This window comes from Dasypus novemcinctus, chromosome 8 (assembly GCF_030445035.2).
Source record: "Dasypus novemcinctus isolate mDasNov1 chromosome 8, mDasNov1.1.hap2, whole genome shotgun sequence".
NCBI classification, from domain to species: domain Eukaryota; kingdom Metazoa; phylum Chordata; class Mammalia; order Cingulata; family Dasypodidae; genus Dasypus; species Dasypus novemcinctus.
The window spans coordinates 92060699-92197802 of NC_080680.1; the positions used below are offsets into that span (position 1 = coordinate 92060699).

The 137104-nt window shown below is 38.8% G+C and overlaps 1 protein-coding gene and 1 pseudogene across 8 annotated transcripts; one reads left to right on the forward strand and one right to left on the reverse strand.

Moving 5' to 3' along the window:
- Nucleotides 1–10200: 10200 nt before the first annotated feature.
- GAPVD1 (GTPase activating protein and VPS9 domains 1) lies at nt 10201–120684 on the reverse strand. Of its 8 annotated transcripts, none has more exons than XM_012527129.4 (27): nt 120485–120684; nt 86151–86368; nt 79387–80230; nt 77145–77231; nt 75141–75275; nt 74812–75001; nt 72707–72787; nt 71216–71376; nt 53459–53588; nt 48747–48872; nt 46758–46931; nt 44638–44778; nt 43443–43577; nt 42855–42974; nt 33120–33197; nt 32632–33002; nt 29994–30081; nt 28953–29033; nt 25794–25916; nt 23401–23530; nt 21345–21454; nt 20901–21060; nt 19321–19508; nt 18603–18816; nt 16751–16823; nt 15583–15780; nt 10201–14179 (listed from the first exon to the last, which is right to left on the reverse strand). In XM_012527129.4, the coding sequence occupies exons 2-27, from the start codon at nt 86333–86335 to the stop codon at nt 14039–14041; spliced, it is 4464 nt and encodes a 1487-aa protein (XP_012382583.1). In that variant the 5' UTR covers nt 86336–86368; nt 120485–120684; the 3' UTR covers nt 10201–14038. The 8 variants fall into 8 exon arrangements, with proteins under 8 accessions (XP_012382583.1, XP_012382584.1, XP_012382585.1 ...); XM_012527130.4 differs by having other exon boundaries at nt 53522–53588; nt 120485–120659; XM_012527131.3 differs by lacking the exon at nt 72707–72787 and having other exon boundaries at nt 120485–120676.
- Nucleotides 89841–90182, forward strand: LOC101412938 (elongin-C pseudogene; annotated as a pseudogene).
- Nucleotides 120685–137104: the final 16420 nt, after the last annotated feature.

Consider the following 137104-nt stretch of genomic DNA (forward strand, 5'->3'; position numbering starts at 1 on the left):
CTGCCTTCCAGGCTAGGCCTCTCCTCAGGATCTCTGGGGTACTGGGCCCACTGATATGCTATTTCTCCAAGCCACAGACCTTCTGCACTGACAGCCACCATCCTTTTGGCTACTTCCAAACTCCTGCAGAGGCTTTGAAGATGCTTTTTGTCTCAAGCTGAGGCTTTTATGGGGTTGGGAGCCCATTCTCCAAGCAGAAGACATGGGATAAAGGCTGAGGGGGAGCTGTTTCTTCTATCTCCACTCTGGGAGGTTTTCTGGTGGTCCATGCAAGCTCGGTGCACACTGAGCATGACACCCGAGAGGCTATCATTACCAGGACTGTTCTCAGGGGCCCCTCAACAGATGAAGCAGATTAGCAAACTTGGGGGACCCAGAAGTGCACTGGCAGGGACCACTCCTCACAAAGAGCTATGGTGAAGGCTTTCCCTTAGGGGAGGCCTCTTTTCTCATTGTTTCTATCCCTTCCATGCCCCACCCCAGTATCTTCTGGCTCAATTCCTCTAGCTTTTCCTCAAATGAATTCATCAGTCTGGAAGGCATGTTTGTGGAGCACTCTGGAGCTAAGACTGGTCTGGAATGGGGTCCAGGCTGGAAGGAAAACAGAGCATTAGGGCAAGAGACTGGGCCCTCTTGGACTTGAAGAGAGACCAGAGCGTGTGTGCATGTTGGGTGCAGGTGTGTGGGGGCAGGTGTGAGAACGTGTGTGTGAAAGTGTGAGTGTGTGTGTGTCCTGTGTGCATGCATATGAACATGAGGGTTCGTGTGCCTGCTCGTGTGTGTGTCTGTGTGTGTGTGTCAAGAGCAAAGGAGCTCTTTAAATCCAACTAGGCCCATCCCAGATGGCTTTCCACCTCCAAATTTTTTGTCCAGAAGTACATTAACATCACTTCCTTCTTCCCCCCCAATCTCTATTGATCAGAACGATCCCAGTCTCTGGCCCTCCAATTGCAAAGCCTTTCTTACCCTGCTGCTAGCCAGCTCATGACCAACTTCCAGGTAGAGTAAAGGATTAAATGGAAGGCACAATAAGAAGTGAAACAATTAGAATTTCTGCCTCATTATCATGGTAATCTTATCAGTCGGATAATGAGGTATTAATGGAGATTTAATGTGCATCTCATAACAGAATCCCTTGGAGAAAACACACAGGGAAATTGCTGTAAATCCACTTAATGATGGAGAAGTCCCAAAACACCATATTCCAAAGGATGAAAAATGCAGGATGCAAATGAGAAAGAATCAAGGTCAATAACACCGCGGGGACGGGCCTAATGGCAGATTTGGAGATATATGTAATAAAAATTGCATGTTGCTTTTAAACCTCACCCTCTGTTGTTTTCAAATGTGCATTCCTAGTAATGAAACACAGAAGTGCAGCCAGAATGATTTGTATGTTTTAGAAACCATAGGGGGCTGGAAACATGTCTCGAAACCCATCAGGCCCCCCATGGGGAGCCCTTGGAAACAGGGTGTTTTACCAAGAGGCCTCCCAGGGAAGGGGGTGCAGAGGACGAGCCCCTTGATTGGCAGAGGGGGAAAGCAGCCCAAATGAGTTCAAGGTCATCTGGGAAACACCAGCGGGAGGGAGATGCACGCATTTACTTCCGCTCTGTCATTTAACATTCGTCAGGGGCCTGCTGTGCCGCTGACCACAGTCAACTCAGAAAGACCAAGGACACGCACAGACACGAGCAGATAGTAGAAGCTGATTCAAAGAGTACCTACTAGGTGCCAGGCCCTGCTGAAATGCCATACATGGATTATCTCATTTAATTTCATCAGCCACCGTGGCATATAGGAGTTATTAAGCTCCCTGTTTTTCAGATGAGAAACTGAGGCTCAGAGAAAATAAATAAATTGCCTCCACTATTAGTTTGAACCATTGAAACTGCCAGTATTTGGCTGCTTGGGATTCTCATAAAAGGTAATTCCATATGGTTCAAGCTAATATTTTACTTCCTATCTGAGGACCCTTTCAGCTATGTGAGCCTCTAACAAACGCAAGATAGGGAGGCAGAAGTCGTGTGCACCTGACCTCGCAGGGCACGAGGGACCAGAGCCCTGGGCTTTTGTCGTGGCCGCTGAACGCACATAGTCCCCACCGGCACTGGAGGCTCAGTCAGTGGGTGCTGAAGGAGTGGAAAGGAGACCCAAAACAGTCGTTCTGTAAATTAAAAGTCCTTCATGGAGTGGAAAATGCTGAGCAAATGTTGGCTGTTTGCTTCGTATTATTTACTGATAATAAATAACCCTTGGGCCGCCCAGATATTTCCAAGGATTGAAGGTAAAGTTTAACTCTATATTTAGGTTTATTTTAGAGAACTTGGATAAGGAAAGTTTTATGGGGCTTGGAGAATGGGGGGACCAACTACCCTGGTTTGCCCGGGACTGTCTTGGTTTGAGGCCTGAAAATCCCACATCCCGGGAAACCCCTCGGTCCGGGGGGAAACCGGGTCAGTTGGGCAATCTTTCTGAGAGGGGGTGGGACTCCCAGAGGAGACGCAGCGCTGGGCAAGCAAGCCTCTGTGCCAGCCTGCGGGCAGGGCTGGGGCAGCGACGCAGCTTTTTCCTGTCACAGCTGTCTGGGGCCTGGGGCTCTGTCTTCGTGAAAGCCCACGTCTACATGAGGGGAGAGGAAGAGGGCAAGGACGTTAGCGTCACCAGACAGCTCCCGACTGGGTCCCAGAAAAGCCACTGAGCATCCATCACCGCCCTGGTTCCTCCACAGATGAGGAAACTGAGACGTGGGCAGCTGAAGGCCTTTGCCCGCCGTCATGGGCAGCGGGTAGGCAGCAAGGGGCTGAGCAACGGTGACAAGACCGTGCTCGAGGACAGTCACATCCGCCAGAGAGGTCAGTCTGAACCAGGGAAAAGGCTGAATTTAGGCAACATTTCTGAGTCTTGCAGCTGGGTTCTGTTTAATCACAGCCTGCAAATTGAATGCAACTAAGACAGTGTTGCCTCTTTGAATTTCCCCCAGGCCCTGTTTAATGAATAAATAGACATGATTTGTAATTAGCTTATCCATTGTGCGAATGCTTCTAAAGCACCTGAAGTGAGTTAAACATGCCCCCTACAAGCTTGTCGACAATATTAATTCGCTCGGCAGACCTTTCTTCCTGGTCCATGGTGCATGTGACCAAATGATCACATATTGCACTGCAGTGGACATATTGAGAAAAATTGGGATTTTTCAGTCAGAAAAGATGAAGACACAGTGTCCTCATCAGTCCTGCCTCCCGGTGTGGGATTTGGATGCTGCAAGTTCAGTGTGTTTTCCTCAGCAAACGCTAGATGACCCACAGAACACCCTCCCATCTTCCCCTCACAACAGCCCTTAAAAACCCCGCAGCCACGGCAGGCAAGGCTCCGAGTCATTTACACCATTCCACCGAGAGGTCCAGGGCTGAGGGCAGGGATCTTCGCCCACCTGGGCCCCCTTTCTTTTGTGCAAGCTGTCACCTGTTGGCAGGGGCTGCCTGATCCCCACAGCCGCTGTTTGAATTCACTTATTCCTGCCAAGCTAACGGGCATCCTGTATCATTTATCCTGTAATGGGGGCTGCTTATCGTGACTTTTGCCTAGTTTTTGTGCTAACCCTGTGGCTGCTGCCAAAATTCCGAATAGTAACATTTCCTGCTCCGGGTTGGTGGGAGGGCCCCTCGGCACAGGCAGCCCCCTTGATTGCCTCCGCATTTCCCGGTAAAGGGGTTTCCATCCATCTTCATCATGGGCTCAATCTGTGTGCAGAGAGGAGGCCGCCCCCCAGTGGGGCCTCGCTACCCCGTCACCTGGAGGCTTTCTCTCATCTGTTCCTCTGCATTCGCGGCCACATTTATACTCTCCCTGCCCTGCTGCTTTCTCCAAGGTCTGCAAGGGATCCCCAGAAACCAGGCTTCCTCTCCCAGGGCCCTGCATGGGAGTCCAGGTGGCAGCCTGTGACAACAAAGGAGGCGAAGGTCACCCCTTCTCCTGAGCAACGTGATCAGAGGGAGGTGGAGACTGTTGGTCTGTCCTCACTGTGGCCTTGGCATTAGCAGGTGGACTGGGGCTGTGTGTGAGGAAGTGGGGTTGCCTCTGCTCCGAAGATTCAAACTCAACCTGATCTGCTGCTGCTGGACCCAGGGAGGCCACCGGAGTCCTGCCCGGCCCTCCACGGGCTCACCTGCACGGGGGGAAATGCACACCAGGCTTGGAATAATAAGGAACCATCGTGGGCACCATCCTCTACAATTCACAGAGCTGCTTCTGCTCCCCAGCTTACGTGACACCCTGCAAACACCCCTCCAATCCTGTGAGGCCAGTATTTTGCATAGGAGCAAACTGGATCCATTAGCCACTAAAAACAAGGGCTTGGGAATCTGCTAGACCTAGATTCAGATCCTAGTTCTGCTCTTTATTTGTTGTGTGGTTTTGGATCAGCCACTTTACCTCTCTGAGCCTCAGTTCCTCATCTGTAAAATGGGACCCATGATGATAAGCCACCTGCAGGTAAGGATTCTGTGAGGTAATGTGTGTAAAGCTGATAGACCAGGGTCTGGCACGTGAAAATGCCCAAGGAACACAACATGTTATTGTGCCTTACCGTATATGCACCCTCTGGCAGGCCCTCCCTGGAGAATGTTGCACCGGGGCTCCCACAGTTCTCAGGACTGTGTCCTGTGAAGTCTTTTGGCATCGGAGCCAGCGTCCTGACTTGATTACTCACGGGTTATGTGAGTTGGGCTGTAGTCTCATCTTTAAAATGGGAATGATATTCTCATTGGGTTGCTGTAGAAAAGCTTCACATATTAGGAATAATTATTATTTACCACAACCTAGGGTAGGCAAGGAGGAACCTGGTATACCCGTGTGTATAAAGTGGGGGACATGGATGAGTTCTGGGGTCGGTTTAGGGCTGTCCTAGTAAGGGTGCGATTAAGAGAGAGCCGTGGGAGCGGGGGGCTGTTTCTAAGTGCAGAACCTCCCTGCGTTCCGGGGTTCCAGGGACGGGCGGGGGCCTCGTTACTGAAGGGCTGCCTTCACGCGGCACTCTTCAGCCAGTGGTCTATACCTGTCCTTGGCCACAAGATGTCACCCAAGGAACAGCAAAGCAAGGACCTGGGCGGTACCGTGCCAGACCAGGAATCAACTCCGGTGGCAGTAAAGATTTCACAGATTCTAGCCCCCAGTCCCTCTCACACCACGCCCCACCTCTGGATGCCTTCAGGGGAAGAACATGCCAAGGGCGGTGTGCTGCAGTGGGTTCAGATCTCAGGGTCTCTAGCAGTCACCCTTTCTTTCAGAATATGGCACTCCTACCCCCAAAGGATGCAAGTTTGTCGATCCCACCTAATTAATAAATACATAGGAATCATAATGCCTCTCTCACCGAGTACTGTTACTCAGTGCTGGGCAAGGAAGATGCAAACACACACACTTGGCTGTGGTCAGGGCAGAGCCCAGCCTGGCCTCCACCACCCCTGCCCCGGAACCGGAAGCAGTGAGGGTGGGAGGGTAAGCACAGAGGGAGGACAGGGGTGGCGTACCCCTTTCTACCCCTGGGGTGGTCCCCCATGGCCCAGCAGGCTTCATACCAATGTCTTTGTGTGGCAGCCACCTGGCACCTGGAGTTAAATAGCCAGGAAGGGGAGAAGGGGGCGTTAACCTGGCTCTCTGTGGAAGGGGTGGTGGACATCTCGGGCAGGATCCCTGGCAGGCCTCCCTCTGGAAAGAACCACCTCGGACCTCAGAGTACTGCCGGTGCCCGACAGTCCCCCATACCCAGGCAGGTCCCACATACCCAGACAGGGGTCCCGGGCATGTAGCCTGATCTCTCAAGCGGACTTGGCGCGGCTGCGCTGTGTCGGCACTTCAGGTGGGTGCAGTGGTGGGCTCTCTATCCATTCCGCCACTAGCTCGGGGCCCATAAAGGGGTGACTTGGATGGTGCAGCCACGTGGCCACTCCCACCCCAGATTGTAGGGTCCCTTGCAGGGCAGTGGCCCAGCTGCTGCAGACTGCAAGGACCCTGCATGCCAGGGCAGGTGTATGGGCTGATAGGGCACCGCCTGGGGAGAGGGGAGCAGAGACGAGACTGAGATCCAGGGGGCAGCCATGGGGCTGTGAGAAGGGTGGCACAGGCCCAGGGTGCGGCCAGTGCATTCCCCACTTCTTCACTTTGCTGTGGTGAGCAGCGGGCCTGGGCTGCTGAAAAGACGCCGCCACCTCACCGTGGTCTACTGGCAAAGGTCAAGGGCTTGGTGCATAGTTCCTTCCCAGAGCACCTGAAGAGCTACCAGAATCCAGAGCGTGTGAGGGTAGAGAAGGAAGAGCCCCTCCCTGGGCAGCAGAGCAATCTGGGAGAAAAAGACTGGGGAATCCGTGAAGGGCACTGAGGACCGTCTGCCTGTGATTCACCAATCTGCAAACATTAGCGGACACCTGCCATTTGGGGATACAGTCTCCAAGGACAGCACAAGCTCCAAGGAGATAGCTGCTGTGTGGAGGGTTGTGTAGGAGGAAGCTGCCTCACTGGGAAGAGAAGGAAGGATGGGACATCTGTGGAGTCTTCCTCCAGGGACTTCTGAGGAGGGAGGGGGTGATTAGAGGGGAGGAATCTCAATCAGAGGGTTGAGGAATCAAGGTGAGAGTTCTGAGAAGGGGAAGAAGGACCAGGGGCAAAAGACTGAGTAGGCAGGTTGGGACCAAAATATAAAAGATTTTAGGGAGAAGAGGAATCTGGGTAAACTTGGGAATTCAGGGCACCTAGAAGAAAGGGCAAGAGGGAGGAATGGAAACCTGTAAGGAGACAATTGTATAATGAATGTTGAGAAAATGGCTATAGCAGCAGAGGCAGATTCAAGGGACTCTAGGTGATTCTTTGGGAGACTGGGTGATCCAGGGACTCAGGGCAGTGAAGGAAGGAGAAAGGTTGAAAAACTACGAGGTGGGATAGGGTGGGGTACCTAAGAGGTGAAGTATCCAAAATCCAGAAGGAAATAAAATAAAGCTTCAGAAATTGTTTCACTGCAGTTATTCGTGACCATAGCAAAAAAGAACATAGGCTCAAAACCAGGGTGACAGGTTTAGGTCTTCTAGTTAAAAAATGGTTTCTTTAGATGATTTCTATGCTTGGTAAGGTTGTTTACATAATAATGGAAAATCCTTTACCTCCTGGAAAATCTAGAGGCACGACCAGCACTGGCTCTTTTTGAGTGAAAGCTTGGCTACCTGATATTGGAGTGGAGTGCCTTCCCAGGACTTCCTGCCTTGTCTTGTCATCCATAATGTATCAGTCCCAACTCAAATTCACTAAACCATCTTAGAAACACGCTTAGTGCCTAATTTTATATTTGCTGGATTGAGACTCAAGTTCCTCCGTGTCAGTTCTGTGACTGGCCTCTTTTATCAGGGGCTCAGGGGTTCCAGGGCTCCAAAAAACCACAGTACTCATGTCAGCCTTCTAAGGCCATTGCACCTTATTAACTATATCCCTGCTTGCACAGGAAAAAATATATATATATATATATAAACAATGCTAGAGGCTGGAAGGGATCATTGAGGTAACAGAGCACAAATCAGTAAAAGCCCCTGAAAAAAGTCAATTGCCCTGGGTCTAGTTAGTGGCAAAATCATCTTCTGTTCCTGGACCTAGCACTACAACCACACACCTCTCGCAATCTGTGGCTTTTCAGTGAGTAGTAAGAGCGGTCCAGGGAGGAGATGCGGTGGACACCGACGACACTGTGCTAGATTAAGACAACCATTAGCACCTTCCCTCCTGCCATCTGTCACTTTCCTATGCACTCACTTTCCTCCACCTTTCTCTCCACAGGACTGGCTCTCTCCCAGTTTACTATCTCTAAGCAGTAGCAGATGCACCTCACAGCCACGATAGAAGGAAAACAGTTGTCAGTGACCAAAACGTGACCTGGGTGAGAGGGAGGTAAATCCACAGTTGGAGTTCACACATTGACTGTGAGGACCTGAGGGGAAGTGTGCTGCTAAAAAAGCAAGGGCAGGCCAGGCTGCACTTGGAGAGCAAGTGGGAGACCAGGGGCTGCTGAAAACAATGCTGTTATTTTACATGGCACATGGATTATGAATGGATAGTGTTGGGAATTGAATCATATACCCCAAAGGGCATGTTCAAATCTTAATCTGAGGTCCTGTAGCTTCCTGTCCAATGAACCTATTTGTAAACAGAATCTCTGAAGATATTAGTTAAGGTGTGGACTCATTTGCGAATTGGCTCTTCAAAGGTCTTTTTTAGATAAGGTCAAAATCAATCAGGGTCTTAAATCGCATGATTAGAGGCCTTATAAAGAGAGGGAATTCATATGCACTTAGAGAAAGCTACAGGAAGAAGCCATAAATCAGCAAACTAGAAGCGCAGATTCAAGGAATGCGAGATTTCCACGTGATGGGAGGTAGAGATGCAAGCCAAGGAGCCCCCAGGATTGTGGCAAGTCAGCACCAGAACACTACAGACTGGGAGAAAGCCTTGGTTTGGGACTATTAGTTTCCCAAATCATGAGCTAATCAATTCCAGTGTGTTGTATTTGTCACAGCAGCCCTTGCAAACTAAGACAGATACAAAACAACAGAAAAGAAACAGTAACTTTAAAAGCTTAAACAATGAGGAAGAAAGATTAGACAAAAAAGATATTTTTTCATACATGGCAATCCTTTGGAGACATTTAGCAATGTGAGGTTTAGGAAAGAAATAACTTTTACCCATCAAGACAGATTATGACAGGGGAACAAATGTGGTTCAAGTGTTTGAGCGCCTGCTTCCCACATGGGAGATTCCAGGTTGTCCCCGATGCTTCCTCCAAGCAAATGAGAAAACCAACTCAGGGAGCCAATGTGGCCCCGTGGTTGAGTGCCTGCTTCCCACACACAAGGTCCCAGTTTCAATCCCTGACCCTTATACCTCAAAAAAAAAAAAAAAAAAAGATTGTGATAAAGGAAATACTTGGATTTAAGCACACAAAAAGCTATCCTTAAAGGATAAACTGGACTGGCTATCTGGCAAGAACTCTCGTCCTTTAAAAGAGCCTTCCCCATTCATACTTATTATGCTTGAAAGATGTGGAACCAAACGTTTAAGAATTGAACACCTTCTGCAGTGAACTGCAAATTTTACAAACAAAAGTAGGGCTTGCGAGGAATGCTGCTTACTGGGCTCTATCTAAATCAAAAGGGGTGGGATCATAAGGCAGCAGTTTTCTGAACATCCCCAGGTGTACCATGCAGGTGGCCCACAGGTTCATACTTTGTAAAACAGTGGCTCCATTGGTGCTTCTCACAATTCCCTGAAAATAAGTCACCTGGAGGACCTACATCATAATTTACAAAAGAAAATGCCAGGTGATTCTCAGCAATGAAGTTTGGGAAAAAAACGTTTATAGAATTCCGAGTCACTTAAAATTTGACCAATTCCTGGGCCTCTCTCCCAGATTATGATTTATTTACTCATGAGCAGGGTCCATGTGCAATCAAGGTAGACAAATCTCTTGACTGGATTAACCAAGAAATTATTGATAACAGCAGCAGCAGGTAGAGCTAGCTAAACCTTGTCATTAGGTAATTAGCATCCCTTGGGGGACAAGCTAGAGGGCCGCTTACTTGAAGAGAGGGTTGGGCAGGTACAAATGCTAACAGAAGTTGAGGAGAAATACATAGGTTCCAAGTTGGCAAGAAATGTTAAATTTTATTTTCAGTTCTAGGCAAGTCATGGCTTTAATTTAAATACTGAACAGAACTAATGAAAACTGAGCCCTGAGTTTTCAAACATTTCCCTTTAAATTAAGTGCAGCCAACATAGGGAAAGCACCTTCCCACCAGAGAGCAGAGCCTGAAGAGTGAGCTTGCTCTAAAAGCAAGAGCTTCTATTCTAATAGTAACTTCCCTCAACTGAAAACATTAATAAAGGCTTCAGTGAAAATCGTGATTAGGATGGTGAGACTCCTGCTTTCAGAACTATGGCTGATGATTAGCTACCAAACAAACTGTGTTGAGAGAGTAAATGTACACAATCTCATTAACTGCTAGATTATTCTAGTTCTGTCTTGAACTCACTTAACAAATATCCTTACTCAGATGAGAAAGACAAATGTGAATTTATGGAGAACAACAGGAATATTCAAGAAGTCAAAGGAATTTTCAGAAATGACTTTGAATACAAAATAGATGATGGAAACATAAAACCCAATGAATTAAACTGCTCTCCCTCTTTAATCAGTTTTACAGAATGATGTCATACATTAGTAATCACATCAGGAGATAGGATGAGTTTCCTGTACATATACAAGATTGTGCAAGCTCATTAATTTAGGTTTATATAAAGGTTTCAAGAGAAGAGGCAGTACAAATCTTTTTAATACAGGGAAAAAACAAGAAGAACATGATACACGAGACAGAATATTAACTCAGCAGAGATGAATTCTTAAGGTGTGTGGCCCCTGCCATTACCTAAATGGAGAAGTCCTCTTTCTCAAATGTAACCTTTGCTAACCTGCAGGGACATGACTGGCCTATAATGTACTCCATAGCTCAATTACAACAACCTTGCTTTAACTCTGAAGCAATTTCTATCTTCGTTTCTCCCAATGTCTGCAAGAGAATAAAGCTATTCCTGGTATCCTACTTCTTGGGCAGCCTACATTCTAAAATATAGTAAGTACTTAATCTGGCAAAGTTCTCAAGCATTTTGGCATTCAAAATACCTCAAATATCTCATTACTGTCAATCTACTTACTTAAAAGTTGAGTTTCAAGAAAATTGTTTAAGTCCCCACCCTCCCCCCCAAAATCACTGCAATTATATCAAACTCACTAGATTTAAAAGTAGGACAGAGAGGCTGGATGAAAATGACTAGGAAACACAAATTAAGGAAGCTAACTTCATTACATTTGTATCACTTATGCAACCTACTAATAATTTTGACCAAGTGTGTTCCTACTTGCCCACTTCAGACCCAATTACATCAACAAAGAAAGCTTTTAAATTTCACACATTTAAAACACCTAGTTGACTTGTATTTGGCCCAAACTGGAATTCTCATGGCAAGCAACAGGAAAATGGGGCCACGGCTCAGCATGCGCAGCCAGTTACAGAATTTTATGGCAAGAACAGCCTTTTTACTGCTTGGGCTGTGATCTTGTTCTCTTGCTTATGAACTTCAGGAACATGTATATGTAAAGTCCACTTGAAAGAAAAGTTTTGAGGACACAAGAGGAAAAACCATGCATCATACATATTTCCCAATCCCTCATAAAGTTAAAGTTATTTAACTATCTGTATAAAAAGACTTTCATAAGCAGGTTTTGAAGAAGAAAATGCAGCAAAAAGCAGTAACTGTGGCTGAGATTTGACCTAAGGTGGGGAAAGAAAACAAAATTTTTAAAAGGTTTTTAAAAATAATTTTATAAGGAAAGACAATCTTTAATCTCTATTTCTACCACTTAACTTCCAAAAGTAGATTATTAATATAAAATAAAAACTGATTTTTCTTTTCCGAGAAGAGTTAATTCTACAAGATTTTAGTGAGCTGAGTCACTATCTCCCCATTTAACATCCATTATCTCATTTATAAATTCAATGTAATTATCAGTGGCTACCAAATGTTTCCCATGGGTAATTCTGCACTAATCCTTCTTGTAAAATAAGCACTGGGATGAAGTTTAGTAAGATTAACTATTTTTTTCTTCCTGACAGAGCAAAATCAAATTACTCCCTATCTCACACATATCACTGCCATGTAGACAGATAACATGACTGAATTCCTAAATTCAGAAATCAACTCTAATAAATCCTGTCATGAATCAAAGCAGTGATGATTAATATTGAAGTAGTCCTTGCTCCTAATAAGGTTTTCAAAGGGAAACTTCCTTGCCCCTTAAACGGCTGGGCTGTGCTTCTCTGCCAGCACCTCACTCAACACCCAGATAGCCATATTTGACTCAGAGTTGTAACTGATGCTAAATATCTGTGGTTCTACTCTCACCCCTGGCTCAAGCATCATATACCCCTATCTCCTGCCTTCAATGTACCCTTACACCCCAAATCTACCCCTTCTCTTCCACAAATAAGAGCCCTGTAAAATGGCCACATCTTATTTATTTCCAGTCATAGACTTTGCAACCATTATGGAGGAAAAAAAAATCTCTTGTTGACTTACAAGTTAAATCCTATTACAATGAATTCCAACGTTCAAAATCTTTGTTGATTTAACACTTATAAAATCAAATGCTTAAGCAAATGGACAACTACCTAGGTCTCAGAAATTGTCACACAGTCTGTCTTGTAAAATATTTATGACGGGATATGACTTCTAATACCTAGGCAAGTTTGACAGTTACTGCCCATGAAGCACATGACTCTGTAAAAAGATTTCTTAAGCTAATATTCAAATGGACATTTCATAGGACTAGTTAATTTTGATCTCTGCCTAAAGAGCAGAAACCATATCACATACTTCTATGCAATTGATATTTTGGTATTTTAAAATAAATGAATGAGGAGTGAAAAGAGGCAAAGGCAGAAGGAAAATCTAGCTTCTACAGGCTTTATGAAACATTAGAAATCTTAGAGGGTGTAGACAGCTTCTGTATTCATCTGCTCAAGGATGTTTGTCACAGTTCCCTTTAAAATGCCTGGAAATACTGTCGGCAACAAGAGACTCAAAGTATGAGACTGAATTTGTTATAAAAGAAGTTAATCACTAAACATGTTCAGGAAATATACAAAGTGAAACCAGTTAGTGATGGTCTATGTATAAGACTTGTGCTTGAAGCTTTGATGTACCTCCTCGGTTGATTTCTCAGGCACCAAAACCCATTCCAGATTAATTACTGATATCGAATGCAAACTGAACTATTGAAAGGTTTTTTTTTCCAGAAGAGAGAATTAAAGGCACAATAACCTGCCAAAAAATATATATATTTTTTCATAAGAATAGTATGGTTGATAAAATAGTTTAACACTAATAAAACTTGTATCACCAGAGCAGACAGTACAAATTAGTTAAAAAAAAAAAATGACATTCACTGAATTCCTGGACTGTGCATTCAATGTGAATAATCATTAAAAATATATTACAGTGAAAGGTTTGTAAGGAACTCTGGGGTTTCCACAGTATATTTAGTACCTCAGATGAGACTACTATAATAAAGTATTAGATATCTACTGTTCCTTTTTATATAATGTATGGGAATTAAAAGAGTCTATCTCCTACATGCAGGCTCAAAAACGTCTATAGTGAGAAATGTCTAAGTGACTGAATGATTTTATACTCCTCTCAAAGGCAGCCCTGCACATCTAACCCCACACCTACAAAATTCAATAAAATGTATTATATTTTAATAAATATTCCTGTGCATCTTTTTGTTTGCTTTTTGCTTTTAAGCTCAGCTTAAATTTTGTCAAGGAAATCATTTCACAAGAGGGTATATCACAACCTATCAGTAATATTCCTTGTTTATTAGAATCTGAAGGTGTACATATTACATCAAATATAAATATATATTATATTTACATTTCCTTTTTAGCTTTTTGATTTAGATGAGTGTATTTATAGATAATGCCACTACAGTCATCACTATTACAATCCTCAGTGCAACTGGTAATTTCTTTCCATTAGATGTATACAAGATTAGACATCACACAAAAAGAGGTGTACTGTTCTTTTTTAAAAGGAAAATAAAGAATGGATATTCATGAATGGAGATTTAGGAATTTTCTAAAAGATTTTTTGTTTTGTTTTTTAATATTTCAAAATACCTGAAAAATGTGGTCCCTTTTTGCAGTGCTATACTCTACTCGGGGACAAACAATAACAAAAAATGCAACTCAGAAAGGAAAAGAGTATAAAGAAAAGAAAACCTGCTTGTTAGCTCATTAATCTGTTTAGTAAAGATCTGTTTTAAAATGTCTGAGTGCTGTACAATATTTTACAAAACAATCTTCAGCCTTCAAAGCAGCTGCTTAATTTTTGTAGAGATCTGTATGCCCGATAAACAGTCTGCTGCCTTGGTGGGCCTTGGTCTTGGTCACTTTCGGTCATCGATGGTTTTAATGAATTCCACTGCAGCTGTGAACTGCATCCACCAGTAGGACTCTTCTCCAGACAGACAACTGGCATAAAAGCTACTGATATACTGAACAGTGGACAACAAACAAGGTGGATTTGCCTACAGAAGTGAAGGGCAAAAAAGATTCAATTATTCAGATATACAGCTGTGCCAAAATCATTAAACCTTTCTTCAAATGTTTTTTCTGTAACAGATACTGGTCCTTTGGAAAATAATTCTTTTCTGCAAGTAATTTGTAACACCTAGCCATTGTGAGTACCAACACTACAGTGGAAAGGCAATCCAAGTTCTAATCCTAGATGAACTATCTGGAGCTTTGTTTACTTGCAACCTACTTAACCTCACTGGTTCTTAAGGAGGCTAAATTAATCCCAGTGGTCTTACTCAACATCCCAGGATTTCAGAATGCTAGATAAGGAAATAAATGCTGTAGGCAAACTAAGTTGTATCTGGTTAATAAGTCCTGGTAGAAGCAGCTTAGAAAGAAAAAGAAAATATACCCTCTGTCCTGAGACATAAAAAACATCTCCTGTTTTTTTTTCACCTTCTTCATGTGGAGAATAAGGAAACAGGTGAGCTAAGTGATTAGGAAGATAAATGTAACGAAACCCTTTTCCTTAAAACTAGCTTTAAATTAGCCCTGCAAAGGGACTAGTTAGATCTTATGTGGAAGAGAGAAAAGCAGTAGCCAAAAAGAGGAGTAGTGATGGCTGAAAACAAACTGATTCTATGGGTTAACTCTGAGCTAAGGGTTCAGGTTACAGGTATACTACAAACATTAAGAATTAATAAGATATATCGAATATACTTTAGACATTAAGAACTGATCTAGAAATCATCTTTAAGGCAAATGTTCGACTAATTTAGATATGTTAGTAAATAGCTGACCTTTGCATAAAGAATTAACAGATGAGCTATACTGACTGGAACAAATGACTAATGTGGTATTGCCACTTAGCAGCTATGTGAACCTTAACTGCAGTGACTGCCCCCTCCCACCAGCCCAACCAATGTTCTAAAAAAAACTTTTTATATGATGAAACTTTAATTTTAAAGCCAAAAAAAGGACAAGAAATATCAGTACTTTAAAAATAATATGCTACAAGTACTATGAAGAATTCAATGTGAAAGAAGATGGCAAAAGCACAATTAAAAAAAACTTGTCTTCATTCATTTGTTCAATAAATATATACAGAGCCCCATCTATGTGCCAGGCACTATTTAGGTGCTGAAGAGATGCCAGTGAATAACAGATAACGAATCTTGAACTCATAGAATTTACATACTTTTAACGAAGAACTTTTAGCACTGCTTTAAAAAGGTGAAAATATTCACCTAGTTCTCCCACCATTTCTTTTGAAAACCTAACTTCTGGACAGAACACATCATGATATTAGACACTATCTTCGTGAGTAACAGAGGTTGAGACTTGAAAAAGCCCTGGACCACTCTGCTCAGAATGCCAAATAAACTCATTTAACTAATTGTAGTAAAGGGCCCACCTTTATCAACACAAATACCAAAACAGGGACAAAGTCATCTGCTCCTGGGACAGAGTCTTCATTGGCCAGGCTTAGGAGGTTCATAATAGTAGAGCACATTCTCAGGATGCACTGTACTTTGTCTCGGGGGGTTTTGTAAGCACTTATTGTCCTGATTTCTGATTGTGCAGATGGCCACGGTGCCTCCCGGAGATATACCTGTGAGACCACAGACAGATAAACAGATATTGAATCTAACCACGGCAAACCTGACAGCAGAGAGCAATCACAGCGACCTCCACGGCAGAGGCAGAAGGGTAAGGCTGTTGCCTTTTCCTTTCTTCAGTACAACCATGTTGCAGTTCTTCCCCCTCTACCCAAGTCTGAAAAATTATCCACACAGAGAAAAGGCATACAAGAATACAGAGTCTAGAATTCATGAAATTTCTAATAATTATATTTCGTAAATAGCTAGAAAGGAACTTTTCTATATTTCTTAGCTGATTCCAAAAGTGCAAACAAGCCACTAAAATACAGACACTTTAAAAATGGTTATGCGCCTTTGTCGCAGCCATTCTAGAGATAACAGATTTGAAAAATCAAAGGCAATTAGAAATATTATGCTAATACATGTTTCATTAATGGGGATTTTAATAAAATAATCAGAAAGCTCAATACCTAAAATTTTCCCGTATTCTTTTGTAAGAGTTGTTGTGACAGGTAAAAATGCTAATATCAATAACTAAAAGGTATCTTTGAGGTCACATTAAGATTCAATTCCCTCCCCTGGAAGTGTGTTTTATGCTTTTTGGGGTGCAACTAGCCTCCTCCTTCAAACAGGGAGTTTCTGCAGGAGCCTAACTATAAAACATCAATGTACAGCACTGCCCTGGGTAGAACAGGTCTGGGGACCAGAGGCCCTGCCTGCACACTGAGCGGTTTCAGCAGAGAGACTCCTCCATGCTAGTCTTCCCTCCTTTCCACTACAGAGGTCCCTATCAATGCCAGTGAATTTCAGTTTCTGGATGTACTTTCAGAAACTTTACAGTTAGAATGAAATACATTCAATGTAAATAGTGTTTTATATTTTATCATATTCTCCCTTGAAAAACTGGTAATACGTATATGGTATACTGAGTAGCTGTTATTTTAATAATAATATCCACCATGCTATAGAAACCTGTATTACCTCTGGTATCTGAAGAGCTCTGTGGTTTGCAGTCACTACTTTAGACAGTCTCTGAATATGTTCATGAAGAACCCTGAAAACTCCCCAAAACACATACATAAGTATATATTTCAGACAATAAGGTAAAACTCATAATTGACTTTTTCAAAAAATTAAAAATATTTTAAACATTTCTAAATACAGATTACAGTTATAGCTGAGACTACCTCTTAGTTACAAGCATTCTTTCGTGTCAAGAAAGTCTCATATTTAGGATCCACAGGGAGATTAGGGAAGTCCTTTCTCAGACGAGGAGAGCATTACACAAAAGAAAGGAGACCTGGCCCTTAGCCCAGGAGCTGCTTGGACAGATTATTTAGTTAATAGGCTGAGGGGAAGTAGAGGGATCAAAAGCCAGAAAGCAAAAGCCAGAAAGCATAGATCACAGATATGAGATGCACAAGAGTCTCAGAACATCCAACGTGTCACTTTGCAGATGAAAATAACTAGGTTTAAAAAGAGAAAGGATTTGTCTAACCCCAAAAGGGATCAGCAGCAGGGCCTAACCCCAGCTTTCCTGGCTTCCAGTATTCTTTGAAAAATACACATTGTACCTCTACTCTAAAATCTGAAAAACAAATGTCATAGAGGGGTGGGTAGGAATAATTTATGTCAAGTATGCTCTTTGCAGTAAGAACAGTTTGTGTGTCCCCACTCGTTATCCCATGTCTAAGGCCAAGAGTAGCATTTTGAAGAGAAAACAGTACAATCTAGTGTATATAAGTACCAAAGAGGGGGTGAGCTAAAAGCCTCTGAGACTCTGAATAAGTGAGGGAAGCACGCTGGTGCAATCCTAACCCATTCACAGAAAAGTGAATCTTCTCAAATATATTTGTAATATCTGAAAATTTTCATTTAAAAAATCTTATTTAAACCACTGATGACCCACCCTGAGATAATAACTTAAGAGTCATTGGCACAGTTTGAGTGACTGGTTATTGCTGGGGAGGAGCATGGTAGCAACCTCAATATGCTTGGGACAGAAAAAAGTTGTGAAGCAGTGTTAAAGAAAATAGAGAAGAGGAAAAACAAAAATGTTAAATCATATACACTCCTACTACCCAGAAATAACCACTGTTAACATTCCAGATATTTTAAATATTCAAATGTATAACTACCTATCATAATATATAATGAGCATATGTTAGATGCCAAGCACTATATTTGATGCTGTGATAGAGCAGTAAATAAAAGCATTATGCTCCTGCTCTTTTGGAGTGAACAATCCGGTAGAGGAGAGGAGCCTTCACCAAATGATCACATAAACCATGGTTCTCAAGAACAGAAGTCAATTTTAACCCACAGATGTCTGGCAATGTCAGAAGACATTTTGGATTGTCACAACTTGGGGTTGGGCTGAGAAACTGTGACTCAAAACAAAAATAAAATTGCAACAGCGGCAAGCACTATGAAAGAAAGGTACATAGGCCTGAGAGAGCCATAACAGGGGATTTAACTTGGTCGGAAAAGTCAGGAAAGGTTTCCCCAAGGAAGCGATGCTTGAGTCAAGATCTCAATGATAATTAAGAGTTAATTTAAAAACTCAGAGAGAGAGAAAGAAAGAATCCTAATTTTTTATCAAAAAGCCTATACCAATTTATACCTCTTACAGGCTAATTCCCCCACATTCTGAAAACAATAAATACTGTAATTTTTTCTTCTCTTGTCAGTATAATGGGTGAAAAATGGAAATGGATGCATTTCTTCTAGGATTTGATACTAATTCTCTAAATGCATAGCTTGCCTAAAATATGGGGCTACCTGATGAATCCCTACATAGTCCAACACGGGCACTAAATACAGAAGCACTCACTGGTCACGAAGTATGTCCCCATCCTGATTAGGGTAGAAAGCAAGTTTGAAGATCCGATTCATCACACTTCGTTCAATTGCCAGCTGAGCATCCTGAAGCTGCTCCTCACTGGCATTTTGCCATATGACATCCTGGGCCATTACACCATAAAGGAACTGTAGAAAATCTTCTACCTGAGCAGTTTTATCATCAGCTGCTGTCAGTTTCTGAAAGTCTCCAATTCAAAATAATAATTTAAAAAATAAACTATAAAGATAGTTTTAAAAAGCAAATTATAGAAATAATTTTAATCACGAACTGTGTAGAATCTAGCATCTTAAAGCAAAAAATGTCTGGGTTTGGTTTATTTTAGGGGAATACGCAGTCAAGTCACTCAAATCAGGAGAAAGTAAAATATGTGAAAGTGTAAGAGTAAGGGGTTTGCTATTTAAAAAATGATTTTATTTTGTTTTAAAGAGAAAAATTTTATAGATGTAAAAATTTACCAATTTCCCCAATTTTTAAAAATAAACCATAGATACTCTTCAATCCAGGATAAAAATACAATTTATTAGTTTGACATCAAAGTTTAATTATTAAGAAACCATGAAATAACTCCAGATATTTAAGGAACTAAAGTATATGATACTCAATAAAAGTGCATGACAAAGCAAAATAAAACTCTCAAATCTACGCAATTATATATGGTTGAAGTGTTGCTTATTCTAAAGATAGTTACCTTGAATGAATTCTCTGATCTTCTTTTCTTTGCTCTCAAGCAATAACCTCACACAAACAGTGGTAAAGTAGCGATTGGCCACCTCTTTGTCCCGTAACACCCTTTGGAGTAGTCTTTCCAAATGAGCCTGTGTAGTCTGTAGTCCTTGGCGACAACGAGTTAAATAAGCAATATATGGGGCCCTTTTCCTAAAAAGACAAATGCTTTGGCTTAGATGTGTATGGTGCATAGTATCTTTAGAGACTAAGAGTCCTAATTTTTCATCAAAAAAATTATTTCATAGATTTTGGTTTTATAAATTAGCATGTCAGGCTGCAATCAAAATTCTAGAATAAATAAAATAAATCTTTAAAAAAAAAAGTGCTCAAAATAAATAGCCATTAGAGAAATGCTAATTAAAACTACAATGAGATACCACTTCACACCCACTAGGATGGGTATTATTAAAAAACCCCAAAAGTAATAAGTGTTGACAAGGATGCAGAGAAACAGGAACCCTTATATATTGTTGGGAATGTGGTAGGAATGTAAAATGGTATACCCACTGTGGAAAACAGTTTGGCGGTTCCTCAGAAAGTTAAACATAGAATTACCATATGGCCTGGCAATCCCACTCCTAGGTATAGACCCAAAAGATTGAAAGGAGAGACTCACACAGATATTTGTACACCAGTGTTCACTGCAGTATTATTAACCATAGCCAAAAGATGGAAACCACCCAAGTGTCCATCAACAGATGAATGAATAAACGATATGTGGTACAGCTATACAATGGAATATTATTCAGCCATAAAAAGAACTGAAGTGCTGGTACCTACTACAACATGGATGAATCTTGAAGACATTGCATTTCGTGAAATAAATCAGACATAAAAGGATGAATATTGTATGATTTCTCTTATATGAAATACATAGAATAAGCAAATCCTTAGAGACAGTATGCAGAACAGTGGTTACCAGGGATGTAGGAGGGAGGGAATGGGGAATTACTGCTAAATGAGTAGACGTTTTAGTTTGGGATGATAATAGTCTTGAAACAGCGGTGAAAGTTACACAGCATTGTCAGTGTACTTAATGTCAAAGAATTGCCCATTTAAAAAGGTTAAAATGACTTTTACGTTATGTACATGTACCTCAATTAAGCAGAATATATACAGAATCATTAAGGCACCCTAAGCCTCAGAGCCACTTCACAAGTATCTCAGTTTTTCTCCATAATCATTATCATGGGACTGGCAGCAGACAAAGGGTAGAGATTTTGAAACCTAGTCCTGCTTCTCTGGTCCAGGAAGGTAGTAAGTTCTCCTATCATCCCTAAACAGGGGGAAATGACATTCTAGCTATCCTGGTCTCACAACAAAGGCATTTCTCTTTGCTAAAGCTGCTTTCTGTGCCAAGCTAAAGTAAACTGCATTTCTTTGTTAGCAAGACCTGCCTCATTTATGACATTTCTAGATTATATATCCACATGTGTTCCTTGTAAATCTACATCCAAGTAAACACAGTCAGGCACTCTGCTAAGGAGAAAAGGCTTGCAACTGAAAATTAGGTCTAAAAGCCAAATATGTTGGGTAAATTACCTGTAGTCCTCAGCAATAGATGCCAGTAGTTTCCTGCAAGTCCTATTATCAAAGAGGCACACACAACGCATCGTTTCTTGAAGTTGAGCCATTAAATTCTTATCTTGTAAGTTAATTGCTTCAGCTATTTGAACTTTTAAGAAGCATACAATTTCATTATCTAAACAAAAATTATACAAATTCTGTTATTGTTGAGAATTTCCAGGGGCTTATATAAACTGTATGTAACACCTCAGCATTTGGGATGTCAAACATCCCAAGTTTCATTAGAACAAAGTGGTATCATCATTCCCAATTCCAGTAACACTAAAGAATCATCAGGAATCAAAGTGTCCACAATGATGCATATAAAATTGCTGTAATAACTTAAGCACAGTTTAATATTGGTAATTTCACACAGATCAACCTATATAGGAAAAAATAAACTATCTTGCAGGACCTTACCTTCTGGGTCTGTGTGGTCTGGTAAACCATTCCTTGTTGAATGGGTTAACATTGGGAAGGCAACAGAATCCGCAGAGCAAAGAGCAAGTCTCAGTTTCTTTTTTGCATCTCTGAAGAATGAGGAGAAAATATATTAATTTCTTTATCTGGGTATGGTCACATTTTATAAACATTTACTATATAAACTAATATCCTACATCTCAGGATTTAAATATTTCGAAAGGTTATTTTAAAAAAAAAAAAAAAAGGTAATTTTTCTCTTACTGACATCTCATTTAAAGGAATGGGATTTCCAGTTACCTGAGGAGCAAAGTTGTAAAAGAGCCTTGGCAAACACCATTTCTGTAAAGTCACCAGAATTAGTCAACCTAATCCTTTTTGAACTTCTATTATATGCTGAGTTCTATGCTAGGTACAATGAGCAAAGTCAGAAATGCATATTTTTCAGAGTTGGAAGGGATCACAGAGGTCATCAGATCTACCACACAAAATAAGAATACCTTCTACTACATCTCTTAAGAAATGCTGATGCTGCCATAAGACAAATTCACCACCTGACAGTAAGCCATTTCTATAGTGGTGTTGCTTGAAAGTTTTCATGTGGAGCCAAAACATGCTTTTTTAAAATTTCCATCTACTGAACTGAATACTATCTGCTGGAAGAGCATCCTTCAGTAAGGTGTTATCCTCCACAACAAGACAGGCTCCTTGTACTGGAATTAACAATCAAAGCTCTCATCTGTTAGTGCCTGTGCCCTTTCTTGGTCCTCTTAGACATGGACCAGAGACTTTTTAGAATATTCAGACCTGCCATCCAAAAAAAAAGGAGCCCAACACACATTGGAGAACAGGGGAATTTGTTCCTTCTCTGCAGGGTTATCACTGGTCTACCTCATCTGACTATTACAGAATCTTTTCCTATTGGTTTTTTTCCTTTTAAAACAAATAGTTTAGAAATCAAGCTGAGCAAATATAATATGCACTCACTTTGCAAAGGTTCTTATAAAATATATAATGGCTAAGTCATCTGATAAATTTAGTAAAATAAAATAAGTCAAGAAATCAGATGCTTAAAATTGATGCTCCTTGGCTGGGGAAGTAGAGGCTCCTTATGAAACAAAGGCAAAAATTTCAGGCTCCTAAAGTCATTTTCTATCTCAAGCCCCACTAGGAATAAATACACATGTCCACGGCATGAGAAGGACAACAAACTGTGAGGATTCTAGTAGGTTTACTGGGGACTGCATTATTCAACAACTTTGTAGTTGATCCTGACTGCTAACTATCTCAGTCCTCTTCTAACATTTCTCAAATGGGCTGGAAACTTTGGATGGCAGGAGCACTGCAACTTATTTCAATTAAATTACTTGTCTGACACCTGTGGGCATAAGTTTTTTTTATCCCTAGATTAAACATTTAATATGTATGATATCCATGTCTGTAACAAAGTTCTCTTAGTTAACAGCATTTCATTATTACCTCTATACATATTTATTAAGATCAATAAATCACTTGACCATCAATGACTGAAATAGTGATAAAAAGCCTATAGCAGTTTGATATGGTTATGAATTCCAAAAATAGATATTGGATTATGCTTGTAATCTGATCTGGACCTGGGCATGATTGAGTTATGATTAGGGTGTTGAGTGCCCACCCACCAAGGGGCATGGCAAAGAACAGATTTGAGGGTTTCTGATGTTGGAGTTTTGATGTTGGAGTTTGATGCTGAAGACTTAAGCTGGAGCCCCAGGAAGTAAACTCCCAGAAGAAAGAGAAGCCAGCCCCAGGAAGAAAGGAACCTTGAACCCAGAGAAAAGCAAGCCCTAGGAACATAGGAACCCAGGAAGCCTGAATCCTCACAGGCGTCGGCAGACATCTTGCTCCAAATAGACTTTGGTGAGGGAAGTATTTTACGCGTTATGGCCTGGTATCTATAAGCTCCTAACCCAAATAAATAACCTTTATAAAAACCAACCAAATTCTGGTATTTTGCATCAGCACCCCTTTGGCTGACTAATACAAAGCCCAAGCCCCAAAATCCTAAATCAAATACCTATAAGAGAAAGCTGAATCCTGAGGGTGGGCTGCTTGGCTTGCAGAGTCTGGGAGATCATCAGCTGAGATGTTTTGCAGTGTTTCATCACGAGGAGAATCATGTGCACTTTCACCATCACCCATAACTTCTAAACAACATGCCCCCCCCAAAAAAAAGAGGATAACCAGGTTAATTTTGGAATATTCTGGGAATAGTAAGTATTGAGAGAAGCTCAGCAATAAATCAGCATTGTGTTTTACAATAAGGGAGGGAGGGAAACAGGGAGAGATGGACGGAGGCAGGTTAGGCAGATAGGCAGAAAGACAAGCAGAGAGTGTGCATGCAAGAAAAAAAGAGACTTCCAGCATTTAAACATGTTTAAGGGAAGTGGATGTGCTTCAAGTGAGGGAGCTCCCGCCTAAAAAACATGGGAGGTCCCAGGTTCAGTTCCTGGCGCCTCCCAAAAAAGATGAGCAAGACAGCGAGCTGGCATAACAGGCAGGTGCAGTAAGATGATGCAACAAAAGGACACAAGGGGAAGCGGACTTGGCTCAATGGGTAGGGCGTCCGCCTACCACATGGGAGGTCCAGTGTTCAAATCCAGGGCCTCCTGACCTGTGTAGTGAGCTGGCCCACATGCAGGGCTGATGTGCACAAGGAGTCCCCGCCACGCAGGAATGTCCCCCGCATAGGGAAGCCCCATGTGCAAGGAGTGTGCCCCGTAAGGACAGCCACCCGGCATGAAAGGAAGTGCAGCCTGCCCAGGAGTGGCACCACATACACAGAGAGCTGACGCAGCAAGACGATGCAACAAAAAGAGATACAGAATCCCAGTGCCACTGACAAGAATACAAGCGGACACAGAAGAACACAGTGAATGGACACAGAGAGCAGACAACTGGAGGGGTGGGGGGGAAGGGGAGAGGAATAAATAAAAATAAATTAAAAAAAAAAAAAAAGGAGGAACATAAAGAGGAAAGACAATGAGAGACACAACAAAAAAGGGTATGAGGCAGCTCAAGCAATTGAGCGCCTCTCTCCCACATGGGAGGTTCCAGGCTTGGTTCCTGGTGCCTCCTAAAAGAGAAGACAAGCAGATAAGAGAGCACACAGTGAACGGACACAAAGAGCAGACAGCAAGCAAAAAACAATGAGGGGTGCAGGGATAAATATATAAATAAGTAAATCTAAAAAAAAAAAACATGTTTAAATAACTGATGGCAACAATAATATATCAAGAGATCAGCTATCTTGAGAATGGTTTTACTTCAGATACCAATCCTAATCCAAAATATCAATAGTCTGTATGAATTTAACGAAGTTAATATTCTATAATCACAATCACTGAACATGGAACTGAAAGGGCTCTCAAAAATTGTTTTAAATAATACCCTCATTTTCTAGCCATGGACTCCTGTCCGGTCAGAAAACAGCCTGCTATAAATTCCTTGGCTAGCCAAATGCTGAGTGCTCTGGTCTCCCAATTCTTCCGACCAAAGCTCTTCCCACTACATCCACAATTGAGCCAATGCACTAACTCATAAATGCAGCAAGGGATAGATCTTTGGTTCCCAGGGTTGTTTTTAGGTTTTTAATTATTTGTTTTAATTAAGTTCCTGGGTATAATAAAGAGGTTGTGAATTTATAGGAAAATACCCTTATTCTTAGGAAATAAGTTAATTTCAAATGTTTCAGGAATAAAAGAAAAACATATGGAAAACGTAGAAAAATGTTAACTGAAAGGTCTAGGTAAAGAGTATAAGGACCTTCATTGTATTAGTCTCTTCCAACTTTTCTGTTACAACTTTTCCAAAAAAAATGTGGGAGGGAAGTTCTCTTTCCTCACTCCTCCTTTGGACTCCCAAGGAGTCTACTTCAGAGCCAGATTATGTTACCAGTTTCCTGTGGACTCTTCCAAAGATACTTATGCACAGAGAAGCATAAATCTATATATTTATACTTTTCTACACTTTTGTTTCCCTCTTAATATATCTTGGGAAGAGCACTGTATTTTTCTGATAATTATTCTTTATTTCACTGTAAAGAAAACAGAATCCTTTAAAAAATAAGTACAAAGCAACAATGGATAACCTGTCCTAAAGAGTTTGTTTCCACATCTACACTGAGAGCATATAACCAGATAAAATTACAGTTCTGTAGATAGTGAAAAAGAACCTCCTCAGCCCAGACTCATGAGGATGACAATTCTAAGGCCCTTGGACATTTGGGGATATCCAGACTGAGTGGGAGAGGGTAGAGTAGAACATAACTTCACTTTGATTTGGTTACAAAATCTATAACTTTGAAATAGTAAGCTGACTCCTTCATTCCTTTTCATGCAGACTTTTCATTTAGATTACCTTTATTACTGATACAAAAGTTACTACTGAAGTCTGAATCATGATAATTACCTGTACTTTCATAGTTTGCCATTGCTCCTTCACTGGGGCTGGTTCGTTTAATAGCATTTCTGTATTTGTCCAGAATATCCTCAGCAACCTGAGCTTGTGTACTGAGTCTAGGGCTGGGATCATCTGCAGGGGAAAGGAGGAGAGCACTTGAATTAGTTCCCTTTGGTTTGTATAAACTCTGATGTTAGTATGACACCAGTAGCAAAACTCCAAGGGCAGATTAGGAGATAATACTTTAAAAAGAGCACATATCTCAGTGTTAAGAGGCACCATGCAGCTGCCTTCTCATCCCATTTCTAGATCTTAGAGCTTTGCAAAAGCAGGAAATTGGGAGGAGTAGCTCTACTTTCTCACCATCACCAGAATTCTGCATGATAGTGTCATCAAAGTTCAATGCAGACCAAGTGGATGATGGGTTTTCTAAAGTGCTTACACCCAAATTACTGTTATTAGTGATTCATGCTAACAGAACTTTCAACAAAGCATTTTTATATGCAGACTTCATTTATTCAGACATCTCCATGCTGAAGGAGGAAAAAAAGAGGTAAAAGTACTCAAACCTTAGAATTACGTTCTTTTTAATAATAAAAAGTTCATATATTCTTCTTTCATAATTTCTCTCTATATACCACATTTGAAAACTACAGACATTCATATTCTATCTCACTAAATCTCACAATGACAGTGCAGCAGCTGGAATAGAGTACTTTGTGCATACAATGGTATCAAAGGCACTCCAAGATAATCTAGACTTTCTTGGGGAGTGATGGAATTATACCTGGGATGCAAAGAGAAAAACTTATCACAATCACAAATGCAGTACTGTTCACATCAAAATGTTTTCCTGGGGTCTAAAAATTGTCATTAATTAAGTTGGTTGTCAAAGCAAAAAATTGCTATAGATCTATGGGACAAAATAAAGTTTCATTGTCACACACAAACTCCTGGGACAGAAGTGAGCCAAGTAGACAAATACTTGGTATTCTTCTCTCAGTAAAATGATAAACTGTAGAGAGTGGAGATTTCCAAAGTAAATTTAGCTTTCTACTATATTTGGCTGCATAAGTCATTCCTAATAAAATTTAATCATTTTAAAAAAGTAAACTGATAAAACCTTTATTATTACAGAGTCTTGTTTTGGAAGGAGAGTAATTTTTGGCTATTGGTTATGAGGGCTGATGACTGCTCTGAAAAAGGGACAGGACAATTTGGCTAAATATAGTAAAAGCCAAAATGTTGTTTATTCCCTTTATTTCTATTAATACCACCCTTAAAAATTTTATCCCAGGAAAATAATCAAAATAAACAAACAAAAATGCTATATATACAAAGCTGTGAGCAGTATTTTCACAGTAAGAAAATTGGAAACTTGTATTTCCAATAGTACGAGAATATTTGTTGTAGTAACATCTACAACAAATCTATCATATGATAGATTTTATACCCAATAAAAATGATTTTAAAAAAACCATGTCTAGTAGAAATAGGTAGAGGGTTTATGAAATAACATGGTAAAAAAAAAAAAACAAAGTTACATACATACTCTGATTTAATCATGAAAAAGCCATGAAAAATGGAAAAAGATTGGAAGAGAAGGAAAGTCATTAGGGTGGTGGGCTTATAAACAGACTCTTAAGAAATTTCTTTTAGTAACATTTTAAAATTGATTTAATGATAATTTTTTAAATGGTCAAGCATTAGTCAGGGTAGAAATTTCTGTTCCAGTACAAGCAAGGTATATTGCTTGGACCATACACTAAGAAAACTAATGAAAAAAATTTACACAAGTTAGGGCTTCTAATCTTAGCACCAAGAAGAATGTATTACCCAGACACAGTAAAAAATAATATATAATCTTTCCAAAGTTATTAAACATTTTAAAAGAAATTTCACTAAAAATATTTTACTTTGTAAACCTTGTATTATTCTAACACTAGTAATATGGCAAGGATATGTAAATACCTTGCAAAATGACAATATTTTTCCAACTCTTCCCAATCAAACTGCAAGTTCCTAGAGACAAGGGGTCATGTGTTGTTTAACTTAATACTCCCAACACTTAGCACAATGCCTGGCATGAGTCAGATAGTCAACACATTTTTGCTGACTTACTACGATAAGATTGACTCCTCTCAGCAAGAGACCATGGCCTGTAAGCACATCTCCCTGCTGTTTTAAACTCTTTATTCCAGGGAAGTCATCATATCAAATAAAGCAGGGATGTATGCTAGGACATGGAAATATAACTAAATATATAGAATCAGACAATAGAATAATATGTATTAAAATGGGATTGTACCTATACTATGCTGAACTCTTAGAGGAGGGTGTTCTTTTGAAACCTCTGCCATTTTTTCTTAAAAATTTCCCTAACTTAGTAAGATAATATAATTTAAAACTGAGGTAAAAAAAAAAGAGTTGAGAAGTGCTTTATAGCCACTGGAAATGGTACGCAGCCATTAAACTCAAGGTTGAGTCATTATACTACTACCTTTCCTTTTAGGGCACTCATTCATAATGTGCCGAAAAAGAAGCTGTAGAAATACAAACGCTGAATAAGGTAAGAACCCAACCCCTAGTTGTACTTTCCTTTGGTCAGATGGCAATGTTAAAATGGTTCAAGCTGAAAAAAAAGGTAAAAGCTTATAAAACTTTCATTATAATGGTTGGCATTTATGATATTGTTTGAATAAACACTTTATCACCAAAAAAGGAAATTAGGTAAAACAGCATTTCTCTGTGATCCTGAATAACCAAGAACTATAGATTAAAATAAATTTGGGAGTCTAAGATCAAGATTAGAGAAAACTATTCAATATTACAAAGATAAGGCATGGATAGCACTAAAACCATCACCACAGACTTTCCTAAAAGGCATTATGTATCATCATCCTACCAGATGTCAAGTTACAGTATGTATGGAGGCTCAGCATCAGGGGCCTCATCATAAACAGAGGTTATGATAATGAGGGTGATGATGGCGGTGGCAGTCTGCAGGAATAGCCAATTGGAAACCACAGCGCCATGAAGAACATACTCCCCCTTGTACACACACAAACACACTCTTCTAAAAAGGCAACACTTATGGCACCCAAGAAAAGTGTTATGAAATATGTGCTCTGGGAATGAAGGAGCCAGGAAGCCCATGGGTCTACAAACCTGTGAGTGTTGAGAATCTGTCAGGCCCCAGATCATCTTTGTCTTTTTCTTGTTTTTCTTTCTTTCTAAATGGTATAGGAGCTGGAAATTAAATAAAGTCAGTAGTGTGACATATAACATACTGTGCTACTTGGAAGACAGCAGTCATTTTGGAGTTACTGGTGGGCCAACATTTCTATATGAAAAGAGGCTGAAAGGCTTAAAAGCTAAGAAATCCTGGGTGTCAACTGATAATCATTTTAAAACCAGCACTGAAGATTCTTAACGTAGCTTTCAGAATCTCTTTGGAGTCATCTGCCGTAAGGAAAAATGATTTAAGGGGAATCCATTGGGACTAAATCAAAACCATTACCTCTTAACCTCTGCACAAAAACAACACATTCAAAACTTGGAGCATCATTCTCTCTTCCTCATCAAGTTGGCTTGAGGTATGGTATGAAAGCAGCTCTCCTCAGCCCGAGTGCCACAGTGCTGAGAAGGGGCCTTGGGAAGAAGTCCCTAGCTTTAGTCTTGAATGATCTCTCCCCTCAGAGAGAGATGCTTTCGCCAACTCAAGTATCATTATCTATTGGTATGATGCCAGGCTATTCACACACACACCCCCCCCCGCAAAGAAAGCAAACAATTTATACACCTACCTTCAAAAATAAACACTAATACTTAGCGTATAAAAACATAAAAACCTTAAATTTATCCAGGAATGTAAAGGATGAATTTTCAATGTTTAATTACAATAATATCCCTTTTCCTATAATAAGTAATAGTAATAATGTCAAAAGACCTATATGTTTAACTTAAATGGTACATATTTAAACAACTGTGATGTGACACCTGTACAATTTCCATTTATGAAACCACTACCACTTCTTACAAAGAACAAGAACTGTCATTTCTAAAGCTCTGCATTACTGTCCATTTTATATATCCTAAAAGCAACTAGAAGTTTAGGTCCAGCAAGTTTCAGAGATACTGACTCTCTGAAAGAGATTTGGGGGCTTTGCTTCTTGTTAATACAGCATTCTATTATTTTTAGAACATTACCTTTAGGCATAGCCGAAACAAAACGCTTTCTCCACCAAGGTCTGTTCCTGTCTGATTTCTCATCATCGCTATCTTTGCGCTCTTCAGTCTGTAGAAAAAGTTTGATGCTTTATTTGGAGTTGGGCAGCAGGATAAATTACTCTGAAAAGGATTTCAGTAAGTTTGTGAAATACAAAATCCATTCTTGTTTGCCTTAAAGTAAAATTGCTCTTATTGCCATGTAGACAACTCCTGGAATATGAAAGTATACCTTTGAAGCACCAGACTGAGATCTCCTTGAGGGCAGGCACTACCTCATTATTAGTAAACCCAAAGTTTATACAGAGCCTAGCACAGAGTAGGCATTCAATAATCATACTGATTGAATGCAAATAAAATAAACTCTAAAGGGGTAGCAGAGATGGCAGCAGTAGTATAATAATAATAAAACCAAATATAATAATAATAATAATAAAACCAAGTATATACTGAATGCCAAATGCTGAGTATAAGGATATCTATTATCTCATTCAATCCTCCCTGTAGCCTTAGGAGGTAGTTACTATCATTAAACTGTAAGGTGAGAAATATGAGGCTAAAAAAAAGTTATCTTCCTATCTTCCCTAAAGTTACAGGGTATGGCCTATATGTAGCACAGCTGGACTCAAACCCAGATCTAACCAACTCCAAAGTTCATGTTCTAATCACTAATTACACTGAGTTATTATTAAGACCAATGTGTCAAAGGGCCTGGATGGTAATTTCCTTTTCTAGCCTATCACGTGACCTTGGGCAAAACTCTTAATTTCTATTTTTTTTTCATCTACAAAACTGGGATTCAAAATACCTTCTCTAAGGGCATCCATGTGAATGGGATGTCAGACCCCAAGCAGAAAGATGGGAGTATCTGTACCAGGGAGGGGTTAGCAGTGGCAATGAGAAACTGATTATCTATAGTGACCAAATAAGTAAATACATAAAGAAAAATGAAAACAACTCACTGTTAGAGAAGGGAGTTGCAAATATAGAAAGGGAGAAAGATAAAATGAACTCTGTGTTGCTGGAATGGAATTGGATAAATCAGTATGAGTTCATGGTTCTAAAGATATATTTACATAGATATAGAAATAAATACAAATTTAAATGTGTACACACATATTCCCATGATCTATCCACCAAGAGGTTCAGGGGAGCAGCAACATCCCAACAGCAATAGACACACATGTTACCCAATTCTTGATTTCTAAAAACTGTTTTCTACCAAAAGGAACAAGGACTCCTTGGAGAAATGGCTGGTTCCAGAGTGAGGGCAGACAACAAAGTACAAGATAACACAGAATATGCCAGATAGCAAAGAAATGCTAAAAGAATGATGGAGACATGTCAAAAGAACCCAGGAGGGGAGCAGATGTAGCTCAACTGGCTGAGCACCTGCTTTCTATGTATAATGTCCCAGGTTCGATCCCTAGTACCTCCTAAAAATGAACAAACAAAAGAGCCAACTCTCACTGGGGAGCACTGTAGCTCAGTGGTTGGGCACCTGCTTCCCAGGTATGAAGTCCTTAATTCAATCCCCGGTACCTCAAAAAAACAAAAACGAAGAAAAACAACCCAGGAACCAGCTTACAGGGGCTCCCCACCAGCCAAACTGGGACAATTTGGCTTCAAAATAAATGATGGTAAAAAAACTTCAATGACTAAAACAGAAAAGAAACCACAGATACAAATTACTAAGTAGATAAATCAAAATTTTTAGGAAGAACAGGATGTTTACATAACTTCAAAGTACTTTCCCACAAAATACTTATTATAAAGGGAAAACAAACACTTTACACTGGCAAAACCTGGCAAATACCACCCTCATCAAGTGATCCAGATAAACATCAAAGTAATGAACAAATTAAAATTGTGAGCTACCTGATAGGATGTAATGGAAAGAATGCAGGTTAGTGATACTCCCACAAAGACAAATAGCCTGAATGTAATCATGAGAAAACATCAAACAAACCAAAACTGAAGGACATTCTAAAAAATAACTGACGGGTAATATTTTAAAGTGTCAGGGTCATGAAAGTCAAGGAAAAAACTGATGAACTGTTATAGATTGAAAGAGACTAAAAAGACAGAACAACTAATGTAACACATCATCAGGATTCTTCTGTGATAAGTCAGAATTAGATGACAGTAACATATCATTGTTAATTTCCTGATTTTGATGGTTGCACTAGAGAATGTCCTGGTTGACAGAAACTTTCTGTGAAGTATTCAGAGGAGATGGAGGGTAAAGTTGGCAATTTACTCTCAAAAGATTCAGGTAAACAAAAGGTCTTTGTATTGTACTTCCAACTTTTTTGTAACTTTGTGATTCTTTCAAAATTCCAAATAATACCTCATTTAATCATCTCAGAGGGAGAAGAGTTAAAAGTGTCAAAAAATGCAAAATACTATTACTACAAAACCAAAATTATAGAGGTTTCTTGTGAGTTGAGACTGTGGACATACTAGAATGACAAATCCATCTTCTATCCTGACTATGGGCCATCTTTAATTCTACCTTTATACATTCTATGTTACTTTCAGATATCAAGAGAACCAGGTGGATAGAACACTAAAGGCAACCACAATCAACAAATTCTTCTACATGGCCTGTGTCCCATACCTCTCCTCTTGAGGAGTCCTTACTCGGAGATGAAGATGATGAGTGGGGTGCAGCCACCAAAGAAGTAGCACCAATGGCTGTGGCAGGAGGGAGTTCTCGCTCTTCATTTCCTGGACGACGGTTCCAGCTGGGGTCACTCATGGGTCGCCGGACAGAAGATACTATATCGGAGCTCCTGCTGCGAACTAATCTCTCAGGGTAAGAATGCCTTTGCTTAAATGCCTCCATTTCGGCTGGAGTTAAAACATGTGAACCAAAGCTTGGCAACCTGGCTTCATTTCCTCCCACAGCTCCTTCCAGGATTGGGGGATCGGGTGGTGGATGTGATGGCCTAGCATAATGAACCTTTGGCCTTACCACAGCAGAAGCCCCTGAACACAGAAAAAAGTTTGTAACTAATACACAATTAATTTCACAAAGGCATTAACAGAAGGTGTTGCTCTATTATGTCCAAGATAAGAGTCAAAAAGTTCATTTCATTAATGTACCTTCATGTGAAGACAGTGGATCAAACATGGCAAGTAAGGACTCTGACTGAGAAGGAGGAGAGGTCAGCTGGTGGGCACCTGAAACAGAAGGTCAAACTATAAGACCAAGTCAAAACTCATGGGGTCCTAGCATTCCTTGGCAGCTTTCCTTTTTGACCATTAGAACTTGAAAAGCTTAACAGATAAAAAGAATCTAATACCAAAACCTGATTACTTCAAATTCATTTTATGCTTTTTATCTGCATGCATGGATTTGAATTACATTTAAGCACTCTAGTTATCAACATCTATTACTTTTATTTTTATTGTGATAACATATATACAACACAAAATTTCCTATTTTAGCCATTTATGTGTGAACTATTCAATATCAATTTCATTCGCAATATTGTGTCCCCATTACCACTATCCATTAACAAAACTTTTCAGCACTACAAACATAAACTATGTACTCATTAAGCAACAACTCCCCCCACCCTCCCCTCTACTCCTACCCCACATCCATTGGTAATCTGTAATCTACTTCCTGTCTCTATGGATTTGCTTATCCAGGTATTTCACAAAAGTGAAACCATATAATACTTGTCCTTTTGTGTATGGTTGACTTCACTGAACATGTCTTCAAGGTTCATCCATGTTATATAGCATATATCTGAAATTTGTTCCTTTTTATGGCTGAATAATATTACATTGCATGAATATACAACATTGTTTATCCAAACATCTGGCGATGTACACTTGAGTTGCTTCCACATTTTGGCTATTGTGAATAATGTTGCTAGGAACACTGGTATGCAAATATCTGTTCAAAATCCTGCTTTCAATTCTTTGGGGGTGGGAAGTGAACGTGGCTCAATTGACAGAGCATCCATCTACCAAATGGAGGGCCCAGGGTTTGATACCCAGGGTCTTCGGGCCCATGTGGCGAGCTGGCCCATGTGCAGTACTGCTGCATGCAAGGAATACCCTGCCATGCATGGGTGCCTCCACATAGGGGAGCCCCATGCACAAGGGGTGAATCTCACAAGGACAGCTGCCCCACGTGAAAAAAAGCACAGCCTGCCCAGGAGTGTCACTGCACACACGGAGAGCTGACACAGCAAGATGACACAACAAAAAAGACACACAGCTTCCCGGTGCTGCCGGATAATACAAGCGGACACAGAAGAACACACAGCAAATGGACACAGAGAGCAGACAACAGAGGGGGAGAGAAATAAAAATAAATTAAAAAAAAAAAAATTCTTTGGGGGTATGTATCTAGAAGTGAGAAAGCTGGGTCACAATGGGTAATTCTATGTTCAGCTTTCTGAAGAACCACCAAACTGTTTTCTATAGCAGCTGTATATATCCTATTACTTTTTCTTTTTTATTTCTCTCCCCTTCCCCGCACCCCCCTGCCCAGTTGTCTGCTCTCTGTGTCCATTTGTTTTGTGTTCTTCTGTGTCCATTTGTATTCTTGTCAGCGGCACCCAGAATCTGTGTCTCTTTGTTGCGTCATCTTGCTGCGTCAGCTCTCCATGTGTGCAGCGCCATTCCTGGGCAGGCTGCACATTTTTCACACTGGGCGGCTCTCCTTACGTGGCACACTCCTTGCACACGGGGCTCCTCTACGTGGGGGACACCCCTGCATGGCACAGCACTCCTTGTGAGCATCAGCACTGCGCGAGGGCCAGCTCATCACACAGGTCAGGAGGCCCTGGGTTTGAACCTTGGACCTCCTATGTGGTAGGCGGACGCCCTATCCATTGGGCCAAATCCGCTTCCCAATTCTGTTACTTTTAATGACCAAAGTGTATTATGATTATTGCAGATAACACAGGGCCAGAAGACCTGACCTATCAATATCTTCAGAAAAGTCACAACTTTTCTGAGACTCACCATACCCATCTATAAAAACAGAGGCAATACTTTCTACAGAAGGAGAATAAATAAAAAGGGGGAAACTCTGAAATACTAATATTACTCTCAGCAAATGACTTAAAAACCTGTAACAAAAATAATACTTTGTTTCCTGATGTAATATATTAACTATCAAAGTACAATATTTTTAGAACAGACTAAAAGATAATGACCTCTTCAAGTATATGTCTAAATAACCAGGAATATTAAAATAAATATGGAGGGAAGTGGATGTGGCTCAAGCAACTGAGCTCCCGCCTACCACAAGGGAAGTCCTAGGTTTGGATTCCTGTGCCTCCTCCTAAAAAAAAAGACCAGCACACAACAAACAGACACAGCAAATGCAAACAACCAGGGAGTGGGGAGAAATAAATAAATGGAATAAATCTTTTAAATAAATAAATAACCAGAAGCTGAAACTTTCAAATACAGCTGATGCTCATTATCTGCATTTTTATGCTCTATAAAGTCACTGCAAACTCAGTATTAGTGAACAGTGAACCACTGCTTATAGGGAAAAGAGAGGTGAGGTTCCTGAGAGCTGTGGTCACATTATCATCTGCTGATTAAGACATAATTTTGTTGTGTGTGTGCTTCTGTTTAAACCCCTTATTTAGGGAGTGGGTGTGACTCAAATGGTTGAGTTCCCATGTATTAGTCAGCCAAATGGGTACTGATGCAAATGAACAGAAATCGGTTGGTTTTTAAAAAGGTTATTTATTTGGGGTAGAAGCTTACAGTTACCAGGCAATAAAGCATAAGTTAACTCCCCTCATCAAAGTCTTTTGCCATGTGTTGGAGAAAGATGGCTGCCGATATCTGCCAGGGTTCGGGCTTCCTGAGTTCTTCTCTTCCAGGGGCTTGTTTCTCTCTGGACTCAGAGTTCCTCTCTTCCCAGGGCTTGTTTCTCTTTCCTCACAACCAAGCTCCTCTGTGTGCCTTCTTCCCAGGGCTCCAGTTTAAGACTGCAGCATCAAAATTCCAACATCGAAACTCAAACTCTCTTCTTTTGTCATTTCTTTTATCTGTGAGTCCCCACCCACCAAGGGGCAGGGATTCAACACCCTACTGACGTGGCCCAATCAAAGCCCTAATCATAATTTAATCACTCCCAGGTACATACCAGTTTACAAACATAATCCAATATCTACTTTTGTAATTCATGAACCATATCAAACTGCTACACTCCACCCTCTGAATTCCAAAAAGATATTGCAGTATTCAAAAAACCTTATATCAGTAACAATGCAAGTACTAAATCATATATCAATTTAAAGAAATAGTTTGTCTTGGGGCAAAGTACCATCTGCTATAAAACTCTGAAACTTATGAAACAATTTATCAGCTTCCAATACATATATGGACAAAGGATAAACATTTTCATTACAATAAGGAGAAACTGGGAGGGAAACATGAGTCATAGTCCTCTACATTTCAGTACATCTGCAGGACATGCTTCATTAGATGTCAAAGTCTGAGAGTCATTCTTAAGAGGATGATTTCTTCTCCTTGGTGCCTTATGGGAACCCATCCTTTCCACAGGTTTGCCCAACGGCCATTTTCTTGATCTCACCCTCATCAAGCATATGAGTATCGACCAAGCTCTAGACCTCACCCTCGAAGAGCATTGGGGTGATTGCCACATCTTACCCAATCTTTGGGTTAGAGACTTAACGCCCCTAGTTCAGTGAGGTGAAGGCAACATCCTCCCTAACCTTTGGTACACAGGCCCAACCCTCTCAGAGCAACAAGTTGACCACCTGGCCTTGCTTAATCCATGGTGGACAGGCGCACCCCTCTCAGAGCTATGGGGTGCTGACCTTAACCGCCCTAATCCTTGAGGAATGTGCTCCACCCTCCCTGTACCCTGGGGAGACAAAACTCTCCCTGAACATCGGGTGGGAGCATCTACATTCTTCAAATGCTGGGGCAAACTCACCCTCTGTATACATGGGCGGGGTTCCTCTTGGCCCAAGAAGATGTCTTAATTCCAGATCTCAGCTCCCATGGTTTTCCTCTTAAAGTGGTTTCCTTTTCAGTCTCTACTTTCCACATCCCTTTTAGTCCAAGATGACAGTGGTTTTGTTCATACAGCTCTCTCAAAAAGCTTGTTGGCTAAGCATCCAAGAAGCAGGGGTCCGAGCCATCAGACACGAAGATTTTCCACAAGTTCTTTCCTAGATAGCTGCATCTTTGATCCTGATTTTAAGTGCCAAGTTTAGTTAAGTTTTCAAATGGGGCACTATCTTCTGGGAGCTTGACTGCCAGAGGCTTGGAATTTCCACACTCAGTTTCTGTTTTCTTTGTGCCCAACAGTTCAATCCTCAGCGTATTTCTCTCATCTAGCGTTTTGCTATAAGCTGCAAGGATAAGCCAACCCATATTCTTTGGGTTTACTTTGGAAAGTTCTTCAGCTAAATGCCCAGGCTCGCCACTTTCAAATTCTGCCTTTCATAAAATACCAGGAGTTAATCTTGCTAAGTTCTCTGCAACTTTAAAACATGGATCGCCTTTCCTCCAGTTTCCAATAACTTTCATCATTTACTAAGGCATCATAAAAAGTCTCTTTAGCATCCATATCCACACCAACAGTCTCTGCAAAGTAATCTTGGCCTTTTCTATCAAGCATCTCACAAATCCTCCAAAAAATACCCCTTATCCATTTATAAAACCATTCCAGCATTTTGGTAATTGCAAAAGCACTTCCCCACTCTCCAGTAACAAATTGTGTATTAGTCAGCCAAAGGGGTGCTGATGCAAAATACCAGAAATCAGTTGGTTTTTATAAAGGTTATTTATTTGGGGTAAGCTTACAGTTATCAGGCCATAAAGCATAAGTTAACTCCCCTCATCAAAGTCTTTTGCCATGTGTTGGAGAAAGATGGCTGCCGATGTCTGCCAGAGTTCAGGCTTCCTGAGTTCTTCTCTTCCTAGGGCTTGCTTTTCTCCAGGCTCAGAGTTCCTCTCTTCCCAGGGCTTGCTCTCTTTCCTCACAACCAAGCTCCTTTGTGCTTATTTCACAGAGTTCGAGCACAGGACTCCAGCATCAAAACTCCAACATCAAAACTTGAACTCTCTTCTTTTGTCATGTCTTTTATCTGTGAGTCCCCGCCCACCAAGGGGCAGGGAATCAACATCCTACCAACGTGGCCCAAAGCTCTAATCATAATTTAATCACACCCAGGCACAGATCATTATACAAACATAATCCAATATCTATTTTTAGAATTCATGAACTATATTAAACTTCTATATCCCATCTCCCACATAGGAGGTCCTGAGTTCAGTTCCCAGTGCCTCCTGAGGAAAAAAAAAACAAGGAAAACAAATGAAAAAAAACATCTCAGGAAAGACGATGTGGCTCAGTGGTTGATCACTGACTTCCCACATAAGAGGTCCCAGGTTCAGTCCCTGGCCCTGGTACTTCAAAAAAATAAATAAATAAAAATAAAGAGCCCTTATTTAATACCTACTGCTGGTTCATTAACATTGAACTGATGCCCAACATTACTGTAACTCATATGTGAACAGTTTATCTAGCGCACTTATTCTCTCGGTAAAGCACATCACAACCTTCTTGCACTTAGAAACACTAGACAGCATTTTCATACTATGGTTGGAGGTCATTTTAAAAAGTGAAATTACCAACAAAAAGCAGAAAGATACAAAAAGCATGGCACTAAATACACCATGAAAAGGACCCTTGTTTTCAGTATAAGAGCTTGAACAAGAAGGCTGAGCATCAGCCTGTTTAATCTCAGCCAGCATGTGTGCATAGGGCAACTCAAATTTTTCACCACTCCATGCATGTTTGCATATCACAGTAAAAGTACCATGAGTATTGATTTTGGGATTACAAGTAAAGTTTAGCAAGAAAAAAATTTAAAAATATGGAATCAATGACTAATGAGGATAAACTGTATATAAAAGAAATTCTTATTTAAACATTTTTAGTCTAAAATTATCTTTTTGTTAATGAATGACAACACCATTACACTTAATTTTTTCCCTTATTTTATATATTTACTTCCTTTTTTAAAAAAGATTTAATTTATTCCCCTTCCCTTCCTCCCACCCTGCTATTTTTGCTGTCTGTGTCTATTCACTGTGTGATCTTCTGTATCTGTTTCTCTTTTTGTCTTCTCTTTTCATTTTTTCTCCTCTAGGATTCACTGGGATTCGATCCTAGGGACCTCTGATGTGTAGAAAATTTTCCTAACAATTGCACCACCTCAGTTCCTGGTCTCTGCTGTGCTTCACCTTGACTCTCCCCTTTGTCTCTCTTTTGTTGTGTCATCATCTTGCTGCATGACTCACTTGTGCGGGCACTGGCTCACCATGTGGGCACTGGCTCACCATGCGGGCATACTACCTTTTCTTCTTTTTTGCCAAGAGGCTCCAGGGATCGAACCTGGGTCCTCTTATACGGTAGGTGGAAGCCCTATCACTTGAGCAACATCTGCTTCCCGCATTAACTTCCTTTTTGAAAATTATGGAAGTAGTGTATCATTATGAAAGATAGTTTAGTATGGCAGTTCTCAAAATTTTGGTCTCAGGACAACTTTAGACTATTAAAAATTATTGAGGATCCCTAAAAACCTTTATGTTGATTGTATTAATATTTATCATATTAGAAATTAAAACTGAAAAAAAAACATAAATATTACTTATTAATATAATAATAAGTCAATTAAATAACAAATAACATTTTAAAATGAAAATTAGCTATACTTTTCAAACCAAAAAGTAAAGAGCAGAGTGGCACTAATTTAAATTTTTTGCAAATTTCTAAATGTATGGCTTAATAGAACACAGCTGGACTGTCATATCTGCTTTTACACTCATCTGTTGAAATATGTTTAAGTATGGAAAGAAAATCTGGCCTCACACATACATGTAGCTGGAAAAGGGATGATATTTTAATAGCCTTTTCAGATAATTATAGGTGTTCTTTGATACTATACCAAACCTTGACAAGGAGTAGTTTTTTAAAAGTTTGCTACAATGTGGAATCTGAAACCACATCAGTGAACTTTGGTACTCTGTATTAAAAAAAAATTTTTTTTAAGATTTATTTATCCCGCCCCCCTGCTTGCTTGCTGTGTACTCTGTATGTGCATTCACTGCACATTCTTTTGTGCCTGCTTTTCTCCCTTTGTTGCGTCATCTTGCTGCATCAGCTCTCTGTGGGTGCGGGCCATCAGCTCTCCATGGGCACAAGCCAGCTTGCCTTGACAAGGAGGCCCCAGGAACTGAACCCAGGGCCTCCCATATGGCAGATGGGAGCCCAACTGATTGAGCCACATTCATTTCCCTCTGTATTAAAATTAATTGGTCTACATTGAACTGTGAATGGATCTTTTACCATTGCATGATTTGGTAAATATCATGCATTAATTACACAGAAAATATTGGTTCACTGAAATATGACGATCCCTCAAACATTTAACACCTTTCATTACACAATATTTTTTTTTTAAATCACATTTGTAATATCACCACCAATCTCATCAGAAAAAGGATTAGATAATAGAAGCTGTCAGGCTCATGACATTTTGCAAAATTCTAATTTTACGTGAGAGCTTGAATTTTATCATTGCCAACAAATTCTACTCCATTTTCTTTAAATGGACAGGCTCACTTTGTTCACTTTCAAGAAAATGTATGCCAAATAACCAAGTCTGAATAACTGTAGTTTGTCAGTCCTGTCAAGGAAAAGACAATGTATTCTGTGAAAACAAAAACAAAAGGCTAGCTACATCACAACACAACAAATCTACAAGTGTTTTTCCCTGAGAAAATTTCATCATCTTTCAGAATATAGCAAAAATACTTTAGGGTTACTGCCCATTTCTTCACAGATTATTAAAAGGATGTGTACTCAAGGACTGAGATGTAATTAAGTTAATAATTTTTACTGTTTCATCAAAGACATTCAAAAGTAAAACTTTTGTTTTCTTTTTTTAACGTGAGTGCATGGTGGTGAAGAATACAACTACTAGTACATAATTTGGTGCCACTGCCTTGATTTTTGCTATGGCATAAGTTATCAGTCTAACCCACCTTTGCTTGTGTAGCCTCAATGCAAGTGTTAACATAGTGAAAAAGGCCAATAACCTCTTTAGTATTATTATGAAGAGTTATGATCTCACAGCCCCCTCTGAAAGGGCCTTGAGGACCCTCAATGGACCATGGACCACACTTTGAAAACTGCTAGTTTAGAACAATGTTCTCAATTGAGGGAATTTTGCCCTTCAATGGTATATTTGGTAATTATCTGAAGAGGCTTTTGGTTAACACAACTAGGGTCAGGGGGAGAGGTTGCTACTGGTAGAGGCCAGGGATGCTGCAAAGCATCCTATAATGCGCAGGACATCCCACACAACAAAGAATTATTTGGTGACTTACCTGGTACAAAATATCAATAGTGTCAAGGTTGAGAAACCCTGGTTTAGAACAAACAAAAATGAAAAAAAAAAGAAAAGGTACCTCAAAATCCAGAACCCAATATAAAAAACGCTGTTAGCATTTTAGTATTTCTTCCCAGTTTTTTCCTATACATAAGCTTTTTTTAAACATTTTATCTTGTATATAAAATTCTATAAAATAATTTTACCAAGCAATATTATGCTCTAGTTATTTCCCTGTTATTTCATACCATTTAAAGCATTTAAAATATGACTGCATAATTTCTAATAAGTGGTTGAATTATGTCCCCACAAAAGATATACTGAAGTCTTAATTTCCAATACCTATGACTATAACCTTATGTGGAAATACAGTCCCTGCAGATATAATCAAGTTAAGATGGGGAAGAGGACTTGGCCCAGTGGATAGGGCATCCGTCTACCACATGGGAGGTCCGTGGTTCAAACCCCGGGCCTCCTTGACCTGTGTAGAGCTGGCCCACATGCAGTGCTGATGTGCACAAGGAGTGCACCCTGTAAGGAGAGCCGCCCAGTGTGAAAGAAAGTGCAGCCTGCCCAGGAATGGTGCCGCACACATGGAGAACTGACACAGCAAGATGACGCGACAAAAAGAAACATATTCCCAGTGCCGCTGACAACAACAGAAGCGGACAAAGAAGAACAGGTCGCAAAATGGACACAGAGAATAGACAACTGGGGAGGGAAGGGGAGAGAAATAAATAAATCTTTAAAAAAAAAAAAAAAAAGTTAAGATGAGGTCATACTGGATTATGGTGGGCCCTAAACTGAATGACTAGAGTCCTTATAAGGAGAGAGAAATTTAGAGATACACAGATACTCAAGGAAGACCATGTGAAGGTGAAAGCAGAGAATGGAGTTCTGCTGCCACAAGCCAAAGAATGCCCCAAATTGCCAACAATCATTATCAAGTAAAAAAGGCGAAGAATTTTTTCCTAGAGCCTTCAAAGCATGCCTTGTCAATACCTTGACTTTGGACTTCTAGTCAACAGAACTATTAGAGAATAAATTTCTGTTGTTTTAAGCCACTCAGTTTGTTACGGTAGCCTTAGGAAACTAATATAGGTAGTTATACCAAAATTCACTGAAGCGTTCTATTTTTTAATTCTTAGGTTGTTTTCAATTTTTTGCCAATGTAAATGTTATTAAGAATATTTTTGCACGTAAGGCTTTCTCCATACATGGAAATGTTTCCTTATGATTGAGTCCTAGAAGTGGACTATCTGGGCCAAATTTAGGTTGAGAACATTTAAGGCCTTAGATACATATTGCCAATTATGTCCCCAAAATTCTATACCAAATGCTATTAACACCAGCAGTGTCTAAGAGTGTCAGTTTCATTTGGATGTGATCACTTTAAAAAGTCATTCTCATCCGCCCTTCTTACCATGTGTTACTTCATCCATGTCTGGACTAGTGACAGAATCTTTACCCCCAAAATCAGAGCTGCACTCAGATCTCAGATCTTCAATTTTATTGGGAATATCTTCAGAAGTTGCACTTATGCCTTTAAAAAAAAACAACAGTAAAAATAAATAGCAAGAAGAACAAAATTATCACACAAAGAATATATGAAGTTTGGAGATACTTTAACATTCTCAAATTTTGTATGTTCCCTTCGTAAACTGATGTTTAGTATTATATCCTTTATCCTACTATAGGGTAGACATATTTACCATGGATTTTCACAATTTAACCAGAATTATTATATGATATCTAAGAACAGTAGCAGAGTCTACCAAGAATAGAAAAATAATGGCAGAGGGAACACACAGAGACTGTTAATTATTTGAACAGATTCTAGAAAGCCATGCATTAAGTTCTCATAGATTTAAGGTTCCATAAAAATATCTATGTTTCCTGAAAATTGTTCAGATCTTAAGTAAAATATACCTCCCTCTGTATTAATTTTATAAATGGGGGTTAGGAGCTGCACACTTTCAAATCCTTATTCCTTAAAACAAGACAGACATACCCGACACAACACTGAGGCCTGGTGTGCTGGGGCGGGAACTGACCTCCCTGACATCGGTATCATCAGATGTGCTACCCAGTCCAGAACAGCTCTCCAGTTCCTGTAGACGCTCCTCCTGCTTTAGGTCTGGGGCCTCTAAATAGAAGGTATTAACTGTCACATTATTGATTCTACTATCATGCCATAGACTCAGCTTTTATGACCCAGATGAAGAAAGTTACCAAGGCAAGAATGAAATCAGTGTAAATAGATTTCTAAATCTGGGTCAGTTAGCAAAAATTAGATCAAGTGTTAAAGAAGTCAAGGGTATAATTTCCAACCCAATACAAGCCAGTAATTTGTTGTGCACAGATGAACGCTGCTTCTAGATTACTTATCTCACAGATTATGCTGCTGGTTAACAGGTAAACTGGACAAGAGTATACAACATAGCTCAGTATTAAATAAATTGCTTCCTAAAAAATACTCTTATGGACACTCAATAAAATGGTGGCTAGTCCCACTACCTCCAGAATGCTTTAACATTATAAAATATATAACAGTATCACTTAATTGGTTTTGAGCCTAGTAAAGCAGAGAGAACATAATACAGATAAACATTTACTTTATATTTATATTTGCTTTATATTTGCATTCTGGTAGCTGACATGTAGTTCAAGGTTAAGACCTGCTCTCATAATTAAAAGAAAAAAAAAGTAGAAATATAATATAAAGAGAAAATAAAAAACACTGTATATACATTTATAATAATCCTGCATAAAAGAATTCTCAGGACTCCAGAGTCTCAATTTCAATATATTTTAAAAATACATTAGTCAAATGTTATTATCTCCCTTGGGATAATAACTCTAAAATGCTTACTTGGTATCCAGCCACTGTGCTATTATTTCTATCCTGTGACGAGTGAGTAGGAGATTTTGAACTCAATATTCCACATGGAACCCTGATAAGTTAACAAATGCTTCCAAAATAACTGAACAGAGTCAGAAGGCACCTGTCATCTTAGCCTATGTCATCAAACACTGCTTTTTTCTATTAAGAAAATCTAAACTAATTTTCATTTGTAATTCTTAACAAAGTAAGATTGCCTCACACTTGTCAAATGTATACTTGACAAAATGTAGATAAAATTAGGATATCTTACATTTAAAACCTCTGTGCAAATGAAAAAGCAAACAAATAAGAGCATACTAACCAGAGTCACTTGGCAATACCTCTACACTCCAAGCTTCGCTAGTTGTCTCTGATATAGTAGAACCAGTGCAAGGGTCAAGAAGCACTGATCCTGAACCTGGCAGGCACAGCAAACTGCCTAACATGTTCTCTGCTGCTGCACCTGTATAACCGGAGGGGAGCAAAAGGTTAACAAAGACCATAATGGAAAGGAGTCTCTCAAAGAAGAGAGGCCATACTAAGCTAACAAAATTTCTCTACCTATAAGAAAGAACAAGAATAATTTCAATCAATAACAACTAAAAACACAAATTCCCCACTTTGGTCACAATGAGAAAACCTCCTTTTCACCACTTTCCTACTGTTCAGCTTTGACTCTCATAGAAAAAACACACATCACTAGGTCAAGAAACTTCAACTAGTTTTCACCTTGATAGTTCAGCATATTTTACAGGTGTCCTTAATATCTACGTGAAATTTATAATCCCAAAGAGAGCTTAAAGATGGTCAAAGAGATTTAAAGGCAGAAAATTATACTGGTCAAATACACTTTCTTCAGGCACATTAGTCACATCCAGAGCCACAAATTGTATTTGCAATAAAATACAACAGCTCCTTGAAAGCATTCATTTAATAACTAAATGCTACTTATTGCTCAAATATAGTTTACTACCAGGAAAAATACTACTTTGGCATCTGGAACAAAGTAATGGAAAATCAATCAAGAAGTGTATTTACAGGACTTAAAAGAAAGGATTAAACAGTATCATACTCCTTTGTTTAAAAAAATACTAGGGAAGCGGACTTGGCCCAGTGGATAGGGCGTCCATCTGCCACATGGGAGGTCCGCAGTTCAAACCCAGGGCCTCCTTGACCCATGTGGAGCTGGCCTATATGCAGAGCTGATGCGAGCAAGGAGTGCCCTGCCATGCAGGAGTTTCCCCCACATCGGGGAGCCCCATGCGCAAGGTGTGCGCCCCGTAAGGAGAGCCGCCCAGTGCGAAAGAAATTTCAGCCTGCCTAGAAATGGCGCCGCACACATGGAGAGCTAACACAGCAAGATGATGTAATAAAGAGACACAGATTCCCATGCCGCTGACAACCACAGAAGCGGACAAAAAGAACACGCAGCAAATGGATACAGAGAACAGACAACCGGGGCGGGGCGCAGGAGGTAAGGGGAGAGAAATGAATAAAATAAATCTTAAAAAAAAAAAAAATACCCAAGCTGAGAATGCCCCACTACTTCTGACTTTCTGATCTAATAAAAGAACAATTCTACTTTAGAGCATGAAAGAAGTTGCCGGTAAAAGTTACAATAAGAGACCGAACCTCTGATAAATAAATTTACCTCAAAGAGTAAGCCCTTACACTTTTTAATACATCATGAAATGTTTACAAATAAGATGTCTCGAACTTGCCTAAACATAATGCGGGCAAAGAGAGGAAGGAATAGTGAGTGGGAGTACAGATGAAACAAAACTGGCCACGTGTAGATAACTGTTGAAGCTGCATGTTGGGAACATGGGATTCATTATACTATTCTCTCTGGTATTTATTTGAAATTTTCCATGATTTAAAAAGAAAAATGAAGATGGTGGTTACAAGACTAAACGAATCTGTCAGAACTCATAGAACAGTACCCTAAAAAGAGTGAATTATAATGTTTGTAAATTATACCTCAATAAACTTGACACATACACAAAGGGAAAAAAAAAACAAGTTATCTTTCATAACTGTATTAATCCTTTCAGAGTTGAATTAATTTTTTAGAGAACTTCAGTATCATTATTCAAAAGATATTATCACTATAATCTGTAAGATGTTTCATTTTAAGGTAAGCATATTAATCACAGACAAAAAACATACACGATGCCTTGCAAACAAAACTTGGCCACAGTTAATTCAAAGATTGGTTTTGCTCATTTATGCGGCAGGGTATAAAGATAGAAAGGGAAAATCCTACCTATATTTAAGTTTAAAAGGAGAAAAAGCACAAAAATGCCTTGTGAGTTACCACAGTTTTCCAGTTAGTGTTAATATACCATGTTTGTCAGAGAACTGAAGCGTCACCCCAGGAAGAGTAAATGGATATATAAATATCTGAACACCAATCTTCAGAGGATATTAAAGAGCAGTTACCTGCAATTTCTTGCAAGCGATCTTCATCAATATTAGGGTCAAAGTCACTTCCCAAGACATCTGTACTCCAGGTCTCACTCACTGTTTCTGATATGTCCCTATCATCTGTTAGTCCCATCATGTCACGAATTTCAAACTTCCTTAGTTTATCATCAAGATTATCCTGTGTTGTGGCTATCAAAAATAAAATTAAGCACTATAAAATACTATCACAGCTATATCTTTTTAATCAACTTTAAAGAATTTTTTGTTTTTAATTTCAAGTTACATATTTTATCATTAACACTGTATGGACACAATGAATTACCCCTCACAATATATCCTCTAATCCTCTCTGAAATAAGCACAACATATATACTCTCCTGTATGGTAAAATAATTGGGGTCATCAATGCAATCAATAGTCTCCTTATATACAGGTCCCTTGCAGTGTGACTCTGAAGGATCCTCCCATCAAGATTTCTCCTCTTTTTGAGTCTGCACTGGCCTGTGACTTTCTCTGGTCAACTTGGTAAGGAGGAAGTGTGCCAGTTGTGACCCTAGGCGCCATGAAGCCTTGTTAACTTCTGTTCTCTCTCTCGCTCACACACACCTTTGCCTCTCCTATGAAAACAAGCCTAGACTAGGTTGCTGGAGGATAAGGGATAATAAAGAACAAAGCCAAGGTCATTCTAGGTAACCAATTCCCAGTCCCTCACTGACCAACTGACCCTGGCCAAGATCAGCAGAACTCCCTACCCAACCACTGGTGACTAGAAAGAGATAATATGAGTGAGCCCAGAAGAAATCGTAAGAACCACCCAGGTAACCCAGCGACTGGAGAGCAAAAATACATGTTATTGTTTGAGCCACTTTAGCAGTTTTAAATTATTTTATGAATGCCAAAAAGAGAAAGATTATGCTTATGGGCTGGTCCACTCCTGTGAGCATGAGACCTTTTTTCAATTGGACTACCTCAGTGAAGTGTGACTCAGGTGAGATTGGATCTGCCCTTTTGCTGGGCCTGATAAAAAAAATGGAGACACATGGAAAAAGAGAGCTCTGCCACTTTTGATCCTGCCGTGGGACAGAAAGGAGAGGTTCAAGCAGCTGAAGCCCCAGGGAGAGGTTAGACATTTGCCTAACAGCTTGCAGCTGAAACTGGGAAGAAAGCGAAGCAGCTGAGAGGAGGCCTGGTAAGAGACAAGCCCCATGTCTGATAGCCCTTAGCTGAGCTCCAGGAGACAGGAGTGGGGAAGGTAGAGAGACCAGACATGTGCCATGCTCTCAACATTCCTTGAAGGCCCCCCATGTATTTTAATAAACAAATTCAAAGAACTTTTTAAAATTAATCCTCCTAAAGCACAGGAGGCTATCACTCTCACCATCTCATCCTCATTTACCAAAATCTTTCAAAGGCTTCCAGCTTGCTACTAGAGTACAGACTTCCTTCTCTCTACAACAGGAATCCACCTATTTTTGAACCTTACCTCTCCATATTCCCTTACTTGGTATTTCCTGAATAAGTTCTAAGATTTGCCACCTCTTTGATTTGGTTTACACTATTCCTTCACTAAGAATGACCTCCCGCAAACTTCTGCTAGTTAATGCTAGCCACCACTTTTTCCCAATAAGCTTGTCCCTATACTTTCAACCTTATATATCTCTCACTCGAAAGTGCCAGAGTATATTTTTATACTTATAATTATTTGTATCCTTTCTTCCCCCACGTAGCTTCTCTGAGACCAGAATATTTACTGCTGCACCCCTTAAATTATAAATATTATAAAATTTAAATTAATTCATGTTAATTATTCTATGTACTTACCAATTACACACATTTTTAAGAACTGATGGGACTATAAAGAATGCAAGTTTAATGGTCATTATACAAACAACTTTAAATTTATTCTCTTACTGAACACAGTCAACTTAAATGCAAGCACACTGTTTATTTTATAATCAGGTAAATCCTTTGGTACTTGACCAGTTGTGTTCAACTTCACTTTACCTTGTTCATGCTCTAACAGCTGTAGAGCTTCAACTCCATTACTTCCAGAAGGTCCTGCTCCAAGTTCTGATACAGATTCTCCTTCCAGGTCTAGAGAAGACACTGAATTGGAGCGATTTGAAGGACCTAAAGAAAATTTTTTCCTATGAGTCATCTTTTTTAAACAGTCATGAGCCCTCATGCAACTTTTCATGCATTAAAAAGAGACAAAAGACTGATTAAAGTGCTTTTAATACTGCATTTGTACCTTAAAAACATACAAGCCCTTTTAGCTTAGCAATTCTGTTTCTAGAAATTTAGCCTAAGGAAAGAAATAAAATTTAATCTAAGGTTGCACATTGAAAGGGTTTTTAATAATGACTGAAAAGTGGAAGCAATCTAAACATTTAATAATAGACGAATGCTTTCAACATTTCTATTAATTTCCAAAGATTTACAACCTTTTAACAAGTTCTACAGAGATTAACCCTCAGCAAGGGAAAGCCTAAGGTCATCTATATTACTAGAAGGAAAGCTAAAAAATTTAACAATGGGCTGTAAAAGATAGTTAAACCTTGTGTAAAATACAATTATGGGTCTTATTGCATATATAATACCATTTTTACAAAATACAAATGCAAGTATACTGGAGAGAAGGAAAATAGAAGCTATGTACATCAGGGAAAGCAAAGGAAGATGGAAAGGTTATGAGTTTAATATTGAAAAAAATGGGGGAAACGGACTTTGGCCCAGTGGTTAGGGCGTCCGTCTACCATATGGGAGGTCCGCAGTTCAAACCCCGGGCCTCCTTGACCCATGTGGAGCTGGCCATGCGCAGCGCTGATGCGCGCAAGGAGTGCCGTGCCACGCAAGGGTGTCCCCCGCGTGGGGGAGCCCCACGCGCAAGGAGTGCGCCTGTGAGGAAAGCCGCCCAGCGTGAAAAGAAAGAGCAGCCTGCCCAGGAATGGCGCCGCCCACACTTCCCGTGCCGCTGACGACAACAGAAGCGGACAAAGAAACAAGACGCAGCAAACAGACACCAAGAACAGACAACCCGGGGGGGGGGGGGGGGGGGGATTAAATAAATAAATAAATCTTTAAAAAAAAAAAAAAAAAAAAAATATTGAAAAAATGAAAATGCTGTAAGAATGAAATGGTGAATGCACAAACGTCTGATTACATGGAATACCACTGATTGTACAGTTTGTATGTTTGTATGCGTTATTATTATGTATAATAAAATTGAAAAAGAAAAAACAATAGAAGAATGATTATGTCATAACATTTGAAGATACAGAACACAGTCATTAAAAACCATGTTATTTTGTGTGATCTATTAACTTTAAAAAAAGATAATTAAAAATAAAACTAAATTAAAAAAAACAACAACATGTTATTCCCTGTGGTGGATGATGGGCTATAGTTAACAGTACAACTATGATAACATTCTCTCATAAACAATAACAAATATATAGTACTAATATATGGTGTTTATAATAGGATGCTTTGTGGGAAAAATACACCAAATATAAGCTATGAACTACAGTTAGCAGTAATATTATGATGATATTCTTTCATCATTTATAACAAACGTTCCACAACATGCAAGGTGTTGTTGGTGGGGTTAGGTAGGGGAATCTTGTACGGTATGTATGACTGTTTTGTAAACTCACAACTTCTCTAAAAAAATTTCTAAACATGTTATTTAAGAATATTAAATTATAAAGGGAAAGGTTAATACTAGTAACTACTAACCAAAAAAAGGATTACAAAAAACATCATAAGCCTAATTTTAATGTTCACAATATTTAAAAGAATGATGAATAATATAGATGATTCAGTTTCTTTTCTGCATTTTCAAGAATGAATATATATTATTTATTATTTTTTAAAATACTAGATAAAAAGGAAAAGCTATTAATTTACTATTTAGTAAACTCAAATTTTTTCATTAAAAACATATGTCCTAGTATGTGGTTTGACATTCTCACTTCTCAATGTTGACTTTTAATTTTCTTTTTTTTTTTTTTAGGTACCAGGACCTTATATGTGGGAAGCCGCTGCTCAACCACTGAGCCACATTAGTTCCCGAGTTGTTTTTTTTTCTGTTTGCTTATCACGCTATAAGATGTCAATATCAGACACACACACACATATTATGCTAGGTGAAGGAAACCAGACATAAAGTACTACATATTGTATGATTCCATTTATATAAAATGTAAATATAGATCAATTTATAAAGATGTAATTAGATTAGTGGTTATGTAGGGCTGGGGAAGGATTGCTAAGAGGTCTGGAGTTTTTCTTTTTGGAGTAATGAAATTGTTCTAAAATTTTTTGTGGTGATGCATGTAGGATCATGTGTTAAAAACTGCTCTTTGACCTTGAATAAAAGAGGGAAATGGCAAAGACAAATGAATTTATACAGCTAAGAGTCTTCAAAAAAAAAAAAAAAAAGAGTCAGGATGGGAAGTAGACTTGGCTCAGTGGATAGGACGTCTGCCTACCACATGGGAGGTCTGTGGTTCAAACCCCGGGCCTCCTTGACCCATGTAGGGCTGGCCCATGCACAGTGCTGATGCACGCAAGAAGTGCCGTGCCACACAGGGGTGTCCCCCGCGTAGGGGAGCCCCACGTGCAAAGAGTGCACCCAGTAAGGAGAGCCACCAGCGCAAAAGAAAATGCAGCCTGCCCAGGAATGGCGTTGCACACACGGAGAGCTGACGCAGCAAGATGACACAAGAAAAAGAAACACAGATTCCTGTGCCGCTGACAACAACAGAAGCAGATAAAAAGAACACACAGCAAATGGACACAGAGAACAGACAACTGGGGCAGGTGGGAGGGAAGGGGAGAGAAAAAAATAAAATAAAAAATCTTAAAAAAAAAAAAAGAGTTAAGAGGTCATCAGAGGGGTTACACTTATGCACTCCTCAGGAGAACCCCAGAAACAGCCAAAGTGGATACAACCCCAGGTACTAGTTCTCCTGAGGGCTACGGAGGCCCACAAGGATATGGTCATGGCAGATAGCCTCTGAAGCTCACTACAATGTCAGTGGGCCCTACTTTGGAATTTGTGTCCCTGAGTGTGATGGCATTGGACTCAGATGTGACCTTTCTACACATGCCTCTTCTGTCACTTTTACTGAACCTTTGGTTGGTGTATACTCAGGAGACTTGAATCTCTAGACTGGCCATGTGCCAGCTGGGTCCTGAGCCTCAGCAGAGTTGCAACTCCTACTCTCTGGTTTGTTGGACTTACGCAGGTCAGCTAACAGGGAGGTGAAGATGGTCAACCACCACACCAGGGATCTGAGAATGCCTACAATTGCGAGTAGGAGAATTGCATCCATCATTCATGTGGAATCTAAGCCCCCTCTTGATACAGAGGTGGAGTAGACATCACCATTCCAAGGCCCACATAACAGAGGAATAAAATATGGATTAGAGTGGACTTACCGGTATTCTACTATAAAACTTTTGTGATTACTAATAGAAGAAATTGTATCATTGATGGGGACAAAGTGACCACAGTAGTTGCTGAGGGCAAGGAGAGGCAAGAAGAGATGTGATCAGGGGGCATTTTTGGGACTTTGGAGTTGTCCTAAATGATATTGCAGGGTCAGATGCTGGACATTATATATCCTGCCATAACAAACTGAATGTACCGGGGGAGAGTGTGAACTACAGAGTAAACTCTTATCCACGTAGTGCAGGAGTGCTCCAAAATGTGTTCGCCGAGTGCAATGAGTGTGCCACAATGACGGGGGAGGTTGTTGATGTGGGAGGAGTGGGGTGGGGGGATGAGGGGTGTTCAGGAACCTCTTATGTTTTTTATAATGTAACCTTTTTTGTAATGTATGTATCTTCAAAACAATACAATTTACAAAAATGATGGGGTGTGTGTGCTTTATATGGGAGCCTCTTATGTTTTTTATACTGTAACATTCTATGTGATCTATTAAAACTTGAATAAAAATTTTTAAAAAAATATTTTGTGGTGATGAATGCACAACATTGTGATTATACTAAAAGTTACTGATTACATAATTTGGATGGCTCATATGGTATGTGAATATATCTCAATAAAACTGCTTAATAAGTGGATAAATAATTGTGCAGGAATAGCCAGAAATAGCTAGGTACAGAAGGGGAAAGAGAGAAAGAGAGATTGAGAGGTGAAGAATTTTCTTGTTTGTCTGTTGTTGTTTATTATTTTTTTATTCAAATAATGAAAATGCTCTAATAATGATTGAAGTGATAAATGTACAACTATGTGATCATGTCAAACACCACTGATTGTACACTCTGAATGAACTATAAGCTTTATTAGTATATATCAATAAAATTGATTTGTTTTAAAAATCAACTACATACAACCTCCTGAGATACTGAGTCTGTATTTTTCCACTTAGACATGCATTATATCCCTCTAAAGGAGCTCTATAAGCTTTGGTGTATATTAATACTGGAAAAACAAAACCTATGATATTTTAAGTCTCAGTGACTTTTATATTCTGCATATATATGATCGAAGGTCTCCCGCAATCTTAATTTTAGACAGGAAACAATCTTTATGGTCAACTGCTCAAGCACATCAGAGGAAAACTTCATTACTGCCCTCAAAGAGGCACAGATGGAATAATTATAATTTAGAAGGCTCCTGTAAAGAATACAAAACATAATATTACTTGAATCAACACAATTCCTTGAATGAAGTAACCCTTCACCTTCAGATATTCCTTCCAGATTATCACTGCAGAGGGAAAAGCGCAAGGTTTTATCAGGTTTACCGTGGAGTTTGTTTTCATCAACAGGGACATCTCCTTGTCCTCCATCCGAAAGTTGCATGTTTAGGACCTGAAAAATAAAATGAAAGTACTTATAAGAAAACAACAGGAGATTCAGATGTAAATTTTCCTTAATCTTAAATTATTATTTTTAACTAAAAACCAAGTTATAAGATTCTAATCAAGCTTTTAAGTACCCACTAAAAGAATATTCAGTTAAAACAACTGAACCTATGGTTTTCTACCACCCAATAAGGGAAAAGGATTTGGTTCAACTGATAGAGCATCTGCCTACCACAAGAGAGGTCCAGGGATCAAACTCAGGGCCTCCTGACCCATGTGACAAGCTGGCCCACATGCAGTGCTGATGTGCACCACTACGTGGGGTGTCCCCCACGTAGGGGAGCCCCACACACAATGAGTGCACCCTGTAAGGAGAGCCGCCCCACATGAAAAAAGTGCAACCTGCCCAGGAGTGGCGCCGCACACACAGAGAGCTGATGCAGCAAGATGATGCAAGAAAAAGAGACAGAGATTCACCCAGTAAACGTCAGAGATTATATAAACAATCAACAACAAGATGAGCAGTGGTTAGAACTATAGGGATGAAAGTGCTCTGGAGTCAGCAGACTAGGTTCTTCTGGCTCTGCCATGCACCAACTCTACAATTTTGGATAAATTATTTAAGTTCTCTATGCCTCAGTTTCTTCACCTATAAAATTATGGTAAGAATAGTATCTGTATATCATAGAATTGTTGAGGATTAATTAAAAACATGTATCTAAAGCATTTGGTGAGAAGCAGATTTGGCTCAACTGATAAGAGCATCTGCCTACCATATGGGAGGTCCAGGAGTCAAACCCAGGGCCTCCTGACCCATGTGGTGAGCTGGCCTATGCACAATGCTGATGCATACAAGGAGTGCCGCGCCATGCAGGGGTGTCCCCATGTAGGGGAGCCCCACTCGCAAGGAGTGTGCCCCGTAAGTAGAGCTGCCCTGTGCAAAAAAAAGTGCAGCCTGCCCAGGACTGGCGCCACACACACGGAGAGCTGACGCAGCAAGATGATGCAACAAAAAAGAGACACAGTTTCCCAGTGCTGCTGACAAGAATACAAGTGGACACAGAAGAACACACAGACAATGGGCACAGAGAGCAGACAACTGGAGTGGGGGGGAGAAGAGAGAAATTAAAAAAATAATAAAGCATTTGGTAATGTACATGACATATTAAATATGCAGTACATGTTTTCGTACTTAATATTAAAAAAAAACAAATTAATTTACAGGCTCCAGGAATTAGGCAGTCTGTTTTAAACCTCCACTCAATTACCATTACTATATATGAGGCCAGAAAAGTCCATACCAGAAAGTTAAGTATGACTTTACAGCCATTTCTGGCTTAGAGCTGATGGCATTTTTTAAAAAAATAATGTTTCTATTTACTGAATACTTTCCAAATAACAAAACTACTTATCACTTCCAACAAGCCTCTATGGTCAGATTTGTATGTTTCTCCAAATTACAGAGGGATTGACTAGTTTTTTTTTTTTAATACTCCAATAACATGTTTTAAACACACTTGGAATTTGAACTCACAACCTTGAGATCCCAGGTTATTGAGGGAATATTAAGGAATAATATTATCCTCATTTAAAAAGATGCCCCCCCTGCAAAAAAAAACAAAAAAACAAACAACAGTCCTCTAGCTTGTTGTTTTGCCTTTCATTTAAATGAGAAATGAAAGGCTTTTTAATAGTTCTATACATTTGCATGTGTTTAATGCTTTTCAAAAGCCAATTAAAAATACAATTTTCCTATTGGCTTTAAATTAAATATAGAAATGGACATGACAGAATTTTGTAATTTTGAGGTAAACTTGGATGTGTAAACTCATTAACAAGATATTTGCAATAAATCTTCAGTAAAAACCCTTCTAAAGGCCTGGAAGAGTGGTATGAATTAACAGAAAACAAAAGGATTATTCCACAATGAAGATATTTCTCCAAACCATATTGAAGAAAAGCAAGTGTGTGATCCTCTACAGAAAATTAGTATTTAATACTAGTCATGGGAAGTGTATTTGGCCCAATGGATAGGGTGTCCGCCTAACACATGGGAGGTTCAAGGTTCAAACCCAGGGCCTCCTGACCCGTATGATGAGCTGGCCCATTCGCAGTGCTGATGCATGCAAGTAGTGCCGTGCCACGCAGGGGTGTCCCCCGTGTAGGGGAAACCCACATGGAAGGAGTGTGCCCGGTAAGGACAGCCACCCAGGGTGAAAAAAGCGAAGCCTGCCCAGGAGTGGCGCCACACACACGGAGAGCTGATGCAGCAAGATGATGCAACAAAACGAGACACAGATTCTGGGTGCCTCTGACAAGAATACAAGCAGACACAGAAGATGAAACAATGAATGGACACGGCAGACAACTGGGGGTGCAGGAGGGAGGGAAAAGAAAAATAAATAAATAAATCTTAAAAAAAAAACAAAAACTGGCGGCGGACTTGGTCCAGTGGTTAGGACGTCTGTCTACCACATGGGAGGTCCACAATTCAAACCCCGGGCCTCCTTGACCCGTGTGGAGCTGGCCCATGCACAGGGTTGATGTACGCAAGGAGTGCCATGCCACGCAGGGGTGTCCCCCACATAGTGGAGCCCCACGCGCAAGGAGTGCGTCCCGTAAGGAGAGCCGCCCGACGCCAAACAACAAGATGACACAACAAAAAGAAACACAGATTCCTGTGCCACTGACAACAACAGAAGCAGACAAAGAAGACACAGCAAATATACAGAGAACAGACAACCGGGGTGTGGGGGGGAGGGGAGAGAAATAAATAAATCTTTAAAACAAAACAAAACTAGTCACACTGGAATATAATTTCTCCTTTCAAGCCTCTAAACTAGAACACCTATAAACTTTAAGTTAGACTGAAAACACAGAATCTCGGTATTGAAAAAACTTTAGCAGTCATCTAGCCCAGTGATTTTCAATCAGGGACTGAACTCCTTCCAGAAGCCTTTCAGAAGTAAGTGGCAGCAATTTTGATTGTTAGAATGACTGGGGAATTCTACTAGAATTTAGTTCCAGCAGAGCAGGATAAAACATATCATACAATGCATGAAACAGTCCCCCAAAATGAAGAGTTATCTTACTCAGAATTCTAATACCACCTCCACTGAGAAACATAAATCTAGTCCAATCATTTACCCAAATAAGAAATCATGTTATAAAGATGGCAAAGCGAGATATCTTAGGGCTCCATTCCCCCAAAGAAGCTATGAACAACCAGTAAGAACTAGCAGAAATATTTTGACAGTTTGAAGTTCTTTTATGAATCCCCAAAATAAACAGATTATGTTTTTTAACTAATCCATTCCTGTGGGTGTGGAGCCCTTCTGATTGGACAACTTCAGTGAGGCATGACACAGTATTCTGCCCTCTTGCTGGGCCTTATATAAACGGAGTCACAAAGGAAGAGACATACAGGAAAAAGGAACTCTGACATTTTCACCTGTGTCATATGAAAGAGAGAGAGGACTCCAAGTTCACCTACTGCTGCAGAAAGGCAGAGAAACCCTGAGAGGCTGAGAGAGGTCCCAGAGTTTGGAATCAGCAGAGCACAAAGGCACAGAAAGAGGCCCCCAATGGTCTAGGTCCAAGCTGTAGCATAAGGCTGAGGAGGATACCTGATGGCCACGTGGCAGAATGCCAGGATCATCAGTAGCTAGCTTTGGTGAAAGGGCATGTCTGATGGTGCTTAGATTTGGACATTTCACAGCCTCAGAACTGTAAGCCTTTAAGTAAAATCCCCATTACAAAAGCCAACCCATTTCTGGTACTTTTCACCAGCAGCCCTGGGGCAAACTAACACAAGTACCTTTCTCAAAGCTCCAGTAAATGAGTAAGGACTGCAGTAAACAGGGTGAGTCAATATCAAGAAAAAGACTACTTAAAAGTGACAGCATCTTGTGGGACCCAGGATAGCCCCTCTCCTACCACTCATCAGCATAGCTGGGTACAGAGCCAGCCAGCACTCACAGTGTGGCTATGTGGTCCTGATTTTGGAGGGAAGAGAGTAACCATCATGCATATACAACATATATGTCTGCTCCAATCTGTACAGTGGTGACCTGAGGGACATGTTGTCAGCACTAGTCCAGAAGGCAGCTCATGGAACCCTCCTACAATGATGCAGACTATGGGTGGGGGGGCTGTTCATCTCTTCGTAGATAACCTGACTGAGCTGTGCATTTGGGACAGTGAGAACTGCAGCCCTCCCCTTGGTAACCATGACAACAACTCCAGTCCTGAAGAAACAGTTTAGCAATGCAAACTCTATAAACTTTAAATATTCGGGGAAAATACAAATCAAATGTGCTAAAAGTTTATCTAGAATGTATGAAGTCCATGCTAAAAGCTTACCTAGGATGTGGGAGATATATGTTAATTCAAGCTTACTGAGCACTGAAACAAAGAACCATTTGGCCCTTCCTCTGTATAAAAAGAACTCAAAAAATTTGTTCAGGGCTCGGATTTTGAATGAGAAGCTCTGAACCTGGCCGGTCGTAAATAAATCCTTTTTCTTTCCCAAAATTATTCCTGAGTAATGGCCTTTCTATATGCAGATAATGGAACCTCTCTCAACTTCTACAACCACGGAACGCTGTAGGATATCAGTCAAGTTGTGCCGCATGGGGAAAGGGATTGCTGGCTATAGGACACACAGTAGAGTGCCTGGAAACTGTTTCTTAGGGAAGAGGTGGCATTCAGAACTATATAAATGGAGGAATTCCTAGGGTCACAGAAGCACGCCTAAGACAAGAGGCACACAGGTGCAAAAAGGATCAGGAAGTCCCCTTCCCTTTGGCCTACAGCTATTTTCTAAACTCACTGTGTGGGTAAGCCCTGAAGAACACCTGCACAGGCCAATCTGTAGACTGGGAAAGGTGTTTTCTTTTGGGACCATCGATGAGTAGGACCAGACCTGGAACATACTAGAAAATTAATTTTTAAAAATGGTTCTAAATATGCTCAAAGAGCTAAAGGAAAATGTGACAAAAAACTAAAGGAAGTCAGGAAAACACAAACAGAATATCAATAGAGAGATGGAAATTTGGAAAAGGAGCTGAATATCACAGTAAAAGTCCTTAGATGGGGGCAGAGTAAGGCGCTCCTAGAGTTAGCTCATACTAAACGACAATCAGCAACCATCCAGAGCTACCTAAAACACCTGTTTGGGGCTCCAGGAGACCAGAAGAGCATCCTGCAACATCCTTGAAAGAATGGAAAAGACTGTCCATCTGCAGAAAAGATTCGTAAAGAGAGCACTCCACATCACAGACAATGCTGCCCATCCTCCACTGGCAGCACAAGCCACCTGGGGAGCTTTTCCACTGCTGGAATTGGACTCTCCACTTTCCAGTAACAGGGGAGGCAAAGATGGTTGTGCACCAACTTCAGCTAATGATAAGTAAACACTGCTGGCTAAAGTATAAACCTAATAAAGGTTAGTTTGAACCTGTCCAAGTAGAAAGAGGCTGATAGTTGCCATTTTAATTTCACCCCCAGAATGAGAGGAAACAGGACTGACTGAAAATCAGAATGCTGGTAGGGACTACTTTCTTTCCATCCAGATCGGATTGCAGCACTAGCCTAAGCCCTAGCCCCACCACAGACAGGGAGGAACCTGGGGGGACGGACCTGTACAAGCATCTTCGGGAAAACATACTAAGAATAGATGAAGTTTGAACCTGTCTGGGTCAGAAAGAGGATGGTAACCGCCATTGTGACCCCACTCCTGGCATGACAGGAAGGTGGGCTGACTGAAAATCACAGTGACAGTAGGGACCGGCTTCTTTCACCCGGATTGGCCTGCAGTCCTAGCCTAGGCTTCAGCCCCACCTGTAGCAGAAGGTTGACACACCCACACCAGCATCTCCAGGTAACTGCAGGTATATTTGGCTGACACAGACGGAATAGTAGGAAGTCTATAGGGGTAACTACAGGCATTTTGGACCAGCATGGCACAGACTCCTGCCCACATCTGCAGCTGATTCCTGTCCCAGGCAGGGGAGGAAAGGCCAATAAGCTTCATTAGTCTCTCTGGGCAACTAGAGTTTTGTCCTGCACAACTTGGATTATTATACATGGCTATGGTCCTGTCCCTACCCCTGGCAAAAGGGAAAGTTGGGAGAAACTTCATCTGTCCCTTGAGTAATGCAGGCAGCTTAAGCCTCCACAGCTTACAACACTAACTACATCCATGGCTCCTACTACACAACCAGCAAGGGAGAAAGGGCAAAAAAGCCCTAAAGTAAAGAGAGAAACTGCACCCAGAATAAATACATCTAGTAAGCCAGATACCAAGACACCAACAAAAAATTACAACCCACACCAATAAACAGGAAAACAAGGCCCAGTTAAAGGAACAAAATAAACCCACAGATGACATAAAGGAGACAACTAATCATAGATGTTCAAGCAAATCACTTTAATAAATTCAATGGGATGCCTAAAAAGATTAAGGATATTTAGATGACATTAAAAAAGAAAAAAAGGAAATAAAAAAGAAGACATTAGATGAGCACAAAGAAGAATCTGAAAGCATACATAGAAAAAGAGAGTATCTTATAGGAATGAAAGGCACAATAAATGAAATATAAACATATAATAGCAGATTTGAGGAGGTAGAAGAAAGGATTGGTAAGCGTGAAGACATGGCTTCAGAAAGTGAACATATAAAAAAATAGATGAAGAAAAGAATAGGAAAAAATTGAACAAGGTCTCAGAGAACTAAATGACAGTGAAGAGATGTGCAAACATATTTGTCATGGGTGTCCCAGTAGGAGAAGAGAAAGGAAAAGGGGGAGAAGGAATATTTAAAGAAATAATGGCGGAAAATTTCCTAACCCTATTGAAGGACATGGATATCCCTGTCCAAGAAGCACGAGTATTCATATTCTAAAAAATCCGAATAGACCAACTCTCAGACACATACTGATCAGAATGTCAAATGCCAAAGACAGAGAATTCTGAGAGCAACAAGAGAAAAGCAGTGCATAACACATAAGTGATACCCAATAAGATTATGTACTGATTTCTCATCAGAAACCATAGAGGCAAGAAAACAGTGGTATGATATATTTAAGATACTGCAAGAGAAAAACTTCCAGCCAAGAAACTTATATTCAGCATGACTGTCTTTCAAAAATGAGAGTGAGTTTAGAACATTCACAGATAAACAGAAACTGAGAGTTTGTAACCCAGAATTTGGCTTTGGGAAGCGGATTTGGCCCAGTGGATAGGGCATCCATCTACCACATGGGAGGTCCGCAGTTCAAACCCTGGGCCTCCTTGACCCACGTGGAGCTGGCCCATGTGCAGTGCTGATGCGCACAAGTAGTGCCATGCCACGCGGGGGTGCCCCCCGCATAGGGGAGCCCCACGTGCAAAGAGTGCACCCTGTAAGGAGAGCTGCCCAGCGCAAAAGAAAATTCAGCCTGCCCAGGAATGGTGCCGCATACACGGAGAGCTGATGCAGCAAGATGATGCAACAAAAAGAAACACAGATTCCCATGCTGCTGACAATAACAGAAGCGAACAAAAAAAGAAGAACACGCAGCAAATGGACACAGAGAACAGACAACTGGGGCGGGGGGCAGGGGGAGGGAAGGGGAGAGAAAAAAAAGAATCAGGCTTTGCAGGAAATACTAAAAGGTATGATATAGCTTAAAAAGAAAAGACAGGAGAGAAAGGCTTGGAAAAGAATGAAATGAAATGAAGATTATATCAGTAAATGTAACTGAAGGTCTCAAAAAGAGTGGTGAAAATAAAATATGACAGATAAAACTCAAAGGTCAAAATGGGTAAAGTAAAAATCATCCTTACAGTAATAACATTGACTGCTAATGGATTAAACTCCTCAATCAAAAGACAGACTGGCAGAATGGATAAGAAAATATGATATATGCTCTCTGCAAGAGACTCACCTTAGAACCAAGGATACCAATAGATTGAAAGTGGAAGTCTGGAAAAAGATATCCCACACACTCAGTAACAACAACAACAAAAGCTGGAGTACCTATACTTATTTTAGATGAAATAGGCTTTAAAAGACATTAGTAGTGTGCAATATGAGGAGGAAGGGAGGAAAACAAATTCCATTTATAATAGCAACCAAAAGAACCAAATATTTAGGAATAAACTTAACCAATGGTGTAAAGCACTTGTATAAGACAACTACAACTCATTGTTAAAAGAAATCAAAAAAGACCTAAATAATTGGAAGAGTATTCCATGCTCACAGATTGGAAGACTAATTATCATTAAGATGTCAATTCTACCCAAATTGATATACAGATTCAAATGCAATCTGAACAAAAATTCCACAAGCAATTTTTAAATAAGTGGAAAACATGATTATCAAATTTATTTGGAAGGGTAAGGGGTCCTGAATAGCCAGAAACATCTTAAAAAGGAAAAATGGTATCGGAGGACTCTCACTTTTGGCCTTTAAATCATATTACCTCACTACAGAGGTAAAAAGAGCATGGTACTAGTATAAAGACAGATACATGGACCAATGGAATCAAATTGGTGGTTAAGAAACAGGCCAAGGGGACGCAGATATGGCTCAACAGATAGAACATCCGCCTACCACATGGGAGGTCCAGGGTTCAAATCCAGGGCCTCCTGACCCATGTGGTGAGCTGGCCCACGCGCAGCGCTGATGTGTGCAAGGAGTGCCGTGCCACACAGGGGTGTCCCCGTGTAGGGGAGCCCCACACACAAGGAGTGACCCCGTAAGGAGAGCCACCCCACGCGAAAAAAGTGCAGCCTACCCAGGAGTGGCGCTGCACACACGGAGAGCTGACACAGCAAGATGGCACAACAAAAAGAGGCACAGATTCCTGGTGCCACTGACAAGAATGCAAGCAGACACAGAAGAACACACAGCAAATGGACACAGAGAGCAGACGACCAGGCTGAAGCAGGGAAAGGGGAGAGAAATAAATAAATAAATAAATCTTTTTAAAAAAACACAAAAAAAAAACCAGACCCTCACCTCTACGGTCAAATGATTTTTTTTTTTTTTTTTTTTATGGTCAAATGATTTTTGACAAGCCTGTCAAACCCACCCAGCTCAGACAAAACAGTCAACAAATGAAGCTGAGAACTGGATATCCATAACCAAAAGAAGGAAAGAGGACCCCTATCTCACATCTTATACAAAAACTAACTCAAGGGAAACGGACTTTGGCCCAGTGGTTAGGGCATCCGTCTACCATATGGGAGGTCCACGGTTCAAACCCCGGGCCTCCTTGACCCGTGTGGAGCTGGCCCACGCACAGCACTGATGCGCGCAAGGACTGCCGTGCCACGCAAGGGTGTCCCCCGCGTGGGGGAGCCCCACGCGCAAGGAGTGCGCCCGTGAGGAAAGCCACCCAGCGTGAAAAGAAAGTGCAGCCTGCCCAGGAATGGCGCCGCCCACACTTCCAGTGCCGCTGACGACAACAGAAGCGGACAAAGAAACAAGACGCAGAAGCAGACAAAGAAACAAGATGCAGCAAATAGACACCAAGAACAGACGACCAGGGGAGGGGGGGAAATTAAATAAATAAATAAATCTTTAAAAAAAAAAAAAAAACTAACTCAAAATCAATCAAAAACCTAAATATAAAAGCAAGAACCATAAGGCCTCTAGAAAAAAAAGTAGGAAAATATCTTCTAGACCTAGTGGTAGGTGATGGATTCTTAAAGGAGATAAGATGAGGACTGAGATGGACTATTGATGTTTAATGTACATAGAAGTTTTAATTAACTTTATTGTAAAAGTATGGAAATGTATAGAGTTGATGATAACACATTATAGTGAATAACAGCTGATTTATAAATGGGAATCTGGTAGTAAAGGAATGTAAATGCCAACTGAAAGCTAGAGAATAATCTAAGACTGAATAACACAGTAAACCCAGAGATGGATGAGATCTGTGGTTGATGTTACAGATGTAAGAGTGTCCTTTGTGAGCTAGAGCAGATATACATCACTACTGCAGGGTAGTAGAAAAGTGGAGAAGCATGGGAAAAATACAACTGGAGTGACATATGGACTGTGGTTAACAATGATAACGTAATATTCATGCATCTAAGCCAAAGATGTACTGTGCTGATAATGGCAGAGTATAGAAAAAGTGTGCCAAATGTATGCTATGGACCTGATAATAATCTGATAATATTATCTCATAACCTGTAACAAATGTTCCACCACAGTGTGGTGTGTTGATAGAGGAGTGTTAAATGGGAATCCTGCACATGTGCATGATTGTTTTGTAAGTTTAATAACTTCTGTCATAAAAATACATTTTAAAAATAATAATAGGGTGGGTTGGGGGAAAAATACACCAAATGTAAAATACTTTGGTTAGTAGTAATATTTTGGTAGTATGATCCTTAATCATTAGGTAAAAATGTTTCCCAACAATGAAAGGTATTGTTGGTAGGATGAGGTATGAGTCCCCGTTTGATGTTATGTATACTTGTTTTGTAAGTTCACAACTACTACTATACACTTACTGCTTATGTATGTTTATGTATGTGTGATATACTTCAATAAATTAAAAATAAAAATAAAAACATTACCCAGAGGGATTCAAGAACAGATTGGGGCTGGCAGAAGAAAGCATCAGTGAATTTGATGATAAGACAACTGAAATCATGCAGTCTGAGGAGCAAATGAGGAAAGAATGAAGAAAAATAAACAGAACTTGAGGAACCTATGAGATTCAGTGTATCACTCCCTTCTATTAGAGTCCCAGAAAGAAAAGAAAGACAAAGGGGCAAATAGAATATCAAAGGAAATAATCGCAGGGTTGAATGGGACGTCATATTTTTTTAATGTAATATTTTTTTAAAAAATGAATTAAAAAATAATATAAAATAAAATAAAAAGAAATAATCGCAGAAAACTACTTAAATTTAATAAAAGACATGAATATTCAAATCCAAGACATAAAATGAACTGCAAACAGGATAAACCCAAATAGACCCACATTACGGCATATTATAATCAAATTGCTAAATGCCAAAGAGAATTCTGAAAGCCACAAGAAAGAGGCAACATGTCACATATAAGGGAGCCCCATTACGATTAATTATAGATTCCTCATTGGAAACCATGGAGGCAAAAAGCCAGTGTTATGATTTAAAGTTCTGAAAGCAAAAAATTGCCCTCCAAGATTTCTATATTTAGCAAAATTCTTTCAAAGATGAGGGAAGAATTAAGACATTCCAAGATAAAGAAAAGCTGGGGGAGTTCACCACTAGACTGGACCTACAAGAGGTGTTAAAGACTTCTGCAAGTTTTAAGGAAAGGACAATAGATAACAGGTTAGAGCTGAATAAAAATATAAAGATCTCCAATAAGGGTAATGTCATGGGTACATATAAATGCCAGTACTATTGTATTTTTGGTTTGTAACTCCACCTTTTACTGCCTACAGGACCAAAAAGACAAATGCATAAAATATGATAGGGGACTGGATGTGGCTCAAGTGGCTGAGTGCCTGCTTCCTACATAGGAGGTCGCAGGTTTGGTTCCTGGTGCTTGCTAAAAACAAAGCAAAACAAAACAAAAAACAAGCAAGCAAACAAATGGAAAAACTTAGGGAACTTAGGGAAGCCAATACAGCTCAGTGGTTGAGTGTTGGCTTCCCACATACACGGTCTGTGGTTCAATCACAGACCCAGTCCCTCAAAAAAAAAATTTTGCAGAGTCAGTCAGAGAGAAGGCAGAAACACAAGTTAAGGATCCCCAAATACTGTGGCAAGTCATCACAAAAATGCCGCAAACTCTCAGGAGAAAACATAGCTTTCTGATGCCTTGATTTTAGACCTCTAGCCTTCAAAACTATGAAAGAAGAGCCAATGTGGCTCAGTGGCTAAGAGCAAGCTTCCTAAGTACATGGTCCTGGGTTCAATCTCTGGCCCTGGTACCTCAAAATAAACAAATAAACAAACAAACCTTGACAGTTCGTTAAAAAACAAAAAAAACTGTGAAACAATAAATGCTTATTGGGAACCAGATGTGGCTAAAGTGATTGAGCTTTCACCTACCACATGGGAGGTCCCAGGTTTGGTTCCCGGTGCCTCCTGAAGAAGATGAGCAAGACAGCAAGCTGATGCAATGGGCAGGTGAAACAAGATGATGCAGTAAGAGACATGAGGAAAACGTAATGAAAGACACAACAAAGCAGGGAGCGGAGGTAGCTCAAGCAATTAGGAGACTCCCTCCCACACTGGAGGTCCCGGGTTCAGTTCCCGGTGCCTACTAAAAAGAAAAAAAAGAAAACTATCACACAACAGACAGACATAGCAAATGCAAACATTAGGGGGTGGGGAGAAATAAATAAAATAAATCTTTTTAAAGGAAATAAATGCTTGTTGTTTAAGGCAATTCATTGTGTGGTACTGTCATAGCAGCCCAACCAACTCAGACAGACACTGACAAAATTGACTCAAAATGGATTAAAGACCTAAAATGCAAGCACTAAAACTATGAATGCTTAGAATACATAGGTGTAAATCTTCCTAAACTTGGTTTAGGAATGGTTTCTTAGATAGGACACCAAAAACACAAGCAAACAAAGAAAAAAAATAGATAAAGTGGAGTTCATCAAAATTAATAACTCTTGTGCATCAAAGGACATTATCAAAGAAGTGAAAAGACAACCCACAGAATTAGAGAAAATTTTTGCAAGTCATATATCTGAAAGGTCTAGCATACATAATATATTTTAAAAATTCCTACAACAACAAAAAAACTTAAATGCCATTAAAATATGGGCAAAGACTATGCATAGACATTTCTCCAAAAATAAAAGAAATAGCCAATATGCATATGAAAAGATACTCAGCATCATTAGTCATTAGGGAAATACAAATCAAAACCATATTGAGATACCACTGTATGCCCAGCAGGATGACTAATTTTTTCAGAAAGGCAAATAAGTGTTTGGGAGGATATGGAGAAAGTTGAACCCTCATACCAATTTATAGTATACATCTTTTATGTTGGCATTGTCACAAATTACATCTTATGCAATACATGCCCAATGAACATTTATAATTATTTTATATATTTGTCTTTTAAATCATATAGAGGAAAAAAAACAGTAGTATAAATAAAAAATACAAGAGCTCTTTTCACTTTTCCAGTGTTCACTACTCCACGGTATGGCTTTGTGTTACTATCTAATATCCTTTCATTTAGAAAGGAGCCTAGTGTCCTTTCATTTCAACCCTTTACATTTCTTGTATAGCAGATCTATAAGGAACAAACTTTGTTTTTATTTATTTGGGATTGTTTTAATTTTTCCTTCCTTTGTGACGGACAGTTTTTCCAAATACAGAATTCTTGGTTGACAGTTTTTTCATTTTGGCACTTAAATATGTCATCCCAAAGTCTCTGGCATCCAAGGTTTTTGATAAGTAATTACTTGTGAATGTTATGAGGATGACTTGCATGTGATAAGCTGCTTCTCTCTTGCTGTTTTCAAGGTTTTTTCTCTTTGGCCTTTAACAATTTGATTATAATGTGTCCCAGTGTGGATATCTCTGTGCTCAGTGAACTTCTTAAAAGTGTAGCTTCACGTGCTTCATCAAGTTTGGGAAGTTTTTGGTCATTATTTCTTCAAACATTCTTTATGTCTCTTTCTCTTTTTCATCTCTTTCTGGTACTCCCAATTACATGTATGTGTACACTTGATGGTGTCCCACATGTCTCTTGGGCTCCATACAGTTTCTTCCCTCTTTATTCTTTCTTTTTCTCAGACAGGGTAATCTCAATTAATCTATCTTCAAGTTTACTGATTTTCTATTTCACCTGCTAAAACCTGCTATTTAACCACTCTGGTGAATTTTTCATTTCAGATATTGTACTTTTCAACCCAGAATTTCTATGTGGCTCCTTTTTATAATTTTTATCTATTTGGTGAGATATCATCCTCCTGGTTTCCTTTTGTTCTTTTTTTTTTTTTTTTAAGATTTTTAAAATTTATTTCTCTCCCCTTACACCCCTGCACCCCCCACCTCCCACTGTCTGCTCTCCATGTCCATTCGCTGTGTATTCTTCTGTGTCTGCTTGCATTCTTGTCAGTGGCACCAGGGATCTGTGTCTCTTTTTGTTGCGTCATCTTGCTGTGTCAGCTCTACCTGTGTGTGGCGCCACTACTGGGCAGGCTGTGTTTTTTTCGCACAGGGCAGCTCTCTCCCTGCGGGGGCACTCCTTGCGCATGGGGCTCTCCTACACAGGGGACACCCCTGCGTGGCACGGTACTCCTTGCACACATCAGCACTGCGCATGGGCCAGCTTATAACATGAGTAAGGAGGCCCTGGGTTTGAACCCTGGACCTCCCATGTGGTAGCCAGACACTCTTATCAGTTGAGCCAAATCCACTTTTCCTTTTGTTCTTTTTCGATGGTTTCCTTTGGCTCTTTTTTCAAACAAATAAATTTTATTGATACATATTTATAAAGAATACGATTCATGCAAACTGTACAATCATGGTATTTGGTATAATCACACAGTTGTGCATTCATTATTTCAATCATTAGAGCATTTCATTTCAATAATAATAATAATAAACAAAAAACAGACAAATAAACAAGAAAATTCTTCACCTTTCAATCTCTGTTTCCCCTGCCATACACAACTGTTAATTCTGGCCATTCTTGCACAACTATTTATTTATTAAGCAGTTTTACTGAGATATATTTAGAACAGTTGGTTTAAAGTCTTTGTCTAGTAAGTCCAATGTTTGGGCCTCCTTAGGGAAGTTTTTATTAATTATTCTTCCTGTGAATGGGCTATACTTAGTTTCTTTGCATGCACCATGATTATTTGTTGAAAACTGGACATTTTAAATACATAATTAGTGGTAATTCAAAATCAGTTTATCCCCCTCTCCAGGTTTGTTGTTGCTGCTTGTTGTGGTTATTTCTTTTTTTAGTCATATTTCTGAATTTTGTAAAGTTCTTTTAATACAAATACAGATCTTTGTCATGGGTGGTCACTGAAGTGTATGTTCCATTAGCTTAGTAGTCAGCTAGTGATTTCAGAGAATCCCTTAAATGCCTGGAACCAAAACAACAACAAAATAAAACAAAAATCTCTGAAGATTGCCTTTGTGATGGGATATCCTTCAGTGTTTAGCAGGCAGTTTACAACTCCACTTCAGCCTTCACTTCCTGCTTGCCTGCAGCCTGAATGTCAGCCAGAGGTGAAAGTATAGGGTCTTCTCAGGTCCCTTCTGAGCATGTGTCCAGTCCTGGGCGTGTGTGTGATCTTCTAGATTCCCCAGAACACATGGGAGTTATTCAAAGCCCTTATTCTTCCAAATATCTCCTTCCCAAGCATCTTCCTTCCCAGGCTTTTTGGTTAGTGTACTGCTTGCCGCAATTGTTATCTCTTGCACCAGGCAGCAGCAGCTAATTAATACATTTGACTTTAAGTGCTTTTGACAAGGGCTGCCTGTCCGGCTACTTCCGCACTGGGGAAGCTTCACAAAGAAAGCAAAATAAAGGCAAGCCCTTGAGTGATTTCTTCAGAAAGCCAGCAGACCAGTTAAAACACACAACCAAGAGTCTTTCTGAGAATAAGGTTTGTATTGTTCTCTCTGGTACCAGTAATCTGTACCAGGAATGCAAGATACCATCTTTAAGACCACCACTGAGCTGGGGACTGGGATATGGTATTAGGGTAAGTTAAAACATCACAGAGCTATCTCACCAAAATTCTGCAATTTATTTTTCCTTCAAGATGCATTCCCCTAATTGCTATAAGCTTTTGTTGTTGTTATTGTTGTTGTTGTTGTTTTTGCTGTAAGTTTTTTTATTATATTCCCAAGTTCCTAAGAAGTTGATTCTGACAGTGACAGTGTTTGCCAGTTTATTACTTTTGTAGAGGGAGTTCTCTACTTCACCATCTTCTTTTTTTTTTTTTTTTTTTTTTTTTTCAGGATTTCTGGAAACTTTTATTCTCAACTCAGACGATCCCAAAATCTACAAGCACAGGGAACATGTGCTGACAATAATACAGGACTTCAAACATCAAGCATCATATGCTCAAGGGATGAATGAAAACTAGGAAATTAAAGTGCCAGGGTGTGACAGACTTTATCTGGAAATACTTAGGGCCAGGAAGCCTACTTTCTACAGTCTTAGCAAACCAGTTCAATCTGTTAATCTACCTATGTATTTAAAGCACTGAAAAACTTGGGGAGGAAATGACCATTTTAATTACATCAGACTCACAACATAATTTTTTGCTCTTGCTATTAAAACTGCACTCTCTTTTGATGTAAAAACAGGGTATTTACCTGATAGTTGTTAAAATTAGCAAGGATGTGCTTGATTTGTTCTGCAGCCCCTGTCATAAAAGATTTTACTCTTTCTGGTCTCTGTTCTTCAAGTTTGCCTTTGATTGATTTCATGTAATCTTTGATATACTTCTTGTAAGCTTCCTTTGTGAAGCTGGTTTCCTGCAAGTGATGGTTCATGACAATATCTACACCAGTGATGACTGTACTTTCGGTACCTTCGCCCTCGGGGCCTTCAGCGGAGGCATTTCCACCAATGAGCGAATCATCAATGCTACCCTCTGTCCTACTGACCATCTTCCCTTCCACCTCCAGGCACAGGCCGTCCGCGATCTCCCGAATCTTGTAAATGTCGGAGAACATCTCATCATGGCTGATGAGGTCCCGGTAGATGATCATGATGGCGGCTGGAGGGAGGCGGCGGCGGCGGCGTGGCAGGAGCCCGGAGCGCGGAGCGAGCGCAGAGCGAGCGCGGAGCGGCCGGAGCGGCGCTGGGGGGAGGGGGGAGCGGGCGGAAAAGCTTCACCATCTTCTTGATATCCATTTTGATAGTCCCCTTCCCTACCAGCCATGCCACTATCCCAAAAACAGCCTTACCAACCATCATCACCACTTTATTACTTCTGTAACTGGTTTCCTTCTTCCCTGGTCAGAAAGAGGTATTCTTAAATAAACAACCACTATTAAATATAAGATGCTCCTCCTTTCTCAAGAGGTACCAATCTATGAGAAGGGGATCCTACTTTTATAGAATCAAGATTTTGCATTTTTCCATTTTGCCTCTGTCCCAAAGTCTTGTGTTTACAAATATTTTGAAATTGAGTCCCATCCCCACTCCTATTTCTTCAAAATATTTTACTTTCTAGTTATCTTACTAAGTAATCTGTTACTTCTTCCTGTTCAGCCAAAGAATAGAAAAGTACTACCAAGTTTTTTTTTTTTTACTTTTCCTAAAGCAGGAATACCACCAGTACCCTAACAGAAGGAAAATAAATAAAAAACACTTCCTACAGGTCACTGGAAGAGCATCTTCAATTTCCCTACCACAACTTGCTGGCTTCCTGTCTCTTCTACTATTACTAGGGAAATTCCTTTTGATTAGACTTGCTCCTCAGCTTCAATGCCACAGATGTATTCATGTAAACAGCCTCTGGATCTTAGCATTTGATGTTGTGTCACTGTAGGCCCCATGAAAGGTAATGAAGAATATGCATTAAATACCTATTAATTTATAGAAGCAAATGACAATTCATTTGAAGAAAACATTCTAGATTTCTTGACTCTAATGGCTGTAAGTTAAATGCAACAATACATTCATACCTCATTTTCTGACATCATCCCCGGAGTAAGCTGGGGACCTGTTCCTAAGGAAATGACCAACACCTCTTCTGGTTGTACCTCCTGAATAGTTTCTTGAGATGATCCTTCATGGTCCATATGCTGATCCATTAGCATATTGGTACGGCTTCTGCTTCGAGTTGCTAATAAAAAATTTTCAAATGAAATAATTTAGAAAAAAATATAAAATGAAAATGGTATATTGAATACAAAAACATACTTCCCTTTAGTATAGAACATTTGCACATGCACCAAAAAAAAGTGAACATATGAATAGAAAGAAAAAAAAGGCCAAAATTCCCAGTTACTCTACTGATGACTAATACAGATTTGCCTTCAAAACTGATAAGCAAAGAATCAAGTCCACCTGACAAGGAGTACTACATAAATGATCACACCTGCAGAAAAGCAAGCATGTCCCAATCAACAGACTTAGAGTGACTGGAGTGACAAAAAAAAGCATCACTTATTTCTTATCTCTTAAAGATATCTTCAACTATTTTTCCTATAAAATTCACTAACGGTCACAGGTATTCTATACTAAAAACTGAGCTTATTTATAAGCATTAGAAAATTTCACATGGAAACCAGACAGCCATATAAAGTAATAGATGTATTAATTAGGCAACTGTTGACAATGCCAGAATTGGTTTTGAAAACCCATTTCCTCCATCCTGAAATTTATTAATCTTTTGCTTAAGCTACACAAAAGAACATTTCCATCTATCTGAATATGAACTGCTTTCTGCTTTATGGAAATATCCTAACTTAATAAAAGATCTATAATTTCTGATTTATTTCTCTACCTATAAATTACCAAATAATATGTTTTTCTAAAACTCATTCTGTAGATCTTTCAATAAATTTTGGACACTAAAATCTTCTTAAGATTCAAATAGTTTAGGAAAATTCCTCTATGAATTTTAGTCTTCTGTGATAAGTTTAAATTTTCATTCAGAATAAAAGTCAATACAACCAGTACGCTAAACAGAAATTCCCTTTCATCCCTTTCAATACATAATAATCAAACGTACATCATCAAGCACAGCCGCTCTATAGTAACAAAAGATCTTCCATTTCAATTTTAGTGATAAGTGGACCTACTTCAAGAACAAGATAGAAGGAGGCAGAAATATAAACCATCATCTTGTCTCCAAGACATGGTAGCTCTATTAATTAATAACTTTTAGTTTGAAAATTTAGAGCATGCACCAACTTCCAAAAGTCTAAAATAAGCCCACTTGCACCTCTATTTGTTGGTCCTCACTATCTTCTACAAAATTTTGAACTAAAGTTCAACTTCATGAACATATACTATATGAATCTTAACTAACAAACTTTATAAAAATGCAAGTAACCAAATTTCAGGTATTAATTTACATAAAGAAACACAGCATGCAGATGGAACACAAATTTTAAACTATTTATTAAATAAAAGTAATGTAAGAAGAGGAAGAACAGCCTATTACCCACCAAACGGGGTTACTAGAGTAATATGAGCAGTAAGATTGGTGGCTGAGGAATCCCAGGCTGTGATTGCTGCTAACTGTTGTCCTGGGTTGCGAAAGCATTAAACAGAAAGAAAATCAACCCTTTGAAAATTGGACACATTTTTAAAAATTGGAAATAAATGCAATGACCAGTCACATGACTAAACAAAATACTTGGCATATACTTGAAATTTATTTTCCATTAGTCCTCTACTTAATAACACTTCTGGATAAGAAGAAATGAAAGAACCAATGGATAGCAGTGAACAATGGAAAAATATTTGATTCACCAAAAATCATTAATTTCTTCATGTTAAAAGATTACAAATAGTCCATAATATTTTTAAAAATTCACTAAATGTAAAATGTCTTCTCCTATTTTTAATTCTGAAAATTTTTTGGAATGTTGAAAATCAAAGACTAATAATAGTCCTGTGATATCACATTCCTGCTAATGACTTAAGTCCATATTATTTTGAGAGTAAAACAATTTTTAAAAACTTCTGTGATAAATTGGCTCACAGATGTATAAAATGAAATCTCATTCTTCAAAATTTGTAATACACAGTAACTATTTATGTTCACTAACTGTTGCTGAGCAAAAACTGAAACTAAAATCCTCTCCTCCCCTGATCTAAAAATTCTTGCCCTGTCTTGTTTACTTGGTTTAACTCCTACTCAACCTTCAAGAGAAAGTATAGGCTACACCTCTCTAGGATTTTCTCCTGATATCACTGACACAGAGGTAAGTTAGGCGGCCACATAATTCCCTAGGTCCCTCCATTAGGACACTGAGCAAACTGAAGGATACTGGTCTCTTCTTATTCTCCCCAAGTAGATTATAAGCAACTTGGAAGTAGGGGCAAGTCCTAATTGGTCTTTGTATCCCCAGAATCTTAAACACAGTGTCTCATCTGCAAGATTATGTCTACCATCATAGGATTTCATTCTTTTTCTTTTTTAAAATTTATTTTTTTATTTATTTCTCTCCACTTCCTCCTGCCCCCCCCCCCCCCCCCAGTTGTCTGCTCTCTGTGTCCATTCCCTGTGTGTTCTTCTGTGACCGCTTCTATCCTTATCAGTGGCACCGGGAATCTATGTTTCTTTTTGGTGCGTCATCTTGTTGTGTCAGCTCTCCATATGTGGGGCCATTCTTGGGCAGGCTGCACTTTCTTTCACGCTGGGTGGCTCTCCTTACGGGGCACATTCCTTGCGTGTGAGGCTCCCCTACGTGAGGGACACCCCTGCGTGGCATGGCACTCCTTGAGTGCATCAGCACTGCGCATGGGCCAGCTCCACACGGGTCAAGGAGACCCGGGGTTTGAACCGCGGACCTCCCATGTGGTAGGTGGACACCCTATCCATTGGGCCAAGTCCGCTTCCCCCATCACAGGATTTCTGTGTAAATTAAATGAAACATTTATAAAGTGCTTAACCTGTGACTGGTATATAGTATATGCTCAATTTATGTGCGTATGTGTATAGGTAATAGATGTTTATCAAGTGGATAAAGCTTAATTATATAAAGTTTAATTAAACCTAAATCTTAAAGTGAATGAATTTCACAACATAATATGAAACAGCTGCTTTATTTTACATTAAAATGTCTTGGCTCATTTGATTGACCAACAACTAAAATGGAAAAATAGTAACTATGTATTTTCTACTTAATTGACAGAAACTTCTAAATATTATTTCATTATATTATTTATAGTATGATTTAGAATTCTGTAGAAAGCAGAGGGCTATATAATTTTTAAAAAGACTGCTTACAACTACAAATGACATTTTAAAAACTTTCCAAGAAAAACTCTAAAATGTAAAACAAAGTATTAATATACTATAGATGGTATGACTTCAATTAGGTTCAAGAAGCAATATGTCTAGATAAAGCTAAAGCCTATAATAAACCTTAAAATAATCTGGTGGAATTTTAAAAAATTGAATTACCATTAGTAAACATGGAATTAAAAAGCTAAAGAGACTTTTTCTAATTATTTTAAACTATATTCCAAAGTGCTGAGCAATAACAAAGGCTTATGAAGAAATTAGCTTTAAGGAAAAGCCCCAACATGAGAAACTCCTTACCTATAGGCAATCTATTCTTTTTATTTGCTGGAGTGGTTGCTGGAGACAGCTGAGGAGTATTGTAGGGAGTCATTTCCAAACTGCTGCTTTTTCCTGGCTTGGCTTGGGGTAGATTTGCTAATAAATTGTCCAGAGCCATTCTATCTTCTCTCAGTTGATCTCCAGACATCACACTCTTCATAAAATTGACCTAGCAAAAGTGAAAAGGAATTAACTACTAAAAAAATTGTTCACAGTATCTATTTCTCACACAATGTATTCATCTATACTTCTGCCCAGACTTAGCTAAATGACTTTTGAGAAAATCCTGTAAAGAATAAAGCCATTACCAGAGTAATAAGCTGACTGTAGGTTATATATACCACAGTTCTGCTCAACCCTTCCAGAAGATTAACAGGGGACATTGGAGGGGTTTCCACTGCACGACCCCCAATCACAACATCAAGGAAAGCAGCAACACAGCTCTGTGAAAACAGGAAAAGATCACAGTAAAATACTTTGCCTTTAAAAAATGGAACAAAATTTCTGATTATGGTTGATAAGAATGCAAAAAGTTTTAATTTTTGAAAATTACATTAAACTCAATATTTTAAAAATTAAATACTTCATGTATTAATAATGAATAATCTCCAAGATACTGTGGTAAGTAAAGGAAAGAAACATGACACAAAACAGTGTGCACACTATGCTACCATTTGTGAGAAGAAAGAGACAGAGTGAATGAGAGAATAGATGTAGAAATTCGCTTGTATACTTATAGATCTGTTGAAAGGTACACAGAAGACCGAAAACAATAAGAACCTTTTGGGAAGAAAATGAAGGCTGTGGATCTGAGGCAAAAGGAAAATGATACTGTAAAACTTCTAAATCTTAAACCAGTTGAATGTACTGCCTACTCAAAATATGATTAAAATTTTATTTAATTGAACAATACCATAAACACTAACTTTACAAAACACATTTAAAATTATTGTTGGTTCATATATCTAGGTTTTACTGGCAATTTTTTTAAAAATCAAAGTTTTAAAAATAAAATATCTTAATAGCTTTTTTTTTTTTTTTTTTTTTTGAGGTACCAGGGCTGGGAATTGAACCTGGGACCTCATATGTGGGAAGATGGTGCTCAACCATTGAGCACTGAGTCATGTTGGCTCAACTGAGTGGTTTTCTGTTTGTTTGCTTGCTGTTTTGCTTTCTGTCTTCAGGAGGCACCAGGGACCAAGCCTGGGACCTCCCATGTGGGAAGCAGGCACTCAACCACTAGAGCCACATCTGCTCCCCCTTAGTAGCTTCCCCCCCCCCTTTTCCTCCCCCAACCTCCCCCCGTTGTCTGCTTGCTGTGTCCATTTGCTGCATGTTCTTCTTTGTCTGCTTCTGTTGTTGTCAGCAGCACGGGAATCTGTGTTTTTTTTTTTAAGATTTATTTATTTATTTTATTTCTCTTCCCCTCCCCATCCCAGTTGTCTGTTCTCTGTGTCTATTTGCTGCATGTTCTTCTTTGTCCGCTTCTGCTGTCAGCGGCTCGGGAATCTGTGTTTCTTTTTGTTGCTGTCATCTTGTTGTGTCAGCTCTCCTTGAGTACGGTGCCATTCCTGGAGGCTGCACTTTCTCTCATGCTGGGTGGCTCTCCTTACGGGGCGCACTCCTTGTGCATGGGGCTCCCCTATGCGGGGGACACCCCTGCGTGGCATGGCACTCCTTGTGTGCATCAGCACTGTGCGTGGGCCAGCTCCACACGGGTCAAGGAGGCCCAGGGTTTGAACTGCGGACCTCCCATGTGGTAGACGGATGCCCTAACCACTGGGCCAAGTCCGCTTCCCCTGTGTTTCTTTTTGTTGTGTCATCTGGTGTGTCAGCTCTCCGTGTGTGCAGCACCATTCCTGGGCAGACTGCTCTCCTTACGGGGCAGACTCCTTGAGCATGGGGCTCCCCTATGTGGGGACACCCCTGCGTGGCATGGCACTCCTTGCACGCATCAGTACTGTGCATGGGCCAGTTCCACACAGGTCAAGGAGGCCCAGGGTTTGAACCGCGGACCTCCCATGTGGTAGACAGATGCCCTATCCACTGGGCCAAGTCACTTCCCCTTAGTAGCGTTTTGAGTCTCATCACAATGCCATCTCTTGAATACTTCTGTGAGTTAGTAATCTTTAGTGACCCCTTTCTTTAAATATTGCTGATCCAACATTGAGTTCTTTATAGTTATATCAAAGATAACTGAAAAGAACATTTAATTTATAAATGACTTAACAAGATTTAAAGTATTAGTTTACTAATACTTTGGGAGAATTTTTTATAAACAGTATTTCACATGGCACAATATTTATTCTTACTTTGTCAAATTTTCCAAGACTACTTTTTGTGCGGGGATCTCCCTCTTCAGAGCCAGTCATTGCTAACTGCTGCAAAAGGCGACCAACCTGCAACCAAATGGAGATAGGGAGGTTTAGACTATAGATACCTATAAATTCCTTTCTATGAAAAGTACTTGTGGGTGAACCCTGAATCTCAGCAGAGCTGTAGCCAACACCTACTCTCCAGTTCATTAGACTAGACTCACCCAGGACAACTAACGAAAGGATGATGATGGACAACGCCCATCCCAGGAAGCACAGAGTATCCACAACTGCAACAAGATAGTTCCATCCACCTGCCCCATGGGATCTAAGCCCCTTTCAATCTGAAGCAGAGTAGACATCACTATCCCCAAATCCTCCAGACAGAGGAATGAGCATAAGGGGGAAATGCAATTACAAACTAACATAGACTTATTATTCTTCTAGTAATGGAAGAATTGTAACACTGATATGAAGATAGTGGTCACCAGAGGTTCTGGAGGGAGGGAAAGGGAAAAATAAGTGTAACATGGGGCACTGGAATCATTCTGAATGATACTTCAATAATGGATATAAATCATCATAAATTTTGTCAAAAACCTATAAAACTGTGTGGTGAAAAGTGTAAAACATAATGTAAACTGTAGGCCATGCTTAGTAGCAAAGCTTCAATGTGTGTTCATCAAATGTAACAAATGTACCATACTAATGAAAATGTTGTTAATGGGGAAAGGAGAGAGGGATTATATGGGAATCCCCTATATTTTTCAATGTAATGTTTAGGTACTCTAAAGTACCTTTAAAAATAAATAAAAAATAAATAAAAACTTGTATTCTAGTCTAAAAATCTGTTTCACAATAATAATCACACCATCTCATCCGGTATACAAAATAGTGCCCCCAACAAAACATGTTTTTGTCTGTCAGCTTTTTACTTTTTTCAGATTAAGAGTTATAGAGAGTAAGTAGAAAATTTTGCTTTAATTTCTCTTTAACAGCATATTGATAAGTTAACTTGTAAAAGATGCCTCAATTATTAGACTATTTCAGGTTAATATTGAGTACTTTTCCCTACAAATTCACAAAGCACTCAAGGTAGAGTATATTTTTCTAGATTTAAAAGCAAACACTTCCTACAAGATGAACACTGTTTGTTAAAGTAAATACTAATTCACAGAGCAGGTTCCTTACTGACAAAGTAAAGGCTTTCTTTAAAGCCCCCTTAATGAAAGTTAAATATCATACAGTATCATCTTAATGTTTGGGGCAACCTCCCTTTTTACACATTTTGAAAATACATGATTCATTCTCTCTTGGGATGACAAAAATAAAAACTATCAATACTTTATCATAAGAATAGATTCAGGGTTTCAAAGATGATAAAAAAATAAAAAATTTTCTTTCAGGAATTTCTATAGTGCTGATTGCTAAACACCCCAAGGAGCCAGAAATGAATGCATGTCAGGGGAATGGGCGGGAGAGAAGGGCAGGGAGGACTTATTCTTTTAAAAAATCATCCAAAGACATATTCTACTCCCAATGAACCCAGTCTCTCCCTCACTATATTTCTGGAGGATAAATTATAACTAAAAGATTCCCTTAAGAAACAATATGACTTCAATAGTTCAGATGATAAGGAAAAGAAGTACTAATACAAATCCATTTAAAAATCCTCTTTCTGAAACTCTTAGGACCATAAGTATTTCCGATTTCAGAATCTGGAGATTCCAGAAAGTTAATTTAGTACAAATACGTAACATATCCAGCAGGGTATAGGGTGGTACTCTATAATCAAACATACTAACAACTCTTCAGGAAAATATGTGAGTATTCACCAGCAGTTAATGGAATAACAATTTTAAAACAGCCTCACGTTAGTTCAGGTTAGGTTTTGACAACACTTTTTAATCATCTAGATTTTGAAATTGTGGAAAAGGGATGGTAAGGGCTTGTTCTAGAAAACTGAATCAACTGCATAGTCAAGAATGTGAGGATTCCATTTAAAAACTAATACAGTATTTTAAAATCCTAATAAATTTGCTTTTATTTTATAAGAAGAAAATATTTAAGATAGTTTTGAGGGAAAAGAATATTTGAATAACCATCATATTTTCTGTTCCCACCCCATCACTCAAACAACTGATTTTAAACTGAATCATATTTTCTATTCCCACCCTCCACTGCCCGAAAAACTGATTTTAAACTGAATGCCACATTAATAATAATAACAAAAACATACCTGCATCAGATTAAATCTTGCCACCTCATTAATGGGAGCATCAGAAATTATTCCATATTGTTCTGGATTGACAACTGCAGGACAAATGAAGCAGGCAAGTAGGAGATCAGTACACATTGCCCTGACCTCTCCAACTTCCAGTCTATCTACACAGGAGAGCGTTTTGTACATCTGTGACACAATCCACCTCAAACTATGTGGAAAGCAATATGTATTCTGTTTGAGATAACCAATAAATTTGTTCACCAGAGCCACTAGTTTGGACTCATTGGAATCCACCATTTCTTGAACCTTTTGTCTGAATCTATCTGAGCCTTTCTCTCCAAAGAGTTTTTCCTGTTGAGATGGAGAGAATCTCTCAATTAGCTTGTTTGGATCTGTTTCCAAGTGATCTTCATCTTCAACCAGTAGCTGCATGATTGGCTCATGTAAGGTAGCTGTGAGAAAAAGTTTGGCAGAAAACAGTCCTTCAGAAAAAAGTTTAAATAAGATGCTGAAGGCACAAGTTCCTCTCCTCAAAAGCCGCCTGGGGTTGTCACTTTCTTTAAGTTCAAATTCAATCAAGTAGCGCAAAACCTGAAGGAGGTAGCTTTCATCTTCCTGCATAATGCAGTTGCCATAGAGGGAGGTAAAGACAGTGTAAATAACACTTTGTGTGTTCTCCTGATTAAGTTTCTCCCCAGCAACCAATGAGGAGGCAATAAGACGAGGATTTTCCCTTAATCGACTCAGGAATTCTCCATAAGCAGTCTCCTGAAATCCCAATTGCTTATATCCATCAACAAACTGTGTATCTTCCAAAATCTTGGCATGTTGGCAACATTCAGCAGGAGAAGCTTCAGCACTAAAAATATGAACAAGCAAGCAACATAATAATAATGATAACGATAATATTAACAATTATTATTATATAATACACATTTAAATATGAGTTGATTATAGACCCAGCAATGAGATCTCTCTGAATTGCTAAAATCTTTTTTTGGTAACAACAGCACCTTAATGTGTAAAGAAAGACAAAACCAAAACATCCAAGAGAGGAGGACATATCCCTCATTATATTAAGTGAGGTTCAATAAAAAGTAACCTTTTGTAGATCCCATTACTCAGAGTTGCACGTAAAAGCTTACAGACTAAATTAAATAAAAATTAACTACAGTTTAAAAGTACTCATTTCTATGGGATGCAACAAAGGCAGTGCTGAGAGGGAAATTTATAGCCCTCAATGATTACATTAAAAGGAAGAATGAGCTAAAATCAATGACCTAACTACAAAACTGAATAAACTAGAAAAAGAGCAGCAAACTTCTCAACACAAGCAGAAGGAATGGAATAAATATCAGAGCAGAAATAAATGAAATTGAGAAAAACAACAAAAAAGAGAGATTTAACAAAACCAAAATTGGTTCCTTGAAAAGACTAACAAAATTGACAAACCCTTAGCTACACTAACCAAAAAATGGGAGAAGATGTGAACAACTGTACACCAATGAACTACATAATGTACATGAAAGGGAAATTCCTAGGGATATATAAATGACCTACATTGACCCTAGGAGAAATAGAACACTCAAACAAACCAATCACAAGAGATTAAAACAGTCACCAACCAACTCCTAGGACCAGGTGGCCTCACATGTGAATTCTACCAAGCATTCAAAGAAGATTTAATACCAATATTATTCAAACTCTTCCAAAAAACTGAACAAGAGGGAACATTACAAACTCATTCTATGAAGCCAATATCACTCTCCTAATATCAAAGCCAGATAAAGAGATTATGAAAAAAAGAAAATTACAGACCCATTTCCCTAATTAATACGAATGCAAAAAGCCTCAAGAAAATACTTGTTAATCAAGTCCAACAATACATTAAAAGAATTATTCAGTGGAGCAAGTGTAGCTCAGTGGTTTGAGTGCCTGCTTCTCATGTACGAGGTTCAGTCCCAGGTTCAATCCCCGGTACCTCCTAAAACAAACAAAAAAAAAGAATTGTTCATCATGATCAAGTGGGTTTTATACCAGGCATGCAAGGATGGTTCAACATTAAAAAACAATCAGTATAATATACCACATTAATAATCAAAGAAGAAAAATCACATGATCATCTCTATTGAAGCGGAAAAGGCATTTGACAAAATACAGCATCCTTTCCTGGTAAAAATACTCCAAAATATAGGACTTGAATGAAACTTTCTCAACGTGATAAAGGGCATATATAAAATACCCATAGCTAACATTGTACTCAAAGGTGAACGACTGAAAGCTTTTCTATTGAGATTGGGAACAAGACAAGGATGACTACTGTCACCACTGTTGTTCATTATAGTGCTGGAGGGGGGTGGGGGGTATATGGGGACCTCATATTTTTTTAAGGTAACATTAAAAAAAAAATAAAGAAGGAAAAAAAAAGAAAATACACACACACACAAATATATATATAGTGCTCGAGGTTCTAGCTAGAGGAATCAAGCAAGAAAAAGAAAGAAAAGGCATTCAAATTGGAAGGGAAGAATTAAAACTGTCCCTATTTGCAAATGATATGGTCTTATAACTAGAAAGTCCTGAAAAAAATCTACAACAAAGCTACTAAAAGAGCTAATGAACAAGTTCAGCAGAGTAGGAGGATACAAGATCAATATGCAAAAGTCAGTAGTGTTTCTATATGCTAATAATGAGCAAACTGAGGAGTAAGTCAAGAAAAAAATTCCATTTACACTAGTGACTAAGAGGATCAAACATTTAGGAATAAACTTAACCAAAGACATGAAGTGCTTGTACTCAGAAAACTACACTAAAATGCACTACTAAATAAATAAATGCACTACTAAAATAAATCAAAGAAGACCTAAATAAATGGTAGAACATTTCATGTTCATGGATTGGAAGACTAAATAGCGTAGAGATGTCAATTCTACCTAAATTGGTATACAGATTCAATGCAATCCTAACAAAAATTCCAACAGCCCTTTTTTTTTTTCTTAAAGAAATGGAAAACACAATAATCTAATTTGTTTGGAAGGGTAAGGGGCCCCGAGTAGCCAGAAACATCTTAAAAAGGAAGAACAAAGTTGGAGAACTCCTACTTCTGGACTTTAAATCTTACAATCTATCAGTACCATGGTAGAAACAAATGATACTGACATAAAGATAGGCATATAGAACAATAGAAAAAATGATGATTCAAAAACAGACCCTCACATCTTGGTTCAAGAGATTTTTGACAAGGCTATTAAGCCCACCCAGGTGGGGCAGAACCGTCTATTCAACAAATAGTGCTGGGAGAACTGGATATCCATATCCAAAAGAAAGAAAAGGACCCCCTATTTCAGATGTTATAGAAAAATTAACTCAAAATGGATCAAAGACCTAAATATAAAAGCTAGGACCATAAAACTCCTAGAAGAAAATATAGGGAAACATCTTCAAGACTTGGTAACAGGTGGTAGATTTTATTTATTTATTTTTATTTAATAGGTTTATTCTTTTAACCGGACTGATAATCATTACTGCTCATTCTTTGGTTTGGGGGGAGGAGGGAGTTCTTATTAATTTATCTGATTTATTTCTATGGCAGATATTTATGTAAAAGGGTCCTCTGGAAATGAGGGTGAATGTAATTTACTGGTTTAGCAGTTTTATTCTTTTTTTTAAAACAAATCGATTTTATTGATACCTCTTAATAAAACATACAGTTCATGCAAAGTGTACAATCAATGGTATGTGATTTAATCACACAGTTGTACATTCATTACCTCAATTATTATTAAAGCATTTTCATTATTTCAATAATAATAATAAATAAAAAACAGACAAACAAGAAAATTCTTCACCTCTCAATCTCTCTCTTTCCCGTTGTACGTAGTTGCTATTTCTGGCTATTCTTGCACAATTATTTCTTTACTTATTAAGCATTTTTATTGAGATATATTCATATAACATAAGATCTATCTGTGGATTCTTAAACCTTACACTGAAAGCACAAGTAATGAAAGAAAAAATGGATAAATAGGACTTCCTCAAACTTAAAATACTTTTGTGCTTCAAAAGACTTTGTCAAGAAGGTGAAAAGGCAGCTCACTCAATGCGAGAAAATATTTGAAAACCACATATCTGATGAGTTTGACTTCCATGCTATGTAAAGAGATCATACAACTCTACAATAAAAGAGCAATCAATCCATTTCAAAAAATGGGCAAAAGTATGTAGGACTGGGGAAGGATAGAGGGATTGAGAGGTGACTGCTAAGGGGTACGGAATTTTCTTTTTGGAGAAATGAAATTGTTCTAAAATTTTTTGTGATGATGAATGCACAACATTGTGATTATACTGAGACACTGATTATACACTTTTCATAGATTGTATGGTATGTGAATATATCTCAATAAAACTGCTTTAAAAAAATTAAACAGAAATATCTCCAAAAAGGAATTTCAAATGGTGAATAAACACAAGAAAAATGGTTCAATATCACTAGCTATTACAGAAATGCAAATAGAAACTACAATGAACTATCATCTCACACTTCATAGAATGGCCATTACTGAAAAGAAAACAACAAAAAAACAAAACAAAACAAAACAATAAGTGCTAGAGAGGATGTGGAGAAATAGGAACATTCCTTCACTGTTGGTGGTAATGTAAATGGTGTAGTCTCTGTGGAAGACAGTTTGGTGGTTCCTCGGAAAGCTAAATACAGAATTGCCCATATGACCTGGCAATCCCTCTACTAGGAATACATCCAGAAGAACTGAAAACAGTGATGCAGACAGACATTTGCACATGGATGTTCATAGCAGCATTATCCACATTTGCCAAAAGATGGCAGCAACCAAATGTCTATCAACCAATAAATGCATAAACAAAATGTGATATATACAATGGAATATATGCTGCTGTAAGAAATGAAATTAGGACATGTATGATAACATGGATGAACCCTGAAGACATGCTGAGTGAAAGAAGCCAGACACAAAAGGACAGATATTGTATGGTTTCACTAATATGAATTAAATATGAAAAATAAATACATGGAGTTAAAACCTAGAGTATGGGTTATTAGGAGGTAAGAGGAGAGCTGTGAAGGAGTAGAAATTTGATGCTTAATGTCTGTAGAAATTTTAATTAACTTGACTGTAAAGGTATAGAAATGAATAGTGTTGATGGTAACACATTATAGTGAGTAGCATCTGGTTTATAAATAAGATTGTGGCTGAAAGGGGTAGTCTAGGGATATGAATGTTATTTGAAAGAAAGCTATGAACAACATAGAAAACCCACAGGTGGATGAGGATTGTGGTTAATAGTACAAATACAAGAATGTTCTTCTATGAACTAGAACAAATGTATATCATTGCTACAAGGTGGTAAGAATATGGAGATGCATGGGAAAAATATTAATATATTAATAAATTAATGTAACTTATGGACTATAGTTAACAGCAATATTGTAATAATCTTGCAGCAATGTCAAAGAAGGTACTGTGTTAATAATGGGGGGTATGGAAAAAATACACCAAATGTGTGCTATAGATCATAGTGGTAAAAGTCTGATGATGTTCTCCCATAGTCTGTAATAAATGTTCCACAACAATGCAAAGTTTTGGTGGAGGGGTATTGTATGGGAATTCTCCACATTATGCATGATTGTTTTATAAGTTCCCAATTTCTCTAATATATATATATATTTATGTAAAATATATATATTTAGGAGGTAATGGGGATTGAACCCGGGACCTCGTACCTGCAAAACAGATGCTCAACCATTGTGCTCCACCTGCTCCACAATAAAGGGCTTATTTTTGGATACAAGTTAAAAAAAAAAAAAAAGAATCTCAACTAAGTCCATTTCATCAGGTATATTATTTCAACCTTTCTCAACAGCAACCTGCCAGTATATAAAGGGCTGTAAAACAATTTCCTTCAATCTAGGCTTTCTACTTTTGGAAACAAATTCTAATAAAATAAGCCCATAAGAAGAAAAAACTATATAGCAATGTTCACAGCACAACTATTCTTTTCTTCTTTTTAACTTTTTTATTAAAGTAAAATACCCCAAAGTGCAAAATTCTCAAGTGTTCAGCTCTTTACATGTGTATATACATATGTAACCACCAGTCAGATTAAGACATGAAATGTTTTAAGCAGAATACTTCCTCATGCTCCTTCCTAGTCAACACCACCCTCCCAAGAAGTAATCATTATTCTGATTCTAATCAGAATAATCATCAAAGATTAGGCCCACATATTTTTGAACTTCAAATAAATGGAAGCATATAATATGTACTATTTTGTATCTGGCTTCTTTATATAACATTGTATCTCAGCACCATTATTCTCACAGATAAAAACTGCTTCTTGGGACAAAGAAACAAAGAAGAAGAAACAGAGTGAAATAACTGGCTTTAAAAACTGAAAAACAGATATATAATATCAAAACACAAAAATGTACAGATTAAATAATATTAAGATAAAAGCAGAACACAAAATAATTACACAACAAAAAATAAGCTATAATATATACAAAGATATAAAATTAGTTGGCATGGTATAAAATGTTAATGCTGAATAAGTTATAATTCTCTATTAACAGTGTTTAAGTTAATAAATACACTATACTATAAGCAAAGACTCATCTTAATGTGACTGAAACTACCTTAAACTATACCCTTTTTGGAAATAGATTCACTTATTTACATATAGCAGTTAGCACAAAATTGTAGATTACTTCACAAAATTCAAGACCTCTAAAATCTTTTCTTCACCTGGTTATGATAAGCCGATCCAAGTTAATTCTCTGTTGCTTAGCAATCCATGCTGTACGATACAGCTTTTCAGCTGTCTTAAGTACTTCTGCATTGAGCCTCTGAATGAGTTGTTTCTCAGAGTTTACGTATAACCGTTCCTGTTTGAGGTGATGAGCCAGAGTGTGAATATCTAACTTCACCATCTTCAAAGGCGGAAAAGGTACAAAGGCTGATCACTAAGAGTAAAAAGACAAAATTAAAAATTTTACATCACTTGTTTTCCAAACTGAAAAGAGGTGGAAGAACACATTAAGAATTGGGCTACATTTAGTACCACTGTTAACTCTAATTTTTAAATAATCTCTCTATATATTTTTATTGCAGAAGCACTACAGGGTCACTACAGAAAAAGTGGAAAATACAGATATAAATAAATAAAATCTTGTAATAAGGCCAATGCTCCAAGATTGCCACTGTAAACACCTTGTACATATCTTTCAAGTAAGAGGGGCTATTTATTAACCTTGCAGTTATCCTTGACTGCTCTCTTTCATACTGCAATCAATCAACAAAGCCTGTTGACACTATCTTCAAAACGTATCTCAAATTTGATTACCTCTCACACTCTCCTTCACTACCTGCCATCATCTCTCACCTGGAGGGCTATAATTACTTCCTAACTCATTTCTCTGCTTCCCTTCTTGTACCTCTAGAGCAGAGGTTCTTAACCAAGGGTCTGTAGAAAGATTTCAGGGAGTCTGTGAATTTGAATAGAAAAAAATCAACTTATTATCTTTATTTTCTCTGACCCCTAACTGAAATCTAACATTTCCTTCACTTATGAATGTATGCAATAAATTACAGTATTATTCATTTCAAATCATATTACAGTTGTTGCATATCTTGAAAAATCACTTATGCTCATCCATACTTGGAAATTACAGTAGTTATTAGACCTGGCACTAATTGAGTGTCATAAAACTATTTGCCACTACATTCTGAGAAGGGGTCCGTGGTTTTCATCTGACTGGCAAAGGGGTCTGTGGAACAAAAAAGGTTAAGACTCATGTTCTAGAGTGTATTCTCTATATAGCAGTTAAGAGTGATACTTTGAACTTAGGTCAGGTCAGTTTATTCCCCTACTAGAAAGGGTTCAAAGGCTTATTCTACAATTAGAATGATCTGCCCTTGACTACTTCTCCAGTTTCATCTTCCACTATCTAACCCTTGCTCATACATCATACAGTTCCAGACACACTCCTTCCTCAAAGCCTCTGCATTTGCTGATTCCTGTCTGGAAGGCTATTCTTTCAGGTATCTGTAAGGCTAATTTCCTTACTCCATTTAGGTTTTCTGCTCAAACGTCTATTTAGAGAGTCTTTCTGAGACAACTCTTTCTAAAATAGAAAACATCACATTCTATTCCCTGTTCCTGCCATTTTTTAAGCACCTACCCTACCTAGCATTATATCACACATATCTACTTACAAGTTTATCATGCTTACTGGATGTCTCCCCCACCATAAGGTAAGCTCTATCAGGACCAAGGCTAATCTGTCTTGCTCACTCACAGCTGTTTTCAGGGCCTAAGGGAGGGCCAGGTTCACAGTTGGAGTTAAATATTTGTCAAAGGAATGAATGAATTCATACAATTCTTTTTAACTAGTAGCTAAACAAACTGTTACAAATAGCACACATATTATAAAGCCTTACTAATTAAGCTATATCCTTGAACCAAGAATGCCTGCCTGACTACAAATTCTTTATAACAACAATATAAGCACAAGTGGCAGCTAGAACACAACGCTGTGTGTCTAGACAACAGTCATTAAGTTAGAAAAATATTTCTCATTAAGAATTTAACATGGAGAGAGGATGTGGCTCAAGTGGTTGAGCACCTGCTTCTCACATGGAAGGTCCTGGGTTTGGTCTCCAGTGCCTCCTAAAAACAAAAACAAGCAAGCAAACAAATGAAAAAACCAACTCGGGGTAGCCAATATGGCTAGTGTTTGAGTGCCAGCCTCTGCCATACGAGGTCCTAGAGTTCAATCGCTGGCCCCAGTACCTTAAAAAAAAAATTTAAAAAATTAAACACTATGATTGATTAAGGGGCAGAGATTTTTATGCTTGTCTATTTTTTGTTTATTATTATATGCTCGAATAATGATGAAAGTGATGAGTGTACAACTATGTGATTATATCAAATACCACTGATTGTATACTTTGGATGGATTATATGCTTTATTGCTACGTATCAGTAAAATTTATTTTAAAAAAGAATTAAACACAATGATAGCTAAAATAAACTTAAAGGCATTTTTATTAAAAGAAACTGAGGAAGGAAGCGGCTGTGGCTCAAATCAATTGGGCTCCTATCTACCACATGGGAGGCCCTGGGTTGGCGTCCCAGGGTCTCCTTATGAAGGCAGGCTCGCCCACATGCTGCGGAGAGCCGCCCAGCCCGCAAGCTGCAAGGGGGGTAGGGGAAATAAAAATAAATATAGACACAGAAGAACACAGAGGGCAGACGGCATGCAAAAAGCCCGGGGGAAGGAGGGATTAAAAAAAAAAAAAGAAACTGGGGAGCCAGTGTAGCTGAAATGGTTGCACACCAGAATACCATATACGAGGTCCCAGGTACAATCCCCGGCCCCGGGACTTTAAAGAAAATAAAAAGAAACTGATGTAACAAATTTTAATTAGGTTTGATTTCAGCAATTTTTAAACCTTCTTTTCATATTTTAATGAACCGAAGACTAAGAAAATCTCATATATTATCATCTAAATTGAGTCTGGGGGAAACGGACTTTGGCCCAGTGGTTAGGGCGTCCGTCTACCATATGGGAGGTCCGCGGTTCAAACCCCGGGCCTCCTTGACCCGTGTGGAGCTGGCCATGCACAGTGCTGATGCGCGCAAGGAGTGCCGTGCCACGCAAGGGTGTCCCCCGCGTGGGGGAGCCCCACGCGCAAGGAGTGCGCCCGTGAGGAAAGCTGCCCAGCGTGAAAAGAAAGAGCAGCCTGCCCAGGAATGGCGCCGCCCACACTTCCCGTGCCGCTGACGACAACAGAAGCCGACAAAGAAACAAGACGCAGCAAATAGACACAAAGAACAGACAATCGGGGGAGGGGGGGGAATTAAATAAATAAATAAATCTTTAAAAAAAAAATAAATTGAGTCTGTTTTCAAAAATCACTTTCTTGTAACTTATCAAAACCCTAGTAAACTATGCAAAATTGTTATTCCAAATCTCCTGCATTAAGGTGCCCCATCACTCTCCTCTCAAAAGATGTTAGTATGTCTAATTCACCAAGATGACTCACTACTGAATTAGTAGCAAAAGCATCTACATAAAGAAGGGGAAAATATTGGTGATATACATATACATAACCTCATTAATTCAATCTTGGAAAAATGCACACATGAGTTCGTAGACTTCTGCATGGAAACTCGACCATTCTCTAGGGGCTCTGTTCCATAAACTGAGAATGGAGTCACTGCTCTAATGGCTTAACTGAGAGGTATCACAGTTAATTGAACAGCACTGAAATGAGTTTTTAAAGACCTTCATGGGTTACTGCTGGGGGAAGGGAGGGGAACGCTGCGCACTTGCGCCAGACGGAAGCCAACGACAGACTCAGTGCGTCCACCCTTCGCTAGGAAAACACTAAAGTTCCTGTGGAATCAAAGCAGAATTTCATAAGAGCATAATGGATGGAGAGGAGAAAACCTATGGTGCCTGTGAGGGCCCTGATGCCATGTATGTCAAACTGATATCTTCTGATGGTCATGAATTTACTGTAAAAAGAGAACATGCACTAACATCATCAGGAACAATAAAAGCCATGTTGAGTGGCCCAGGTCAATTTGCTGAGAATGAAACCAATGAGGTCAATTTTAGAGAGATCCCTTCACATGTGCTATCAAAAGTATGCATGTATTTTACCTACAAGGTTCGCTACACTAACAGCTCGACCAAGATTCCTGAATTCCCAATTGCACCTGAAATTGCACTGGAACTGCTGATGGCTGCGAACTTCCTAGATTGTTAAATAAAATAAATTATAATAAACTGTTAACTTTTTTCAGTATTTAATACCTGTAGTTCAGTTAGTGATTTTTTTCATATAGCATGTTGCCTGTATGCAACTGAACTATAAAGTTCATTGCAAAGCAGATTACCTTCTGTTCCTTTTGCATAGCAATCAGAGTTGAAACTTGTTTGCTGCATCAACAAATTAAGGACATTTTCACAAACTGCGAAATAAACAAATATGCCAATTCAAAAAATAAAAAAATTAAAAATAAATGAAGACCTTCATGCTTCACAATTAGTTCTGACTCTGAGCGTATGAGCGTATAATGTATATCCTCTGAACTTCAATTTCTTTCATCTATAAAATGGGGACATAATATCTCCATTTATTTTTTGCCTGCTCTTTTTTTTTTTCCCCTCCCCCTTCCCTCCATTGTCGTCTGTGTCCATTTGCTATATGTTCTTCTGTGTCTGCTTGTATTCTCATTAGGCAGCTCCAGGAACCAATCCTGGGACCTTCCAGAGTAGAGATATGCGATCACTCTCTTGCGCCACCTCAGCTCCCTGGTTTGCTGCGTCTCTTATTATCTCTCCTATGTGTCTCTTTTGGTTGCGTCATCTTGCTGCACCAACTCTCCGCATGGGCCAGCACTTCTGCACTCGTGCGTGGGGCAGTACTCCACGCAGGCCAGCACTCCGCGTGGGCCAGCTCGCCACACAGGCCAGCTTGCCTTTCACCAGGAGGCCGTGGATATCAAACCCTGGACCTTCTATATGGTAAACAGGAACCCAATTGCTTGAGCCACATCTGCTTCCCAACAATGTGTTCTTGTGGTGAGATGAATTAAGATACTTGAGCGACTGGGACTCCTGAGAACTTTAGTCAGGTGTATACACTAAAGATATTTGAGCCATATTAAATTTCTTGGAAAATGTCAACATGATTTTATGTTATACAAGAGTATCTATTTTATGAAATTTTGAATTTGCATAACAGATACATTAGATACTCATTTTATATAATGATCACTTAAAATACTTAACGTTTAAAATATAATTTAAATTATGAAGATTATCATTTCAGGAAACTAGTTATTGTATACATAGCACAAGCAGTCCTAATCTTGGGTATTTCTAGTATAGAGAAATACCTTTACTTAAATTTCCCTTGTAGCAAATCTAATTGCTAAAATAATTTCCAAAAATTTCACAACATTTATTCTGTATAATAACTGGTTAAGTGCAGCTAGGTTTGGATTTAGACTATACTGAATTTAGTTTTGGATACTGTATTGCTCTTTATTAAAATATGCTACCAGATGTAGTAGCAATAGTCCTAATATTTTATTAAAATAAGTATTAAAAAATATTTCACGAAAGGTTGCTTTCCAAACTTTTTTCTCTACACTGTACCTTTATGTGAAGAAATTAAATATATAATATTGTCAAGTAAAATTTGAAATAATTGTCAGTCTCTTTAATTTGTGAACATTTTTGTTTTTGTTTTCAGGAATGAAATAAAATACATTACTTGTAATTAAAAAAACAGACAACAACAACAAAAAAACCACGTGTTCGGTACTAGGGACACAAAAAGGACAGAACCTACTTTGGGCTCTTAAGTTTCTGATCGAGTAGAATGAGACAGACATATAAGCAAATATTGCTGCCCAAAAATGTTATGGGTATTATGCTAGCAGTCTGTACAATGTATAGCAGGGGCAAAAGAGAAAGAACGATTGAGACAACTGAGGAGGTAGATACCTGGTCTTAAAAGACAAGTATTTGGGAGGGAGGGGGTATTTGCCAGACATAAAGAGGATGATGTATGAGGATAGAATTCCTGACAGAAGAAGCCACCCAAGCAAAGGCACAGAGGTGTGTAAGACGTATACTTAGTCTTGCTACAGTATGTAGGGATGTGTATGTGTTTGTGGGTGTTCAGAGTGAGGGTGGGAGGAGTGGAAGTATATAAAGAGATAAGGCTGTAGAAAGAAGGTACAAAGAAGCCAGAGTTAATAAACTTGGACTTTGCACTACAGGTTGAGTTTTAACACGATTAAAGTCATATTTGAGAACAAAATCTGGGAGTAAGGAGGAGGAGGATGGGGGTGCTAGACAAATGGAAATTTAAAAATTGTAGACAGGCAAGAAATGTTGTAGTAGAGATGAAGGGAACAGGGTAAATTTGAGAAACGTTAGGAGGTAGAAATTACAAAATTTGTTGACACCTACATAAAGGGAAGGAGAAGTAGAAGAAAGTTTCCAACTCTGGAAAGGGTGGGTGCTGTGTTATTTACCACAACTGAGTATCACATGAGAAAACACTCTATAAACTAAATATAGCGAATGGCATGGTTCTAGGAACTTTACTCATTTACTCTTCATAACTTCTGTATGATAGGTATTTCACAGGTAAGGAAATTGAGACACAAGGAAATTAAGTACTAGGCCCAAGGCCAAACAGGTGAGAGGTGACAGAGCCAGTATTTGAATTAGTCTAGCTCCAGAGCCCCTGTTCTTAACTACTATACTATATTACCCTGATATCTGTATCCTTTTAATCCTGACTGATCTATCAAGAGTCACTCTTTTATTTTCAGTTTTTATTCAGACATAATGCCTTGGATAGCCTTCCTTTAAGCTCAATTAAGTTTAAAAAATCTCCTCCCTCCCCCCCCCCACAATATGTCCAAAATTCATTTACTGTTTTCCTTTCCAACTTTCTTCTGTTAATAATTCTATTAATCTTCCTATAGAGAGGAATCATCTTAGTGTATCCCAGAGCGAGTACTCTTCTTCATAGTCTCTCATCTGATATTTCCATTGCACCCTGAAGCCAATTTGTGTCTCAATTACTTCTGAATAACACATTAATATATCTAAACTACCATTTTTGTTTAGGCTTGTGGAATTTACAGGCTTTTATTACAGGTTGTAATTTGGTTCCAAACTGTCTTTCCAGACTACTTTTCACTGTTGCCTTATGTAAATCTTAGACTCCACAAAAATCTTACTTGTTCTCCCAAAATAAACCTTTCCTTATCTGCTAGTGGTCTTGCATGCTCTTATATTCCTGCACTATTAATCTGACAACTATATGTGTCCAACAGTATAACCAAATGAGAGAGCTCTATTGCCCCTGCCATTTAAGTATTTTACTAACTTGTATTTCACATGTTCATATCCTATAACCCTCTCCCAATAGATTTAAAGACTCTAGGGTTGTGCTGTCCAATGTTTTAGTCACTAGCCACATGTGGCTATTTAAATTTAAGGTAGTTAAAATTAATTACAAATTTATGGTATGTGAAAAATATCTCAATAAAATTTTAAATAAAATAAATTGTTTCTCAGTCACACAAGCTATCATCTCCAGTGCATAATAGCCACATATAGCTAGTAGCTACTGTACTGGACAAAACCGATAAAAAACACTTCCATCACCATAGAAAGTTCCATTGAATAACACTGCTGGATTATATCTGGTGATTCATTTCTGAATTCTTTGTAAAATGTGCGTACCCTGCATATACTTTCATGTACAGAATAAGTGCTTAAAAGTGCCTGGTCCTCTTATTTGAATTTGTATACAAGCAGGTTTACCTTACTAAAATCAATATTCACTAAGCTTTTCTGTGTTTTAAGCACAGTGATTTCCAAGACAATTTTTTTAGTCTCAGAGTTTTATAACATTCTTGAAAACATAAAAAACCTTATAGATGACTTTAATTTTAATTCACTTTTTTTGTTATAATATATTGAGGAAATTTGTTACATCTCAAAAGTCAGTTCCTGCCTTAGAGTTTTCCATAGACAGGTAACATTTAATCGTGATGCCTATAATGTGTAAGAATATTCATAACAACCCTCATTGCTACAAAGACAAAATAAATCTAGAAAATCAATTTTAAAATGTTAAAAGGCATATTCTTTGCACAAAATCAATGATGAATCTTTTAAATAATCAAATTCTAAATGTGAATTGGTCTATAAGATAACAAGTCTTGTTATAACTACATGGAAGAAAAAGGTAGGAGGATTATTTATTCTGGATTAAAGAGTCAACTATGGGAAGCAGATGTAGCTCATGCAAATGGGCTCCCTTCTACCATATAGGAAATCCAGGGACTGATTCCTGGTGCCTCCTGGTGAAGGCAAGCTAGCCCACGTGGTGAGCTAGCCCGTGCAGAGTACTGGCCCACGCGGGAGTGCTGGCCTGCACGGAGAGCTAGTGCAGCAAGATGACGCAACAAAAGAGACACAGAGGAGAGACAGTAAGAGATGCAGCAGACCAGGGAGCTAAGGTGGCACAAGAGATAGAGCACCTCTCTCCCACTCCGGAAGATCCCAGTATCAGTTCCTTATGCCCCTTAAAGAGAAGACAAGCAGACACAGAAGAACATACAGCAAATGAACACAGAAAGCAGACAGCAAGCACAAAAAAACAAGGGGGTTTCAGAAATAAATAAATCTTAAAAAAAAAAAGTTAACTAAAGCAACATAACAATCAAAGGCAATGTATAAGTCTTCACTAGCTCCTGACTTCGTGTGGGGAGTGTTGGGGAGTGGGGAGAAGAGCCACTTTGGGGACAACTGGAGGAATTTAAATATGAATATGGACCAGATATTAGATGATATTATAAAGTATTTTTAGTTTTATTAAATGTGACACCAGTACGGCAGTACATGGGAGAATATCTTAGTTTTATCAGAAGTGAACAGAAAAATCAGGATGTCCACCAGTTACTATAAATGCTTCAGCATAAAATAAAAATAAAAAGAGCAATAAAGAAAACGCAACAAAAAGTAAACTGCTGAATCTGGGTAGTGGGTATTAATGATCATTGTATCATAGAGGCTGCATATTAGAAAATTTTCACAATAAAAAGTTAGGAAAAAATAGTTTAGAAATTCTTAATTTGTGCCTTTGTTGCTGCTTTAATTTATTATTGAGTTGTGCTTGCTGAAGCCTTGCCAAACTACCTAATCTCAAAGAGCTCAAAGTCTAATTATAAATGAAATTCAGTTCAAGATAGAAAAGGAGTATAAAATGTTTAATTACATAGCAAAATATGAACCAATTATGCAATTCAGAAATTAAATATTTCAAATATAGCTTTGCTTAAAAAATTAACACATGAAAGTAAATGTCCCACCTAAACTAGACAAGAACTTACCTTTTAAACCATTCAATAGTCCCAAATGTTGTTTTTTTTTTTTTTAAAGATTTATTTATTTATTTAATTCCCCCCCCTCCCCTGGTTGTCTGTTCTTGGTGTCTATTTGCTGCGTCTTGTTTCTTTGTCCGCTTCTGTTGTCGTCAGCGGCACAGAAGTGTGGGCGGCGCCATTCCTGGGCAGGCTGCTCTTTCTTTTCACGCTGGGCGGCTCTCCTCAAGGGCGCACTCCTTGCGCGTGGGGCTCCCCCACGCGGGGGACACCCTTGCGTGGCACGGCACTCCTTGCGCGCATCAGCACTGCGCATGGCCAGCTCCACACGGGTCAAGGAGGCCCGGGATTTGAACCGTAGACGGACACCCTAACCACTGGGCCAAAGTCCGTTTCCCCCAAATGTTTTCAAAGACATTTTTAATTAACCTAAAACACTTGGCAAACTTGCTAAGCATCTTTTCTCTTGAATCAAGTCTAAGTCTAAAAGCTTTGTTACTTTGGGTTCCCAGTGCCTCCTAAAAAGAAGATAAGCAGACACAGCACAAAATGAATGGACAGAGAGCAGACAGAGAGCACAAACAATTGGGAGGGGGGATAAATAAATAAAATAAATCTTTAAAAAAAAGCAAAAGAAAATTTCCCTCCTTAAACCACCAATTCTTCCAAACTTTCCTTTTTCTGTCATGCCAAAAACACAGTCCTAGAGTCAAAAGTAGGATTCATTCTTTTCTTCAACAGCACATCTGTCATCAAACTACTCTCACACCTTTCCATTAGGTTGGTGAAAAAGAAAATACGGTTTTAGACCATGAATTTTTATAACAAGGCTTAAACACGTCTTTATTAATCAAAATAGGAATCATCACAATCAACACATTTTTGCCAATGAGAAATAAGTTTATTCCTGTAGCATAAAAATCTGTGTTAGGGATTCAACAAACTCTTGGAAAGCATGTTCTTCATCCTACTGGTTGTGAAAGTGTTTTCCCTGCAAAAAGTTGTTGAGATACTTGAAGAAGTGTTCGTCAGTTGCTGAGAGGTCAGGTTAATATGGCGGATGAGGCAAAACCTCTTAGCCCAATTTGTTGAACTTTTGAAGTGCTGGTTGTACAACGTGCAGTTGGGTGTTGTTGTGGAGAAGAATTGGACCCTTTCTGTTGACCAATGCTAGCTGCAGGCGTTGCAGTTTTTGGTGCAACTCATCAATTAGCTGAGCATACTTCTCAGATATAATGGTTTCGCTGGGATTCAGAAAGCTGCAGTGGATCAGACCAGCAGCAGACAACCAAAAAGTGACCATAACCTTTTTTTGGTGCAAGTTTGGCTTTGGGAAGTGCTTTGTTTTTTTGTTGTTGTTTTTGGTGTTTTTTTAAAACACAATGATATACCACAACACCCATTAGGATTGCTTTTATTTATTTTTTAAGATTTATTTTATTTATTTCCCACCCTTTCTCTCTCCCTCCCCACCACGCTGTCTGCTCTCTTTGTCCATTTGCTGTGTGTTTTTCTGCATCCGCCTGCATTATCCAGTGGCTCTGGGAAACTGCATCTCTTTTTGGTTTTGTCATCTCGCTGCATCAGTTCTCCATGTGTGTGGCGCCACTCCGGGGCAGGCTGTGCTTTTTTCATGTGGGGCGGCTCTCCTTGCAGGGCACACTCCTTGTGCATGGTGCTCCCCTACATAGGGGACACCCCTGCATGGCACATCACTCCTTGCATGCAGCTGCCCTGCATGTGGGCCAGCTCACCACATGGGTCAGGAGGCCCTGGGGATCAAACCCTGGACCCTCCATAAGGCAGATGGATGTTCTACCAGTTGAGCCACATTCGCTTCCCTGGAAAGTGCTTTGGAGCTTCTTCTTGGTCCAACCACTGAGCTGGTCATCGCCAGTTGTCATATAAGATTCACTTTTTGTTACACATCACAATTTGATTGAGAAATGGCTTGCTGTTGCTGCGCAAAAGAATAAGAGAAGATGATACTTCAAAATGACAATTTTTTTTATTTTTGGTCAGCTTATGAGGTATCCGCTTACCGAGCTTTTTCACTTTTCCAATTTGCATCAAATGCCAAACGACCATAGAATGGCTGACATTGAGTTCTTCGGCAACTTCTCATATAGTGTTAAGAGTTTCGATGATTGCTCTCACTTGGTAGTTATCAATTTCTGATGGCCAGACACTACATGCCTCATCTTCAAGGAACTCTCCTCTCCTTTGCAAAACTTCTTGAACCACCACTGCACTGTACATTTGTTAGAAGTTCCCGGACAAATGTGCTGTTGATGTTGTGAGTTTTCTCAGCTGCTTTACAACCCCCCCTTTTTTTTTTTAATTTATTTCTCTCCCCTTCCCCCTCCCGCCCTGCCCCAGTTTTACAACCCCTTTTGAACTAAAATAAGAAAATAGTTCGAATTTGCTTTTTGTCTAACATCATTTCCACAGACTAAATAAATATAAAATAAACAGTAATAAGTCATTAGCAAAAAAAACATAAAGCAAGAAATGCACATTAAAATGATGTGTAAGATAACCACATTTATTTAAGAATGTATTCCAATATCAAATGGCAAGTTTTCTACAATGCAAAACCACAATTACTTTTGCACCAACCTAATAATTCCCCTGCAAATAACCTAATTCAGTCTTGTGATCCTAGATAACTGAGAAAATTTCTAAACTTGTTTCTCTGCCTAAAGTTTCTACTTTCTCTAACCCATCCCACACTGACAGATTGGGCATTTCCAAGGCACCATGCTGATATAAACCCTTCCAATCCCTCCCACCATTCTACCCTTTAAAAGCCATTAATGACTTCTCAATAGTGCCAGAAAATATTAAAACATATGTAGAAGTCAGAAGGGAGCCTACATGTTCACCTCTTGATTAATTATTCAACTGAAGCCTCAGAAAGCTCTGCACATATTTGACAAGAAGTCACCTTCCTCTCCACCCCCCTCAACCCTTTACAGACAACTTCATCAAAATCTACTCTGGACTACCAGGTCTTAATTCAGCATGCCCTTTATTTATGTTCATTTCAGTCACAACCAGGAGCCCAGAACCCCCAGGTTATCCTTCATCCTGAAGAACCCAATTCCTACACAGCATAGTACATCACCTCTTTTAACCTCATCTCTCCCACCCTCCCTCCCCACCTCTTCAAACCTTTTCACAGTGCTCCTGGAATACAAATTCAATTATCCCAAACTGGGAAGCAGATTTGGCCCAATGGATAGGGCATCCACCTACCACATGGGAGGTCCAAGGTTCAAACCTAGGGTCTCCTGACCCATGTGATGAGCTGGCCCATGCACAGTGCTGATGCACGCAAGGAGTGCCATGCCACGCAGGGGTGTCCCCGTGTAGGGGAGCCCCACGCGCAAGGAGTGTGCCTTGCAAGTAGTGCTCTCCATAAAGAGAGCAGCCTAGCACAAAAAAAGCGCAGCCTGCCTAGGAATGGCGCTGCACACAGCAAGGTGACGCAACAAAAAGAGACACAGATTCCTGGTGCCGCTGACAAGAATACAAGCAGACACAGAAGAACACACAGCAAATGGACACAGAGAGCAGACAACTGGGGTGGGGGGTGGGGAAGGGGACAGAAATAAAAAAAAAAATCTTTAAAAAAAAAAAAAAAGGTAACAGGCATAAACCAGGACATGTGGTCTATTACTTTCTCTCTTCCATTTTGCTCGAATCATAGTCTCCAACATGCCATACATACTTCCCACTTCAGAAACTTGATACTTGCTCACCTCCCAGATATCTCACTTTCTTCAGGTCTTTACTCAAGAGCCATCTTCTTCAGTGAGGTCTTTCTTGGAAACCCTATTTAACATCTCAAGCCTCTACTCTGCTATTCACTTATATCTCCTTTACCTGCTTTAGTTTTTCTCCTTAGCACTTACCATGTTATATATTTTACTTACTTATGTATTGACCATTCCCCAAAAGAATGTAGACTCCTTAAGAAAAGGGATTTTTGCGTAATTTGTCCCTGCCTAGAAGAAAGCCTCCCGGATACATCACAAAAGTTCAGTGAGTTTAGTAAATACTTGCTAAATGAATATACGAACCAAAAAAAAGTATTCCGGTGATACATTTGAGTTAAAGATTTCATAACCAGAGGTAGAATACAAGAACAGGAATGTAGTTCTTCGGTGGGCAGGAAAGGTAGAGGTGAAGAGTGTGAAATTATCATTAAATATTAACTAAAAAAAAACTGTTTAAACATTAACAATCATCTCTGGGAAATTTCATGAACAACTTAAAGGGAAAACTAAGGTGCTCAAGATTTTTCAATTATTCCTGACTTCCTAGAGAATAATTTCCAAATTCCTTCACTTAGTAGTCAAGGCCTAGGGAAGCAGAAGTGACTCAAGCAATTGGGTTCCCACCTAGCATATGGGAGGTCCAGGGTTTGATTCCCAAGGCCTCCTGGTGAAGTCAAGCTGGTCCATGAGGCAAGCTTGCCCCAGTGGAGAGAGATGGCGCAGCAAGATGACGCAACAAGAAGAGACACAGAGAATAGACAATAAGAGACGCAGCAGACCAAGGAGCTGAGGGAGCACAAGAGATTAGCACTTCTCTCCCACTCTGGAAGGCCCCAGGATCAGTTCCTGGTGCTTCCTAAAGAGAAGACAAGCAGACACAGAAGAACATACAGTGAATGGACACAGAAAGCAGAGAGCAAGTGCAAAAAAAAAAACAAAACAAAACAATGGGGGGGTAAATAAATAAATCTTAAAAAAAAAAAGTCCATGCCTAATCTTCCCTCAACCCACCCCTCTAATCCCAGCTCTCATTATTTTCCTCACACACCTTCCTGCACTAGCCAAACTGGCCTTTTCACTTTTTAAATTTCAATTCATTTTCATGTTTATGTTTACAGCAGGTCCTATCTTATCTACCTGTTCTAATTTCCAAAGTCTTGCTCAAAAAGGCCTTCCTTTCCAGATATAGAGTCTACCTATAGTAATAGATCCTTCCTTCTGAACTCTTGAAGCACTAATTATCATCATTAATTTGGAACTGCTTTATCTGTGTTTTCATCTTTAATGTCTATATCCTGTTTCTCCAGAAAGAATGACAGGACCTCTCTAAAGGTGAGAGCTTCTTTTAGATCTATGTATCCCTAGTCCTCTATACTGTATTCAAACCTAAGAGTGTCTCAATATAACTTTGCTAACATTTACACTGTCACTAGTTACTCTGTGAAAAATAACATGAATAAAATCAAAGTATTCTTTTTTCAACATTAGGCAAATCTAACAATGACAAACAATTTTTTCTGAAATTTGCAAGTATTTTCCAAGTTAGATAATTTCCTTTTGGAATAGTCAAAAATTAAGACTTTGAAAATTTCTAATATTAAACTCAGTACCACTTAACATATTTTCTACAAAAATAAAAGAGATTACCCATGTATGCTAAATCAGAGTTTGAGGAATAAGCTTAAGATTTTCAACTCATGTTATTATTACTTACCAGTGAGAACCTAGTGGGGAGATTTTAGTGGAAGGAGTGAAGCATAATGAATTTTTCTGTGTCCTTCCACAATGGTATAGAGTAGGGGTCAGCACAAATTCAGCCTCCTGACTGTTTGTGTAAATGAAGTTTTATTGGTGCAGACAAGTGACTTGCTTATACACTATCTATGGTTGCTTTCATGATAAAAATGCAGAGATGAATAGTTATCAGAGTCCTCCCCAGAGTCAATATGGCCTAAAAGTCTAAAATATTTACTATCTAGCTCATTACAGAAAATGTTTGCCAACCCCTGATAAGAATACTTAGTCTAAGGCAGAGCATGAGAAATAGCACAACCTGATAAGGTGAAATTTGTGAATTATAAAATGCATTTAAAGTTCAAAGGAGGATACACATATTATAAATGCTAACAACTATTGTGGAACTTGTGGAACTGATAGAATTCCTGTTACTCATGAAAAGGATTCTAAAGTAGGAAAAAAAAAAATTCAAACTTTTATGAAGAATCACATTTTAAGTTTTCACTATTGAAAATTTCTAAAGGAATCTAAGTTAATGATATGCATCTAATAGTTCTAAATTCTAAATATCAGCTGGAGTTTAAGTAAAAGAGACTCGAATAACCATCTTTATTGATATAATTTGTGAATAACACTATGAGAGTCAATAAGAGAATACTACTTACTGCTTTTTTATTTTACACAAGGACTACTTTAACATAGTGGGGGAGAAAACACTTAAACTGGAGTCAGAATATCTGGATTTAAGACTAGGTTCTAGGAAGCAGATCTGGCTCAAGTGACTGGGCTCCTGCCTACCATATATGAGGTCCAGGGTTTGATTTCTGGAGCCTCCTAATGAAGGCAAGCTGGCCCATGCAGCAAGCTGGCCTGAGTGGAGAGGTGGCCCACACAGAGCGATGACCCACATGAGCACTGGCCCACGAGGAGTGCTAACCCACGCAGCATACTGGTCTGTGCAGAAGTGCCGGCACAGTAAGATAATGCAACAAAAAGAGACACAGAGGAGAGACAATAAGAGACGAAGCAGACCAGGGAGCTAGGTGGCGCAAGAAATAGAGCACCTCTCTCCCACTCTGGAAGGTCCCAGAATCAGTTCCCGGTGCTGCCTAAAGAGAAGATAAGCATAAAATATGGGCTATAGTTAGTAATATTTTGAAAATGCTCTTTCATAGTTTGTGACAATTTCATATTAATGCAAGGTGTTAGTGGTGGGATGATATATGGGAGCATTGTAAGATGATAAGAATGCTTGTTTTCTAAGTTCGCATCTTTTCTATACCAAAATTTATATATGTTCATGTATGAGTGATATACTTCAATAAATTTTTTAACAAAACAAAAAAGAGAAGACAAGCAGAAACAGAAGAATATACAGCGAATGGACACAGAAAGCAGACAGAGTGCAAAAAAAAAAGGGGGGTGGTGGGAGAAATAAATAAATAAATCTTTAAAAAAAAAAAAAGGACGGGTCTGACACCCACCAGCATTGTAACCTGTGGCTAGTCATTTCACCAAACTTTCATTTCTTCATCTTCAAAACTGAAATAATATACCTCACACAGTTAAATATACAGTTCTTATGGGATGACTGAAAAGTGTAACTAATTTCACAATGTAAGAATATTTTTTTCAATTAAAAGTTCATTTTTATGATTTCACTAGGATACAATGAGAAAGACTGCATGTCCACCCAATGACAGAATTGACCAAAATGAACTTCTTCATGAAATAAATGAGAAGTATCAGGCTCGTAACTAAAGAGGGTTATCACAGACAACTTGCTAACATTATGGAAACTACACTTGTGAAAGACCCATTAAAAATGAAACTAAAGACCAATTATCTTCCAATCTAAAAGCATTATCAATAACATAATATGCCTTACCACATACAGGTATGATTTTTGAAAATTTGAGAATAAAGCAAGCATTTGCAACTAAATTGATGTGTCTAAGAAAAATAATTTAAGATGATCTATTTAAAAACTACACAAATCATGACAACTAAATGTAATGTAGTATTCTAGATGAGATCCTAGAACAGAAAAAGGGTATTAGATTAAAAAAAAATTTTAATTAAGGAAATCTGAATGAACTGTGGATTTTAAGAAATTATAATATATCAATATTGGTTCATTAATTGTAACAAATATACCGTACTAAAGTAAGATGTTAATAACAGGGGAAACTTGATGCAGGGTATAATGGGAACTTTCTGTACTACTCAATTTTTCTGTAACTCTAAACCTGCCAAAAAACCAAGTCATTCAAAATGTTTTCAATTACACAAATAATATACTTCTAAATTCAAGCATCCAAATTAGCAATTTTTTCACTAAGAAAAATTATACAAACTTGAGAAAAAAAATTGGAACACATTTATTACAATCTAATGACCACCCAGAAATGTGTTACCAGCTATCCTATGACTTTCTAGAACCCATTAGTATCTGATAAACATTGCAGTGTTTCTATCACATTAAAAATATACTTTCTTTCAGTTCACTGTAATCATAAATGAAATACACAAACTGGGTACCACAAAATTTCCATAGCTATGTTACATTTTGCACTAATTCCTGCTCAACTAAAGGAAAGCAAATTTATTTCCTAGCCTGAATTGTTTATATTAACTTTCACTTTAATGGCAAGCCTCTTTTTAAGCCATTAGAAGTAGCAATGGTTGGGCTTGAAGAGAACAGTTTTAATTGACTGGTTGTTTTAAAGTAAATGGGAAGAAGGTTAACCACCACACCATGGAGCTAAGAGTGTCTACAACTGAAAGGAGGATTGCATCCAGCATCCATGTGGAATCTAAGCCCCCTCTTGATATAGATGTGGAGTGGACACAACCATTCCAAGGTCCACAGGATGGAGGAATAGAATATGGATTAGAGTGGACTTACGGATATTCTATTCATGAACTATTTTGATTAGTAATTGAAGAAAATGTGGCATTGGTGTGGAGACAGTGGCCATGGTGGCTGCTGGGTGTGGGGAATAGGAGGAAGAGATAAGATGTGGAGGCGGTTTCGGGACTTGGAGTTGTCCTGGGTGGTGCTGGAGGGACAATTACTGGACATTGTATGTCCTCCCATGGCCCACTGGATGGAACGTGGGAGAGTGTGGGCTATGATGTGGACCACTGACCATGAGGTGCAGTGATACCCAGAGATGTATTCACCAAATGCAATGAATGTCTCATGATGATGGAGGAGATTGTTGCTATGGAGGGAGGAGTGGGGTGAGGGGGTGGGGGGTATATGGGGACCTCATATTTTCTGAATGTAATAAAAAAATAAGTAAATTAATTAATTAATAAAAAATAATAAAGTAAATGGAAACTCAGGAAATAAAAGCAATAATAACTACACATATATTTCAGGTTTACTATGCACTAGGCACTGACTAGGTGCTTTTCATGGATCTTCTCACTTAATCTGTGTAACACTCCTGAAAAGTAGATATTCTTATTTGCATTTTACAAAAAAAATTAAATGATTTTCCCCAAAGGTACACAGTAACTGTCAAACGATATAAAAAAGTTTAGAAAAAGTGTTAATTCATTTTCTCTCTCTGTACCTGACTCGAGTTTCTTTTTTTCTGTGGGTAGATAAGCCCAGGCACTAACCAATATTGTCACAGTGACTAATACTCTTAGCATAGCATTTGCCTTCTTCCAATCTGAAAGCATAAAATTAAAATAGTTCTCTACTAGGAACGTCTAAGGAATATTCCTCAACATTATCATCTACTCTCCAGTAAGTCCCACACACTGTTTAGGTCAGGTTCTCATCATCTCAACGGTCTTCCCTGGTCTCCCCTTGCAGCTGTTGATTTCTAAAGTGCAAATCTTGTCATTCTACTCTCCACTGCCTACAGGATAACGTCTAAGATCCGCTATACCAAGCTCTCAACCATGAAATCCCTGTTTTCAGATCTCCTATCTCATCTCTTACCATTTCTCCACTTCCCCAAATTATATATTTAGTAAAAGATACTGGACTATGTTTTAGTGAAAACAGCATATCCTAAAGTCATATCCTAAATGCAAACAGCATATTCTAAATGCAAAATACAAAATACATGCCTCGGAAGTCCAAATCCCCCTTACTTTTGCATGAACTCAGACTTAAGGCCCAGCTCCCAAATCTCTTCCTTCTTTAATACTCTCAGGAATGCTTCCCACCACCAGAGTATACCCTCCCCTCTCTTAAAACACTGCATCACTAAGTAAAGTTACTCCATTTTCAAGTCCCTTTCAGTCCTGTTTACATCATGGAAAAAGTCTAAGTAAGGTGCCAATCTGTCTTCAACACTACTCTAACACTAGCTAACAGAATAAAAGGCCTCAAGTTCAGCATCTTCTGCAAACAGTACTTAGCTAAGTTTTAATAACATTGTTCTGTTTTTATTCTATTTATTTTAAGTTATCTTCTATTTAGGGTAAGGGATGCTAGTTTTCCATTTATAATAGTAATATCAAGTTTCTTCAGAGAAATATTTTTAAAGTGTGCTCATAAAAAAGACATTAAATAAATAAAAGCATAAATAGTAGGCAGATGTGGGAAAAATCATGATGCTACTCTATGGATTAAGCTTGGAAAACATTTTTATAGACTGATGTCTATCCCTGACAGGACTGTCAATTACTTTTTAGTTGGTATTTATTTTATATAGGTACTTTTCCTCTTAATATTTATTTAATAGTCATATCAATGTGATAGGACAAAAAGGACATTACTGTCATTTTTTTATAACCTACTATAATGTTATCTCCTGCATTTTATCAATCAAATAATTTTAATTTGAGCATTTATGTTAATTACCCACCACTTTTCAGGAATCCAACGAATCCATAAATCAAGACATGAATGTCCCTTACAAATAGTTTTTATAAACAGAAATAATTACTTCAAATTACAATGATTTGTCCACATGCCTGTTTCCCCATGCAAGACTTAAACCTTCAGAGCAGGAGAGGTGTTTTTACTCATTTTAAAATGTTGTATCAAATCATATGATCTAAAAATTGTTAGGCATTAATATACTAAAAAAATGAGTTCATCCTCATTCAAAAAATGGGGACAGATAAGTACTTGCTCATTCAACAGGGTTTATCAAATATCTACTATTATGCTGGGCACTGATGAATAAGACAAAGTCTAATATTGAGGGAGTCCACATTCTGGTAAGGCTACACAACATTCTAATGACAATTGTGAAGGTACAGATCAGACTTCTATACATCTTCTACTTAAGACTCCTTTCCCCACTCCTTTTATTGGCTAGTTAAACCCCACTTAGGCTTCAGTGCCCAGGAGCCTTTAGTGACCATTCCCTTGACTCAGACACTTCCTCATTCTTGGATATCTCTGTATTTTACACTGTTTGCAATGAAACGCTGTTTTCTCAACAAAACTCCAAGTTTCTGAAGTAGGTACTTATTCATCTGGTATCCCTGATAACACAGTGACTAGCATGTGGCAGGTGCTGAATAAATATTTGCTGAATTAATAAATAATGACTGGGGGGTAGAGGTATATGGGGACCTCATATTTTTTGAATGTGACATTTAAAAAAAAAAGAAGAAAAATAAATAAATAAATAATGACTGAATAATTAAGAGCAATGCTCCAATAAGAATCAGTAATGCTGCTGCTAACTCAGTTCCAAAGCAATTCATGAATAGTAACTAAATTTAAGTTGAAAATATCTACTAACTTTCCAGTAAGCATATTTGAAATAATTATTAATACGCCTTACAAAATATTCCTCACAATTAAAAATACATATGAATGAGGAAAAACAAAAAAAGTAATATTTTAATATCTTTTATTGATATATAAAACCTCATAGAAATGAGACTGGACTTAGTACCAACTATTCCTAACACAGGGACAAGGAATTGAAAGTCACATTGCTTTGGATGCAGTTAATATAAAACCAGATAGTATTCAGAATTTGAATTAACACTAAAACAGACTTCTTGTTATGACTCCAGAATTTCAGATTCTACCACAAGTTAATAAATAAATAAAATCCATACAGATATTTTACCTCCAATAGACTATTCATTTTCCAGGGCTAAAGAAGACACATTAACCACAAAAATAATGAAAACTAAGGATAACAAATGGCTTGTGGGTTTAAACTCAGCTTTTATCATACAACTTAACTAAGAGAATATCAAAACACTGAACAGCGAATATGCTTTCCATAGAAATACTAATGAATCCTTACTATTTCAGTTCAAATATCTTGACTTTTTAAAATTTTACTTGAAATCATCGCTTGTAATATTAAAGAAGATTAAGTTTGAGTCACTGAGTAAAATAAATTATTGTACCGTATCACGGAATACCACATTGTTATTAAGAAGGAAGTTACATGGAAAGATGACCATCATTAATCAATAAGTGAAAAAAGCAAACTGCTGAGCAATCTGAGTGGTAAGATCCCAGGGGCAATATAGTGGTTAAAAGCACAAACTTTAGGGAAGCGGATTTGGCCCAACAGATAGGGCATCCGTCTACCACATGGGGGGTCCGCTGTTCAAACCCCAGGCCTCCTGACCTGTGTGATGAGCTGGCCCATGTGCTGTGCTGATGCGCGCAAGGAGTGTCCTGCCATACAAGGGTGTCCCCCGCGTAGGGGAGCCCCACGCGCAAGGAGTGCTCCCCGTAAGGAGAGCCACCCAGCGCGAAAGAAAGTGCAGCCTGCCCAGGAATGGTGCTGCACACACGGAGAGCTGACGCAGCAAGATGACACAACAAAAAGAAACACAGATTCCTACAGAAGAACACACAGCGAATGGACACAGAAAGCAGTCAACTGGGGGAGGGGGAAGGGGAGAGAAATAAATAAAAAATAAATCTTAAAAAAAAAAAAAAGCACAAACGTTAGAACAAAACTACTCAAATCTCAGTTTTCTCATCCTCTAGCTTTGCAAGTTATTTTTCCTTTCTCTCTTTTCCTTTCCTTCCTTCCTTTCTTTTTCTTTTATTTTAAAGATACTTTAGATTACATAAATGTTACATAAAAAATATAGGGGATTCCCAAATGCCCCTCTCCCTCTCCATCCCCCTCCCACACTTTCCCACATTAGCAACATCCCTCATTAATGTGGTACATTTGTTACAATTGATGAACACATATTGGAGCATTGCCACTAAGGATGGTTTACAGTTTACATTACAGTTTAAACTCCCTCATGCACAATTTTTTAAGTTATGACAAGATATATATAATGGCCTTTATCTGTCACTGCAATACCATTCAGGACAATTCCAATATTCTGAAAATGCCACCATATTACACCTATTTTTCCCTCCCTCCCCTCGGAACCTCCAGTGGCCACTGCCTCCACATCAAAGATAAGTTCCTGCATTACTAGAATTAACAGTAAGTCTATAGTAAAATAACAGTAAGTCTACTATAGTCCATCGTTCATTCCCCAATCCTGAGGATCCCGGGATGGTGATGCCCATTCCGCCTTAGTCTACGAGGGGATTTAGATCCCATGGGGCAGATGGATGGGACTATCTTGCTTATACTTGTAGACTCTCTCTGTTTCTTGGGATGGTCGTTGTCCATCATTATTCCTTATTTGTAGTCCTGGGTGAGTTCAATGAACTGAACAGTAGGTGTTGGAACTCTGTTGAGATTCAGGGCCCAACTGGCACATGGAAAGCCCAAAGATTTAAGTCTCTTGAACATAAACCTATCAACTCTAGTACAACTATAGATTCAAATAGAAGGGGCAGAAGAGCCATGTGTAGGGAAACCACAACTGGGTCCAATTCTGTCCCACTGGGGAGCATAAATTCCAAAGTAGGGCCCACTGGCAGAATGCCAAACTCCTCAGCTGTCAGCCCTGCCTAAGGTGTCTGGATGTCTCCTGAGCCCTCAGGAACCCTGCTATACGAAGCAAATTTACTGTGGCAGTCAATGAGATCCTGTTGAGATGTGCGTAAGTGTAACCTTTGGAACAACATCCCAACTCACTTTTAAGTCTCTTAGCCATATAAACTCATTTGTCTTTACCCTTTCCTCCTTTCGGTCAAGGTCTTTTTCCAGTTGCATTGCTAGTTGGTGCTTGGTAGTAATTCCTCAGTCCAGGGAAGCTCATCCCTGGAGTCATGTCCCACAACTGGGGGGAGGTGGGTAATGCATTTATGTGCTGCGTTTAGCTTAGAGAGAGGCCACATTTGAGCAACAAGGAGGCTCTTAGGAGGTAACTCTTGGGCAACCTATAATACTAAGCTAAATTTCAATTTCAAAAGAAAAGCTTCATAAGTACAGTCATCAATATCAGGGGCCCAGTAACGGCCCAATCTTCTTTGCTAGTCACTGCCCCTGTACTTGGGGGATTCTTGCTGTCTCATTAGGAATGTGGCAGAACTCCCCAGGATAGGAATTCGAATTTCTTTTGGTTATTGTGTAAATCTCCACCCAACATGACAATGCCCCATGAACACTTGAACTCATTCATATGCTTTATAGGTATGCTCCAGGTGAATTTTCTCCCATGCATCCCCCATCACTGACACCCCACACCAATGATCCTCCCCTGCCACAGTTGTAACCCTTCTGTGGTCCAAAACTTCTTAAAAAATAAAGCCAACAAAATAACCAAATAAAATTAATAAGAAAATGAAATAATGATAGTTTTAATAACAAATAAAATATTTAAAAAATTAAAATTTTTAATTTTAAAAAATAAAAAATTAAATTTAAAAAAATGGCATTACATCTTTCATCACTGTATGACCTGTTGTGTTATATGTACAGTGACATTTTCTTCCAGTTATTCCCCTAGTATCTTGTTTTTTTCATTTTATCTTCAAAGAAGCTAGGTTACAGAAAAGTCATGTACAGATTATAGGGGATTCCCATATATCCAACATCCTTCCACCTTTCCCCTTTTCCCCTATTAATAACATTTTCAGGTGGATGGTACATTTGTTACAACTGATGTACAAATACTGAAGCACTGCTACTAACCATGGTCAATGATTTACATTATGGTTTACATTTTGAACCATATACTTTTATAAATTTTGATGAAATTTAACAAGGCCTGTATCCACCATGGCAAGATCATGTAGAACAATTCCAAAGCCCCCAAAATGCCCATGTCCATCTATTCTATTCCCTCCTCCTCCTCCCCTCAGGACCCACGGCAACCACCAAGTTTCACCTCTTGAAGAACAAGATTCATAGTTACTTGCAACAACACTGAGGGCTTGACATATTGGCCTGTCCTCCATTATTAGGCTTTGCCTACACTCTTGAGAGACTCCCACCCCTCTATTTGAGAACATAGCAGGACTCCCCCGGATGGGTTTCCAACAGCTTCCTGTTCATTGATATACCACCCACTGATAGAATGCACTATGACAGGATGAACACTTACACACTCCCTAGCAGCCTGCCCTTGGTGCACCTTGTCCCATGTGTTCCCCACATCCAACACCCTAAACCAGTAACCCTCCCTTGCCATATTACAAGGTATTTTATTTCTCTATGCCTCAGTTTCTTCATCTGCTTAAGGATATAATAGAACCTACTTCATTGGGTTACATTACTATGATTGTGAAAGTTAAATGAGTTAATACATGGACAGCACTTGTGTTAAATATACTTCATGGAAAGAAAAAAAGAGAAAAATCCAAATTATACAGTATGTGCATGTAAAAATAGGGGAGAAAAGTTTTCTTTTTCACATTATTTTGAATTATGTTAATAAAGAATATTTATTACTTCAGTAATTTTTTTAAAAAAGGAAAATCATCACAAAAACTTGGCACTAGGATCGTCCATGTTGAAAGACGTGCTAATGTAATTACTGAAACACTCAAGACCAGACAAATTTCTATGAACAATAACATATTACAAATGTTAAAACATTCAAGTACAACAAAAAAGACACAGTACTTAATTTCTAGATAAGATCTAGTTCAAAAATAACAATTTGCACACCAATAAGCAGAACTGCAATGGCATTAAAATTATATCCCTTTATTTCCAAGAGGCAATAAATGATACAAAGATATCTATTTAGTCTACAGAAAATAGAGTGGGTTTTAGGAACTTTTCAAATTTAATAAATCTCAATTTTATTACTCCAAAATTAATTACCACCAAATCTAGTTTTTTTCTGTTCAACAATCTCAAATGACAACTCACTAAGACACATATAAATCTGGAGATCAGAATAAACCAAATAACTAAAGAAAAACTTAAAACTTTAGAACTCTGCAAATTTCTAAGAAGGTTTCACCACCGACAAGCTTTGAGGAAGCTTTGGTTCCCTGGATAAACGTAGTTTCTTCCATAAATACAATGGGTATACAAAACAAGCAAAAGGGGAGCAGGAAGGGAACTTTCAGTTTCAGCTGCATTTTTGCTGAGCTGTAATACTGGTAAAGCCTGTTTCAAGACTCAAGAGTCCACCCTCAAAATTTTAAAAAAGCATGTAAATTGCAGGGCATTGTGTCCATTTAATCACACTCACCAGAACAGTATAACATACAAATTATAAATATTCATCATCAAACTTTAAATAGTATTAATATCATTGACTGTGTTCTACCTAAAAGGAATCTTCTGGTATACACAAAAAAATTATCTCTATAGTTAAAGTGCTTTTCAAAAAGAAATCAGGGCGGCGGACTTGGCCCAGTGGTTAGGGCGTCCATCTACCACATGGGAGGTGCACGGTTTAAACCCCAGGCCTCTTGACCCATGTGGAGCTGGCCCACACGCAGTGCTGATGCGCGCAAGGAGTGCCCTGCCACACAGGGGTGTCCCCCGTGTAGGGGAGCCCCACGCGCAAGGAGTGCACCCCGTAAGGAGAGCCACCCAGCGCGAAAGAAAGTGTAGCCTGCCCAGGAATGGTGCCGCACACATGGAGAGCTGACGCAACAAGATTACGCAACACAAAGAGACACAGATTCCTGTGCCGCTGACAACAACAACAACAAAGAAGACGCAGAAAAAAGACACAGAGAACAGACAACCGGGGTGGGGAGGGAAGGGGAGAGAAACAAATAAATAAATAAATCTTTAAAAAAAAAAAGGAAAAAAAAGAGAAATCAACCATTAAGATATCTCCACAGAATTATAGAAATCGTAATTTTAAATAGTTTATATATTACCTTTTATATATAACAACAGAAAGAACTCAATAAATGTTAGCTATTATTATTACTATCATTACGAAAATTATAGAACAGAAACACTCGTAGGGAGGCTTCTTCATAAGTCACTTTCTGTCAGAAACAAAGTTGGTCCGTGACAGCTCTGAACAGTCAGGCATTGAAAGGCACTTTGTTTTAGAGGAGTCAAAGTTAAGACTCTAAAGGAGGTAGTAAAATGAACAATTTCTGCAAAAAGAATTTGATTATTTCCTAAGTTTTTCTGAGACAGAAATCTGTTTTCATAAAGTTTGTAAATCTGCCTTTAAGTACCATGAGTTTTAGATCTAACGCAATTTTGTCAGCTAATGAGAATTTATAAATAATGGAACTGAAATTAAGGGAAGGATCAGGGTTCTGCAGTAGAAAGTGAAAGAAGACAGTTCAGACTGTGCTGAACATATGAGTTTGGTCAAAGTCCTAACAACTTTAAAAATGCAAATATTTGGCCAAAATTAAGATTAAGTTTTTTGGGAAGAAAATATTTAACTGATCCTGGAAAAAGGGAAAAAGGGTAACATCCCTTGAATAACTTTTTTGTTTTTTAAATTTTTGAACAGAAAAACCGTAGTTTATTACCTTTAAAGATTCAGGAAAAACATATTAAAATCTTAAATTAGTAAGGAAAAAAAAAAACCGAATGTGTTTAATGACATACTTTGCATTAGTATCCAGTGTGGGTGTACTGGCACTGTATGGGAACAAGACCAAGCAAGCACCTTTTTGGACAGACATCTTAGATTAATAAGCAGACAGACATCTTGCCTACGTTTTTATAGCTATGAAAGTATGCTTAAAGTCTTATAAAAACATAATACTGACTCTCTCGATATAATTACAACGACAGCACTAAAAGTTTATACTTGCAGACACAAATACTTACCAGGTCTCTGGTTCATCTTCAAACTTGAAAAAAAAAAAAAAGACAGAAACCCCTAACAGGTCTTTAAGTTGTTGTTTTTAAACATAAGAATGTGAAACAGCAACAGATAATTACAACTTCCTATGACCACTGCATTGTTGAGTTCAATATTGGGTAAAGAACTGCCCTTCTGAAAATGTTTTTACAGCATAATATATATTCATACATATTCAGAAAAAAAATTGAAAATATGTATTAGCATAAAGAAAGAAATTTTAATTACCTATCATTTCAGTTACCAGAAATCAAACAGCTTGGTAACCTAAAATTTCTTTTAAAATGTGTGTATAACTTAGAAATTACTGGTCCTTACTCCTTTACAAATGAAACATCGTGATAAGGATTATTTAAGGAGTTAAACTCACAAATAATTCTATGCAAATGTAAGCTGAGACAGTCCAAATGTAAGGAATACATTTTTGCATAAAAAATCCTTCTTGCGTTAAAAAAAAATTAATTCTAAAGAAGGAAACACTTGTGAAAAATAACAGAGACTCCGCAGAGTTGGGGGGAAAAAATTAATCATTTGAGAATTTTTCCCCAAAGTATTGGTCTTCCCAAAGTAAGGCATTTCACTTAGATCAGGTTTAAAAAAAAAAAAGTTAACTTTGAGATTTCTAGAGGAATGTGTAACCAACTCCCTAATACATTCATAAGAAAGAAATAGAGAAAGAGAGAGAGAAATCAATCTTACCACCACTGTGAATATACCACTCTCCCTCTTTTTTTTTTTTTAAGTTTTAATGAACATTTATTTTCTTATATTTCTTTTTCATACATAAATGATACCATATTCATAAGAAAATAAAAACATCGAATTAAAAGGAAAAAAGAAAAGAAGGAGATACTAAGGTCCAAGTGGCTCTCAACATGTTAAAATAAACTACGTGGAGTAAACTGCTTGCCTGAACATTTAGAAGAAGTTGCTGTGTGTGGATGTGTGATTAATAAGGAGATTCAGATATTGAGGTCTACCTCTGTCCTCCTTTTTATTTCCAGTAAGTATTTTTCCAAAAGTCACACATTTATGAATCCTAGTGGTAATAAACCCAATTCTACAATGATTATTATACCACTCTCCCTCTTAAACTTCTAAACTTTCTACAAATATTAGTGGGTAATTTTTCCAAATAAATGAAATTAAACTGCAGTAGATCACATTTAAAAAGAAGTAAATTTTGTATTGTTACATGCACCAAAAAAGTATTAATACATATATCACAATTTTCAGAATAAGGCAGCAGTACCTTGTAAGGCAGTGTTATGTGCCATCACTGAAAAGCAGCTGACAAGCCCACAGGGTAGCCAATGAAGTGAAGAAGGCAGAACAGCATTGTGACAGAGGTCAGGAAGGCACTAAATGAGTTAAGGTTTGTTTTACTCTAGGATGTGGTATCAAGGCAGAAAGAGTAACAATAGATTAAGAGTTAGAGCACCAGGAAAAAATTAGAAATTACTGAGTGAAAGCCATGTTTCCGACGTTTTTCATATATTAGATGTATGCCTAAGTGATAGGTATTTATCACCCCCATTTCACAGGTGAAGAAACAGGTTCAGATCGGATCACTGAGCTATTAAGCAGCAGAGAAAGGAATCCAACTTAGACTTATTTAACTGCAAAGCATGGACTTTTCAATTCCTAGTGCTGCCTCATAGGTTCTTCAGTATACTAACTTCAGGTTCCCTGTAAGCAATGCACAGGGCTTTAGGGAAGGGTAGTGATCGATGTGGAGGGAAAATGATGCCACACTGGGCCCCAGTGAACTTTTGGTAATAAGAAAGAGAGAAACTTGAAACTTTTTTTCAGTCTTTTTTTTCCATCCCAAGTTACCTTTGTACAGTCTTTTCTCCCATTTTCCCCTTTCAGATGCTTAATACACTTAATGCAAAAGCTACCAAAAAAAGGGGGGGGGGAGAGACTTGGATGCTTTCTTATTCAATTTACAATATTTTTGGTTCAAGTGGTTTCCCCCACCTAGATCACTTCTCCGACTCCCCAAAGCCAGTTATATCTATGATTCAAGGTCCAGATGAAACACCCTCTCTTCTACCCAACATTCCCTAATCCCTTATTTCCCAAGTTAGAAGTAGTATCTCCAATCTAAATTTTCTTGACCCGTTATACCGGTGCTGTATTAAGAACTCATGACTCCAAGAAATTAGAAAGGATTATTAGGAAGCGGACATGGCTCACCTGACAGAGCATCCACCTACCATATGGAGGGTCCAGGGTTCAATACCCAGGGCCTCCTGACCCGTGTGGGAAGCTGACCCATGTGCAGTGTTACCGCATTCAAGGAGTGCTGTGCCACACAGGGGTGCCCCCATGTAGGGGTGCCCTACATGCAAGGAGTGTGCCATGCAAGGAGAGCCGCCTCATGTGAAAAAGTGTAGCCTGCCCGGGAATGGTGCCACACACACGGAGAGCTGACGCAGCAAGATGACGCAATAAAAAGAGATGCAGTCTCCCGGTGCCACCTGATAATGCGAGCAGACGCAGAAGAACACACAGCAAACGGACAGAGAGAGCAGACAACGGGGGGGAAGGGGAGAGAAATAAAATAAATCCTAAAAAAAAGGATTATCACCCCAAAGATTACTAGTTAATTACAAAGGAAAAAAAGATGACTTTATAATAAAAATCTAGTGGACATTAACCCAATTATGAAATTTACATGATTAAGGAAACTTGTATCACATGCCTCTGATGTGATAAACTGAGAAAGACCTAAAAATCACCCATGTAGCATGCCAGCCAAAAAAATCCTTAACTTGCATCTGAAGATGAAGAAACTGTCAGACAAATCCAAACTGAAGAGAATTCTACAAGACAACTGATCTGATGATGCTCTAAAAATGTTACAGTCATGAGAGGGGGAAAAAAAAAAGGCTAAAGAACCACTCTAGATTCAAGGAGACAACTAAATGCAATGTTAAGATCCTTGAATGGACCTTGGATAAAAACAAAACAAAAACTAAGGACAGTACGGGACAACTGGGGAAATATGGCTATGCACTTTATATTAAATAATATTGTTACATTCATCTTAAATTTTTTTGAGTGACAAATATATTGTAGATAGGGAGGAGAAAGTCTTCGTTCTTGGGCTACACATGCCAAAGTATTTAAGGATATACTGTACTAATGGTATCTATATTCACCTCTCAAATTGTTCAGCAAAAACTGTGTCTAGGTTTATGTAAAGCAAACAAGGCAAAATGTTAACAACTGCTGAACCTAGGTGAAAGGTATATGAGTATTCATTGTACTAGTTTTGCAACTCTTCCGTAGGCTTACAATTTTTCAAACCAGACCTGGGGAAAATAAAAGTTATAGGGGAAGTGGATTTGGCTCAACAGATAAAGTATTCGCCTACCACACGGGAGGTCCAGGGTTCAAACCCAGGGCCTCCTGATCCGTGTGCAACGAGCTGGTCCACACGCAGTGCTGATGCGCACAAGGAGTGCCGTGCTACACAGGGGTGTCCCCCGCATAGGGGAGCCCCATGCGCAAGGAGTGTGCCTTTTAAGGAGAGCAGCCCAGCGTGAAAGAAGTGTAGCCTATCCAGGAGTGGCACCGCACACAGGGAGAACTGACGCAGCAAGACGACCCAACCAAAAGAGACACAGATTCCCCGTGCCACTGACAAGAATACAAGCAGACACAGAAGAACACACAGCGAATGGACACAGAGAGCAGACAACTGGGGGGGGAGGAGGGCGGTGAAGGGGAGAGAAATAAATTAAAAAAAAAAAAAAAGTTATAGATTCCAAAAAAACAAATCCAACAACAGAAAACAAGAAAAAGGATAAAATGGGCCATGATGTGGACCATTGACCATGAGGTACAGAGGTGCCCAAAGATGTACTTACCAAATGCAATGGATGTGTCATGATGATGGGAACGAGTGTTGCTGGGGGGGGGGAGAGGTGGGGTAGGGGGGAAGGGTTGAATGGGACCTCATATATATATTTTTAATGTAATATTATTACAAAGTCAATTAAAAAAAAAGAAAAAGGATAAAGAATAATTTAATGCTCATGTTCTCCTCCCAGAATTAACTGTTAACACTATATCTGCTTTTAGTCATTTAAAAATAAAAAATTATAGATAGCCCCTTTGCCATCCCCACCCCATACTAATGCCCTTCCAGAAGTTGTGAAATTTTATGGTAGGGTACACTCATTTTCAATTTTACTAAGTACTGCAAATATATCCAAAGGTGGCTGTACAGATTCACACTCCACCAGTTTCTACAACTACCATTTCACCATATAGTTGATATATTCAAATATCAAATTCATAGTTGATACTGCCAATCTTTGAAATTATTTATCGATCTGATGTGAAAAGTGCTCATTTTAATTTGCATTTCCTTAATTACTAGTGCATGCATGATTACCAGACTCCAAAATAAAAGTATATTTTTAAAGCTAAATTTTCAATGCTAATGCAAGCAAGCAACAGTATTCCCTTTAGAGCTACTTTTTTTTTCTCTCCAACAGAGGCAAATATGCAGTCCTATAGAATTCTTTGACTCAACATATTGAACAAGACAGTAATTAAGAAAACCAACCAGCCTAGAATCACACACAAAAGAGCCTCAGCGAAAAAAGAACTTCAACTACAGATGCTTCCTTTTATTACATCATCATAAAAAATTAACCAAAATCTACATGGCAGCACATACTAAGATTACTATGAATAATTAGGCCCCATAAGAAACTAAAATGCCCAAAAAAGCACCACACGATGTTTGGGAAATAGTTTCTTCTCTTTCAAAAAATATCAGATGAACACGTTCAAATTCAACTCAGTACACGTAATATTATCTGCAAAATTAAAAAAATAGATGTTTTATGCTACATGAATTTCACCTCGATTAAAAATAACACTAACTAAATATGGAAATGTTTAAGGCAAGATCACATACCTGTTCCTTCTAAATGCTAACTTCCTTACCTTTTATACATTTTAAACTTTTTAGATCCACTGTTAAATAGAATAATTTTTTAAATGGATGTTTTATTCCTAAAAATAAAAAACCTAGGCCCTATAAATTAACTCATTTATTTATCAGCAAATATTTACAGAGCACCTAATATGTACCAGTCTCTATTCTGGCACAGCAGTGAAGGCAAAATGCCTACTTTCATGGAGCTGACAGTCTAGTGGGGAAGAAATAAAATCATAAACAATATACAAATACCATAACATCAGATAGATACGTGCTATAAAAAAAATAAAGGGACAGGGGACAAGAATGACTGGGGTGGGGGGAAGAGTAAGGAAACAAAGTGGCAGGCAAGACCTACGTGAGTCAGTAACTTGTGATATGGTGTGTTTAATCCAGTATAAAATGTTTCAACACCAGTCATCTGTTTCATAAATTCTTCCTTTCACCTTTCCATACTCTCCTTTAATTTTTTTCCAGAAAAAGAGTTCACTGCAGTGGTTTTCAATTATTGCTATTATGGGGGCGGGAGAAGGATCTCACACAAGAAGTTGACAAGTGCTTTACAAACAGGTGCATATTTCAAGCCACACAGTGACAAAATGTCAAGACAAACGTCAGTGAGAAGTCTGATGCCAAATTGAAGGTGAACTACAAGAATTTAAAATGGAATTTCAAGAATATAACTTAGCCATTCTCCAACTCTACAATCTGCATGATTACTTTCTATCATATATGGAAAGAAGGATAATTAGCAATAGGAAAATAAATTTTAAGTGGGAACAGACGTGGCTCAAGCAAATGAGCACTTGCTTCCCACATGGGAAGTCCTGGGTTCAGTCCCCAGTGCCTCTTTAAAAAACAACAACAAGCAAACAAACAGAAGAAAAAACCAACTTAGGGGAGCCAATGTGGCTCAATGGTTGAGCACTGGCTTCCCACATGAGGTCCTAGGTTCAATCCCCCAGCCCAGGTACCTCAAAACAACACCAACAACAACAAATATATATATATTTGAAGAAATATCCTGCTGCTTTTCACTCAAAGGCAGAAAAATCAGAATAACTCCTCTTTAAAAGCAACACTACTTTCAAAACTATTACTTTGATCCCACCCAAATCTTTAATTTCCCTATTAAAAAAATTCTTATTTTTTTTTTACACTAGAAAGAATACTGTTCACTGGGTTATTTTTCCAAATGAGCAATAGGCTTTTTACAAATAAGCAGATTTCCAATGAAAATTCCCTTACTTGTCCACACTATCATCCTCTCTGCCTTGTATTCTTTCTTATCTAATGATTCAAATATTTTCCAGGCACACTTCCACATCCCAAAAACCTTATTTCTACTTCAGGAGTTCTTAATCTTTTTATGCCAACGGATTCCTCTTGCAGTATGGTGAAGCCTAGGGATCCCTTCTCAGAATGCTTTTAAATGTATAATTGTTATGATTACAAAGGAAGCCATTTATACTGAAACAGTTACCAAAAAACAAAACTGATATAGCAATATATGTACAGCTTTATTATCACATTAAATAATGAGATGTACTAGTGGTTCTAATTAAAGGCAAACAAGTGATGGACATAAACAGTATTTTGAGATCTATGTAACAAATGTAAACAAGATATAAAAACATCTGTATTAATTGGTGACAAAGTCACAGGCATAGTTGTTATTATTGTGGTTTGCTGCCTACACTCATAATTGAAGAAAATGGTAACTTTCAGTTAGCAGTTTTAAAAATGTTATTTTTATCCTCATTTTAGTTCAAGGACCCCCGAATTCTATACCTACTCGTAAACCCTATGTTAAAAATCCCTTCTAACTCAAAGGTCTGCTCAAACTGATTTTTGTCAAAAATTTTAAAATAAAAACACTGATTTCTCCGTTGACCTAGCTCTCATCTGAAAATATTACCATGATTCCTCGTTTTTAATGCAGATTTATACGCAGAACTGTTTATATCTGTGGTTTGCCCAGCCAGCACCCATTAAACCCATTAAAATTATGCTGTTAATAAAAACTGAAGTTTTAAGAAAGGAATACCCAATAGTACCTCACCTCCAAATCTCCAACAGCAAGTGAAAAGATGCCAAGTGTTTGTGTGTTTATGGTAGGTGGGGCACCCCCAGACCCGTGAGTCCAGCTTCTCAGTCCCCTAAACACGACACTTTCACCAGCGACACGCAGAGGACATTCCATCTCCTTTTCGCCTCCAGTGCTCAGTTCCCCCAACAGGGTCGCTGGCCTCAGGCCCCCACCCGAAGGCACCCCGCGGTCCTCCTGTACCTTCCCATCCCCCCCGCATCCATGCCTCCAGTCCACACCGTCCTGGCCCTTGCGCGCCGCCACACCTTTCCCTGGCCCGAACCGTGTCTACACACAGCCTGACAGCAGAGAGAAGGGCCCTGAGCCTGAGGGTAAGCAGGATCCGGCAGGTCAGTCCAACTGTAGGGCGCAGGCTGCGGCCCTAGGCCGGAGCAGCCCGGCCACTGAGAAGCGAGCTGCGCGCCCCGCGAGACCCAAAGGGTGACGCGCACTCACCAAGGTCCTCATGCAGAGGAGGGCACGGGGGTCTCCGCCAGACAGCTACTCGGCCTTGAAACCGTCACCCTCGCCGCGAACTGCTGGCTGCCGCCGCCGCCGCCGTTCTCTAGTTGGCTTCCCCGCCTCCTGCAGCGGCGCTTCGCCGACTCCGCCAGCACGCCAACGCGCGTGCGCGGCACCGCGGGAGGCACTGGCGCTTGTAGTACAGGCGGAAAAGGTCCGCCGGCCCTCTTCCGCTTTAGCCAGCGGGGTCGGCTGCCCGCTGGAGCTGTCGTGCGTGTGTGAAATATGCGGAATCACCTCCCGGAAAATTGTTCACCAAACAAGGACCCATGAAAAATCTGCCCGAGCAAGAAATTGTGAAGTAAAACAATTTATAGCATTTACGTTTTTAACAACAACTATCACTTGTCCAGAACATATTATTCGAATGACACACACACACACAAAATTAACACCCCCCTCCTCTTCTGTTAAAAGTGTCGTTAATTGGCAGGTGGTATAAAGATTTTCACTATTAAAAATAGTTTTGCACTCCTCATTTTATCAATTAACTTAGTGTAAACTAGACCAGTTACTTTAAGTCAATTAACAACTCACCTAATAAAAATTCTTTCCTAAAAAATAACTCAGATATATTCAGCTCAGAGGTTAGGTTAGCAGAGTTGAATAGTCATAGAAATCTTAGAAGACACCTTAAAGGACATTAGTCCAACTCCCACCCCGGCAGGAATTCATTCTTGTACGTACCAGCCAGATGGTCATCCAACTTCTATTTCAACAGTTCCAATTTCAGGGAGCCCACTACCTTAAGCAATGCAGACAGCTCCACTGTTGGACAATTTAAAATGTTAGAAAATCCTGCCTCCTGCTGAGCTGAAATCTGCTTCCCTTTTACTTTCTTCCACTGCTAGTAGTTATACTGCTTAGAGCCATAAAAAATGTTTTCCACTTGACAGCCCTTCAAACAATTGAAAACAATGTTTATGTCCTCCAACATAGGAGGCAAAAAACAAACAAACGAAAACTAATAATAATCAGTTTTCCTAACTATTTCAAATGTGAATCAGCTCCCAGACCGCTTTCCATCTAGTCACCCTTCTTGGTGTGTCCCCTTTTTTCCTATTATTGTTAGTTTTGTTTTTTTTTTTTGCTTTGTTGTCATGGGTTTTTTGGGGTTTGTTTTTTGGGTTTTGTTTTTTTTTTTTTTTTGCTTTTGCTTTTGCTTTCTCTGTGTGTGTGTGTGTGCGTGTGTCCCCTTTAAAAATTGTCAAAATTTATTTTCTTTGTATTGTCTGATTTTATTATCATAATAGCATTCTATGGTAGGCTGGTCAGGTATTCTTGCTATCCTGTTGCCATTCATCTGATTCACTATTTAATTCAGTTAAAGATTATTTACCAGTTCTGTTATAAAGCATTGCCCAAAGCACCAGGGAGTTGAAAAAAGCAACAGGATATTGTTTACAATCTAGGCTGGAAGGATAACTCCCACAGATTAATGAATGTAAAATAAGGTAAGGTACAAAATGCTATGAGATTCTGAGTGAAAAAGGCCTCATCAGGCTGAGGGACCCTGGCTTTTTGGAGGAAGTAATGCTTGTGAGTTACTGGATGGCTGAATTTAAAAGACAGGAGATGGCATGGAAGGATTGCTTGAGAAAGAACTCAGCTTAAGCAAAGTGGAAGAGTTTAGACTGGGCTCAGGAACTCTGAATACTCTAGATGGGCTGAAGCATACAGGCCAGTATTGAGTGGAAGGAAAATGCTCCAAAAGTTGCAAAAGGATATTGGGAGTCATAAAGAAACTGCATTGTATTTGATTAGCTAAAGAGCACCGAGGGAGGCAGATGTGACTCGAGCAATTGAGCTCCTGCCTACCATACGGAAGGTCTGGGTTGGGTTCCTGGTGCCCCCTAAAGATGAGCAAGACAGCGAGCTGACACGATAGTCTGGTGCAGTGAGCTGATGTAACAAGATGATGCAATAAGAGACAAACAGAGGAAAACATAACGGAAGATACAACAAAGCAGGGAGCAGAGGTAACTCAAGCAATTAGGCACCTCTCTCCCACATGGGAAGTTCCAGGTTCAGTTCCTGGTGCCTCCAAAAAAAAAAAAAAATACCAGGACACAACAGACACAGCAAGTGCAAAAAAACAAGGGGGTCAGGAGAAATACATAAAATAAATATTTTTAAAAAGAGCACGAAAATGGTCATTTAATCATTGTGAGTCATATTCTATCACCTACAAATGAAGAAACTGAACTAGATAAGCAATTTTCAATATTTTACCCCCCAGCACCCCCATGAACTACAACACTGACATTTGAAACTATGGATCACTACAACAGAGCTTTTTGCAAGCTGTGGAACAGATATTGTTATCAACACATAGCACACAAGAGAAAGTGAACTCAAGAGATGAAAACTTGATCAAAACCAATAAATAGTACTCCTCAGAGACAGAGAATCCCATCTTATTCATCACTGCATCCTTGGAACCTGGCATACTGTCTCATACATAATACATATTGTTTAAAATAGAAGTGGGATGAATAAACAGTGAACCCTGGCCAAATTCATACTATATCTTGATTAGAGTTTGGGTCTTCACACTCCCAGCTCCGTAATCTCCATTAAATCACCCTGCCTCAGAACACAGAGAAGTGACAAACTCTGAATTTTTAAAAAATTCTCTTACCTTCTATATCTCACAGCCAGTCTTAGAGGTGGCCAAAAAAGGAGGTGCTACATCAAGTAATTTCAGGGGCCTCTGTCAGGTGTTTCTGGACACAAACTTTTTATCCCCAGGTCTGTGAAAGACCCTTGAAATATTTCGTTAGTGATAGATATATTGAGTTATGGATGTTAAGAGCTGAGAAGCAGAGATCAGCTAGTCTAATACCTCATTCTTTTAAAGTTGGAGAGTGTTGCTCCAGAGACCCTAATTAAAATGTACATCCTCCTGATCAGAGTAACACTTTAAGTTATTATGCACCTAAACTTAAGAAATAAATATGACAGTTAAATATGATAGAGAAACCATAGAAAGAAAAATAGGGCCATATCCAAAAAGAAATAAAGATGAGGAAGATGGAGAGCAAGATGAAAGGAAAGAGCAAGATGAAAGATGAAACAAAGACTTCACATGTGATGTGATTTTATCTACTTTGGTATACAGTTTGGGAAAGAAAATACTTTGAAATTGTAGTACACATATGGCTGTGGAAAGTCATAACCATGTAGAAAGATTAAACACAAGTGTGTCATCTGAAAAAGCCAATTAAGTTATAAACTAGGTCATAATACAGCGTGAATAAAAACCAATATAGCAAAGAACGCACAATTTGCTATGAAAGAACTGAGACTATCTTTTCAATTGTAAAACAGAGATGTCTTTAACCCTACCTATCTCATCCAGTTGTTAGGACGATAAAGCCACAGGATGTTTGTAAAAGCTTTGTTTACTATAACGCAATACACAAATGTGAGCTATGATAATGACATGGTTCAAACTCAAACAGCAGGCAAACATTTAAAACACTTAAATTGTACAAGAATAGCCAGAAATAGCAACTATGTACAAGAGGGTTAACATAGAATGAGAGGTGAAGAATTTTCTTATTTGTCCATTTTTTGTTATCACTGAAATAATGAAAATGCTTTAATAATTATTGAAGTGATGAATGCATAACTATGTGATTATACCATATACCATTGATTGTACACTGGATAAATTGTGTGCTGTATTAATATTATCAATAAAATTGGTTTGTTAAAAAAAATGTATACAATATTTTAAAAAGTCAAGCTTCTTTTCGTTCCCATCCAGTTCCTGCAGGAAAGAGCCACTCTTTATCTATTTGGTAGGTATCTCTCCAGAATCATTATATATATGTATTCAACACAAATAAGATTATATCTACATTATATATACTGTTCTCTGTTCTGTGACTTGCTTTTTTTTTTTTTTAAAGATTTATTTATTTATTCCCTCCTTGTGGCTTGTTCCTTTCTTTGCTGTCTCTTCTCTTTGTTCATTCGCTGCATGTTTTTTCTGTATCTGCTTGTCTCTCTTTGTTGCATCATCCTGCCACGGCAGCTCTCCGCAGTGCATGGGCCTTCAGCTCTCAGCAGTGCATGGCCAACTTGCCTTCACAAGGAGGCCCTGGGACACGAACCCAGGGACTCCCATGTGGTAGACGGGAGCCCAACTGATTGAGCCACAGTCACTTCCCTGTGACTTGCTTTTTTCATTTGATATTAGATTGATCAAAAAGAACTGTGACAACAACTGAGAGAGTGCCGAGTTCCTAGCCAGGGGAGCTCTATCACAGTCCGCAATGGAACAGCAACAATCCCCCAAGTACAATGAAAGACCAATAAAGATGGATGGTCCAACAATGAGCCCTTGATACTGGTGGCTCTGATTATGAGCCTGTGTGCCTGAAATATGAACTAGGTCTAGAGCTGCAAGGTGCCTAGGAGTTACCTCCTGAGAGCCCCCATGTTGCTCAAATGTGGCCACTCTCTAAGCCAAACTCAGCATATAAATGCATTACCTACCCCCAGTGTGGGACATGACTCTGAGGGATGAGCCTCCCTGGCACTGAGGGATTACTACCAAGCACCAGCTGATGATGTAACTAGAAAAAGACCTTGAATAAAAGGGTGAACCCAGACCAGCAGAATATCTCGGCCTACATGGAATATCAGGTGTTAAAAACTACTTTTTGACCTTGGATAAAAGGGGGAAATGGAATGGACAAATGAATTTATATGGCTATGAGTCTCCAAAAAAGAATCAGGCGGTCATCAGAGGGGTAATCTTTATGCATGCCTCAGTAGGGTACCAGAGACAGCTAAAGTAGATAGAAACCCAGGTACTAGTTCTCCTGAGGGCTATGGAGACCCACAGGTTCTATGGTCATGGCAGATGGCTCTGGAGTTCAGGGCCATATCAGCTGGCCCCACATTGGAATTTATGTTCCTGAGTGTGATGGAGTTGGACTCAGACGTGACCTTTCTACACATGCCTCTTCTGTTACTTTTACTGGACCGGTGGTTGGTGTTTGGGTTCGTGTATACTCAGGAGACCTGAATCTCTGGACTGTCCATGTGACAGCCAGGCGCTGAGCCTCAGCAGACTTGCAACTCCTACCCTCTGGTTTATTGGACTTACCCTGGCCAGCTAACAGGGAGGTAAGAAGATCAACCACCACACCAGGGAGCCAACAGTGCCTAGAACTGCAAGCAGGAGAATTGCAATCATTACCCATGGGTAATCTAAGCCCCCTCTTGATGTAGAGGGGGACTGGACTTAACCATCCCAAAGTCCACAGAATGGAGGAATATAGATTAGAGTGGACTTACTGGTGTTCTGCTGAGGAACTATTGTGATTAGTAAGGGAAGAAATTGTAATATGGATGTAGAGTAAGTGGCCATGATAGCTGGTGAGGTTAGGGAGAGGGAAGAAGAGATATGATGTGGGTGCATTTTCAAGATTTGGAATTGTCCTGGGTAGTGCTGAGGGACAGATGCTGGACATTGTGTGTCCTGCCATGGTCCACTGCGTGGACTGGGGGAGAGTGTAGACTACAGTGTAGACCACTGTCCATGTGGTACAGCAGTACTCCAGAATGTATTCACCAGGTGCAGTGAATGTGCCACGATGAGGGAAGAGGTTGTTGATGTGGGAGGAGTGGGGTGGGGGGATGGGGAGTATATGGGGACCTCATATTTTTTTAATGTAACATTTAAAAGAAAATAAAGAAGAAGAAAAAAAAAAGAATTGTAGTTTCGGGCTGTAAATTTTAAATCATTATATATAACTAGGCTCAAACACATCTTTATTAATCAAAATAGGAACCATCACAGTCGACACATTTTTGCCAATGAGAAATAAGTTTATTTATTCTTGTAGTGTAAAAACCCATGCTTCAGGATTCAATGAACTCTTCGAAAGCATTTTCTGCATCCTGCTGGTTGTAGACGTGTATTCCCTGCAAAAAGTTGTTGAGATGCTTGAAGAAGTGGTAGTCGGTTGCCAAGAAGTCAGGTGAATATGGCAGATCAGGCAAAATTTCATAGCCCAATTCATTCAACTTTTTTTTAAGGTTTATTTATTCACTGCCCCCCCCAACCCCCTGTTGTCTGCTCTCTGTGTCCATTCACTGTGTGTTCTTGTGTTCTTCTGTGTCTGTCCGTATTCTCATTGGGCGGCTCTGGGAACCGATCCTGGGACCTTCTGGAGTGGGAAAGAGGCAATCATTCTCTTATGCCACCTCAGCTCCCTGTCTCTTATTGTCTCTCCTCCGTGTCTCTTTTTGTTGTGTCATCGTGCTGCACCAGCTCTCCATGGCAGCCGGCACTCCAACACGGACGGCACTCATGCGCAGGGTGCACTCCTGCATGGGGTGGCATTCTTGCACAGGCCAGCACTCTGCGAGGGTCAGCTCACCATATGGGCCAGCTCACCTTAACCAGGAGGCCCTGGGCATTGAACCCTCGACCTCCTATATGGTAGATGGGAGCCCAATTGCTTGAGCCACATCCGTTCCCCTCATTCAACTTTTGAAGCATTGGTTGTGTGATGTGCAATCAGGTGTTGTGGAGGAGAATTGGGCACTTTCTGTTGACCAATGCTGGCTGCAGGTGTTGCAGTTTTCGGTGCATCTCATCAATTTGCTGAGCATACTTCTCAGATGTAATGGTTTTGCTAGGATGCAGAAAGCTGTAGTGGGTCAGATCAGCAGCAGACAACCAGTGACCAGGACCTTTTGTGGTGCAAGTTTGGCTTTGGGAAGTGCTTTGGAGCTTCTTCTCAGTCCAACCACTGAATTGGTTGTCGCCAGTTGTCATATAAAATCCACTTTCATCGCATGTCACAATTCAATCGAGAAATGGTTCATTGTTGTTGCACAGAATAAGAGAAGATGACACTTAAAAATGACAATTTTTAAAATTTTCTGTCAGCTCATGAGGCATCGACTCTTCAAGCTTTTTCACCTTTCCAATTCGCTTCAAATGCCAGATGACTATAGAATGGTCAACGTTGAGTTCTTCAGCAACTTCTTATTTAGTTGTAAGAGTATTAGCTTTGATGATTGCTCTCAATTGGTCATTGTCAACTTTCGATGGCCATTCACTGTACTCATCTTCAAGACTCTCTTCAAAACTTTTTGAACCACCACCGCACTGTATGTTCATTAGCAGCTCCTGGTTAAATGCATTATTGATGTTGCAAGTTGTCTCCACTGTTTTACAACCCATTTTGAACTCAAATAAGAAAATCTCTCAAATTTGCTTTTTTGTCTAACATCATTTCCACAGTCTAAAATACATATAAAATAAACAGCAAGTAATAAGTCATTAGCAAAAAATATGAAGTGAAAATGCACATTAAAATGATGTATAACATAATCCCATTTATTTAAGAATATTTCAATATCAAATGGCAAATTTCAACTGCAAAGTCGCAACTACTTTTGCACAAACCTAATAATACATCTTGAGCATCTTTCCATATCAGTATAAGAAAATGTACCTCATTGTTTTGAACCTCTACACATTTCCAATAGTGTAATCTACCATAGTTTAATATCCCTATTGATAGACATTTACCTTGGTTCACTTACATTTTGAATAATAAAACATACAAGTGAATTAATCATGATTTTTTAAAACGGGCTACATTTTCAAAAGTTGGGAATCCTGTAAGAGAAAGAAAAGGAAGACATACATAGAGGTGTCCTACACCCAGTCAGAAAATATTCCCTCATTAAAATCCTTTTTGTGCTTTGGAACAATCCAAATTAAGGGAAGGAAAGAAACTCAGTTATCACCTTAGTGCATATTCTGGGCCCTTTGTTGTCCTGCCCTGGCCCCCACTGGCAGGCTCATAAGTAGTAGTTCTCAAAGGTCGATTCACTGTGAAGTTGATGGAGCTTATGATTCAGGCCCATCACTTGCCTGGGGTTCCTTTCAAGGTCCTACCACAAGGTCAAGTGGTTTTGTAACATTTGCCAAGGAATCTTAAATTACTAGCTAAATTGAAGACAACAAATAAAAGTTTAAAACTTAAGACTTTCATCCTACTTTACTGGAATTGTAGTTGGTGTTGGGGTTTAAGATATATTTAGGGGATTTTAATCTCTGGACTGACAATAGGATAGCCAGGCCGTGAGCCTCAACAGACTCCAGCTCCTACAATCTGATTTACTGGCCTCACCTCACTCAGCTAAGATGGAGTTGAAGAAGGGCAACCACCACACCGTGGAGCCTAGAGTGCCTACAGCTGAAAGCAGGAGGATTGCATCCAGTATCTATGTGGAATATGAGCCTCCTCATAACATAGAGGTGCAACAGACACAACCAATCCAAGGCCCACAGAGAAAAGGTGGCATTGGAATGGGAAAAGTGGACATGGTGGCTGATGGATATGGGGAATGGCAGGAAGAGAGGAGATGTGGAGGCGCCTTTGGGACTTGGAGTTGCCCTGGATGGTGCTTCAGGGGCAATTACCGGACATTGTAAATCCTCCCAGGGCCCACTGGATGGAATGGGGGAGAGTATGGGCCATGATGTGGACCATTGACCATGAGGTGCAGAGATGCCCAGAGATGTACTTACCAAATGCAATGGATGTGTCATGATGAAGGGAGTGAGTGTTGCTGGGGGGGAGTGGTGGGGTGGGGGTGGTGGGGTTGAATGGGACCTCATATAATTTTTTTAATGTAATATTTTTAGAAAATCAATAAAAAATTAAAAAGAAAAAAATATGTAATATTTTTAAAAAAAGACAAATATTTTATGATTTGGCTATTATGAACCAAACATAATGAGCAAACTCATGGAGTTAATAACTAGAATATGTCACCAGACAAAAGAATGTGGTTAGAGAATGGAAAAATGAGTTTTAATCTGTGTAGAATTGGTAATGCAAGCTGTTTGTAATTATTTGGAAATGAAAAGAAATGGTGAAAGCACACCATACAGTTTGTAATTAGGAGCACTAACATATGGGTATGATAGGGGTTTGTTTTTTGTGGTTTTTCTTTTTTTCTTTTTTGGAGTAATGAAAATGCCCTACTATTGATTGCAGCGACAAATGTATAACTTGGTGATTATACAAAATGCCATTGATTGTACACTTTAGATAAATTATATGGTTTATGAACAGAAAAATAATAGGGTGGGTTGGGGGAAATGCACCCAATGCAAAATATGGCATATAGTTAGTAGTAATATTTTGATGAAGCTATTTCATAATTTGTTACAAATGTTTCACAATGCTGCAAGGGATTTATGGTGGGGATGATGTATGGGAGCCCTGTATGTTATGCATGCTCGTTTTGTAACTTCACAGCTTTTACTACACCCTTATTGTTTATGTGTGCTCCTGCATTTTCATTAATAAAATTTTAAAAGATTAAAAAAAAAAAGTTTAAAACTTGAGAAGACTGAAAATGAGTAAAGCAACTTCTGCACAACAATCATACATAGTGCAACTCACACTTCAGTCCGATGACATCTATTTTCTGCTTAAACTGATAGGAACTGAAATGCTATGCACCATAAAATTTGGTGCATTACCAGTATTTGTCTGTATTTGAATTGAGCCCATGATTTATTATAATGTATGAAGTATCTTACTTTACTGTAATTGCATCTTGTATATTTTTCACTAACAACATTTTGTGTTCTCTTGAATAACTTAATTTTAAGTTCTTTTTAAAGTTTTTTAGGCTTAGGAAGTTCCTGATAAACATAGATTTTTTTAAATTACAAAAAGACAAAAGAGTAACATACATTACCAATTTACTCTTTGAAAAATATAGAAATCAACAAGTTTAACAGCTGTATAATAACTTCGGCACACTGATGAATCATAATTTGTCATTGCAAAATGGAATTGTTTATTTCTGGTAATAAAACTCATGAAAAGTAAAAAATATATTAAAACATAGAAATGAATTAAATAGAAATTTAAGACTCTGTAATGTTCAGTTCCTGGTGCTTCCTAGAGAAGATGAGCAAATAATGAGCAGACAGATGAGAGAACCATTTGGGGGAGGAGGGATAAATAAAGTAAATAAAAGTAAATGGAGGGAGTGCATGTAGCTAAAGCAGTTGAGTGACAGCTTCCCATATATGAGGTCCTGGGTTTGATCCCTAGTACCGCCTGTAAACAAAACAACCAACCAATGAAAGAACCAAGTCGGGGTAGCCAATGTAGCTCAGTGGTTGAGTGCTGGCTTCCCATATACGAGGTCCCGGGTTCATTCCCTGGCCCTGTTACCGATAGAGAGATAGAGAGATAGAGATAGATACATAGATACATAGATAGATACATAGATGGCTGTATGGAATCTGGTATGGTATGCATGACTGTTCTTTAAAAATTTGGAAATTAATAAATAAATAGAGTCTCATCCCCAAAGCAAGGAGTGTCTTCAAATGCAAGCAAAACAATTCCATTCCTCTGCCCCAAAATATCTATGTCCCTTCTCAGCCTGAAGTAGTTACAGTAGACATCATCCCAAATCTGTCAAGGAATGAACAAAAGTGGGGGGGGGGGGAGTATAACCACTAACTAAAGCAGATTTATTGTTATTGTAGTTATTATCTTGTATTAACTGAGTAACTTGTAGCATTGCTATAAAAATATTTTTTATTAAAAAAAAAGGAATAGCACTATCATACTAGTAAGTAACCTGCTTTTTTTACTTAATATATAACAGATATCCTGTCCCCTAAACTCTAGACTTCTACCTCTGAATGCCTATTAGACATCTGTAGTTTATATTTAATAGTCATCTAAAACTTAATAATGTCCAAAAATAAACACTTTATTTACCTCCACAATCCTGTTCCCCAAATGAGTAAAAGGAACCTTTTTCCTTTCAGTTGCTCAAAATACATATATTGGTATGATCCTTGACTACTCTCTTTCTTTCACACCCCACATCCCTCAGCAAATCACCTTGGCTTTACCATCAAAATACATCTAAAAGTGAATGCATCTAACCATCTCAACCCTATCCACCATCATCTCTTGCCTGGATGACTGTAATGGCCTTCTATAACTTGCCTCCTTACTTCTACCCTTAACCCAAAAGTCCCCCTCCTAGCTAGAGTGATCTTTCTGAGACTTAAGTAAAATCACACCACCCATCGCCTCAAAATGTTCTGATGACTTAACATCTTATTCTGAGTAAAAACAAACTCTTTTTTATGACCTATGTAGCACCTTATCATCTGGCAGCTCATATTATCATCTCCTACCATTCATTCTTCACACTCCAGACACACAGTCTCTATGCTGTTCTTGAACCCACTAAATACATTGTCATCTCAGGGCTTTTGCTGTTCCCGTTCTTCCTGGAATTCTCTTCTCTCAGACATCTGTATGGCTACATTCTTTACTTCAATCTTTGCACAAATGTCTCCTCTTCAGAGAGCCTTCCTCAACCCATCCCTATCTTCCTTATCCTATTTTATTTTTCATCAAAGCACTTAACACCACCTAAAATATAGTTCATTGTTTTGTTTCTTCACTGTCACTCCCAACAAGAAGAAAATTCTATGACTGCAGGGAATTTATTTTGTTTACTATCGTTACCTTCCATGTTGAGAACAATGTCTGGCACACTGTGGATACTCAACACATATTTATTGAATGTTTCTCTTTTAAAAGCTAGTTTTTATAATTAATTTCATAAATTGATAAAAATGACTATTTTCCAAGTGTTGATGAGGATATGGAAGGATTGGAACCCTCATACATTGCTAGTGGGAAAATGCAATGGTACAACCACTTTGGAAAACAGTTTAGCAGTTTCTTAAAAAGTTGAAAAGGTGTATAACTGCCAAACGATCCTGCCATTACATTCATAGATATTTACCAAGAAAAATGAAAGCTTATGTTCATACAAAGACTTATAAATGAATGTTCATAGCAGTTTTATTTCTAACAGCCAAACTCTAGAAACAACCCATATGACCATGAACACGTGAAGGAATAAACAAATTGTGGTATATCAATATAATGAAATATTGTTCAGCAACAGAAAGAAATGAACTATTGAGTCCCACAAAAAGAATCTCAAATTATGCTGAAAGCAGACAAAAAAGAATGAATGCTGTATGATTCCATTCATATGAAATTCTAGAAAATGGAAATTATTCTAAAGTACAGAAAGCAGATCAGTGATTGCCTAGGGATGGAGGGATCATATAGAGACATGAAGAAATTTGAGGGGTTGTGGATATGTTTATAATCTTGATTGCAGTGATGGTTTTGGTGTCTAGTTACAACTTTGAGATGATAATCACAATTTGATAATCTGATATTAATGTTAGTAGATATAATTACATCATGTACATTTATAAACACAAAATTATTGTAATACTTTTTATGTCAAATTGATGCTAATGGCTAACGGAATACACCAAAATTGCAACTGTTTCTAGATTATAGTGTTGAAAGAATAATTATTGCAATATATAAAACATTTGAAAAATAATAAGAAAATAACCAACCCAATAGAAAAATATACAAAGTAGCTAAAGAGACAGTTACAAAAATTTGAACCACAAATGGCTCTTAAACTTATGGGGAAAATTGGTCAATTATAAGAAAAATAGAAATTAACATTTTAACCTATCATATTGGCAAAAATCAAAATGCTTAAAAAATGACGGGAAAGCAGACGTGGCTCAACTGACAGAGCATCTGCCCACCATATAGGAGGTCCAGGGTTCAAACCTAGTGCCTCCTGGCCCATGTGTTGCGCTCACCCACGCATAGTGCTGATGTGCACAAGGAGTGTCATGCCACGCAGGGGTGTCCCCAGCGTAGGGGGGCTCCATGCACAACGAGTGCGCCCCGCAAGGAGAGCCGTCCCATGCGAAAAAAGTGCAGCCCGCCCAGGAGTGGCGTTGCACACAAAGAGAGCTGAAGCAGCAAGATAATGCAACAAAAAGAGACACAGATTCCCAGTGCCACCGAGAATACAAGCAGACACAGAAGAACACACAGCAAGTGGACACAAGAGAGCACACAACAGGGGTTGAGGAGGAAGGGGAGAGAAATAAAAATAAATCTTAAAAAAAAAGGACAATGACAGAGAGGATGTGGCTCGAGCAGTTGAGCACCCGCCTCCCACATGGAAAGTCCTGGGTTAGATTCCCAGTGCCTCCTAAAAACAAATACAAACAAACAAATGAAAACCCAACTCAGGGATTCAATCCCCAGCCCTGGTACATTAAAAAAAAAAAAAAGACAATGAGTCAAAGATATAAATATAACAGGTTCTATTGTAGATTGTTAGTGAGAGTATAAATAGGTAAGACCTCTTTATGGGCCATTTTACTACTATCAAAGAAATAATGTTACTTAACCTTGACCAAAAATGTCAAATGTGTACATGTACACAATGACATATATATATATATACACACACATACACATACATATATAGGATATTCAAATATACAACATATTTGGTAAGAATAAAATTAAAATCTCCCTCATGTCCACAGTAAGAGACAGGCAAAATAAATTACATCCATACAAAGAATGGAATACTATTCATATGTTAAAAAGAAAGAACAACAAAAAAAGAATGAGACGAGGAATAAATATTTGGAAATGAGAAAAACTTAATTTACAATAATATAAAAACCAAATCCTAGGAATCTAACAACAGATGTGAAAGACCTCTACAGATAAAATTATGCAACTGTTGGGGATATTAATAACTCAAATAAATGGAGAGACGTGTATCTTTATGGACTGTAAGATTCATAGTAAAACTGTCAATTCTCCCCTGAATTCATATATTCATATATTCATTCAGTGCAGTCACAATCAGAATATCAAAAGGTTTTTGTGCACATTTGACAAGCTGACTCTAAAATTTATATAGAAATACAAAGTGCCAAAAATAGCCAAAGACACTCCCGAAAGAGGAAGAACAATGCGGAAGGACCTGTTCTGCTGGATATCAAGACATAAAGCTACAGTAATTAAGACAGAAGTTAACAAATACACTAATATAAAAAATGGTGCTGAGACAACTGAGTACCCATTTGGGGAAAAAGGTTGGAATCACATTCTATATAACATATGTACAAAACCAGTAACTATCCATGAAAAGGAATGAAATCCTAATGCATGTTACAAAGTGCATGATCATCAAAAACATTATCAAGTAAAAGAAGCCAGACATACAAGGCCACATGTTGTGTCATTCTATTTATATGAAATATTCAGACTAGGCAAATCCACAGAGACAAAATGGACATTAGTGGTTGCCAGGGGTTGAGGGGAAAGGAGAATAGAGAGCAACTGCTTTCCAGGTAGGGGGTTTTCTCTGGGGGAGGATGGAAATGTTTTGGAACTAGACAGAGGTAGTATTTGCATGACATTTGAATGCACTAAATGCCTCTAAATTTTCATTTTAAAATGATTTAATTATTAAAAATATTTTAATCGTGGTAACATATACAAAACAAAATTTGCCATTTAAACAATATACAATCCAGTGGCATTAATAATTTTCACAATTATTTTGTTGTGTTACCATCAACACCATCCATTTTCAAAAGTTTTTTTTTAAGGAGGTACTAGTGAATGAACACAGGACCTTGTACATGGGAAGCAGAAGCTCAACCACTTGAGTTACATCCACTCCCCTATTACCAAAACTTTTTCATTATTCCAAACAAAAACTCTATAACTATTAAGCAATAACTTCCTATTACCTTTTCTCCACAGTAATCTCTAATCTGCTTCCTATCTCTATGACTTTGTTAATTCTAGATAGTCCATGTAGGTGGAATCATACAATATTTGTCCTTTTGTGCTCTTATTTTACTCAGCATAACATTTTCCTGATACAGCATGCAGCAAAACTTCATTCCTTTTTATGACTGAAGAGTATTCCAGTGTATGTGTATACCATGTTTTTGTTTTCAAATTTTGACCTATTTATTTATTTATCTCCCCTTCCTCCCCCCTTCCCCGTCTGCTCTTTGTCCATTCACTGTGTGTTCTTCTGTGTCTGCTTGCACCTGTCAGCAGCACTGGGAATCTGTCTCTTCTTATTGTGTCATCTTGCTGCATCAGCTCCCTGTATGTGCGGTGCCACTCCTGGGCAGGATGTGCTTTTTTTTTGCACAGGATGGCTCTCCTTAAGTGTAGCTACTATTTTTTAAAATTAATTAATTAATGTATTTATCTCCCCTTCCCCTCCCCCTGTTGTCTGCTCTCTGTGTCCATTGGCTGTGTGTGTTCTCCTGTGTCTGCTTGGATATTGTCAGAGGCACTGGGAATCTATGTCTCTTTTTGTTGCGTCATCTTGCTGCATCAGCTCCCTGTGTGTGCAACGCCACTCCCTGGCAGGCTACACTTTTTTTGCACGGGGCAGCTCTCCTTACGGGGTGAACTTCTTGCACAAAGGGCCCCCTATGTGGGGGACACCTCTGTGTACCATGGCACTCCTTGCACACATCAGCACCGAGTGTGGGTTGGCTCATTACACAGGTCAGGTGGCACTGGATTTGAACCCTGGACCTCCCTTGTGGTAGGTGGACACTCTTATCAGTTGATCCAAATCTGCTTCCCAAGTGTAGCTACTATTGACATATCAAAAGAAAGAAAAAAGCAGCTATGTGGGTATTGATTAAGACAATCTCCAAGAAATATAGTTAGGTGAATTAAGGAGCAGAAATGTGTGTAGTATGTTTGATCACTGCTTTTAAAACAGAGATAGGGTCCCTCTTTCTGCTTTCAGTAGAGCCATGTCATGAGTGCTAAAGGCCTGTTGGTGTGGTTGTCTGTGCAGTGGTGCATGCAGCAACCACTACATGCATATGGACATGTACATATACATACATACACATGAACTTACATATACACATCCTTTTATTTATACCCCTAACTCCCTTTTGACATTAAAGGCAATAATATATTTTTCCTAAAAAAACACAAAAAAACAAAATCAGAGATACACACACACACACACAAATTGTATATGAACAAAACATCTCTGGAAGGAACAGGGCTGACAACCGGACGGTAGAGAGACTTATATTGATTGTATGTTTTTGTCCCCTTTGAATTTTATGCCATTTGCATATATTTCCTATTTTGAAATGTTAGAAATGTTTAGAGGTAACTCTTTTTTTTTTTTTTTTAAAGATTTTTATTTATTTATTTAATTCCCCCCCTCCCCCGGTTGTCTGTTCTTGGTGTCTATTTGCTGTGTCTTGTTTCTTTGTCCGCTTCTGTTGTCGTCAGCCGCACGGGAAGTGTGGGCGGCACCATTCCTGGGCAGGCTGCACTTTCTTTTCACGCTGGGCGGCTTTCCTCACGGGCGCACTCCTTGTGCGTGGGGCTCCCCCACGCAGGGGACACCCTTGCGTGGCACGGCACTCCTTGCGCGCATCAGCGCTGCGCATGGCCAGCTCCACACGGGTCAAGGAGGCCCGGGGTTTGAACCGCGGACCTCCCATATGGTAGACGGACGCCCTAACCACTGGGCCAAAGTCCGTTTCCCTAGAGGTAACTCTTTATACACGGCAGTTTATTTTACTTCCCAGGAAAA

Coding starts and splice junctions, on each gene's coding strand:
- GAPVD1 (XM_012527129.4), bottom strand. CDS start 86,335: ATGGTGAAGTTAGATATTCACACTCTGGCTCATCACCTCAAACAGGAA. Junction 21,061..21,344: donor AGACCACACAGACCCAGAAG/GTAAGGTCCTGC, acceptor ATTTTTGTTTAG/ATAATGAAATTGTATGCTTC. Junction 16,824..18,602: donor GGGGACATACTTCGTGACCA/GTGAGTGCTTCT, acceptor GGGAGTTTTCAG/GGTTCTTCATGAACATATTC.